This window comes from Mangifera indica, chromosome 16 (genome assembly GCF_011075055.1).
Source record: "Mangifera indica cultivar Alphonso chromosome 16, CATAS_Mindica_2.1, whole genome shotgun sequence".
NCBI classification, from domain to species: domain Eukaryota; kingdom Viridiplantae; phylum Streptophyta; class Magnoliopsida; order Sapindales; family Anacardiaceae; genus Mangifera; species Mangifera indica.
The window spans coordinates 11699574-11843752 of NC_058152.1; the positions used below are offsets into that span (position 1 = coordinate 11699574).

General features: G+C 32.7%; 9 protein-coding genes, 2 long non-coding RNA genes and 2 pseudogenes across 13 annotated transcripts; 4 read left to right on the forward strand and 9 right to left on the reverse strand.

The window, feature by feature from the left end:
* Window positions 1–9100: 9100 nt before the first annotated feature.
* On the reverse strand, window positions 9101–11615 carry LOC123198821 (ribulose bisphosphate carboxylase/oxygenase activase, chloroplastic-like). The gene is made up of 8 exons (XM_044613609.1): window positions 11481–11615; window positions 11226–11391; window positions 10950–11060; window positions 10752–10850; window positions 10535–10645; window positions 10153–10459; window positions 9930–10069; window positions 9101–9778 (listed from the first exon to the last, which is right to left on the reverse strand). The coding sequence occupies exons 2-8, from the start codon at window positions 11364–11366 to the stop codon at window positions 9236–9238; spliced, it is 1452 nt and encodes a 483-aa protein (XP_044469544.1). The 5' UTR covers window positions 11367–11391; window positions 11481–11615; the 3' UTR covers window positions 9101–9235.
* Window positions 11616–12584: 969 nt separating this feature from the next.
* LOC123198822 (protein CfxQ homolog) lies at window positions 12585–15210 on the forward strand. The gene is made up of 7 exons (XM_044613610.1): window positions 12585–12864; window positions 13132–13245; window positions 13326–13424; window positions 13605–13715; window positions 13801–14107; window positions 14180–14319; window positions 14587–15210. The coding sequence occupies exons 1-7, from the start codon at window positions 12724–12726 to the stop codon at window positions 15118–15120; spliced, it is 1446 nt and encodes a 481-aa protein (XP_044469545.1). The 5' UTR covers window positions 12585–12723; the 3' UTR covers window positions 15121–15210.
* Window positions 15211–16191: 981 nt separating this feature from the next.
* On the reverse strand, window positions 16192–18801 carry LOC123198818 (protein CfxQ homolog). The gene is made up of 8 exons (XM_044613603.1): window positions 18669–18801; window positions 18403–18568; window positions 18099–18209; window positions 17912–18010; window positions 17702–17812; window positions 17253–17559; window positions 17041–17180; window positions 16192–16875 (listed from the first exon to the last, which is right to left on the reverse strand). The coding sequence occupies exons 1-8, from the start codon at window positions 18677–18679 to the stop codon at window positions 16333–16335; spliced, it is 1488 nt and encodes a 495-aa protein (XP_044469538.1). The 5' UTR covers window positions 18680–18801; the 3' UTR covers window positions 16192–16332.
* A 15210-nt stretch (window positions 18802–34011) lies between these two features.
* Window positions 34012–42202, forward strand: LOC123198804 (disease resistance protein RPP2B-like). Its single transcript, XM_044613585.1, has 8 exons — window positions 34012–34595; window positions 34988–36071; window positions 36311–36682; window positions 36806–37837; window positions 40184–40842; window positions 41449–41524; window positions 41653–41791; window positions 41928–42202. The coding sequence occupies exons 1-6, from the start codon at window positions 34114–34116 to the stop codon at window positions 41492–41494; spliced, it is 3675 nt and encodes a 1224-aa protein (XP_044469520.1). The 5' UTR covers window positions 34012–34113; the 3' UTR covers window positions 41495–41524; window positions 41653–41791; window positions 41928–42202.
* A 3803-nt stretch (window positions 42203–46005) lies between these two features.
* Window positions 46006–50867, reverse strand: LOC123199228 (annotated as a pseudogene).
* A 3831-nt stretch (window positions 50868–54698) lies between these two features.
* LOC123199221 (disease resistance protein RPV1-like) lies at window positions 54699–76817 on the reverse strand. The gene is made up of 4 exons (XM_044614150.1): window positions 76197–76817; window positions 74380–75460; window positions 55313–55684; window positions 54699–54731 (listed from the first exon to the last, which is right to left on the reverse strand). The coding sequence occupies exons 1-4, from the start codon at window positions 76727–76729 to the stop codon at window positions 54723–54725; spliced, it is 1995 nt and encodes a 664-aa protein (XP_044470085.1). The 5' UTR covers window positions 76730–76817; the 3' UTR covers window positions 54699–54722.
* LOC123199272 lies at window positions 64160–64923 on the forward strand. Its single transcript, XR_006498312.1, has 2 exons — window positions 64160–64525; window positions 64610–64923. It is a non-coding gene; the product is annotated as an uncharacterized LOC123199272 (long non-coding RNA).
* Window positions 69048–70048, reverse strand: LOC123199270. Its single transcript, XR_006498310.1, has 2 exons — window positions 69589–70048; window positions 69048–69516 (listed from the first exon to the last, which is right to left on the reverse strand). It is a non-coding gene; the product is annotated as an uncharacterized LOC123199270 (long non-coding RNA).
* A 4189-nt stretch (window positions 76818–81006) lies between the features above and the next one.
* LOC123199242 lies at window positions 81007–92909 on the reverse strand (annotated as a pseudogene).
* A 2111-nt stretch (window positions 92910–95020) lies between these two features.
* LOC123198963 (disease resistance-like protein DSC1) lies at window positions 95021–99894 on the reverse strand. The gene is made up of 6 exons (XM_044613766.1): window positions 99607–99894; window positions 98456–99478; window positions 96133–96530; window positions 95600–95664; window positions 95438–95499; window positions 95021–95215 (listed from the first exon to the last, which is right to left on the reverse strand). The coding sequence occupies exons 1-6, from the start codon at window positions 99892–99894 to the stop codon at window positions 95021–95023; spliced, it is 2031 nt and encodes a 676-aa protein (XP_044469701.1).
* LOC123199223 (TMV resistance protein N-like) lies at window positions 99816–102624 on the reverse strand. 3 transcript variants are annotated; one of them, XM_044614155.1, is made up of 2 exons: window positions 101925–102603; window positions 99816–99975 (listed from the first exon to the last, which is right to left on the reverse strand). In XM_044614155.1, the coding sequence occupies exons 1-2, from the start codon at window positions 102440–102442 to the stop codon at window positions 99930–99932; spliced, it is 564 nt and encodes a 187-aa protein (XP_044470090.1). In that variant the 5' UTR covers window positions 102443–102603; the 3' UTR covers window positions 99816–99929. The 3 variants fall into 3 exon arrangements, with proteins under 3 accessions (XP_044470090.1, XP_044470089.1, XP_044470091.1); XM_044614154.1 differs by lacking the exon at window positions 99816–99975 and adding an exon at window positions 100144–101307 and having other exon boundaries at window positions 101925–102624; XM_044614156.1 differs by lacking the exon at window positions 99816–99975 and adding an exon at window positions 101660–101843 and having other exon boundaries at window positions 101925–102602.
* A 5386-nt stretch (window positions 102625–108010) lies between these two features.
* LOC123198964 (transcription factor TGA1-like) lies at window positions 108011–110579 on the reverse strand. Its single transcript, XM_044613767.1, has 5 exons — window positions 110511–110579; window positions 110326–110389; window positions 109198–109469; window positions 108770–108997; window positions 108011–108175 (listed from the first exon to the last, which is right to left on the reverse strand). Exons 2-5 carry the CDS (start codon window positions 110351–110353, stop codon window positions 108011–108013), a joined length of 693 nt encoding a protein of 230 aa, XP_044469702.1. The 5' UTR covers window positions 110354–110389; window positions 110511–110579.
* A 26037-nt stretch (window positions 110580–136616) lies between these two features.
* LOC123198965 lies at window positions 136617–141494 on the forward strand. Its single transcript, XM_044613768.1, has 9 exons — window positions 136617–136627; window positions 136754–136890; window positions 137036–137113; window positions 137314–137379; window positions 138416–138467; window positions 138654–138751; window positions 140752–140826; window positions 140906–141018; window positions 141119–141494. Exons 1-9 carry the CDS (start codon window positions 136617–136619, stop codon window positions 141206–141208), a joined length of 720 nt encoding a protein of 239 aa, XP_044469703.1. The 3' UTR covers window positions 141209–141494.
* Window positions 141495–144179: the final 2685 nt, after the last annotated feature.

Here is a 144179-nt window from a genome sequence, read left to right on the forward strand (position 1 = left end):
CAGTCAATTTTCTGCAACAAGGGTTCATAAAGATGGCTAGTAAAATTGTGATCCTTCTCTGAAACTAAGAAAACAATGAAACCATTGTCGAGCAATGGTGGAAGAGGACAAATTAAAATGCCATCAACTTCCACGGATAAGACAGTCACTTCCACATATAATTGAGCCTTTGCATCAATCTCTAAGCATTTCATCAACTTTATCTCTTTTCCCATAAGATGCCTCGCCTTTTTCTTTTTTGACCAGACTTGTTATAATCGCATCCCAACAAGCAATTAATAATCCGTTCACATTTGGTGTGATCGTGTTGCCTTCATTCAATAATATTCATGACCAAGAAATTCCACAGCAGGGGTTAAAACAATAGTGACCTCCTCAAGTCTTGTTCAAGAAACTTTTAATTGTTTAAAATATAGTCTTCTTCGTGACTCTCATGCAGTGGAATGATTTAATTATTTATTTTCTCTTTAATTTAAAATCACTTAATTGAATGATTATGCACCTATGTTACCTATTTACTCTATAACTGTCTTTGATACAAGAAAGTTTCACATTTTTAAACTAAAGCATAGTTGTGATACAAATTTTAAGCCCTTAAATTACAGTATTTTAATGGTTTAAATTATATCATTTTTATTATTTTTTAAAATAAATAAATGATAAAAATAGTATCAAATTCACAATCCAAAATATATATCTTAATCCAGTAGTCTAAATATCATTGTATAATTTGTGTTTTAAAAAAAAAAATGCTCTTGCACATGACCTATGTAGTATTATAAATATTTCGCTCCCACGTTAAACAAATTTAGAAGACCAAACTAAAACATCTAATAATTGAGTAATAATAAAATTATATATGTCTAATTTTAAGTAACCAGCCAGGTTCTTGGATAATGTGTTATCATGTTAGATAATTTTAAATTAAGAAAAAAATAAAACTTAATTATATGATGATATATTATTTAAATCTCTAATTAGGTACTCAAAACTGAACTTTGTTAATGGACTAAACCTTGGGTGGGAATTAGTCTTTTGTCCTAAGCAAAATGGTTGAAGAATGTGAAGCCGTTATTATATATATGAAAAGAACTTAGACGTACAAGTGCTCCGTAATTTTCAGTAAGAAAAAGAAAGTAGCATTAGTTCGATTCATCTTTCTTCAATGGAACACAAACACAACCTGCAAGCTAATGAAACTTCCTTGAAGATTCCTTTATATTCCATGGTGACGTTTAACATGTTATGCAGTAAAAATTGAGCAAAACAAGTAAGCATTTAGATGCCTATAAAAAGCAAATTAAACCTCTCTTTATTCTTTCTTTTATTTTACTTTGTTCTGTCTCCTCAATTATCAAGAGAGAAGACAAATATATATGGATCCATCAGTATGAACAACCATCAGGATCTGAAAAAAGCAGAACCATTCATGAATCTGCTCATTTTTTAAAAATTTATTTTGTCATGATTTTGTTATTTTAATATTGAATAATTCTATGGATGGATATAAAGTGTGAGAATACAACTTCCATTTAACTTAATGTTAAGTTGCTAGGCTAGTCTCTTTGCGGTTTTGTGGTTAGATGGTTAGGCTTCGCTAAGTGAAAATCCTAATATAAACATGATTCTAGAGATTTATTTTTATTATTATTGTACAAAAAACAAGGAAATTATATTGATGATATGATCCCAAATTAATATCAAATGATTGATTTTCCTACACACGAGATAGGATATGAAGATAATCTCATAGATACTAAGAAATTCAGCAGTTAAGTGGAATTATTCTAGTTGTCTTTGAGTGATGAAACTTCTATCTGTATTTTAGTTTGACACGTGTTTAGTTGCTATCTCTGTAGTTTGTATTGCTTCTTGAGTGTTGATTCCTACAACAAAATTTTGAAATAAGTGGTGGATTCTTGGATTAATGTGGTAGAAAATTAATCAACCTTGGAATTTGCTTGAAAAATAAAAAGATATTTAAGAATTTAAAAAATTATCTTTGATCATGGGTGAAAAAGTGTGTCATCCATTAGGCTGTTAGCTTTTCCATGTTGAAATTGAAGTTTGCTTTTGGGAAAAAGATAATTTCCCACCCAAGTTTTAGTTAAATCTAAAAAACATACTCATGGTAGATGAAAAACCCAAATACCAATATGTGGGGTAACTACTATTAAAATTTTCAGTTAAAAACAAGGTTAAAATCATCATTTTACCCCTAAACCCTAAAACTTTAAAAATTTATGTCATTTCCCTTCTTAAGTTTAGAAAACTAACAATTTTCCTCATGATTAAACTTTAAAAAATTCATTTTTTTCTCTTTTATAGGTTTCAAGTCTGATGGCTTAGGGAATTTGTCTTGTGATTGGGAATAAGAGATAATCTTTTCCGACGAAGGATAACCTTTTATTGTCCAAATTTGAATGACGAAACATCATCTAGATTAAGAAGAAGTGATGATAGATGTTTCGTCATCACTTCTAGAAGATGTGATGAAGTGTCATCCTTTCTCGCACATCTTCTAGGCAACGAAAGGACGATGCTTCATCATCCTTCGTCGTCATGGGTAGTCATCTTTTATCGTCTTATGTTTGTCAGATCTGGAAGATCGGTGGAAAGCAGTTAACCGTCAGTAGAAATGGTGGTGGTCGAAGAAGGGATACAAACCCTAGGGGGTGAAATTAAACTTTTTAAATTTTGAGAACAGGGTGACGTGTAGTTTTTAAAACATTGGGGGGAGAATAATATAAATCTTAAGGTTTTAGGGTATAGGGGTAAAATGATAATTTTACTCCTATCTCTAATTGAAAAATTTTACGGTATTTAGCCTATGGGTGGGTATTTAGGTTTTACATTTGTCATGGATATGAATTTGAGATTACGCTAAAACTTAGGTGGGAAATAGTCCTTTTCCCTTTATTTTTTTCTTAGTAACACTTACTTTGCTTTTTCATTTTTCGTTTAATGTTTCTTGATTACACGATAACATAAAATAATAAAATTACTTAGAAAAATTTTACTGCTTTCACTTTTTGTTCTCTCTTTCGGGGCAATTGACAATCGTTATGCTTTATAGGATTAGTATCACTTACATCCCCAAAAGATTCGCAACTAATTAGCCTCCACCAACTTCTAAAATAGCCATAAATCTTGCTTTAAATTTATTCCTACTTTCAGAAGTTAGTTGGGGCTATTGGTTTGGAGTATTGAAGTTTTCAAATGGTCAAGTGGAATTAACCCTGCTTTATGTCTACATTCAGTCTTGTTTTTTCTCAGAAGATGCATTGCCTTATTCTTTATCGTTTTCATCTGTTTTCTTGGAAGATCGATGCATGTGCCTGCCCTGCCCAGAATTAGAAAATGTCCATGAATGAATGAATGGTACATACAGTGAAAAAAAATGTATTTTGTAGATTAGGATGAATCTTTTGAATCAGATTCTCAGCATTTTAACTTTATCTTTACAAAAGAAGATGCCTCGCCAATTTCTTTAATTCTTTAATACAATTTGAGTTATATGAACTTGAATACAAGTTTGGATTGAAGGATTTGAGCTTGAATTGATTTGAACATTCGAGTTTGAGCTAATCCAAATAAAATATAAAGTAAAATTATTTTTCAAGTAGAGTTTGAATCTTATCTTGTTGATTTTGAACTGATTTTTTTGGAACCGATTTAATTTCAAATTTGACCTTGTTCAGACTCAATCCAGATAGAATCCAGCTTACAAATAAGCAACTAGTGAACCATTCACATTTGGTGTGATTGCATTACTCAGATTCATTAATTTACACACAAGAAATTCCTAAATGAGACTATGAGAGTTCACATATGTAACAACCAATTTTGAGGTATATAATAAATAATGATAAAATAATCTACCCTCCCCTTACAAGCAAAAGTTTTCAAATTATAACAGTGACCTCCCCAAGTCTGTTCAAGAAGATTTAACCATTTTTTGTGAAATTCCAAACATACCCTTCTACATTGCCTCGATCCTTATTGCAGTTTTTTTTTTTAATCTATAAAAATATATTTTAGTCAAATTTCTTGCATAAAATCTTTTATTTTCTAATATAGAACAATGGGCTGGAATGCATCAAAAGAGATGGAGAAATATGATCGCTTCTAATAAGTTTTTTTCTCATTAATGAAAGTCTCAGTCAATTTTCTGCAACAAGGGTTCATAAAGATGGCTAGTAAAATTGTGATCCTTCTCTGAAACTAAGAAAACAATGATACCATTGTCGAGCAATGGTGGAAGAGGACAAATTAAAATGCCATCAACTTCCACGGATAAGACAGTCACTTCCACATATAATTGAGCCTTTGCATCAATCTCTAAGCATTTCATCAACTTTATCTCTTTTCCCATAAGATGCCTTCCTTTTTCTTTTTTGACCAGACTTTTTATAATCGCATCCCAACAAGCAATTAATAATCCGTTCACATTTGGTGTGATCGTGTTGCCTTCATTCATTAATATTCATGACCAAGAAATTCCACAGCAGGAGTTAAAACAATAGTGACCTCCTCAAGTCTTGTTTTTATTTTTTTATAATATAGTCTTCTTTGTGACTCTCATGCAACAAAATAATTTAATTATTTATTTTATCTTCAATTTAAAATCACTTAATTGAATGAGTATACACCTATATTACCTATTTACTCTATAACTGTCCTTGATTCGAGAAAGTTTTATATTTTCAAACTAAAGCATGGCTGTGATGCAAATTTTAAGCCCTCAAATTATTGTATTTTAATGGTTTAAATTATATCCTTTTTATTATTTTTTAAAATAAATAAATGATAAAAATAGTATCAAATTTCACTATCCAAAATATATATCTTAATCCGGCAGTCTAAATATCATTGTATAATTTGTGTTGAAAAAAATGCTCTTGCACATGACTTATGTAGTATTATAAATATTTTGCTCCCACATTAAACAATTATAGAAGACTAAACTAAAACATCTGATAATTGAGTAATAATAAAACTATGTATATATAGTTTTAAATAAACAATCAAGTTCTTAGATAATGTGTCATCATATTAAATAATTTTAAATTAAGGATAAAATAAAATATAATTACATGATGATACATAATTTAAGTACCTAATTATGTACTCAAAGCTAAATGTGCATGACATTGCTTATTGACTTCTTGATAATTTTGATTCATACTTTTTTGTAGTGGAATCCTATGGGTACTTTGTGTGAAATAATATTTACTTTCCTATTTAGTTAGATTCTAATTGGATCTAATTTTGATTAATTTGATTCGATCTGGATCTAATTTGATTTGGCTTTAATTTGACATTATTTTGATTTGATATATATTATTTTTTTTCTTTTATAGGATTAGATTTCATTTTCAGATTACTCTGTAATATTATAAATTTTGCAATATTTTGTTGATAATATTTATTCAGTTTACAATCTAATTTCATAACACTTATATGGTATCAGAGCGACTAACATCCTCTTGTACGTCTTACTTTAAAATTTACCCTTTTCCCAAAAGAAACTCTAATATTTTTTAGTTTTGCAAAACTACCAAATCTCCCTTTTTTTTTTGGGTTTTCTCTTTACTTTGGCAAATTTTTGTTAACCCCCACATATTTTTCAGCTTTACGTCACCACCCTTAACCTTTGGAGCATTGCTGCTTCTCTCTTCTCCTTTCCCAAATTATAGCTCACTATCTGAAAATCTTCCTCCTTTGTTTTTGGTAGCTTTTCATGCCTAAGACTAAGCTGACATCAATCATTTCTTCCTTATTGGTGCTTTTCCTTCTCGATAGCCTCTTTGATGTAACACCATTTTCCTTTGTGGTGTTGTTGCTATGATTCTCTGTCTCTCCCAAGAATCATTGTTTTTTTTAGCTTGAGCATTTGTTTGAACTCTCCAATGCTGATGTCAACATCCTTCTTAGTTGCATCGAGTTTTTTCCCTCCTTCCACATGGTTGAACATCTCCCACTGCACTTTCGTCGCTAGTAAAGCTTGATCTTTGGTCGACTTCCTAGTGCTTTCATGGTAGATTTCACTACTTCTACCTTGATGGTAGCTTCTAGTAGTCCACCTCTTGGATTTCCATTGCCAGCGGCTACCACTTATAGTTCTTTAATAGTGGCCACTCCTTTATTGAGGCCATTACACATTTCTACCAAGGCGGTTAGTTCTTTCACTTTGGGTTCATCTTCTTTGCTGCCTCAACTGCCTATAATAGTCAACATTGGTAGTTATTTCTCTTCTCTTATGGTGCGCGACACTTACCATACTTGGAAGTCCCAATTTATTGATGTGCTTGCCATTCATGATCTATAAAACTTTATTGTCGATGATGCACCACCTCTACCACCTTTTCTTCCTAATAGTTCTCTTAATCCATCTCACTCTTATTGGTTGTGTGTTGATCGATTAATTTTGACTTGGATTAAATCTACGGTCTCACCCTCGATTGTTCAATCTTTGTTACTACCTTGTGTCATTATTGTTGAAGCCCAGTCTTTGCTTGATTGACGTTTGAATCCAATTTTTGGAATCCATCTTTGATCCATTTGTGACAAGTTACGCACTCTCTAGAAAATTTTTGATCAAACTATGACCGATTATCTCATTGATGCCAAGTCCATATTTGACTCACTTGCTACAATTGAGTTTTCTATTTTGATCATTGATTTTATGAAGTATGTTGTCGATGGCTTAGGTCCCGAGTACCAATTTTTTATCACTTCACCACACTTTTGACCATTCATGACCTTTGATGAACTATATGATATTCTCCTCCATGAAGAGCACCTTTAAAATAAACATTGTGGTATGTCTACTCTAGTTATTGTTATACCTGTTACTCAATCCTTTTCACAATCTTTAGGCTTATCCAATTCTTCTTATAAGCGTGACATTTGTGGTAAAAATAAAAGTGGTTGTGGTTGTGGTAGTGGTAGTGGTGGTCCATTTATTCTTTGTTGACAAACCACATATCAACCTCCTTTACTCCCAACTTTTTTCGGTGTTCTTTCTCAAGGTGCTTGTTAGATTTGTGATAAACAAGGGCATTCTGCTCATGTTTGTCTACAATAAGAAAATTTTGCCTATATAACAGATTTAATGACCATTTCTTTGGCCATTGTGTCCATGTGTGATCCATTTGAGTCAAGTTGGGTTTTAGATTCTGGAGTTACACATCACATGACACCTAACGCTTCCATCTTGTCATCTTCTCAACCTCACATTGGTATGTCTTCTCTAATTGTTAGGAATGGTCATCATTATCAATTTCACATTAGGGGTTTGTGTGTCTATCTAAATCTACTCATTCTCTAATTATCTTATTTGATGTGTTGTGTGTACCACGTTACATAAAAATTTGTTGTCTATTCATAAATTCACTTTTGATACTAATTCTGTTTGTCTTCTTGACTAATCTGGTTTTGTGATTAAGGACAAACAGATAGGACAAATTCTTCTCTTTGGTTGCAGCAGTAATGATCTCTATCAATTAACTCCTCTAGTCATATATCTTATTCATCTGTTCGTGTCTTATTTGATGTTTGACATCATTGTTTTGGTCATCCATCATCTATAAACTGTACTTGCCTTTGTGTCTAGTGTAGATCATCGTTCGTTGAATCTTCCCTCTGTTTGTTTCATATGTCCTTTTAGTAAAAGACATCGCCTTTGATTTACTTAACAGACTTACATAACTCGTTGACCTCTCAAGCTTCTTCACCTTGATGTTTGGGGTCCCGCTCTTGTTCTATCGTTATCGTCTTTTAGATATTATTTGTCTATTGTTGATGAATTTAGTAGATATGCATGGTTATACCCTATATTTAAAAATCTGATGTTACTACTGTCTTTGTTAAATTTAAGTTAATGATAGAAAACTTTTTTTCTTGTTCTATTCAAATTATCCGTTTTGATGGTGGTGGTAAATTTGATAATACATTGTTTTTTTCTTTTCTTGAGTCTCATGCCATTATACATCAGTTATCTTGTCCTTACACCCCTCCCCAAAATGGTGTTGTTGAGAGGAACATTGTGACATAGCAAAAAAAAGACGTTATCTCTTATTACAAGCTAACTCCCTGTTTTTTTGGTGAAGGCATTTTCTACTGCTATGTTTTTGATTAATAGGTTGCCCACACCACTGTTCAAGAATATAAGTCCCTTTGAAGTTTTTTGTTAGTGCTTATCGAACTATGACTTTTTGTTATGCTTGTTATCCCCTACTCACTTTGACTACTCCACATAAAAAAGCGCCTTAATCTGTTCTTTGCTTATTCTTGAGGTATGATGCTTCACATCATGGATATCAGTGTCTCTATATGCCTACTGGTCATCTCTGTATCTCCTATCATGTGCTGTTTTATGAGACTGTATTCTTTGGCTATGTTGTTTGATCCTCCCTCCTTGGAGTCTTCTTTAGGGTTTCACTCGTGTCGGTTCTCTTTACCTTTCTTCAGATGTCTAATATGATAGGCTCACATCTCTTTCATCTGCCTGTTGTGTCATCTGAGTCCATGCAACTTGAAAACAACTCTTAACAAGTTTCTGAGACTACTGGTCCTCTTAATTCACCCTCAATTGCTCTTGCCTTTTTGGACACATTTATATTTGATCGATTTGAGACACCTCCTCTCAAGCCCAAGTTTTGAAGTATTAATGAGATCATGACTTCCTCTTCTCATCTGATTCCTTGGCTCTTACCGTCAAAACACTTAATCCTGCATTCCATGAGCCTACCACTTTTAAGCAAGCTCAGTCTTTTCCACATTGGCATCAGGTCATGAATGAGAAATATGATGCCCTTATGAGAAACAACACTTGGGTTCTTGTTCTGCCATCTTTTTAGTTAAATTCTTTACAATAATTACAAATCTAATCACTATAATTCATTTTCATTTTCTTTATAGGAAGTTAAAGTTAAATTCTTTATTGCAGTCAAGTAGTAAAACAATCATCATGGTACTAGAATTTATCAATAGAATTCATGAAATTATTCTATTTGAGATAATATATGGTATGAATTAGCACGACAAAAGTAAGAACAGTAGAAAGTAGTAAAGATAGAAATGACAAAGAAAGAGATTGATAGTTATCGCAAATACTAATTAAAAGCTCTTAATTAACACCGATACATCTACACAGGCACAAAGCCAGAAGCCTTATTAATACACTGAAACGCTAAAAGAGATGATTAATTTTGTCGTAAAATAAATTGTTTCATGCCAAACATTCGGGTACTGACTCCATTGCCGCTTCAAAATCCTCTAATGTGATGGTAAGCAGTTCATCCCTATCAGAACAATCATCACTGAGCCTAAGATCCAGATTCCCCTTAGCATTATTTAACATTATATCCACTAAACCTCCATTCATTTTCATACGCTGCGTTTTTATTGTCTCTCTCTTTATTAACTCTGCAATGGCATCTACAGTACAAGAAGAATGCAATTTAAACCCATGTAACAAGCTATCCTTCGGCAGATTTTTCATCTTGATATGGAGAACATTAGCCAATTCTTCACAGCTCAGATCTTTAAAATTGAAAATGTTCGTAACCCTTCTGCTGAAACCTTCATTAGAAGATATTACACGTTGCATTGCTTCATTATAGCCAGCAAATATGACTAACACTTTTCCACTGTCCATACAAGACATGATTTCTTCTAAGGCTTCTAACCCATAGTCACGACCACTTCTCTCTTCCGGTATTAGTCTATATGCTTCATCCACAAAAAGTATACCTCCCTCCGCTTCTTCGATCTGTACATCAAATTATTATTATTTTTTTGTTAAAATAAATCATATAATCTAATATATGTTTCTAAGATGTTATGCATTTTGATACATAAATGGTAAAGAGAGGATACAAGTCCATCAAATTATATACTTTTTTTAAAGCAAAGTGGTGTACCTTCTCCCTAGTCTTTGGTCCAGTGTGACCAATATATTCACCAACTAAATCTGTCCGTTGAACTTCTTTTACTTTGTCAGTTTGCAAAATTCCCACACTATGGAGTAGTCTTCCAAGGATTCGAGCCACCATTGTCTTACCTATCCAATATGAAAAAGGGATATTTGGGTGAACAAAATATTCCAGCAGCAATTTTAAGTGATAAAGTGAACGGCAATTTTACCTGTTCCAGGATTTCCTAGAAATGCCATGTGAGGAAGTCTTCCAGCAGTACCAATTTTCAGTCCAATGGCCTTACGCCTTTCATTCAAAAGAATGCCCTTTGCCCATTTCCGAAGCTGCATCTTGAGTTCATCCATACCCACAATATTTGATAGCTCTTTTTCGAGGGCATCCATCCTTTCTTTTTGCTTCTTGCAGGCTTCAAGTAACTTTTTGTTTCGTTGTTTTAGTTGATGCGAGAGCATTAAATCAAGCAACTTCCCACTTTCTTTGATTTTTGAAACATGATCTATAGGAGTCATGTCCTCCTGCATTCAAAGTTGCTTAGATTACTACTATTTAGCAAGAAATAAATTTATTATTTCACAGAATAAAATATATACATCATCTGTAGCATCACAATCTGCATTATTCTCGAGCAATGTCTCGACAATTGAGCAGTCTTCTGCTCCAATTGCGCAACAAACAGAAAGCATTAATGGTGTCACTCCATACTGCATATAAAAATGCGGAAAAAATGAAGAAAAAAATATATTACTTTCACATTTTTCAGGAAAAGTGTTACTGAACGAGAAGATAAGACAACTTTATAAAAAGCACCTTAGTTTTTGCTTCAACAGGAGCACCATGAGCGAGAAGTAATTTTGCAGCTTCATTAGACCCGTTCTCTGCTGCTACGTGCAATGGAGTTTCTCCATACTGCAAAACTCAAGAGGTCAAGAACACAAAATATTTATCAGAACTTTTTCCCTTTTGTAACTAAGCAGTCATAATTTTCCCTTAATAAAGAGCACATACCATATTTTTTGCTTCCAAATCAACTTTATCATCTCCTTTCCATTCAAGCAGAAATTTCACTATTTCTGTCCTGTTTTTACTAGCAGAAAGATGAAGGGGTGTCTCCAACTTCTGCGCTTAAACCAAAATAATTTCATAATTGCAAGATAAACATAGTCAGCTTATTCTTTACTAATTTGTTGAAAAAGCCCTCTGAAAAACCAATTGACAAAATCTAATTATTTCAGGTGGATATGTATACATGAATAAAAAATAATACTAAAAAATAAATCTTACAATTGCATTTTTTGCGTTGAGAAGAGATGGGTCATCTTGAATTAGTTTCTGAAACCCTTCTATATCCCCAGACTGAGCACAATCATGAATGGTTGTATGTTTTTCAGATCCTGATGATTGTGTATGATGACCATTCTCCATGTCTGTTTGGCTTCTCTCTTGATGACTAATTAAGAAGATTAAAAAGAAGAAAATAGAACAAGGCAAGAACAAACACAGATTTAGTTCGCTTTTATAAGCATTTATTTTGCTTACTTTGATTACGTAACGCGTTAAACGTCACCATGCAATACTATGTAATCTTCAATGAAGTTTCATCAGGTATATTTGCAAGCTCTAGATCATTTTTTTCTCCCAGCATATATTGCAAGTTCTTTGAAAATTCTGTGAGGTCACAACTTCCAATTAATTTACGCTTGTGATCAAGGCCACCGTTGGATAACTATTTATTGTACTTTATTTCTACTTTCATCCTTTTTTCTATCTTTTCCAGGAAGTTGCGCTTTGCCTTTTTCTATTTATTGTGTCCCCTGAAGATGCCTTTCAAGCCTGAAATGATAAAAAACTCTGAATCATAGGACTTGGGTGAGAACGTTTCATTTCTTTGTTTTTTATTAGAATAATGAAGTTTACGTTCGAAAAAATTTCCTTTAAATTTAAAGGCCGAAAGAATGCTGCGCACCCAAGGTTTTCTGAAATGACATGTTCTCCCTTAAACTTTTAAAAAGCTAAATTCCCACCCAAGGTTTGCTAAAATGACAAAATCCCACCCATTAAGTTTTTTTTCTTTTGTAGCAATGTTATGTGTACGCATTTTGCATATATAGATTATGTGTTACTTTATCTTTAATTTAAATTCATTCAATCAAATAATAACATATTATCTATATATTTAAACTGTATATAAAAAATGTGTACACATAGTTTTATTGTTTTGTTTAATAGAATAAAAGATAGTACCATATTGCTTATACCACAGACAAATAAATTTAGTAAATAATTGATTTTTTTATATTTTTTTATATATCTATATGTATTGGCTTGAAATATATATATCAACTCATTTCAATCAAATATAGGATTTTTTTATTCCTTAATTTTGAAAAAAGAAATATAAATTCTATATGAACCAATCTCTAAAGTAAACATGAAAGAAAGTAAGAGTTGAAGGTGGCCCATTCACAAAATGTGAAGCCGTTAATATACCTAAAAATAACTTAGACATACAAGCTCTCCTTTTCAGAAAGAAAAAGAAAGTAGCACTAGGTCGATTCATCTTTTTCAATGGAAGACAAATACAACCAGAACGCAAATGAAACTTCCATGAAGATTCCTTTGTATTCCATGGTGACGTTTAACATGTTACGCAGTAAAAATTAAGCAAATTAATTAATTAGCATTTAGATGCTTATAAAAAGCAAAATAAATCTCTCTTTGTTCTTGCTCTATTTTTACTTTGTTCTCTCTCCTCAATTATCAAGAGAGAAGATAAAAATATATGGAGGGTGATCAGGATAAACAACCATCAGGATCTGAGAAACGTAGAACCATTCATGACTATGCTCAGTTGGGGGATCTTGAGGGGTTTCAGAAGCTACTTCAGGATAATCCATCTCTTCTCAAAGAAAGAAATGCATTTGTAAGATTTTTTTTTTTTTTCGTTTTATATTTTAATTAATGAATATACATATCCACTTGAAAGAAATCTATTTTGCCAATTGGTTCTTTAAAGGGTTGTTTTAAGTAAATGGTCGTAAATATTAAAGGGCTCTGGATCAAAAACAAGAATTAATAAGAAATGAAGAAAGGGTTATGGACAAATTACGAAAGTGACAATAATTGAGATTCTTTGATTAAGCTGTGTGTTTTTCTTCCAATTTATGTAGTCATTTTGGTTTAACTGCAGATGTTTGAGACACCCCTTCATGTTTCTGCTAGTAACAACAAGACAGAAATAGTGAAATTTCTGCTTGATGAATGGAAAGGAAATGATAAAGTTGACTTGGAAGTGAAAAATATGGTATGTGTTCTTGATGAGAAAAAGGGGGGAAAAATCTGTTATATATATTTATCAGGTTTTTGATCTGTTGAGTCTTGCAGCATGGAGAAACTCCATTGCATGTAGCAGCCAAGAATGGATGTAATGAAGCTGCAAAATTACTACTTTCTCATGGTGCTCTCGTTGAAGCCAAAACTAAGGTGCTTTCTAACTGTACCACTTTTCCAAAAGAATAATATTACGTGAATAAATAAATTATATAAACTTATTTGTATAAACTTAATTGACAGTTTATGGTTTAATGACGTGATTGTTTATTTTTTATTCACTTCAAAATCATCCGACCATTTTTATTCAAATTTTCTCTTTTCTTCATGCAGTATGGAGTGACACCATTAAATCTTTCTATTTGTCACTCAATTCTAGCTGAAGACTGTTCAATTGTGGAGACATTGCTTGAGAACAATGCAGATTGTGATGCTATAGATGATGTATGTATTTTACATTCTAAAACAATAACTAAATTTATTTCTTGTTAATTAAATAACAATAATTTAAGTAACTTTGAATATACAGGAGGGCCTGACTCCTGTAGATCATCTTTTAAAAATCCAAGTAAGTGGGAAGTTGTATGATTTATTAATCTCTCATCAAGAAAAGCAACGAAATAAGAAGTTACATGAAACATGCAAGAACCAGAAAGAAAAGATGGATACCCTCGAAAAAGAGCTATCAAATATTGTGGGTCTGGATGAACTCAAGATGCAACTACGGATATGGGCAAAGGGCATTCTTTTGAATGAGAGGCGTAAGGCAATGGGACTAAAAATTGGCACTGTTGGAAGACTTCCTCACATGGCTTTTCTAGGAAATCCTGGAACAGGTGAAATTGCTGCTTACTTAATATTAACAGTTACAATTACTGCTGGAATAATTAATCTTTCATACTGGATAGGCAAGACTATGGTGGCTCGAATCCTTGGAAGACTACTCCATAGTGTGGGAATTTTGCAAACTGACAGAGTAAAAGAAGTTCAACGGGCAGATTTAGTTGGTGAATATGTTGGTGAAACTGGATATAAGACCAGGAACGTGGTATAATTGATATAATTTTCTGGATTTCTATCCTCTCCTTACCTTTTATATTTCAAAAAATAAAATTATGCATACCAATTTGGAATGTATAATAGGTATATATTGGATGTGTGTCATCTAATAATTATTTAGTGATTTTAAATTAAAAATAAAGTAATACTCAATCATATAATGATATATCATATATGTATTCATTTGTATACTTGAAAGTAGGTGTGCATAACATTACTCTATTTCAAAATTCATAATAATAATATTTATGCACAGATCAAAGAAGCAGAGGGAGGTATACTTTTTGTGGATGAAGCCTATCGACTGGTGCCAGAGGACAGAAGTCCTTGTGACTATGGGCTAGAAGCCTTGGAAGAGATCATGTCTAGTATGGACAATGGAAAAGTTTTAGTCATATTTGCAGGCTACAATGAAGCAATGCAACTTGTGATATCTTCTAATGAAGGTTTCAGCAGAAGGGTTACAAAAATTTTCAAGTTTGAAGATCTGAGTTGTGAAGAATTAGCTAATATTCTCCATATCAAGATGAATAATCAAGCGAAGGATAGCTTGTTTCATGGGTTTAAATTACATTCTTCTTGTAGTAAGGAGGCTATTGCAGAGCTAATAGAGAAAGCAACAACGAAAAAGCAGCGAATGAAAATGAATGGAGGTTTAGTGGATATAATGTTGAATAATGCTAAGGGGAATCTGGATCTTAGGATTGGTGATGATTGTGCAGAGAGTGAAGAATTGCTTACCATCAAATTAGAGGACTTTGAAGCAGCTATGAGATTATTACCCCAATAGATGTTTGAACGTTATTGTGCTTTGGAGTGTATCAGCTGAAGTTTTAATTTGTATTTTCAATAATTATTTCAAGTGTTTGGGATGATGAAATCTCTACTCTTTCTTTGTGATTGTCGAGTAATCTCGATTGATTGAGAATGTGAGGTGAAATTGTTGCACAATCGGTAGATTCATAAAATAGAAAACCCATTCCAATGAAAATAAGATGATAAAAATTACAACGGAGAACCCATTCTAAGGGCAAGGACGGTCGTTCCATACTTATATATTAGATTATAATGGAACATTTGTTCTCAAGAGGAAGACAGCGTCACATATTAGAAATTACTAAAAATGACCTAAAATGTGAGAACCGTTGTTCTAGAATCTAGAACTAGCAACTCCCGATAGGTGAACATCCCTTACCTTTGTGATCCTCACCAACTTCATCTGAATCAACCTTTCCTCAACATCTCCGGGTAAGCTAAACATCCCTTACCTCTATATAATCATCACCAACTTCTTCTCAACATTTCCCAGTAAATGAAGACTTTAATAGAACAACTACTATCAGATCACACAAACCTCAACACCATAACCAACAATTTGTATTATGAAGAGTGTAAATCATATTAATCTTATAAGATACTGAACAAAATAATAAACTATTCATTGACAGATAAAACTGATATCTAACTTTAATGGATTGGTGAGAAATTATACTTTTCAAAAATAAGAGATGAAAAATCCTTTTATCAAAGTTTGGGCGGAAAATAGTTATTTGTCCAACAATAAATTAGTTGTTCATCTAACATAAATAATTAAATTGTATTCCGGAAAAATAGCCCCTTTCTTGGGATGAAAATCCAGAGAAATTTCAAAAAGACAACCATCCCAATGTATTGACCATATGTGTCTGCTTTTCTATTTTTGCGCTCTTTTTCCAAGCAATATGGCACGCCTTTTTCTTTCGTTTTTCCCACTTTTTTAACCTTATCTTATAATTAAATCCTTTAACAAACAAAAAGGCCGTGAACATCGGGTGACAAAAGTAAAGCTGTAGATAGTAGTAAAGATAAGAATGACAAAAAGTAAAGCAGTAGAACTACAAATTAAAAGTTCTTAATTAACACTGAAACATGTAAACAGGCATAAAGCCAGAAGACTTAATAATAACACTCAAACGCTAGAAGAGATTATTATTATTATTATTATTTTATAATTTAAACTGTTTTATGCAAAACATTCGGGTACAGACTCCATAGCTGCTTCAAAATCCTCTAATGTGATAGTAAGCAGCTCTTCCCTATCCGAACAATCATCACTGAGCCTAAGATCCAGATTCCCCTTAGCATTACTTAACATTATATCCACTAAACCTCCATTCATTTTCATACGCTGCGTTTTCATTGTCTCTCTCTTTATTAACTCTGCAATGGCATCTACAGTACAAGAGGAATGCAATTTGAACCCATATAACAAGCTATCCTTCGACTGATTTTTCATCTTGATATGGAGAATATTAGCCAATTCTTCACAACTCAGATCTTTAAAATTGAAAATATTAGTAACCCTTCTGCTGAAACCTTCGTTAGAAGATATCACACGTTGCATTGCTTCATTGTAGCCTGCAAATATGACTAAAACTTTTCCATTGTCCATACAAGACATGATCTCTTCCAACGCTTCTAACCCATAGTCCTTACCACTTCTCTCCTCGGGTATCAGCCGATATGCTTCATCAACAAAAAGAATACCTCCCTCGGCTTCTTTGATCTGTGCAAAATATTATAATTATTTTTTTCTTAAGATTATTATTATGCATTTTGAAATATAAAAGGTCAAAAAAGGATACAAGTTGATCAATTATATACTTTTTTAATTAATAAATTTCTTTCTACCAGTCTGACCAATATATTTACCAATTATAAAGCAAAGTACCTTCTTCCTGGTCTTTGGTCCAGTCTGACCAATATATTTACCAATTAAATCTGTCCGTTGAACTTCCTTTACTTTGTCAGTTTGCAAAATTCCCACACTATGGAGTAGTCTTCCAAGGATTCGAGCCACCATTGTCTTACCTATCCAATATGAAGAAACCGTTTAATTTGATATTTATGTAAACAAAATATTGCAGCAGCTAGCAATTTTACCTGTTCCAGGGTTTCCTAGAAATGCCATGTGAGGAAGTCTTCCAGCAGTAACGATTTTCAGTCCAATGGCCTTGCGCCTCTCATTCAAAAGAATGCCCTTCGCCCATTTCCGAAGTTGCCTCTTAAGTTCATCCAGACCCACAATATCAGATAGCTCTTTTTCGAGGGCATCCATCCTTTCTTTCTGCTTCTTGCATGCTTCATCTAGCCTTTCCTTTCGTTGTTTCACTTGATGAGAGAGTAATAGGTCAAGCAACTTCCCACTTTCTTGGATTTTTGAAATATGATCTATAGGAGTCATGTTCTCCTGCATTCAAAGTTACTTAGATTACAACTATTTAGCAAGCAATAAAACACTTCTGTAGTCATATTATGTACCAAAAGTGTATACACATAATATTACTCTTTGACAATAAATAAATTTTTATTTGAGAGTATAATAAACATACATCATCTGTAGCATCACAATCAGCATTTTTCTCGAGCAATGTCTCGACAATTAAGCAGTCTTCAGCTCGAGTTGCGTAACAAACAGAAAGCATTAGTGGTGTCACTCCATACTGCATATAAAAATGAGAAAAAATGAAGAAAAATATATATCACTTTCACATTTTTCAGGAAAAGTATGAGAGTATAAGGTACAGTTATATAGAAAGTACCTTTGTTTTGGCTTCAACCAGAGCACCATGAGCGAGAAGTAATTTTGCCGCTTCATCGCACCCATTCTTGGCTGCTACATGCAATGGAGTTTCTCCATACTGCAAAACTCAACAGATCAGAAACCAAAATTTATAGAATTTTTTTTTTTTAAGCAGTCATATTTTTACCTTAATAAAGGACACATACCATATTTTTTACTTCCAAATCAAGTTTATCATCTCCTTTCCATTCAAGCAGGAATTTCACTATATCTGTCCTGTTGTTACTAGCAGAAAGATGAAGGGGTGTCTCCAACTTCTGCGCTTAAACAAAAATGATTCCATAAATTGCAAGATAAAAACAGTCAACATATTGCTTTACTGATTTGGAAAAAAACAAATCCCTTATTAATTTGTTGAAAAAACCCTCTAAAGAATCAATTGACAAAATCCAATTCTTCCAGGTGTATATGTATTCATTAATAAAAAATAAACTACAAAATTAATCTTACAATTGCGGTTTTTGAATTGAGAAGGGATGGGTCATCTTGAATTAGCTTCTGAAACCCTTCTATATCCCCAGACTGAGCACAATCATGAATGGATGTATGTTTTTCAGATCCTGATGATTGTGTATGGTGACCATTCTCCATGTCTGTTTGTCTTCTCTCTTGACGACTAATTAAGAAGATTAAACAGAAGAAAATAGAACAAAGCAAGAACAAACAGAGATTTAGTTCGCATTATAAGCATCTAAATGCTCATTTATTTTGCTTACTTTGATTGCATAACGCGTTAAACGTCAGCATGGAATATCATGGAATCTTCAACGAAGTTTCACCAGGTTTCAGATGCTTTTTCTTGACTGACTTGACCAATGTGTTTGCCATCTGAAGGAAGATGAGTCCACCTACTGCAACTTTCTGAAAATTTTATATATATATATATATATATATATATATGATCGTACGACTTCACATTTTCTGTAGGGCCAACTTGAACATTGTCTTTTTTTATAGCTTAGCTTTGTTGGGTTTCTAGGCCCCCCCCTTGAAAAAGCCCAAATTTATTTGAATGAAATAATCTGACACACCATATTAATAAATTAAGGCAAATATGAGTTAGCGTGTATATAGAAATATAATAAATTATTGTACTTTATTTGTACTTTCATCATTTTGTTTGTAAATCTTTTCCAGGTTGTGCGCTTGTCTTTTTCTTTTTTATCATGTTCCCAGAGGCATTGAAGTTGCCCCGCAAGCCTAAAATTATAAAAAAACTCTAAATCATAAGACTTTTTCATTAAATGTCATTTTACCTTTAAAATAATAGTTAAAATATAATTAAATATCATTTTATCTATAAAATTAGTAAAAACACCCTCTCAATTTTTAATATAAAAAATTTTATAAAAGTATAAATATCTTTTTATAAATTTATTATAGGTAAATGAAGATTTTATCTATTTTAAAATTAAAACTTATATTATACAAAATTAATTGATTTATATTAAGATTAAATCTACATACTTATATACTACTCACTTTACTTAATTTTATTACGTATAAATTTTTTTTTTTCATTTGAGTTTTTAATACCTCTACTCAAATGCAGTTTAAACCCCATCGTTTGACTGAATCCTCCTATTTTGTGAGTATTCAATTCTGTTGATAATATGCGTTAAACGTAAACATGGAATATTATGGAATCTTCAATGAAGTTTCCGGTGCTTTTTCTTGATTGACTAGACTAATGTGTTCGCCATCTGTTGAAGAAAGATAATCGACCTATCACCGCTTTTCGAAAATTATACATATGAACACGGGTTCACATTCTGTGTAAGGGCCGACTTGAACCTTATCTTTTTCATAGATAACCGCGCTTGATAAACATGAGTTGATATTTATTGCCACCATATATTGCAAGTTCTCTGAAAATTCTACAAGCGGGTAACCTTTCTTTTTATATTATTTATTTATATAAATAGATAAAAAAAGTTTTAATTTAAAATTATTTATTAATATAATTATATATAAAATATGTCTAAATCATATAAAAATAGGAATGAACAACCTTATTATTCTGTAAAGTTCACAACTTCCGATTAACTTACCTTTCACGCTCAGCCATCTTGTAGATGCCACGTTGTGATTAGGTCCACTATTTGAAAATTATTATACTTTATTTCTACTTTCATTTTTTTTTTTTTGTTTTTTTAAAAAATCTTTTCCATGAAGTGCGCTGGCCTTTTTATGCCTCGCAAGCCTAAAATTATAAGGCCAAATAACTATTACCCACGCAAGGTTTGATGATACGACAAATTTCTAACTTCTGAGTTTCAAAAACAAGATTTTTAGTTGTTATTTACTTTTGTATTTTATTAAATAAAAGGGTAGGAAGATTATTTTGTATAGGTTTTTAATTCCTATATTTCTTTTTCAAAATGACATATGTTTGGGTGAATTACAATTTTTAAAAATATCAGGGATGTTGCTGCAATTTTAGAGGATTTTGGACATTCAAAAATGTTTGGCGGTGTTTGAAAATTTTTAAAACTTGATACATCTTTCGGTAGTTTCAAAAAGCATAATTAGATCCTAAAGAACTAAACAAATCATAATGTTTTAAGGTTTTGAATTTTGATATTTAAGAGTCTAAGTTATAAGTTTTGAAATCGATAAAAATATATTGATAATTTAACTTTTATAATAAATATTAATGATAGTTTTATAATTTAAATAAAAAGATAAAATAATTAATTTTAAGAAAACATAACCGAATTCACTAAAGGATAGAATGATGTGTGTGGGAATATAGTTTTTTGAAATTTAAATATAATAATTGGTTATTTCATCAAACTTAGGGTAGAAAATAGTCATTTGCCGCTCTATAAAACTCTGAATCGTGAGACCTAGGTGAGGTCAACTTTCTTCATTTCTTTATTTCTTGCTGGAAATGAAAGTTTACAAACGAAGAACATCTCTTTAAAAGTTAAGCCCCGAAAGTGAAGAAGTGGGAGTGGAAAGAAGGGGAATGGGCTCCATTATTTATTTTACAAATAATTTATATTGCAAAATCCGTGCAAGATGACATCCAACTTTGACTATCGACAGCCCGAGTTCTTGTATTTCAATTATATATGGATTGGCTTTAACGAGGAAAAGGAAAAGACTGTTGATTTTGGTTGAATTCATAAATGGTGGCTGCTAGGAAGCTGGTTTTTCTGGATTAACTGTGTTAATTGAACCTCCTTGAAAATTCCTAGCAACTGCACGACTAAGCATTTTAGTAACCTTTTCAACTCACGAGTACAAAGATTATCTGATTTCTTAATCCTAGATGATTATGAATCTGAATTGTTAACCCTAATTTGGATAAATTATGCTGGACACGAAATTAGTCAAATAAGATGCTCCTCAAGATCATGCGCACTTGTCACAATTACTTGAGATTTCCAAAACTGATAATTTAATCTGGTAAGCTTTGGTGAGATCGCTTGCAAGACCCTTTTCCATGAATTATGTCTTATTATTCCCCTCTTATTGGTGGCTTGCATATTTCTGAATGTGGTGACAGCTACCTAAAACTACATATGCTTTATTTTCGTCCATTTTATCATGTTCCACGCTGCAATGGGCATTACGCCTCAAACAGCCATTTATATTTGGAAATCTCAGGTCTCTGTCAACTTTTGCATCGGCTTTGTCTTTGGCGTACAGCAATCTGACTCCACACTGCTTCGCCTTGCTGCTTTTTTCGCTACTCTTATTTTGCTCAACAAACAACTCCCTATAGTTCTTGCTATTCAAGTTATGATTATCAGTGATTTACGATACATAATATGTATTTTATACTATGATATAGATGAAAAACAATACATATCATAAAGTATATTAAAATAATATAATATAATAGATATATCATGTGATATGATACATATTACTGATATGAGTCGATACATTTATTTGAAGAAAATGAAGATGTAATAAAAATGTACATGAGAAATTTTTAATTTTCAAGGTGAAGGAGGATACATGACCTAATTCAATACCCTTTTTTCGTTAAACAAAGTACAACAGACAAAAACAACGGGCTTACAGCAGAGGGCTCAGGAACAACCAAAACTCACCCTATCTAAACGCAGGATAACATAAGCAAGCTAGGACTGGCACCACTGCCCAAGAAAAAACTACACAAAGCTAAGGATGTCTGCTCTTAAAGGTCTATTACAGTTCCTATAATGATAGGGTTTAAGAGAATGCCCCTACAAGATCTAATAGCATCAAAAAAACCAAAAAAAGTCCTAAGCCAGTTCCAAAGCTCAAACTATACAAAAATTCATTTACAACATATTGCATTCCAAAGACAGCTGTGTAAAGGTTTATAACTATGTACTGCTAGGACATCTTGAGGTCACTTGAAGGACAGCAGATGTTTGGTCTGAAGCAAGAGATTATAATTCATCCAAGGACCTGCTGACTTTGTCAAGGAGTCTGTTGTAAGCACTTTCCTAGAGTGTGAAACAGGCTGCAAAGATAATGATTTGTCTTGTAGGAAGATGTTGCTGCACTGGAGATATTTTCAGGAAATTGGGACTGCAATCTGGAATCAAGAAGGAGCAACCAGGAGCGGCAGACAGAACATAGCGACAGCAAGTAATTCCAATTTCTGTCAAGTTTTCCAGCTGCAAAAGGTCATCCGAAAATTGGCAAAAACATTTTGTGGTCACATCTTCTAACCCATGCACAGAAAGGAAATGAGGTCCGGAGGCAGAAGCTGCAGAATTTTCCAGAAAAATTCCAGGACAATGCGGGCCTGAAAGGCCAAGCTCTGCTGCAAACTCAATACTGCAGAACCAACACCTACAGAATCTGGGCATAAACTGAATTCTGGGGAGACTGCACACAGTCGTTTCTGCTGAAAAAACTGGGCAACAAAGCCAGAGGACAGGGGCAGGAAAGGTGAATGATGGAGCAGCAACCCAGAACAACAGCTACCTTAAGAAGAAAGCAGCCAGAAATGAAGGAAAGCCAAGAGGAGAAGACTGAGAAGACAGAAGGAAAGGTTTTGCAAAAACTGCTGAAACTACAGACCACCAGTAGCACATCCAGTAACACTTGCAACAAGGAAGGCCAGCTCCTGGCTATCAGCACAGTCTGTATCCAGAACAAAATCCTGCAGAGGGCCAGCACCAGAAGGACCACGCAGAACCTGAAGCTGGGGGCCTGTGGCAAAAATATTGGCAGTTGAAGGACGCAGCAGGATTGAGAACTGAAGAAACCGGTCTCTGGGTGTGGAAAAGGCAGGGCTGTAACAATTTGGCATGATTAAATAACAGTCAGAACAAGTCTTTGAGAGACTTGTTAAGCTCTTTCTAAATCTGCAAGACATCAGATCAGATTTGTTGGTCTGAACAACAGCAGTGGCATGGGAAGCAGGCCAATAGAGAACAAAACCAGCACACTTCAGGGCTCCCATAGCAGCATACAACCATAGAAACCATCCAGAGGTGGATAGGAATGAATGGTTGTTAAACATGGACAGCTAAACAAGTTAGGACAAAGGAACACCTCCTCCTATCGTGGGATAACCTGTCCACCATCCCACGGCTTTTACACCTCCACCTGGCAGTCATCCTCACTCTCCCAAGCTGGAATTTACACATCAGATCTGAAAATGTTCTTTGGCATTCCCCATTTCTTTGTGATGGTTGCATTTTCATTGGTTAATTTGAAGTTTGTGAGATTTGAACCTTTATCTCTAACCATCCTTCTAAAATTGTCAAATATCCTCTCTTTGGCTTGCATGGTGCAAAGAGAAACATTTATTGTTACGCTCTCTCTAAATTGCATAAACACTAGCTCCCAAACTCATCTTAGCCAAAGTTTGCACAAGGCCTTCCCCTTCCAATCCTTGGTGATAGTATCAACATAGCCATTCCAACCTTGGGTTCTATAACCTGATAAGGTTAGCCCAAGGATTTTACTCCATATAAATCTGTGAAAGGGCATTGGAAGAAAAGGTGGTCGCAATTCTCCTCACTTTCATTGCAGATGCTACAATTAGCATTATTGACTAAACCATGTCTTAGGAGTTTGTCTTTAGTGTTGAGTCTCTTCCTTATAGCCAACCAAAGAATATTTCAGTGCCTAGGAATATTCTTTTTGTGCCAAACCAACCCATCCCAACACACTATTGTCTTCCTAGTATGCAACTCATTTTATGCCAAGTTAATAGAAAAGCGACCATTGGATGAAGGGGTCCAAATGACCTTATTGTCCCCACTTGGTGGACTTATGATTACATTTTCTTTTAACTCAATCTGATCCCCAGAGTTCACCTCTGGCCACTTCCAATGCCCCTCCTCGATAATGTCACTGACATTAGCTTGGATACTAAGACCAGGGTCATCCACAATGTGGCTACCAAACTTTTCCATGACGGGACCAAGGGGGTGCCAATTGTCATGCCAAAGGAAGGTGCTGCTCCTATTGCATATGAGGATTTTAATTTTTCCTCTAACCTCTTCTTTTGATCTTCATAAGTTTTTTCCAAAAACAAGGACTTTCTACTGGCACCTTAACTTCCCATCAGCTTTTCCTCTTTAGTCTATTTCGTTTCACCTAATTCACCCAAATGGGGTTGCTTTTCGGTTGGGCAAGGTTCCAAAGATGCTTAGTGATAGCCGTTTTGTTCCATTCCGTGCTAGTCATGGGACCACCTTCCTCTTTAGGATCACACACATCATCCCAAACCATGTTAGCTCTGTGTTTATACATGTCCACTCAACATAGCATCAATATCATCAAAAATCTTAGCTGGAAGGAAAAATTGGAGGACCAATAAATTTGGACGCCATAAAGAATGACTTTTATAAGTGTGAGTCTTCCAAAGTAGGTGAGAGACTTACTTATTCAAGAAGTGATTCTTCCAATAATTTTTTTCTATAAGAGACTTGCAATTTTCTTTAGTGAGCTCGGTGGAAATGTTGCTCTTTTTATGCTTAGTTTTGAGTCTGGACCAGTTATGGAAGGAGTCCAAAGCTTCCTTGATCAACTTAACTGCTTTGAAATCAGCCTTACAAAAGAGGATTAGATCATCTGCAAAGCAAAGATGGGTGATTTTGTTAGCCTTGCATCTCCAATGGTACTCAAACCTCTTTCTTGTGGCCAACTTGTCAAGAACTCTCAAAAACACATCCATGGCCATGACAAAAAGGTAAGGGCAGATTGGGTCTCCTTGTCTGGGGCCCCAATTGCTCTTGAAGAATCTCGTAAGCTCTTCATTAGGATTAATGGAAAAAGACAGCGTAGTAATACATTGTTCAACCCAATTTACAAAAGCCAAAGGTAAATCAATAGTTTTAAGGATCATAAGGATAAAGTCCCAATTCACCATATCATATGCTTTCATGAGGTCCACTTTCATACACATCTCTTCCTTATTAAGCCTTCCTTGTGATAGTTAAGGAAAAGTTATTGACAAAGAAGAATATTGTCACCAATTTTCCTTCCTCTAATAAATGCCGCTTGAGCTCGCTAATAAAATTAGGAAGTTACCTTTTAGTCTATTAGCCAAAATCTTTGTAATACATTTATACAGGACATTGTAGCACGAGACTGGCCTAAAGTTTTTACATGGAGAAGGGTTATCACATTCCGGGACAAGAGCAATAGTTGTGCAATTTAATTCCTCAAGCAAGAAACTCGAAGAGAAGAACGATTTGATAACTTCACAAATATCTTGGCAAGAGATATCCCAAGTAACCTTAAAAAAGAGAGCATTGAAAGCATTGAACCCAGGGGCTTTCTCATTGCTCATACCAAATAACGTGTCTTTGATTTCTTCGACAAAATTTCCTTTATCATTTCCTTAGCAATGTCATGTGGGACATAGTAATCAATAAACTCCTCATAAACCTTGTCCCCAAACCCCATGCTTGGGTTGGAAAGAACTCCCTTGGCTTCTTTTATCTTCTCCTTATCGTTGGTGAAAGAGCCATCTTCAAGAAAAAGGTCATTGATGGAATTTTTATTTCTCCTTCCCTTGATGCACTTGAAGAAATAGCTGGAGTTGTTGTCCTCTTCTTTAAGTCATCGGATTCTTGACTTCTGCTTGAGAAGTGATTCTTCCACTCAACTAAAGTGCTTAAGATTGCTTGAAATCCTTTTTCCCTCCTCATAAAGCACCACATCTGTTGGGTTATTTGCAAGTGTACTTTGAATATTATCAAGTACTTTGAATATTATCAACCTTCACTCTTTTGGAATTGCACCAAAAATCTTTTTTAATGAGGTCCTTCAAGGCTTTTTAGAAATTTTTAAGTTTACTAATCACTTTATACATAGGAATACCATTGATCTTCTCACTCCAAGCTTCTCTCACCAAAGGTAGAAAATTTTCATGTTTTGTCCAAAAGTTGAAGAATTTAAATGGCGTTTTCCTCTTCTCCTCTTCAATCTCCCACTCAACAATACAAGGAGAGTGATCCAAGAGACCTTAGGTTTGAAAACGGCTAAAGGTTTAGGTAAAATATCACCCCAATTGTCATTGACAAGTACTCTGTCAAGCTTACAATCTAGTCTTCTCTCGCCTTCACTACTGTAGCAAGACGTAAAGAAAGGGCCCAAATATCTCAAGTCCTGAAGCTGAGAGTGGTAACGACATTGGTTAAGGTCATCACTATGAGCTTTAAGAAAAACTGCCCCTCTCTTTTCTCTCAAGCTTCTAATATCATGGAAGCTCCCAAGAACAGCTTTAGAGGAATTTTTAGTAACACCCGCTTGCCTTTTTAGGTCCTCCCACAAAAGCTTTCATTTATTGGGGAAGTTAGAACCATAAACAAATGAAACAAAAACATTTACAAGAGTTTCCTTTCAAGATAACCTCACAAGGAATCACTTGCTCCAACTTGCAAAAAATTCTAACATCAATCTTCGTGTGGTCCCATGCCACCCATATACGACCTCTAAGATTGAGGTCATTGTTGTTGACAAAGTTCCACTCTCCAAAATAATTATGCCTAACTCTATCCACATTAGCTTCTCTAACTTTGGTTTCCAAAATAGCCACAAGAACATGATTGTTGCTATCAATAAAATACTTCACTTCTTTTTGTTTAATGGGGGAATCAAGTCCCCCAATATTCCAAACGCTGAATCTAATCGTGACTCTATACATAGGACTACCATTGATCTCCTCATTCCAAGCTTCTCTAAATGTTCAAAAGAGAATCTGTCAAATCATTTTTCAGATTGCAACAATTGATGACGCTAATTTTCTCACTGTCAGCCCTCATACTTTGGCATTGAGTTGGCAAGCCTGATAATGCTTCTAGTGATGTGCAACCCTTTGCTTTCATATGTAGTAACTTATCTGGAAGTTGGGGTAAGGATTTAAGCCTCTAGCAATTGCTTAAATCAAGCTTAGACTAGTTAGAAAGGTCTTTGATACACTCTGGAAGGCTCTCAAAATTGTTTCGGCTAAGATATAAAAATCTCAGTGACTCTAGTTCATCAAACTCGTTGGGTAGCATTTCAATACAGCAGTCTTACAGATTTAGCTCTTTGTGGCAGGCCAGTAGCTGTAAAGTAGAGAATAAGAGTAGAGAACTTAGACTCTTCTGAATCCCGCATCTTGTGGAAGACACTACCAATTCCCTCGCGTTCAAGCTCCTTCAATGCTTTCAAATTTTCCGGGCGTTTAGGCAATCTATCAAGTTTTGAAGAACCCGAAAGGCAAAGACATTGAAGAGATTTAACCTCACAAATACTCTCTGGGAGACTTTCTAGTCTTAAACAGTTCTTCAGACTAAAATTTATAAGTTGAGATGGATGCTCCATTGGCGACAATTCTTTAATTTCAGTTCCATCTAATATTGTTAAATAAATACTATATATACATATATATATATATATATATATATATATATAGAGAGAGAGAGAGAGAGAGATACGCAGATATATATTCTTATTTGATTTGATTTTGATTTAATTTTATTCTGATTTGATATAATTTTGACGTGTTTTATATTATTTTTCTTGTTTCATAAAATTAGGATTTTATTTTAGACTATATTGTAATATTATATATTATACAATAGTTTACCAATAATATTTATTTAATTCAAAACATAATTCATAATTTTTCATAATATCAAAATGGTTAATATTTACTTATACTCTTCAATTTTGAAAATTACCTTTTTCCCTTAGCCTTATATTTTCAATTTTGAAAACTGATTTTTTTTCCCACAACTTTAGGGTTTCATATTTTTTAGATTTCTTTTTTGAAGCCACCCCTTAGACTTTTGAAACTTTTGCTTCACCCCCACTTTAAGTTTTAGTTTGTTGATCTCTTTTTAACAACCATATTCCTTCATCTTTAACTGATTTTCTACCTGAGACTAAGCCAACGTCAACTTGCTCTTTCTTCTTGGTGCACTCTCTTCCCATCGATGCAATCACTACACAACGTTTCACCTATCTCATGTCTTCGTCAGTGCGATTCCCTGCTTCTGTCGATAGTCGTTGCCTTTCCCTCGAGATTGAGCATCCTTCTATATTTTTTGTTGCATTGAATTTCCAACCTCTCACGTGGTTGAGTTTCTTCTCTCACTAAGACTTCTTCACCAGCATAGACTAGACACCATAGTTAACTGCATTAGGTAGGCTAGGTTGGCTTTGGTGCAACCAACCTTGCCTGTAGGCCAAGCTTGGCTTACATTCAAAAATTAAGCAACAATTAAACATGCTCCAATAATAGAGGATGTTTCACATGATTTTTTTTTCATCAATGCAATTGTTAAATTCGACATAAATTACTTAATAATAATTTTTTTTAGGACCTTATTAACAGATAATTAATTCATATCATAAAATCTAGACTATAACAGTATAACTTGATTAAGAAGGTACATGGCATTTTTGCTTCTATTTTTATTTTGCTCTAGATTCCCTTCTTTTTCTAATCATCGAAGATGAAAGGGAATATTTACATCTACTTTCCCACCCCAAAACACATTTAAGTGAGAGTTCATCATCTCTTGCCATATGGTGGACCCAAAGATAAAATTCAATGGGATCAAGGTTGAATAAAAACAATTTATAAGGGATTCAATTTAAAAATAATGAAATATAAGAAATGTCAAATAAAATTTTAGGAGCTATATTGATTCCTTTCTCTCTCTCTCTCTCTCTCTCTCTCTCTCTCTCTTTATATTTATATTAAATGTTGATATCAATTTTATAATTTTTAATAAAAAGAGTGAAATAGTCATTTAAAAAAACTTGCTAGATTCATTAATATTATCTGCAATAGAAAATAGTCATTTATCGGAATATCCCCTCCCTTTTAGGGTCGGGGAGGGTCGGAGCCCCTAAATTTAGATTGAAATTGTCATCCCTAGTAATCCATCATAACTTACTTTTAATGCCTTCTGAATATCCTCATAAGTATTAGTGCTTTTCAAGTTCTTTAGTGCACTTTCCCATTCTTTCTTTTTCCTCTTGAATAGAAAAGAACCTAAAACTTTAAGAGCTAGTGGAACACGTTTAGCACATACTACAACACTTGATGATAGCTCGATATAATCCTCTATTGGATTGTATTCTCTAAAGGCATGTAGGGTAAAAAGTTGAAAAACTTTATCAAAAGATAACTCTTTCATCTCGTGTATGTGGTGCACCCTGCAATATGTTAGCACGTGCTTATCTCTTGTGGTTATGATTACTCTACTTTCTGAATTAAATAGTCAAAAACTTCAATTAAAAATTCTATTTGTTTTAAATCGGCAGTCACATCATCAAACACAATAAAAAAATTTTTGCAACTAAGCCTTTCTCTTGGGAAAATGTACTCGATATTGGGATGTATATCCCCTAAAAGTGCAAAACTGAGTCTTTGGTGCATGTTATTTGGTCCCCCGTATTTTTCTGATTCTTCTATAATATTTTCAATGAAGTAAAAAGCGTCAAACAATCCAATGATTTTGTTGAATACAACATTAGTAAGAGTAGTTTTACCTATGCCTCCAATAACCCAAATTCCTACCTTGCAAACACCCTTTGTACATAATAAATTTTAATTCTCATCGGTTGATAACTCTAGTTCAATTGGGTTCTAAGTATAAATTACTGAGGAGTTGTAATCCAATTTCTTCCATATATCATTGACAATATTTTTTACTAGCGCGGCCTCATTCCTAAAAGTAAAAAGTAAATAAATAACTAATATGATACAAAAATTGAATGACTAAAACCTAAATAAAGAAACATAATATAACTTTAATTCTTTTCTGTTTATTTAATTTGACTGTTCCTCAAATAGAAATATTTTAAATTTAAGATTGACAGAACGATAACTGTGTCATAACTTTGAACACTAATTCTGATTAAGAAAAGTTCATTTCTCAGTGGCCTGAAATTTTGGATTCAAATATAGACGATTTTTAACTCATTTTCAAGTAAGTTGAAAAAATTTCCAGAATCCATTCTGTTCTCCTTAGGTTTTCTTTGCAGTTTTAATTTCGTTTTTGCTTAATGGAACAAAATTTTGGATTCAAATATATTTGATCATCACTTTCCATATCCTAAACAACTACAAAACTTATCGATTCTCAAATTCAATTCATGGAAAAAAGAATTCATAAGTAACTATCTATTAAATATCTTATTCAGATATACGTTAGCTATCATCCAATTAAAATGTTTATATCCATGTAAAAGTTGCAGTGAGATAAAGAGCAAGTAATGTCTATAGAAGAAACATATTTTCTGATAGGCCTTATTTTTAAATATCTAAGTTGTTCCAAATGATTATTCTTTGAAATATCTATCCGTAGTAAATTTTGAAAAGGAAAATAATTTTAAATAAAAGAAACTGCTGAAAGTAAGATTACTAAGGAAAAGGAATACTCATAATTTTAAATAATTTTGGAAAGGAAGTCTACACCATGAAGTAATAACAAATAAAAAATTTTGAATGAAAACCACGGAAACTAAGGAAAACCTCATACTCTAGTTTAGGAGTACTGGAGGAAGAAGAAGAAGAGGCACTTTGCATTAACAAAGAGGGCTAAACTAAAACATCAAATAATAAGTCATTGACTTTATATTCCACCATCACTAACAGAGTAATTGATTTTTTCCATTTTATTATTTTTCATTTTTGCTCACATTAACAAAAGATCTGCCGATCAAAAATTTGGAAGCTATCAGTGATATTAGGGTTAGGTAGGAGTTACTTGAATTTTTTACTCTCCATCCAATATTTATCTTTCTTTAAAAATTTGATTTGTCACTCCCTTCTCCACCCACCCCATAAAAATCTTCCACCACTACCAGCCTATTAATATTCATATTCAAAATTCAATTATATATGGGTAACTTGAGATTAAATTTTAAAACATTAGGTGTCATTGTTACACTAATTCAACATGATGATCTTTGTCTCAATATATTATGGGTTAGTTGAGAGTAAATTTTAAAACATTAGGTGCCATTGTTACACTAATTCAACATGATGATCTTTGTCTCAATATATTCTGGGTTAGTTGAGAGTAAATTTTAAAACATTAGGTGCCATTGTCAAAACATTATGATGTTTATTTGCTTAAGGTTATATTTTTACTTAAAACTACTGATTTTACCGCAAAATGGTTTTAAATTTAGACAACGCATCAATTGAGAAACACGAAAACCAAGATGCAGAAATAAAACCTCAATGTATCTGAGCTATTAACAGTTAAACCAGACCATGTATCAATGAAATTCAATAGAAAATTAAACTACTGAAATTGCAAGCACATGTAAACATGAAATTTTAAAAAGGCCAAACGACTATGTCCCACCCAAGGTTTGATGTTTTCTCAAGTTTCCACCCTTTAACTATGGAAACACCAGACACCCACCCATGTCCGGTTAGATTTAACAAAACTCTAACGGTGGTAAGGGTAAAATCATCATTTTTGCTATAATATTAAAAATAAACTAAAATAGAATCTAATTTTGCCCCCCTAAACTTTAAAAACTAAAATTTTCCCCCAGCCTAAGTTTAAAAAATGGCAGTTTCACCCTAGAGTTTGATTTTGAAATCTTCGGCAACCGTTCCGGCCCCATTGCCGACGACCTTTGCCTCCTGAAGCAGCCTCTCCTTTCGGCGAATGTTTTCCTCCCATTTAGAGGCTCGATCGACGTCGGAGACGCCTTGGGAGACGAAGAACTTCGTCGGGGAAGACGAAGTTCTTCGTCTCCCTAGACGAAGACGAAGCCGTTGTCTTTGTCTGGGAAGACGATCGTCTTCCCATAGGTCTTCTTCTGGGAAGACGACGACTTCGTCTTCGTCTGGGGAGACGAAGAACTTCGTCTTCCCCGACGAAGAACTTCATCTTCCTCGACGAAGTTCTTTGTCTCCCAAGGCGTCTCCGACACCGATCGAGCCTCCAAATGGGAGAAAAGCATTCGCCGGAAGGAGAGGCTGCTTCGGGAGGGAGAGGTCATCGGCAATAGAGCCGGAACGGTCGCCGGAGATTTCAAAACCAAACCCTAGGGTGAAACTGCCTTTTTTTAAAACTTAGGCTGAGGGAAAATTTTAGTTTTTAAAGTTTAGGGGGGCAAAAAGAGATAAAATTTTCAGGCGTTAGGGTTTTGTTAAATCTAACCGGCCATGGGTGGGTATTTGGTGTTTCCATAGTTAAAAGGGGGACTTTTGAGAAAACATCAAACCTTGGGTGGGAAATAGTCGTTTGGCCTTTTAAAAATTTTATTTCCACCCCCAATAAAAACTGTACCTGTGAGCAATCCCTCAGCCTCCTCGAAGTCACCCATCTCAAACTCACTCTCTGCTCTCTTCTTCAACGCAAGTGCCTTCATGCTCTTATCCCCAAACCCACTAATTCCATATACAGCTCCATCATTACTTGAGTAGTTTTAGTTGATCTGACCATAACTCCACTGGGCAAAGCCAGGAAGTTGGGCCTAGTCCCGCATTGGTCGAAGCACCCACAATCTTTGTTCTTCTATCTAGTTATTAGTCACTCAAATGAAATGGAACAAGTTGACCGGTTGATTATATACTAAATAGTCTTTTATGGAACCCGTGTAAGGACATCTTAAAGAAAGAAGGCGAAGAAGAAGATAATAAAAATACATTAATAACAAAAACCAGAGAAAGACGGAAGAATCCTCAAAGTCACTCCACTTGCTTATCTTTTCATCATCTTTGACATACAACAAAGTCACTTCACATGTTTGATCAAAATATTATGATTTTACATTAAAAAATTATGTTACAATTAAACATTCTCGGAGAATAAAGGATGTTTCACATGATTTTCTTTTTTAATCAATGCAATTGCTAAATTCAACTTGAATTACTTAATAATAATTTTTTTAAAGACCTTATTAACAAATAATTAATTCATATCATAAAATCTAGACTATAATAGTATAACTTGATTAGGAAGGTACATGGCATTGTTGCTTCTCTTTTTATTTTGTTCTATATTCCCTTCTTTTTCTAATCATCCAAGATGGAAGGGAATATTTGCATCTACTTTCCCACCCCAAAACACTTTTAAGTGAGAGTTCATCATCTCTTGCCATATGGTGGACCCAAAGATAAAATTTAATGGGATCAAGGTTGAATGAAAACAATTTATAAGAGATTCAATTGAAAAATAATGAAATATAAGAAATGTCAAATAAAATTGTAGGAGCTATATTGATATACTCTCTCACTCTCTCTCTCTCTCTCTTTATATTTATATTAAATGTTGATATCAATTTTATAATTTTTAATAAAAAGAGTAAAATAGTGATTTAAAAAAACTTGTCAGATTCATTAATAAAAGGGTATGAAGGATGAGAATTTAATTAGTTTTTATAACTTGAAGGATGTAAATTTGTTGTTTCTTTAAAACTTGGGTGGGACATATCATTTGGCCGAAAAACGATTAAAAAAGAAAAGGCAAGGCCACTTGCTCGAAAATAAAATGAAAGTAGAATCAAAAGACAGCTTAATGTTCACGGATGACAAAGACTAAAGACACGGCATATTTTCCGGGAAAACAGATAAAGCAAAAAAGAAAAATGCAGGGCATCTTCCCAGAAAAGAGATGAGAGTGGAAATGTACAGTGAGAAATACTTAGATATTGTGGAATATAGTTCAATTACTCAATTAGCTTTCTTTGTTTATCCGAGGTGCCTCTCTTCTCTTGCAGTTAATGGCCTCTTCTTCTTCTTCCATCACTCCTAAAATAGAGTATGAGGTTTTCCTTAGTTTCTGCGGTGTGGACACCCGGAAAAAGATTACCAGTCATCTATATGAAGCCTTTTGTCAGAAAAAAATTAAAACTTTCATTGATGATAATCTTATCAGAGGAGAGGAAATTTCCCCATCTCTCTTGAAGGCAATTGAAAATTCAAAGATCTCGGTTATCATTTTCTCTAAAGGCTACCCTGCCTCTAGATGGTGTCTCAAAGAACTTGAAGTGATAATTAAATGTAAGAACAAGTATGATCAGATCGTAATACCGGTCTTCTATGAAGTAGATCCATCTGATGTCAGGAATCAAAGAGGAGATTTTGGGATTGCATTTGGTGAGCTGGAAAAGCGTTTTATGGATGATTTGGAGATGTTGCAGAGATGGAGGACTGCTTTGAGGGACGCAGCCAACCTATCTGGTTTTGATTCAAAGAACTACAGGTAACATTAAATTTATTTATCTGCTTGAAAAGCGTAATATATGATATTTCTATTTCTATCCTTAATTTATAATTGAAATCATATATTTGTAACCATAATCTGTTTATAAATTTCTCTTTTGGATTATACTGAGTAATTCATTTTTCCATGAATTGAATTTGACCATTGATAAGTTTTGTAAGTGTTTAGGATATGGATGGTGATGATCTATTATATTTGAATCCAAAATTTTGTGCCACTGAGTATTTAATTTTTTATGTCATGACACATTTTAAAAATTTTATTCAATGAATAGTCACAAGAAACAGAATAGCATTGAAGTTATTCTATATTTCCTTATATCGTTATTTATCATCTCATTTAGTGTCCTTTTTATCTTTTTTACTTTTTAGGAATGAAGCATCACTTGTAAATAATATTGTTGATGAAATTTTGAGAAGATTGGACTACGACTCCTCAATAATTCACTCCAATAACCTAGTTGAATTAGATTCATCAATTGAGGAGATTGAAAATTTATTATGTACAAAGGGTGTTTGCAAAATAGGAATTTGGGGCATTGGGGGCATAGGTAAGACTACTCTTGCTACTACTATATTCAACAAAATCTTTGGGCAATTTGAAGCTTCTTATTTCATTGAAAATATTAGAGAAGAATTAGAGAAAAGTAGGGGATTAAATGACATGCACCAAAAACTCAGTCATGCACTTTTAGGGGATATACATCCCAATATTGGATTCATCTTCCCAAGAGAAAGACTTAGCCGTAAGAAAGTTCTGATTGTGTTTGATGATGTAACTGCAAATTTAAAACAAATGGATTTTTTAATGGAAGTTTTTGACTACTTGAATTCAGAAAGTCGGATAATCATAACGACAAGGGATAAGCAAGTGCTAGCAAATTGTGGAGTGCATCATATACATGAGATGAAAGGATTAGCTTTTGATAAAGCTTTTCAACTTTTTACCCAATATGCCTTTAGAGAAAGCAACCCAGCAGAAGATTACATTGGGCTATCAACAAGTGTAGTAGCATGTGTTGAAGGTCTTCCACTAGCTCTTAAAGTTTTAGGTTCCTTTCTATTTAAGCGAACAAAGAGAGAATGGGAAAGTGCGCTGAAAAACTTGAAAAGTATTAATACTTACGGGGATATTCAGAAGGTGCTAAAAGTAAGTTATGAAGGTTTACATGATAGAGAAAAGGACATATTTTTGGATATTGCATGTTTCTTTAAAGGTTATAAAAGAGATCTTATAGAAGCAATCTTAAATGCTCGTGACTTGGACTCTCACATTTATATAAATGTTCTCATTGAAAGGTCTCTAATAATTACTTCATTTGACACTATAACAATGCATGATTTACTTGAAGAAATGGGTAGAGCAATTGTTCAACAAGAATCAATTGATGATCCTGGCAAACGTAGTCGGTTGTGGGATTATGAGGATATTTTTTCAGTATTGAAGTATAATACGGTAAGAGCCAAAACACTAATTTTCTATTTCTAGTTTATACATGAGAAATAATAATATATAAATTTAATTGTTCTTGGATAATAATGGCACATTTCTTACATTTCTTATATTTGCACTTTTTGAAAAGGAAAATTGAAAAGATAATATACATGATATTTCGGAGTAAATTACTCAAGAATTGATGTAATTAATCAAATTCAAACTGACTTTTAATCAATATATATTCTCTTGATTATCAGGGAACTAGAGCAATTCGAAGTATACGCTTGGATATGTCAAAAGTAGCAGAGTTGCATTTAAATCACAAAGCTTTCAACAACATGCAAAACCTACGATTCTTGGAATTTTATGGGTCCGAACCTGAAAACAAGGTGTTTGAATCTGATTCCTCTGCATTGTGCCATAACATAAGATTACTGAAAAAACATAGGTCCAAGGATGAAAAGAAGGTGCATGGTTTTGAGGTCCTTAAATTTAATTTCTCTGAGCTAAGGTACTTTTGCTGGGATAAATATCCTACCAAATCATTGCCACCCAATTTTAATCCAAAGAACCTTGTCGCACTTTACATGCGCTATAGCAAAGTTAAAAAACTTTGGACTGGTAATCAGGTATATGTTAGCTTTTATATTGCTACATTCCCCCCCCCCCCCCCCCCCCCCCCCCCTAAATTGTAAATACGTTTACGTTAAATATGTTGCTTTAATACATTTATTTTTATTTTTTTGTTGCAGAAACTTGTTAATTTGAAACATATTGATCTCAGTCACTCTAAGCGTCTATGCAGAATGCCAGATTTTTCACTTATCCCAAATCTTGAGAGCTTGATTCTGGAAGATTGTATAAATTTGCTTGAAAGTTTCTCATCTATTCATAATCTCCATAAACTTATTATCCTGAATCTACAAGGCTGCAAAGGCTTTGATAATCTTCCAATCAATGTTTATTGGAAATCTCTTCAAGAAGTTAATCTCTCCAATTGCTCAAATCTCAAGACAGTTCCATATCTCCCTTGTACAGTTGAAAAGTTATATCTGAATGGAACTTCAATAAAAGAATTGCTATCAATAGAGCATCTATATAGACTAGTAAAATTGAGTCTTAGAAAATGCTCAAGACTTGAGAGGTTACCTGAGAGTATTCATGAGTTGAAATCTCTTAAATGTCTTTATCTCTCGGGTTGTACCAAACTCAACAGATTGCCAAATGACCTGGGAACTTTAACGACCTTGGAGGAACTTGAACTAGAGGAAATTGCTTTAGCAAATATACCAACATTTGTAACAAGTTTGATCAACCTTAAGACATTGTCTTTTGCAAAATGTAAGATGCAAAACCGATCAAGTATCCCACTCATCCATTTATCAGTCTTCCAAAAGATGACAAAGCTAAACCTGATTGATTGTTGCATCGAAGTTTTACCTAACAATATTGGTGAATTACTCTCATTAGAATATTTATATCTTGATCAAAACAAGTTTGAGAGCTTGCCTGTGAGCATCAAAGACCTTTCTAAGTTGCAAGAGCTTTATATAAGAAATTGTCAGAGGCTTAAATCTTTGTCAAAGCTTCCAAGCAACTTACTACGTATGGAAGCAAAGAATTGCATATCTCTTGAATCAATATCAGGTTTACCAGCCATATTCCTAAGTATGCGGGATTCAATGGAAGGAATCGACTTCATCAATTGTTTCAAACTAAAATTTGATGTGACAGATGCTCTCTTAAATATTGAGAGAAATGCAGATGTGTGGTATCGCCTTATAGTAAGTCTATCTCTCTCACTTTCTTAGTTTTCTTATGATGTCGATTCTTATAAAATTTGAATCTTCAAAATTTATAATTCAAAAGACTAAATAATTAAATGAGTATACATATATTTCATATTAAAAGTAAAAGACGTGTGGATTAAAATTTTTTATTTTTATAAAATTAACAAATAGACCTACCCTTGTAGTGTCTTGAATAAAGTGGTTCGGTTTTCTTCTTCCTGTTTGTGCTATAAGGAAAGTATGAGTTTTAAACAAAACTCACCGTTTTGATTTAATTACAATCAGATTCACCACTTTGCAACTCTGACACTTAAGTACCATTACAAACAAATCAACCACTTTGCACTTCTCACACTTTTATTCTCAACATCTCCCCTTGAACATAACTCTCTCTTTTCTCAACATCTCCCCTTAAACATAGCTTCATTAGTTAACCTACTTTTATTCTCAACATCTCTCCTTAAACATAACTCTCTTTATTTTTTCTTTGGCAAAAAGACTTTTTTTCTCTTAACTGACTAGCCAAAAAGACTAGCATACTTACTTTTTCTCTGGCAATCAAACAATTCTTCACATGGTTGTGGTGATTCCATTGATCCTATCCTCCTCCCAAGACTCTTTTGGTCACTCTCTCTTTCTCTTTTCGTGGCTACTATTTGACTGTAAAAAATATGAGTGCAAAATAATGCACATCAGGCCTTATGCTTTTTTTTATTTTGCCTGTCAAACATGACACACAGTCATATGTTCTCTACACATGCACGAGTGTGGCGTTACTCAATAAAGACAATTTTCAAATTGTTATGAAACTCATCCTTATCTAGAAATTCAAATTTGTTGATTACGTGGGTGTGTGCTTTTTTTACCATCATTTTCATGTGTTTAATGTGAAATGACATTTTTGCCCTTCAAAGCATGGACAAACATTACCCTTATAGTGAACGACCATCCCTATTAGAGAACTTAATTCATAACAAGATAGAGAAAATGATGAAAGTGTCTTTGGGCTTACCTATGGGTGTTGTACTCTAGGTGAAGAGGTGTCACCTTATCCAAGTTTTTTGGAGCTATTTCATCTACCTCAAAGAAATATTCAGCTTGCAAAAGCAAATTGTCAATGTCCACTATTTTGAACTTAGAAATTCAAGCTTCATGGATCAACCTTAGAATGCCTTTTAGCTTAGTCTTGTCACTACCCTTTCCTCTATAAGATCAATTTACTTTTGGTTGGTGAAAATTTCAAACTAATGCTTGCTAAGGAGAGAATGAAGAAGATAATGAATAGTTAATTTCATTCTATTTTGAAAATTTGTTACACAACATCTTTTAACAATTTGTTTCCAAATTACAACTATTGCAAGTGACGCCATTTAGGGTCCATGTCAATTCAAATTCATAACAAAAACTGCATACAAAACTCACCTACCTCATCAATCATTAAATGCATGAACACTAGATGATTTGAGAGAAACCCAAATCTAATGAATGAAGAATGAAGATTTGGTGAAAGAGATAACAAAAAATCAAGAACAAGAAAGGGATATGAAAACCTAATCAAACCTTCTACATTTTACATAACTTTTTCCCCTTTGTTATGAAATGATTAGTTTTGGTTTAAAGTCATCGTTTTACATTAATAACAAAAACTCATCCTTTGTTTTAATGAGAAGGCAAGTTCATCAATTTATGAAAACTTTTATAACACCATAATATTTATCACAATTACAAACAAATCCGCCACTTTGCAGTTCTCACACTTTTATTCTCAATGTACTCTAAAATACAACTCCCTTTATTCTCAGTGTACTCTAAAATACAACTCCCTTTATTCTCAATGTCTCCCTTTAAACATAACTTCCTTAGTTGACTCACTTTTATTCTCAATATATCTTAACTTTAAATTATATTATACAGAATTACATTTAATATATGGTTTTTTAATTATATAATATTCTTATACGTAAAATTTTACTATTGTTAATTAAATAATTAATATATTTAATTTTTTTATTTGATCTAATGAAATGTTAGGTAGTCTTGATCAGGAACTTTAATTTGTGATAAATTCTAATGCATATAAAATGATAAAACATTACTAGATATTAAAATTATCTAATTAATAATAAAGAATAATCTAAGACAAAGTTGATAATTCAGTAATCAAAATATTTTCTATATGGAATTTTTACTCGGACTGCTGATTTATGAATATAAGAGTTTCATGCGACGTAATATTAAATATCTAGTATTATTCAAATGGGGTTAAATATGTGTGTATATATGTGTGTGTGTGTGTGTCTCAAAGCAATATAGAAACTTAAAGAAGTGATGGACATGCAGGACAACAAAACACGAGGGACAACTTCTCTTGCAAAAGCCTGCATATGTTACCCTGGAAGTGAAATTCCAAAGTGGTTTGCCTTACAAAGTAATACATCTTTCATAGAGTTTCCAGCTGGTTGGCTGAATGATAACTTAATTGGTTTTGCTTTGTGTGTTGTTGTATCATTACAAGACTATCAACAACTTAGAATTATCCGAGTTGGATTTAGTCTGGCTGTTAATGAAGAGATTATTTCCTCTGGCCGATTATTCATATCAAAAGGATTGAAGGGTGAGGTTATTGAATCAGATCATGTATTTGTAGGTTATGATTATAGTATAATGTCCTTGCAATTGCTTACACTTAATTTGAATAGCGAGGGTAGCATTGTGTTCTTTGTTGAACATGTAACTAAGAATGGCAATGTTATATCCTTCGTTAATAAATGCGGAGTGACTTTATTGTATGCCAAAGATGATGATTTGAGAAGAGATCTAAGAGTGGACAGAGACAAGAGATTGAATACTATAAATTGCTCTATTAATGATTGTTTGAAGTGCTGTCTAAATTGTTGCGAGGAGCATGACCAATGGGGGAGTTTACAAGGATCGTACGAAATTTTAAATAGATGGTCTCCTCATTCAGAAATATACAAGCAATGGATGATACATGAACTGTAAGTTGAATTAAAAAAAATGTCCAAAACATTAGAAAAAATAAAAAACATTATGTATATATATATGTGTGTGTGTGTATTGTAAATTTTATGTCCTCAACACATACTAGTAAGTAGTAAGCATCTTCCTCATAGTTGTGCCCTAATAAAAAGTGGTTGCTTTGTCATTTCTTCTGTATGGTTAGTGGACTCAAATATTGAATTTAACCTGTCAAATCTTCTTTCAACTCTTTTCATTGACTTCTGTTCTTCCTTTAACTAATAATAATAAACATTTTGTAAGGCATCCTTTAATTGTTTCCTCTAGTTATTTCCCTTTCATTTGAAATATATGATTTATATGTTTAGCATGAAAAATGTCTTATATGTTTAAATTGGTTTATCAGGATTTTGTTAGAAACTCCATGTGTCAATAAAATTCACATAATCAAGATTTTTATTTTTATTTTTTTATTTTAGAGAGAATGGTTATACAGTGATCTCAACCCATAATCCATGGAAAATGGTCTTGTGTGGTTCAATTTGTCATATGTAGAAATTACATAAGGCTATGTTGTTATTGGTGTTATTGTTATTATTAAAGGAAATATTCATTTTATTTTACAGAATATGTTCTGAGCTTAAGAAATATATTGTGTACAAAGAAGCTTGAAGGTTGAAATGTTCATACAGAAAAGGTGATGTAAGTACAAAATCCCTAAGCTCATAATATTAGGTCAAAACATGTTGATAAGATTCCCTTTATGTCCTCATAACTCTTTTTAATATGGTAAAGGGATAGCTGATGGTTGTGCAAATTTAATACAACAGGCATTGCTTTCAAAGGAAATTTTCTTCATTTCTAGGGCAGCTTGTTTTCCTAAGCTTGTTCTCCAATCTCGGAACCTTTTTTCTATGGTATTCTTTATAGATGTTGTGGCTCCCTACATAACAGTTTAATGGTTTCAAGGTAAAGCTTACTTTATGTTGCCTTATGAACTACTCTGCTAACTTTCTGCAATTTACATTCGTGCTTTATGCTCTGTAGTTCTCTATTCCAAAATGTTGATGTGTCTTCTTTTCAATGCTACTCAATGTGCTTTCAGGTTGGCTTCATCTCAAGCAAGCTAATGATAGGCTGGCAACTAGGCGTGCAGATACAAATTCCCTTGACTTTAATTTTGATGTTCTTTGGATTTTATTGCTTGGAATTGGGTCATTTTACGCACTACTAATTAATTATGTGTTAATATGGTTATTGCCATGTGTTGCTGCTATTTGATTTTGTAGGCTATGAAATGATATTGGTTGTTGTTTAATTCTGCTGTAAACTTGCTATTATTCTTTGTTGAGAATAATACATTCACTGAAAATTAAGTTTGGTGTGGATGTATAAGTGCAAGAGAAATTCTGACCCCTTAAGTTAGGTTTTGGGGTGGGAAAGACCCAAAACCATATTAGGTTTCGGGGATAAAACCACATAAATATCATGTCTCATTGCGTGGTTTTTGATGTGCTGGAGTGAACTAGCAGTAGTTGGAAGCTGAGTTGGAATTTTAACATTGATGTGGCATAACGACAGCATTTTCCTGGTAACTATGATGTAATGCTTTTGTAATTAACTTGTGCTTTTGTAAAGTTGATAATTTTAGGTGTGTTAGGTAAAGGTTTGACACAAGTTAATATGTGTTAGTTTAAGTCAATGGCTATGCTTAAATCCATTTGAACAGTAACTGATTTTCTAACTTTTTGTAAGCTAAGTCATGTAATATTTATTCAGAAAAAGTAATGAAAAGAAGTAAGAACTTTTGCAACAAAAACATTTTTAGCAGCAACATTAGCGTTTTCTCTTTTTTTCATTAAAAACTCATTGCACAAACTAAAACCAATAATCTGGTATCAAAGCTCTTTATTCTTATCAAAGGGCTTGTATAGCAGAGAAGAATGGTTGAAGAAAAACCAAAGTGCTATGAAAAAAACATCGAGTTCAGAGACAAGAAACTGATGGCATCAAGCAACTTCACTGGTGGTGCAGCTCCAGTTTTTTCTATAGAAAATTACCCTATATGGTCAGTTAAAATGAACGCCTACTTGAGAGCTTTTGACCTTTAGGATGCTATTAAGATAAGGAAGGAACCAGTTTCTTTCCCAGATAACCTAACAGTAAACCAAATCAAATACCATTAAAAGAAAGTTGCCAAAAGGTATATAAAACACTTTCTTACATACATTCAGTTGTCATTGATGCGATTTTTGCAAGACTAATGACTTGTGAGACAACAAAAGAAGCTTGGGATAAGCTAAGATTGAAGTTTCATGGTAGTGACACGTCAAAGCAAATGCAAATATTTAACTTGAAGAGGGAGTTTACATTGTTGAAAATGAAAGAGAGTGAAGCTGTGAAAGAGTATATTAACAGACTTATGAAAGTTGTCAATCAATTAGCATTGCTTGGTGAAGAGATACCTGAAAGCAAGATAGTTGAGCAAGTTCTTGTGATCTTACTTGGGAAATTTAAGGCCAAAATTTCCTCTCTTGAAGACTTTAAGGGCATGACAAAAATGACCATTTAAGAGCTCTCAAACTTATTGAGCAAAGGAAAGCTTTCAAGAGCAGCAACAAAAGGAGCCCTAAAAGCAAATCAAAAAGGAAGGCATCAAGTTGTATCAAGCTCTAATAAACAGCATTTCACAAAGAAAGAAAAGAAATAAGTTTATGACAATAAGCAAAAAGGGAAAAGAGGAAGATTTCCACCATGTCCTCATTACAAAAAACTAACCATGTAGAAAGACACTACTAGTTCAGACCTAGAATACAATGTAGAGTCTGCAAAGAATTTGGCCATATTGAAAAAGTTTGCAAAAATAAGGGAAAGTTTACTTAACAACAAGCTTAAGTGGTGGAAGGGCAATAATGAGAGGAACAACAGCTAGAGGAGTAATTGTTCACTATAAGTTGTTATGAAGCTTAAGCATATTCACAAACTTAGTTGCTAAACAGTGGCTGCATAAACCATATGATAGCTAATGAGAGTCTTTTCCTCGATTCGAAGAAAAGCCATGTCTCTGCAGTAAAAATAGGAAATTGAAAGTTTTTTCAAGTGAAGAGCATAAGCACTATTACAATAAACACTCCATCAAGTATTGAAACCATTCATGATTTTTTTTTTAACCTAATATTGCACAAAATTTGTTGAGTATAGGACAAATGCTAGAGAAGAATTACTGTCTACAATTTTAAAATAAAATGTGTGTAATGTATGATCCAAATAGAGTGGAAGTGATGATTCTAGAGATGAAACAGAGAAGCTTTCCACTTGACTTGAATAAAACAAACACACAAGCTCTCACTAACTCAATTGATGAAACCATGTTATGGCACAAAAGGTTGGGGCATTATCATAATGCTAGACTTAGTCACATACATAAAAGAGATAATGATGCATGAAATTGATGTAGTATGTGAGGCCTGCCAACTTGGCAAACAAACAAGGCTACCATTTCCAAAGAATGAAGCCTAGAGAGCTAAAGAAAAGTTAGTAATGTTTGTTTATAGATGTCATATCACTCTAAAAGAATAAACCATAATGCAGTGAAATAGTAAACAAAATTTTAACAATAATGATATTCACCGTAAACATAACCAAGATCAAAATATTGGGCTACAATATGTATTCAAAGGTAAAGAAGGTGTGTGGAATTTAATTACTCATGTTTGGTGGCTCTTTCTCTTTGAAGTGAATTTGAGAAGTCTTTTGCTATTTAACCAAGGGTAAGACAACACCAAGTTATCCACACGGAGCAGTAGGAGTAGTTAGAAAGAAAGAAGAGACTCTTCTTTTTCTAGAATGCATTGGCTAAGTGAGTATTTTGATTGAGTATCGATATGTATTAATAAATCACCAAAGACTTAGTCCATGTTGCATAACAACAAAATTCTATACACAAATAATGAACACAACATATGCACAAACGCAAACATGCAACCATACGACTGAATGTTTTTAAATTAAAAATAAAATAATATTTAATTACATAATAATATATCATTATTTATGTAAAAGTTCATATTCATTATTTATACATATAGTGTTATTCATTGTATAAAGATGTGTCTATATAAACAAGATAAAACAACCATTTCAAATGATAGAACAGTCATTCCATCAATAATACACATGCGCCAGTGGTACATCAATTGTATATTCGAGAGACACAATAGTTGTTCACATTTACGAGCATTTTCTTTTTCACCTTCATCTGTTTTCTGGAAAATGCCCTGTCTTTCACCTTTTCCACTTGGACTTTTTGACCCATGAGCATTAGACTGCCTTTTGATTTCTACTTTGCTTTTTTTTTTTTTGGGCAAACAAGTTGGCTGTCTTTTTATATTTTATTGATTTCGGCCAAATGACTACAGCCGAATTTTCACCTATTATATTAAAATTACACAATTGATATTAACACTTTATATAAATGTTAAATTATTAATATGTATTCATCATTTAAAAAAATTTATCACTTCAACTCTTAAAAATATCACAATTTTAACCAATTTTAAAATATTGCATACTCATGAGTCATTATGTTTTTAGAATCTCTTGCAAATTCACAACAAAAACTCTTTATCATAAACTCAGCAATTTCTCATTTGGTACCAATAACCATATTTGATAGAGAAGAAAAATGACAAAATCACAAAAATTAGATAGATCAAATTATCGCTTTTTTTTATTAAAGAGACAAATTAATTTTTGTTATTAAATAATTAAACTTGTTATCCCAAGCTTGATATTAAAAAAGTTAAATTTAAGTGAATAATTAGAAAATTGGCTACTTTACATTTTTAATCGAAGAACTCCTTGTAAAAGTATGATTCATGCTATCATACTCCTTGTAAAGGTATGATAAACTCTACAAACATAGTAAAGAAGCAGCAAATAAAATACAGAAAACTAGTTTATTCTTCTTTTCTCGTCTTTATGAAAATACTACTCTCTTATATACACTTATTTAAAGAATTTATGAATCTATAGATATCGAAATAAATTTACATACAAAGATGCAATTATTCTTCCACCAAGTACAATGACTAAATCTTTATTAACATACATTGGTATTTCATAATCAAATATCTTTTCAAATTCCAAAAACACAAGATCTTGTACAATACATAGTTTACTTGACAACAAATGGAGTACGAAGATTGTTGGCCTGTAAAAATTTACACAAGAACATTGCAACGATACCCCAAAAACATAAACCCTAAATATATGCTTTAAAAGTTGATAAAAATGAACATCATGCATCGAAAATTGGTTCACTTACAAACCTAACTTCGTCCAGGTAATAAGACTATTTATATTTACAATTTCTCAGGACACTTGTGGCAGCTTCAAAAATGTCAGCAATTTAAAGTATGCAGATTATGTTTGTAACAACAATGTCCAGAGTTAACTTTGATTGGGAAACGAAGTTCCAGCAATGATGATCTTCCGGAGAGATTAAGCTTGTTGATTTTTTCTGGTATAAGATTAGGCAGGTTTGCGAGGACAGGTGGCCCAAATTGAACTCTAAACTCTTAAGCATTGGAAGTACTCTCCTAGTGCAAGCAAGTCTCGAGCAGCCTGGCAAGTTGTTAGGATACAAGACAGCTGCTGTAATGTTTCTTGGCGAAGACGATCAACCTGTTCGGGCAAGAGCTTATAAAGTTGGTAAGATGTCAAGATGTTCCAAGTAAAACTAACATAGATCAGATCATACAAACCTGAAATTTAAAGAACCATGTTAAGCTAAGATCCATATTAGATTCTGTAACCACACTTAAGTTAGCAGAAAAGCGAAGCACTCAAGAAAAAAAAAACTACAGTTTTTCAGAGCATAACAAAAATGATATTTGATGCGAATCATGAATGCAAAAAAATAAAAATAAAAAATCACCAAAATAATGAATTCAATGCCAAGAAGATGTTTAAAATAGGTGTGATTTGTCTGGCATCTTGGGCTTGCAGAATTTTGGCCAGAATAATAACTCAGTCATCAGCTTGTTATTTTCCATGCAAGCAGCATAGTGCTTTAATAAACAGTTAGAAGTAGAAGAAAACTTCGATTTTGCAGAGGAATGCAAATTCAACTCATTAGAAAGTTTCTCAATATAAATCAGATGTGCTGACAAAGAACTAAGTGATGGGTCAGAAAACGGGTTACAGGAAACTATTGAAAGTTAAGATCAGCAATACTTCAGAAGAATCCAGAATAAAGCCATACTTGATTGAGCAATGATGCAGAATCTTACCTGGTTCACAAAGCTGACTTGAGCTTCCAACTTCCAACTTCTCCGTTGCAGTAGGTATCCTTGGGATGTAACCTCCTTCTACCAGTTGACCGGCAGTGACAGTTTCAGCAAGAGTTGATTGCAATAACTCCATGCCTAGAGTCAGAGCATCTTCGGTCTGCTGCCATGACTGTCTTAGATTATTAACTTCCATATATTGTGAATCGGTCAAGGTGTCAAGATGAGGAATGAGAACCTGTTATCAATGTCAGCCTATTAATCAGCGTTATTCTACCTTTGATGAAAGACTTAGAAAAGAATTCAATTAAGATGTGTGTGAAAGAGCAATATTGTGACACTCCTAAACAAATCTCATATCGATAAAACACTAGAGATGTTGCGTATCTTTATGTGCATATGAAATTGATTAAATAGTCTGTGAGCTCTTAAACCGTCAAGACACATTTTGGATTACAAAACCCAAACCTATGGCTTCTCTTCTTATTATCCATAACCACCTTCAACGGAGCAAATTATTTCACTTATTAAATAAATTGAAACATGAATCACCTTGAGAAGCTCAGAAGGACGAAATCCTCCTATCCAAAAGGAACAACGTTCAGCTGCTGTCTTCCACATGTCAGACATTATATAAATCCGCTTTTGCAGCGGTACATTTCATGCGGAAAAGTTCAAAATAGTGGCTCAAGCCACCCTCCTCTGGTATGTGAAGCTCTATATCACTAATATGGGCCTGCAAAGCAGACCTCAGTTCACAAATTTGCCTTGTTTGCTCTTCAACCCATTGTCCATACTCCATCTCAAATGCTGCAATTCCAGCACAAACCTCGGTGAAGACTTTTTGTTTAATGCAAGAAAATGAAATGACAAAAAGTAGTATTCTATAAGCAACAGGAACTACTGGAAGTCAAATTTCAAAGAACAGATTCAGCACATCAGAGATTATATACATAGCATCATTTTTCATGGAGGTGTCAAGTTTGCGAAGTGCTGGACGCTTGTGCTTATGGATGGCTGGAATCTATTGCCAGGAACATTTTTGAGAAATTGATTTATGGACAGCAACGACTTCAGTGCGGATGAAGAGGTGATATAAATTTTCTTAAGTACTTGTTGCAAGCACTTGAAATGATATAGGAAACAAAACTATGAAAAACTCGCAGGAGTCATGCTTTGAAGGGATCACGATTAAACAATAAATAGCAGGAGCGTAGCATGACTGGTGGTGGTAAGCTAGTAGTAACAAAATTTCACAAACTGTCTTAACATTATTTGCACACTCTTGGTTCCGAGATTCAGATACCGAAAAAATGCAATTAGAGTCATGCAATTCAGCAATACTTTGACAAAACTGGGTTTACAGGTCGAGAGAACCCCATCTGAGAACCTTCTATTCCACCACCTAAATAAAACCCTTGCAGTGTAGCATTCGCTGTACAAATATTTGAATGTAAATGAAAAATGATGGGAAAGGGTTTCTAGTGTCATAATACCGAGTAAGCAAGAAATAGAAATAGTAAATCTTCTCAATACCTGATGTCTAGCTCACTCAAGCTCCTGCTCCAACTGAACCAACTTTAATCTACTAGATTCTAGCTGTTGAACGCAGGTCTGTTAAAAAACACAAACTAAAAAATTCTAAAGCACTTGTTGCATGCTAAATCTGTTTCAAAGTAGGCCTCATCATACCTTTTTCTGCAACCGGCTTTTACGAGCAGCACCACGGTTTTGTTCAAGACGTCTTTGTATCTGCAGGAGTTTGTAACAAAGAAAAAGACTCACTTCATTTTGAAGGGAATATCATTTAATCTATTTAAAAACCATGCACAGAATTACCGACAACCTATGGGTAAAATTGATCGATTGAGAGACTGCAACAACCGAAAACACAAATATACAAGATCACAGAGCTATGACCAAAAGTCCCCGTGAACTAATGCACTAACTACCTTAATTGCATTAATACATGAACCATTTTACAAAAGTGTTATATATCAGAAGTTTCAGCCAACTAGGCAAACATAAAGCAACAATAATTTCAAAGAAACAAGGATCAAAGACTAAGAAGCCGAACAAGTGTTTGTGAGTCTGCTGAAAACAGAAGATGCAAATAAACATGTACAATAGCTAAAATGAACTAGAAAAATATGGCGGGGAAAAGAGGGGAAGATAACATGGAGGAGAAAAATAGTGTGTACCCTTCTAATTTTCAATGGAAATCTTTCATCCAACTAACAAATACATCCACCCAGCACAAATAAAATTCATATAAAAAAGAACCAGAGGTAAACAAATGACCAGAAACACAATCGAACTTACCTTATCCAAAGGTTTACTTGCTTCTTGTTCGTACTTGTCGGAAGGCAAGAATGTTCCACCTCCCTCCTATCAGAAGAAGTAGAGTAAATGTCAATAGTTTGCACCTGAGTGTCTAGTTTTGTATCCACCTCAACGATCATAGGTGTTGATGTGTTTGGATTGCCATTACTTTTAAAGTTTTCTCGCCATCTGGCAATTTGATGGATGGGCTCATAAATTCCAAATCTACTTGGGGTGACAAATTGGGTGAACGGAGAGTTCATGCCCTTCGAACTTAAGATGGGATGCAGCTCCATTAGCTTTTGATATAAAAAAGCATGCAAGATAAAACCATAAAGACAAATAGGTGCAAAATTGATATAAATGATATCTGAGTTTGAGGTCTAAATTTGAACTGGAGCAAAATCAGCCTAGCAGGATATCAGATTGACTTGAGTTCCAAAGCATAACAGCCCGAGTCATGGAAACCTTTGAAACTTGCTCTACTTACACAGTAGCAACAGACTCTAATAGTTAAGTTCTGACTTAATTTGATTCAGATCTGAGAAGACTTCAATTTAACAATAAGCTGTATCTATTGTAAATGAAATCAACAGAAGATGAATTGTTTGTAAGTGTGCAAAAGGAGAAAAGCAGATGCAGTATGTAGCAATCTAAGCGATGAAAGTCAAATATCATAAGTTGAGAAAGAAAAAGGCTTTAATTTAAATGCAACAGCAACAAGAACAAGATACTGGTTTTCCATTTCTTGGTCTTCATACTTATGATTAGAATCAGGCAGTCACTAACATCTAAAATCAAAACAGAGGAATTCTAAGACTAATTTTCTTTCATGATAACTAACATGCACATCACCAGTTACTTCGAGTAACGACTGTATAACAGGTGCCTCTTCTTCCGTTAATGAGCATTGGACGCCTAACAGTAGGATAACAGGTTCCGTTTAACTACCTCCCAGAGCAAGCTTGAACCGGATACTAAATTAGATACAGTCTTCTCCTTACAATCTTTCCTGCTTCACAGATAAATCATATATCAAACGCCAAAGGGAAATAACATCGAGAAAACCAAAGGCAACAAGTATATTCCTGAATAAGGTGACCATCTATCTAAAATTTCATATGATCTCAGAAAATTCTCCCACTGATCATGTTCCTTACAGCAATTTATATAGCACTTCAAACAGTCATTAAAAGAGCAACTTACAGTATTCAACTTCTGGTCTCTATCCACTGATCTTGCTTATCTTTTCAAATCATCATCTTTGACATACAAATAAAATCACTCCACATATTTGCTCAAAATATTACGATTTTATGTACAATAATTAAGTAACAATTAAACCTTCTCCAATAACAGAGGATGTTTCATATGATTTTTTTCATCAAGTCAATTGTTAAATTCGATATGAATTACTTAATGGTGATTTTTTAAAGACCTTATTCCCTTCTATTTTTATTTCTTGATAAAAAAAGTAAATAGCAGTGTCGCTTCTATTTTTATTTCATCCTATATTCCCTTCTTTTTCTAAACATCCAAGAGGGAAGGGAATATTTGCGTCTACATTCCCAACCCAGTACACATATAAGTAAGAGTTCATCATCACTTGACGATAGTAGCAGACCCAAAGTAAAATTTAGTGGGATCAACGTGGAATAAAAACAAAATATAAAAGGGTCAATTAAGAAATAATAAAATCTAAGAAATTTCACATAAAATTTTAGGAGATATATCAATATCCTCTCCCTCTCTATATAAAAAAACAAATGCTAACATAATGTGTGAAGTACATATAATAATAAATTTTAGTTCAAATCCAGGACCTTTAAAATGGTTTAAAAACTCACTATAGCATAATTAAGTATAAAAAGTAAACAGAATATAGTAAATATCTTAGAAAATCTTAAAGCCTAAACTATATGACACCACCATCTGATTACTGAAATGGATTAACACTTGATCGATTGCACCTTCTTTGTAGTATGCAAACTCTACTCTGCCATCATTGTGCATGCTCTCTCCCACAAAACTGCCATGAGAACTCAACTAGAAACCAGCACACTGAATAGCATCAGGGAACTACACAGCGTAGACAGAAAGTTAGCGAGTAGTTCAGAAGTCAACATTAACTAAATGCATCAGCCATCGTTTTACCATATGAAAGAGGACATGTGAACATAAAGGGAATCTTATCAACCGGTTCTGACCTAATATAATGAGCTCATGGACTTTGTACTTACTTCTGATTTTCTGTAAAAAGAGGATCTTCAGGTTTCAATGGTACAACATATTTGTCAATCGCATAAAATAGTCTGTAAAATACAATGAATATTTCCATCAATAATAATTATAATACCAAAACAGCATAGACTTATTTTATTTCTACATGTGACAAATTGAACAACAATAGATCAGTTTTAGTAGATTATGAGTTGAGATCACTGTATAACCCTTTTTTTTTTTTTTAATAAAAAGATAAAAACCGTAATCATGTGAAGTTCATTAACAGGTGGAGTTATATACAAAATCTTGATAAACCAATTGAAACATACAAGACATCTTTGAAACAAAAGGGAAATAATTAAGAAAAAACCATAGGCCACAATTAAAGGATGCCTTATAACAATGTTTAACATGTAAAACATAAAAAATATATATATATATATATATATATATATATATATAAAATAATTATTATTTTAGATAAAGAGTTAAATGAACATGAGAAGTCAATGAAAAGAGTTGAAAGAAGATTTGCAAGTTAAAATTTGACTAAATAAATAAATTAAATTCATTGTTTGAGTCCACTTACCATGTAGTAGAAATGCCTAGGCATTGTCACATATTTTGAGGGCATAAATATGAGAAAGACGTTTACTAGTTACCAGTATGTATTGAGGCCATTAAAAACTATACAAAACAAGGCTTCATAATATATATATGTGTGTGTGTGTGTGTATCTTTTTTGACATTTAATTTAATCCAACTTACAGTTCATAATACGTCCATCGCTTGTATATTTCTGAATGAGGAGACTATCTGTCTAAAATTTCATATGATCTCGCCAAACCATCTATTTTGTCATGTTTCTAGCAGCAATTTAGACAATACTTCAAACAGTTATTAACAGAGCAATTTATAGAATTCAATCTCATATCTCGTCCACTCTTGCATCTCTTCTTAAATTGTCATCTTTGGCATACAACAAAGTCACTCCACATTTTTTCACCGGGCTTTGAACCCTACCATTCTTAGTTGAATGATCAACAAAGAACCCAATGTCACTCTGGCTATTCAAATTAAGTTTGCGCAATTCCATGGATGTGGTAACATAATTAAAACTTATGAATACATGATCTGACTCAATAACTTTCTCAACTTCAAGAAACTCAGCCTCAAATGTTATCGATCCAACAAAATGGCCAAAGAAAATGCTCTCTCCATTAACAATCAATTGAAATCCAACATTAACAGTTCCAACTTGTTGATAGTCTTGTAATGATACAACAACACACAAGGCAAAACCGATTAAGTTATCATTGACCCAACCTTCTGGACACTTTATAAAAGATTCATTACTTTTTAAATCAAACCACTTTGGAATTTCACATCCAGGGTAACAAATGCGCACATCTAGCCGACGATATATAGAATCCTGCATGTACATCACTTCTTTAAGTTATTCTATTGCTTTGAGATGTACAGACACATATATAACCCAATTTAATAGTATATATTTTAATATTTTGTCATATGAAACTCTATATTCATAAATCAGTAGTTCAAGTAAGATTTTAAAATAGAAAATATTTTGATTAAAGAATTATCAACTTTGTCTTAGATTAAGATTACATAGTATTTCATTATATCAAATAAAAATAATTAAATATATTAATTATTTAGTTAACAATAGCAAATTTATATGTATAAGAGTATTATACAATAAAAAACTTTATTTTAAATGTAATTGTATGATAAGATTTAAATTTAAGATATGATGAGAATGAAAAGTGAGTCAGCTAAGTAAGTCATGTTTAAAGGGACATGTTAAGGATAAAAGAAGTTATATTTAAGAGTATATTGAGAACAAAAGTGTGAAAACTATAAATTGGTGGATCTGTATATAATTGTGAAGACTATTGTGGTGTTAGAATAGTTTTCATAAAATGATGGACTTAAAACAAATAGCGGTTTTTGGCTAATAACATAAAACGATGAGTTTCAACCAAAACAAATCATTCCATAATAAAGGATAGAGAGTTATGAAAAAAGTAGAAGTTCCACATAAGCTTTCAATTTTCCTTTCCTATTCTTGATTTTTTGTTTTTTATTTCATCAAAACTTACATTCTTGTTTCATCAAATTTGTTCAATGCTTGTTTGGATAGTTTAATTCAATATAATATTTATATATAATAGCCCTACCTTGTCGTATTCAGTCTAATATAATTTTAAAGACTTAGAGCAATCCAATACAGTGCACCAAAAAATGCACCCAAAAAATCTCAAATGGGCAAGACACTATAAGGGTGGGGCTATTTGTTAAGTTTATATAAATTAAAATTTTAATCCACACGTCTTTTACTTTTAAAATGAAATATGTATACTCATATTTAATTTTTAAGCCTTTTGAATGGGATATTAAAAGTTATAAAGTTTGAAGATTCAAAATTTATAGAAAATGAATTGACATCATAAGAAAACAGAAAAAGAGAGCAAGATAGACTTACATGACGGCCATACCACACATCTGCGTTTTTCTCAATATTCAGGAGAGCATCTGTCATATCTAATTTCAGTTTGAAACAATTGAGGAACCAGGCTACCACATTAGAAGTTTGAATACCTAGGAATGAAGCTGGAAAACTTGATATTAATTCAAGAGATATGCAATTATTTGCTTCTATATGTCTTAACCTGCTTGGAAGCTCTGGTAAGTATTTAAGCTTCTGGCAATTGCGTAAATAAAGAATGTGCAGGTTAGAGAGGTCTTTGATGCTCTCTAGTAGTGTCTCCAAATTGTTTTGGTCAAGACATAAATAATTCAGTGAGAGTAATTCGCCAATATTGTTGGGTAACACTTCGATGCAACAATCAACCAAGCTCAACATTGCCAGTTTTTGGAAGACAGAAAAATTGATGAGTGGGATTCTTGATCACTTTGGCATCTTACATCTTGTCAAAGATAATGTCTTCAAGTTGATCAAACTTGTTATAAATGTTGGTATTTCTGCAAACGAAATTTCCTCCAGTTCTAGTACCTCTAGAGTTTGTAAATTTCCCATGTCATTAGGCAATCTATCAAGTTTGGAACAACCCGTGAGATAAAAAAATTGAAGAGATTTTAACTCACAAATACTCTCTGGTAACCTTTCAAGCCTTAAACATTTTCTAAGACTCAATATCTTTAGTCTAAATAGATGCTCTATTGATAGCAATTCTTTTATTGCAGTTCCATCTAGATACAACTCTTCAACTGTACAAGGGAGATATGAAACTGTTTTGAGATTTGAGCAATAGCAGAGATTAACTTTTCTAACAGACTGCCAATCAAAACTAATTGAAAGATTATCAAAGCTTTTGCATCCTTGTAGATTCAAGATAACAAGTTTATGAAGATTAAGGATGGATGAGAGACTCTCAAGCAAATTTGTACAATCTTTCAGAATCAAACTCTCAAGATTTGGGATAAGTGAAAAATCTGGCATTCTGTATAGATGTTTAGAGTGTCTAAGGTTAATATGTTTCAAATTAATAAGAACCTATCCAAAAAAGAAAAAAACTAAAATCAAATGACATAAAGCTAGAAACATAACTAACTTTAAAAAAATTACAATTTAAAGCATACAAAAAAAAGCAATATAAAAGTTAACAAATACCTGGTTACCAGTCCAGAGTTTTTTAACTTTGCTATTAGGCATGTAAAGTGCAACAAGGTTCTTTGGATTAAAATGTGACGGCAATGATTTGGCAGGATATCCATGAAAGCAAAAGTGCCTTATCTCATAGAAATCAAACTTAAGTTTCTTAAAACCATGCAACTTCTTTCCATCATTGGAGTTTTTTCTTTTCAGGCATCTTAAGTTGTGGCACAATGTAGAGGAATCAGAGTCAGATACCTTCATTCCATGTTCAGACCCATAAAATTTCAGGAATCTTAGGTTTTGCATGTTGTTGAAAGCTTTAGGATTTAAATGCAACTCTTCTACTTTAGACATATCCAAGCATATGCTTCGAATTGCTCTAGTTCCCTGGTAATCACAAGCATATTGGTAAAAAGTCAATTTGAAATTGCTTAATTACATAAATTCTTAAGTGATTTACTTTCAAATATATTTCTTTTCAGAATGTGTAAAAATATAACAATAATAGATGTGTCATTACTACCCTATACCAAATAATTTAATAATATTCTGCTACATAATATTTTATTATATTTTAAGTGTAAAATAGAAATAAAAAACAAGTGTTTTGGCTCTTACCATATTATACTTCAATACTGAAACGATTTCATTGTGATTCCACAACCGACTACGTTTACCAGGATCATCAATTGATTCTTGCCGAACAATTTCTTTACCTATTTCTTCGAGTAAATCATGCATTGTTATAGTGTCAGATGATATAGTTATGAGACACCTTTCGATGAGAAGATGTATAGAAATATGAGAGTCAAAGTCACGAGTATTCAAAATTGCTTCTATGAGATCTTTTTTATATCCTTTAAAGAAACATGCAATATCTAAAAATACAACCTTCTCTTTATCATTTAATTCATCATAACTAATTTTTAACACCTTGTGGACATCCACATGAATACTTGTTCTTAAGTTTTTTAGTGCACTTTCCCATTCTCTCTTCTTTCTCTTGAATAAAAAGGAACCTAGAACTTTAAGAGCTAGTGGAATACCTTTAGCATAAGCTAGTACTATAGATAATAGCTCGTTATAATCTTCTGTTGGAGGGTTTCCTTTAAAGGCATGTAGGGCAAAAAGTTGAAGAGCATTATGAGAAGATAATCCCTTCATCTCATGAATGTAATCCACTTTACAATTTGTTAGCACATGTTTATCCCTTGTCGTTATGATGATTCGACTTTCTGAATCCAAGTTGTCAAAAACTCCCATTAAACATTCTATTTGTTCTAACTTTGTTATGCCATCAAACACAATGAGAACTTTTTTTCTGCTAATGAGACTTTTTCTTGTAAACATGAATCTATGATTGGGATGTTCATCCCCTAGAACTGCAGAACTCAGTTTTTGGTATAAGTCATTTAATCCCCCACTTTTCTCTGATTCTTCTCTAATATTCAGAATGAAGTAAGAAGCTTCAAATTGGTTGGAGATTTTTTCAAATATAGCACCAGCAAGAGTAGTTTTTCCTATGCCCCCGATGCCCCAAATTCCTAGCTTACAAACACCCTTTGAACATAATAAATTTTCAATATCTTCAATTGATGACTCTAGTCCAAGTAGGTTCTTGGTAAGAATAACTGAGGAGTTGTAATCCAGTTTCCTCCATATATCATTGACAATATCCTTTAACAATGCTGCCTCATTCCTAAAAATAAAAAATTAAATAATTAAATAATATGATACAAAAATTAAATGACTGAAAACCAATTAAAGAAATATAATGTAATTTTAATTCTTTTCGGTTTATTTTGACTGTTCATTGAATAAAAATTTTTAAAATATAAGATTGGCATAATGAAGAACTGCGTCATGACATGAACTCAAGTTCATTTCTTAGTAGCACAAAATTTTAGATTCAAATATAATTTGATCATCACTTTCCATATCCTAAAAACTTGTAAAACTTATCAAAGCTAAAATTCAATTCAATTCAATTCAATTCTCGGAAAAAATGAAGTAATCAGTAAGTACGTATTTGTAAAGCTGTGACTTAAAAAAACCAAAGTGGAAGTCTTGTAATTAGGAGAATAAGTTGGGGCAGAGTTTGGTCGTTAGATAATAATCAGGGGTAGTTTAGTCATTCCTAGGCTAAGTTGTTATCTAATGGGTATAAACCATTAATTGGTGTATTAAAATAAAAAAGACAGAAGAAAGGCATGCGTTGATTTCAAAAAAAGAAAAGAAAATCGCAAGAAGCTTTAGGCTTGAATTTCTCTCTGGCTTTTTATATTCTCTGTGTTAGGGTTTTCAATCCTAAGAGAAATTTGCTTGTTTCTCTACAGATTTGGCCTTCTCATCGTCGAGTCAGCATCGTGCTTGCTGTGATTCTCTGTTTCGAGTGCAGTTGAGGTCTGTTTGGTTGAGTTGAAGTAAGTCAAGTTTTGTAAGTGTACTCTTTCGATTCATAATGAATTTTGTTAAAGAATTCCTCTGTCTTGGATGTAGGGTTCTAACATTTGAACCCGAACCAAGTATATTATTGTTTTGATTCATTGTGCATTGTTTTTATTATACTATTCTTGTGTGATTCTTAGGTGATAAATAATCTGGATCTTGCATTATATTCAAACTCGGTAACTATAAAACATCAATAATATTCAATGATATATCATATTTAGATAGTAAAACTGACACTTCGTATTAATGGATAGTGTTTGTGTTAAGTCTTGTTGTGTTTTTGGGCCAGAAGACACACAAGAAGAACCCAACCCAAATTAGCATAGTATAAAATATATTGTCAAACTTCCGACTGATTATTATTTTGACCATCTGAATCGGTCTCCTGTAAATCTGGAAAAGATAATAAAAATAGAAAATATAAGGAACTGCTGTATGTAAGATTATTACATAAAAATTGGTAATTTGTAGCTTCAAAGTACTTACCAAAAAAAAGATTGTTACATAAAAACATTGATAAAAAAAATTGCAGTTACCTAGAGTTCTTTGAATCATAACCAGCAATGTTGGCTGCATCCCTCAAAGCCGTCCTCCATCTCTGCAACATCTCTGAATCATCCATAAAACGCTTTTCAAGATCAGCAAATGCTTTCCCAAAATCCCCAGTTTGATTCCTGACATCAGATGGATCTACTTGATAGAAGACTGGTATTACGATCTGATTATACGTGTTCTTACATTTAACAATCTCTTCAAGTTCTTTGAGACACCATCTGGAGGAAGCGTAGCCTTTAGAGAAAATGATAACCGAGATCTTTGAATGTTCAATTGCCTTCAAAAGAGATGGAGAAATTTCTTCTCCCCTGACAAGGCTATCATCAATGAAAGTTTTAATCTTTTTCTGACAAAAGGCTTCATATAGATGGCTGGTAATGTTTACTCGGGTGTCCACACCATGGAAACTAAGGAAAACCTCATATTCCAGTTTAGGAGAAACGGAAGAAGAAGAAGAGGAAGCCATTAACATCAAGTGATAAGAGGCACTTTGCATTAACAGAGAGGGTTAAACTAAATCATCAAATAATTTAGTAATTGACTTTATATTCCACCATCACTAAGTCTTTTAGCATTAAAAAAAATTGGCCGGCCGAAAATTTATAAACTATCAGTGACATAAGCGTTAGGTGAGGGTCCTTAAAAATTCAATTTGTCAGTCCCTTCTCCACCCTCCGCGTAACCATCCTCCGCCACTGCCGGCCTGTAAATATTCGTACTTAAAAATTAAGTCATATATGGGTTTGTGCATATTTGGTATTAAATTTTCAAACATTTTAACTTAAAACTATTGATCCCTATAATTGTTCCTTGCCAGGCATGGATTTTACTATGCCTATTCATATAGCTACCAAATTCATTCATCGGCTTATCCTCAAGGCCAAGGCTTCAAAAAATGGGTTAATTAGGTCTGTTTATCTGTTAAGGATTTGTTTTGTTTTGTTGTTCTGTTAATTAAATTGGCATCACTTATCGGGAAGATGCCATACCATTTCATTTTCTTCCTTTCATCTCTTTTTCCCAGAAAGTGACCTGCCTTTTCCCTATCTGACGTTCCTTACTTGGCCATACACGTTAGGTTTGATTGTCAACACTAATTACAATATTCTGATCATCAACACTAATATTAGAAGAATCTATCTGTAGACGTGTTGAATACAATTTCTCAGCAACATCATATTGATCCATGGCCAAAAACATATCACTTTGTAAAACCTATGTTTGTACAGAACATAACTATTGCACAATAAAACAAGATGCAGAAATAAAGACCTCAATATATCTAAGCTACCAACAGTAACCAAACCAATAGAAAATTAAACTACTGATATTGCAAACACATGTAAACATGAAACTTTAAAAATTTTATCTCCACCCCCAGTAAAAACTGTACCTGACGAGCAATCCCTCGAAATCACCCTTCTCAAACTCACTCTCTGCTTCCTTCCTCAACGCAAGTGCCTCCAAGCTCTTATCCCCAAACCCACTAATTCCATTCAGCTCCATCATCACCTGAGTAGCTTTTGTTGTCGTTCACAGTGTCCGACCATAACTCCACTGGGCAAAGCCATGAGGTTGGGCCTGGACCCAAACCCTGAGAGTCTCGAAGTTGGTGCAAACTCTGACTCTTTTCACTTCACTTGGACTTTGATTACATAACTAAATGGTCTTTCATACAACCCGTGTAAAAACATGTTAAAGAAAGAAGGCGAAGAAGAAGACAATAAAATTACATTAACAACAAAAACCAGAGGAAGACCGAAGAATCGCGAAAGTGATCGAGAAATGAGACTTGAAGGTGACCGGAAAATGAAATTTGGGGGTGCTAATTCCTGGAAATTATGTCGTATTGTCTCTTATTATGTTGCCTTCCTAACTACTCGGCTAACTTTCTGAAATTTACATTCATGCTCTATGCTCTGTAGTTTTCTCGAAAAAAGATTGGTACTTTCATTGGTGATGAACATCAGACGAGATCAAATTTTTCTTCTCTTTAGAGCGCAAATGAGGAGTCAAAGATCTAGGTTTTTGTTTTCTTAAAAGGGGTCTGCTTCTTCAAGATGGTTTCTCGAATAACTTGTAAAGATTCTGGAATGCAGGAAGAATCCATCGGATGTAATTGGCGACATTGGTAGTGACTGCGTAGGATCAACAGATAGCATGTAGAGAACTTTTAACTATACATTCACATTGGGTTCATAAACATTCTCATGAGCATCTAACAAAGAAAAAAGTGTAGCACAATCATCCGCGGAAGCAGCAGCTTCAAACAGCATCTAACAAAGAAAATTGTATAAATACATAAAAAGGAGAAGCAGAACAGATTGCGGAAAGCTAAACAGCTTCAAACGAAAAGATTGCAAAAATATCAGAGGGTGTAAGATTAGGGCTTGAAGTTCTTTAACATCTTCACTTGTTTTTATCTATTACAGTACAACTGGAACATATTAATAAACAGTACAATGGTTTACGATCTGTTTTGGTTTGAAGCAACATTAATCATAAATCAAATTGTAAACCATTATTTCAATTTTTCTCAGTTCAAACTAAATTAAATTAAACCATATTTTTTATAGAGTTTGATTCGATTATATTCTGCCATCCTAAGAGAAGTGATGATGACTTAATTATGACTTCAACACAAAAAAGTCTTCAATTTTGTGTAACTAAATGTGCAAGAATCAATACATTAAGTAGTTGCTCTTATATTAAATTCTTATCCAATAATTAGTTTTTCATATCATTAACTAAAAGCAATATTAATGTCTAATCTTTCTGTGCGTATAAACAAAGATAAACATCTCAAGAAATGCCGAAATTTGAATTTTTAGGAAGACAACTGTATTGAAAAATCATCTGTTTTCTTTTTTAACAATTTTATACGTACATATTTTTTATATATAATTTAGATAGATAAATAATATACCATCATGTGATTTAGTTTCAATTTATTTTTAATTCAAAATTTATATATATTTCAGATTTTTTTCTTTTTTTTCCAAAATTTTACTACAAATCAAATAATATTACACCAAATAAATAAATGAAAATACTTTAGGTGTTGGAGGGATGATGAGGCAAAGGCCTATCGGTATGGTAATTTGGATGCAAAATTAAGTCCATTAGGGCCCCACAGGAAAGTTAACAATTGCAACCCTTTTTGTTTCTTTCAGTGTTATTAAATTGACAGTTGAATCCCTCAAAGTCAAGTTTGCTGATGACATGGAGTGAAGTATCTAGACACTAATATAGGGACCAAAATGTCATTAAAAATTTTCATGACTGAAATACAAAATCCAAACCTAACCTTGGGGATGAAATTGTCATTTTCACTGCAAAGTGCTGCGTTAGGAACTGTGGCCTTAGCCTCTTCCTCTTCGACAACTTGTAATTTTTTTTTCGTGTTAAAATCCAAAAACACAGATGCATTTTTGAAATATGTCAAATATCAAAACTGCCCAAAACCAGATATTTTGAGACGGTATTGATAATTTAAAAGAAATATGAAACGTATTTATGAAAGAAAAAACACATTTTCATATGTTAAAGAAAGAGAACATAAATCGTTCCCAATTTACATACATACATACATACATATATATATATATATATATATATATATATATATATATATATATATATATATATATTTTAAAGAGTAAAGCTTAAAATATTTTATTATGATAAATTGGTATTTATACGAAAAAAACTTTATATTTTTAATATATAGAAATTTTTCACATTTCTGTTCCTATATTTTTTAGAAAACGCGCTTCTGCATTTGCACTTTCGTTTGCACTGCATGGGCTAAAATTGAAACTCCACCTTTCCACTTTTTTCTTTTTTTTTTCTGTCGAGTAAAACTCCACCTTTCTTCTTTCAAGCGCATCCACCTTATTTTAACAGTGCAACCTCCATTGATCCTTCAAAACACAAAAAATATTTTTACGTGATTAACTAATAAGTTAAATATGCTTCATTTATATTTAGTGCACATTTGACACAGCAGAAGAAGGAGCAACAACCTATAATAAGGGTTAAACACATTTTCGCATGTCTTTCTTGCTTTCCACAACCCATTCACTATATGCACATAACCCCAGTTTTGTACTCTCATCCGTTTCATTTCTTTTAAGCTTTAAACCAACCTTTGTTATGGAGATTTCAGGTACATACTTTACTGCTCAACAAAGTAAGCACTTAACCAATGAGTTACATTATTGAGAAGAAGATCATCACCAAATCAACATCTAGATATAGATGTTGAAGAAACACGGAAACAAGCACAATTCCAATGAATATAAGTATAGAGATCGAAACTCATATTACACAAAATAACAAAACCCATATTACACATTAAGGACCAATCTCCCAAACACCATAGATGGTTTTGATACCATATCGTAATATATATTATTGGCCTATAAACATAAAGATCGAAACTCATATTACATCAAATTAATTGGCTTGTGTTAAAGTCCAATCTCCCCCACTTACATACCACTCACTTATATTGTATTTGTTAGATGTAAAACTTTAGTCTCCAACAATTCAGGTGGTTTTTATCAGCTATTTTTGTTGATTTGTAAGTACATTTTGAAGGAAACTACTTTTTTCGTTTCTGTTTTGACTACTGCCAAATTGAACACTTGCTCCAGAGGCCCTTAAGACATAGCTCTTTTTCACTACCGAGAAGAAAAGGTTAGCTCATATCTTTCTACTTCTGTGCTTCGTCAGTTCGTCTGTTGTCATCTAAATCTGCTTCTTTATTCCATGCCCTTCTTCAATTCTCATTGTCACATTATTTCTGAAAATATCAGAAATATTGCAAAGGCAGCAAGAAGACTAACAGCTCAATCTTCCCAAGAAACTGGAAAAACTATACCATTTTGGTTATCAGGTACGGTTTCTTATAACTCTATTTTATTCACAAGTAATCGGTTGATTAGTTTGCTTTTATCTGTTAAAATCTGTGCTTTCTGGAGATGGAATGCCAGGTTACAAATCTGAGTTAAAAATCAGCCTTTCTCCCAAGAGACTAAGAATGATTTCCTTCCTAATCCTCGCACACCTAGTTGCTATTATGAATTGCAGGATTTGAAGAAGTCTATGGAACAGTTTTTAGAGGTGAAGCATGATGATTTTTAGCTAATAAATGTTTCCTATCATCAGAAACTGTACTTGTTGACCTAAAACTTTTCTTTGTATTTCTGTAGGAAACTGCCCTTTAAATCAATCTCATTCTTTGTATACTTATTATCTTCAATCATCTTCTTCCTACTTTTGCATTTCACACCATATACTAATACAATGTCAATCTTAAATTTTTTTTTTTTTTTTGAAATTATTAGAGATAATAAAAATCTTAAATGAGGGATTGAAAATTCGAGGGAGCTTCTTGCCAATTGCTTTGATAAATATCAAGATCGCATGATTTCTCAAAAAATCCAGATTGGCAGATAAAGAATTATTAATGAAGCTTGTTCCTACTTTTCATTTATGACACTTTTCGCCTCTCTTCTTTCCTTTTTTCTGTTGAGAATGTAGTAAAACAAGTAAGAAGGTTGGTGCTTTGGCTTAACGGTGTTAGAGGAGGCACAAGCCTTTCAGCGGCAAACTAACGATTAGTTAACGACTCATTTAGTAAAATCCAAAGGCTTAGAATCAATTGTAGTGGGTGTTCTCTTTTAAAGATCAACGGTGGTCATTGCATTTCACCAGGATTGCCACATCAGACACAAAGGAGTATAAATTCAAATGTAATTCTAGCAATGTAACTATTTGTCATTCTTTTAATAATATAAGGGTTATACAGTATTTCGGTTCATGTCTTTTCTCCCTGTAAACTTAGGTTCCTTTTTTGCTCTTCAATTTTCTTCAATTGACCTACACTGTTTTCATTTTTTCACCAAATTTTACTGTCATTACACTTTCTAATAAACAGAGTACTCTGTTTCTGCAACCATTTGTTTCATCTTTAACACCTTTCTTATGGCACTTTCAGCTAGACGCTTTCTGGTCGAAAAGAGCAAGTACTTATGAATAAGTTCACAATTTGAATTGTCTTACCGATATGAATGACGTTGCAGATTGTTTGAATGACGCGGATGTTGAAGAAATCGTGAAAGAAGGGCAAAACAAGTGGTTGAATGCAGTTGAAATATGCAAAATATTTGAAAACCATGAAAAGCTTCAAATACTTGCTTCTCAACCACAACCAAGGTCTCCAAAAGTATTGTTTCATCTGGGATTTTATTTTTCTAACCTTTTTATGGATGGAATTTGGCTAAGTTACATTAATTACAGGTGGCTCCTTTTCCGTCATTAAGCTGCAGAGGCTTTGAGAGTTTAGGAAGGATGACCACGCGTGGAGTAAAAAGGAAAAAAAAAATGCTAAGTTGGTCTGGGAATTTATTAAAATTTCAAGGTTCGTGCAATAATTTGAATTAACAACGAGTGAAATTTTACAGGTTAACATAGATGAGATGTTGAATTGTTTGTATGTTTATTTAGAAGATAAAACATGTGGATATAAGAAGTTACTGGAATCATAGTGGCATTTCTGGTATAGTATGTCAATGACACATTACTTATCGAAAATGATATACTGAATTTGCAAATGATAAAGACTTAATCATCCAAGCATATTTCTATGAATTAACGAGTGAAATTTTACAGGTTGATATGTGCTTGATAAGTCAGGTTCGAATTTAGGATCCTTGTGAAAATAAACATCAACCCCCAGTTCCAGTCAAGCTCTGGCTTTTGGACAATTGAATTTTATACATCACTAGCTGTCTAATTCGTATGAAAGCAATGCGAGAATGAAAGAAGATGGTACTGAAAAAGAATTTGAGAAATTGAGTGATGAAAAACTGAGAATTTTAATTTCTGCATTATTTAAAAAGCATGATCTACTAAAGACATGAAACACAGAAAACTATTGACAGTAACAACATGCAAAGCTACTAAAGCCATCTCCACAACTAACAACTTAAGGAAAATCTATTCTTCTGTAATTGATGATATTTGTACCAGAAAACATTTGCAGGACCTTGAACAAGAGCAGATGAGTATCGCAGGGCTAATTCATTGTTAATTTTGAACTTCAAATAGTGCAGCAAAGATACAACAATACAGCTCAACAAATAGGAGCATCAAGGCAAGGGAACAAGATGCAATCATCCGTGAAAATCTTAATTGATCAAATAGGTAATTATTATTTTTAACAGGACAGTATACCACCCACTCTTTTGTTTATGCAAAGAATCCATAGAACTAATAACAATAACAAAACCTCGTATGAACATTTATCTAAACCACTAGGCAAACAAAACTCGTGATACAATAAACTTTAACACTATAACAACCATATAATGTATTGTTAAATATACAAATAAACAAGACAGAACCCAACAGGGTCATAATCATAAGTATATGAAATTAATGTAGAATAAGTCTAGACATTACAATGAATGACTGCACACTAGAAGCGCAGATCCAAAAAAGTAAAGGAAAGAAAAGGAAGAGAACAGAAAAAATGATCTTTCAACCAATTTCTCTGTCAATTGAAAAGCTGCTAATTCATATATCAATAAAAAGAATATTCATTACAGCCATTCACTAAGGAGCAATGGAGATCGCACCAAAACAAAAGCATTGAAAAGGTTATAACTTAGCACATCAACGGGAGAGTTTGTCTCAGTCAGGGAAGAAAAAATTATACCAAAGTCTGATGAAAACAAATAGTTGGATGCACTAAAGATTTGAAGACAAGTTATGGAGAGTTTGTCGAGATTTTGAGTGTCAGAGAAAAGATGAGTTTAGAAGTTGGAGAGGAGACGAGTTTGAATGTCGGAGAGTCAACGACTTTCTGATGCTGGACTGCAGAGGAGATGATATATATATATATATAGATATAGATATAGATATTAGGGTTTTTGACTTGGGAATGTATTTGGATTTTTTTAAATTAATGGGTGCGAATTTAATAATTGACTAAACCTTGGGTAATATTAAGTCTTTTGGCAAAAAATTTATTAAGGACATAAAAATTTAGCCCAAAGAACTATTTCCCACTCAAGTTTAAATGCAAGGAAAATATACATTTGCAAGATTTGAAAAACTTAAATACTTATTCATTGGTTAACTTTTGTCAAAATTTTTTGTTGCAAGTAAAGGAAAAATCATCATTTTATTAATAATATTAAAAAATATAAAATTCATTATATTTTTCCCATTCAGGTTTTAAAAATTAACAACTTCACTCTTGTTTAAAGTTTTTTAAATTTTCAAAAGTAACATCCCCTCCCCCCCCAAGCCTAGGGTTTATTTTCTTCCTCTCTCTGGCTACCATCTTTAGCCACTGGCGATAATGATTTCAACCCACGAAACACCAGCCACCAAATCTTCATCTTTTCGGCAAGAAGAAGACTCAATGAATCATCGATTCATTTGGAATCAACGAACATACATCTTCATTGACTCTTCATCACACCAAAGAGACGAAGATCTAGTGGTCGACATTTCATGGGTTGAAAGCATTGTCGCCAATGGTTGGAGATGCTGGTCAGCGAGGGAAAGAAAATAAACCCTAGGTTTGGGAGGAAAATGTTACTTTTAAAAGTTAGAAAACTTTAGACAAGGGTGAAGTTTTTAGTTTTCAAAACTTAGGGAGAAATATAATGAATTTTATATTTTTTTAATATTATTGATAAAATTATGATTTTACCCTTATCTCTAACAGAAAATTTTAACAGAAGTTAGTATATAGATGGGTATTTAAGTTTTTTAAACCTTACAAGTAGGGCTGGATTCGAGGCGAGCTTTTTCGGGCTCGAAACGAGCTTGGCTCGAACGAGTCCGAAACGAGCCTATTATAAACGAACACGAACACCAACACGAGCTTAAGCAAAAATCAGAAAACGAACACGAGCCCGAACCCAAACAAGGCAGTACTCGACTCGGTCGACTCGGCGAGCTGAGTTGGGCTCGCTAGTTAAGCTGGCCTTTATTATGTTGAGTTGGGCCTTACATTATCCACAGTGATTGTTGTAGAAAAGTTTGTTTTTGATGGCCTTATGTTGCATTGAAAAACACCACCGTTTGGGGCCAATTAAACTACACTAAACCCAAAAAAAACCTAACATTTTCTTCTCTTCTTCTTCCCATTTCTCCAAAACTGTTGCTGCCATTCGGACTCCTACATTCGCTGACAGTTTAAACCGTTCAGCCACCATGATTGCAACACCGTTCAGCCGCCGACAGCTACGAAAACTTCTTGATAGTTTTTGTTTTTGGTTAATTTCTCAGCTGAATATTCTTTCATCTTTCTATTATTGAGCTGGTTTATGCTTTGTTTCATTTTTGAACTTTTTTTTTAATATTGAGCTGGTTTCTATTATTGAGCTGCTTTGATTTGCTGGTAGTAGAGAAGAGAAATAAAAGTTGCTGCTGACTCGTTTGGCTTTCGTTGTGGTGTTTTGGTCCTTTTGTTTCCATGAGATTTACGTTAAAGATGGAGTGTTGAAAAGTTCAAATCTTGACTCTAGAAACCTTTTGCAAATCTCTTCTCTCATCTGTTTTTCAAAGGTACCAAAATTTCTCATTTTATTTTGTATATTAACTGTTGACGAGCCTAGAACCCGAGCCTAAAGCTGAGCCGAGCGAACCCGAGCTAGTAGATACGAATCCGAGTTAGGTGCGAGCCGAGCACGAACACTTAAATTATAAAGCGAGCCGAACGCGAACACATGTTTTGACAAGCTCGGCAAGCCCGAAGCGAGCCCGAGCCGAGCTGAACTGAAAACGAGCCGAAAATGAGTTGAACCATGTTCGGGCTCGGCTCGGCTCATATCCACCCCTACCTACAAGTATGTATTTGTCTTTGTATTAAAACTTTGGTAAGAAACAGTCATTTGGCCAAAAAATTATTAACTTCACCATTTTCACGTTGATAAAATTATTTGTACTTATTTTGACTACATAAATAAATACATTTATATATGTCATCATGTGATTAATTGATTTTGAATTAAAGATAAAATAATATCTAATTATGTTATTACATACATAAATGTATACCCATTTGAGTATTTAAAATGAGTACTCATAATATTGTATAAGTAACATTTTATCACCCAAAAATTGTTGTACAGACACTTTTTTACTCTTATTTAGTATAAAAAACACTTGTCCCAAAACAACAGTATTCTATCATACTCAAACATTTTAAACATGACAATTTAAATTTTAAAAAAGTTTAAAAACTCACAAATTAATCTATGAATTGTATTATGTTTAATTCTTTAAGATTGTAACGTTATTTTTTAAACTATTGGGACATACTGTATTTATAGGTTTCCAAAAGACTCAAAACTTTTTATGAATTTCTAATAACCCTCAAAAAATTAAAGAACCTTATATATTTTCATAAATTACAATTTATCTTATAATATACAATTATACGATAAAGACACTTTTATTATAAAAAGAAAGAAATAAAGAATGAGAGTAAAAATAAAGAGAAATAATATGTTTCTTAAATAATTTAAATATTTAGAGTGTTATTTTTAATTTTTTGTTAATATAGTATTGTATGATATTTTTAAAAATAAAATAGTATTGTATGATAAAATGACTATTTCAAATTTTAATTATGTTGTTTCAATAAAAAAATTTAATTTTGAGTAAGAAAATATTATTTATGTCAGATTTTGGATGAAGAAATGTTGGATGCCAAACATGGGTGGGAAAATGTCATTCACTCACAAATAAATTCTCTGCACATTCACTAAGGTTGCACACAAATCTTGCATTTGATAACTACATCTTGGGGATAAAGGCATATTCTTTGATCATTTGGTTGCTGAGCAAAACCAGGCTGGCTAGGAACTTGATAATCGTAAGAGATTTGACCAGCCACAGGATATCTCTCAGGCATTCCTCCATATGCTGCCCTGTCAAAGAAAATGTTGCGTTTTGCTTGCTCGCAAGTGCACGACACATCAGAAAACAGGCAGAACAAGCCTACGAGGAGCTGCCTTGCCACTGTGAGAAAGAAATCCACGGTATCCTCAGTTTGCTCTTTGTTTCTTGGGGTGTTCAATCCTTTTCTGAAGTGGATCAAGAGGATAGTCAGGTTCAAGCCTGTACTCTTGGACACAACTAACTACAGCTTTCAAAGCAGCAAGTTCATGTGCATTTTCATCAATCTGTATTGAAAAGAAAATTCTATTTAGCATTTAGTTACACCTCACTCATTATGCTTTAGTATGAAAATTAACCTGTGCACTAGTATCTCCGCCCGAACTCACACCCTTTCCCTGTGAGTTTCTTCTTCAATTCTTTAAGTACGTCTTCAAGAGGGTAACAGGGGGAAAGCTTTCAGTAAGTTGGAAGGCATGGATGAAATGTACGGCATCAATTTGTTTCCCGCTGTTAACCAAGGACTCAACAGCCCCTGTACAGAGAGTGAGGCTAGATGATTAGCAAATTTCACATCAAATTATTTCTCCAAAAGTTATGCCAAGCAGCAATGGATATAACACCTAATTAATTACTAGTTAATAGCAAGCTTTCAATTGCCATCCCTTTACCATTTCATAGCCTAGAGAACCAAATAGCAGCAAAACATATCTGTAACCATACAACACCTAATTAAGTAGTAGTTAGTAACATAATCCAATTCCAGGCAAGAAAATCCAGAGAATATTAAAATGACAGTCAAGGGAATTTGTGTCCACACGCTTGGTTGTCAGCCTGAGATAAAGCCAACCTGACAACACACTGAATAACATTTTAAAAAAGAGGCACTTCAGCATTCTGTAATAGAGAACTACAGAGCATAGACCACGAATGTAAATTGCAGAGAGTTAGCCAAATAGTTCAGAAGGCAACATGAAGTAAGCTTTACCTTGAAACTATTAAACTACTATGCAGTAAGCCACATCATCTATAAAGAATACCATAGGAAAAAGTTCCAAGATTAGGCATATCGTGAAGATTAGGCAAACAAGAAGCCCTAGAAATGGAGTAATTTCCTCTGGAAGCAGCACCTGCTTTAGTAAATTTGCACAACCATCAGCCATCCCTTTACCACATGAGAAAGGGACATGGGGACATAAAGGGAATCTTATCAACATGTTCTGACCAAATATTACAAGCTCAGGGATTTTGTACTTACATTACCTTTTCTATAACAACATTTCAACCTTCAAGTTTCAATCGCTTATGAGGTCTTTCATCATTTTTGTCCACTCTTGGATCTTTTCTCCAATCATCATTTTTGTGATACAATAAAGTCACTCCACATTTTTTCGCTGGGCTTCGAACCATACCATTCTCAGTTGCTTGTTCAATGAAGAACTCAACACCACCCTGGCTGTTCAAACTGAGTGGAGGAAATTTCTTGTACATCTCAAACTTTTTAGAACTTATGAATACATGATTTGATTCAATAACATTCACACCTTCAAGCAACTTAGGCTGAAAGATTACTGAGCCAGTTAAAGAATAAGAGGAAATTATCTTTCCATCAATAATCATTTCAAATCCAACATGGAAATTTCCAAGTGGTTGATAGTCTTGTAATGATACAACAGCACAGAAAACCAAACCAGTTAAGTTTTCATTGGCCCAACCTTTTGAAAACTTTATAAAAGATCCGTTACATTTTAAGTCAAAACAATTTGGAACTTCGCATCCAGGGTAAAAAGTGTACCACAAACGACGGATATCCTGCATGTACGTCAGTAGTCCATTTAATACTATATATTTTAATATTATGTCATAAAAAACTCTATATTCATAAATCAATAGTTTGAGTAAGATTTTCAAATAGAAAATATTTTTATTAAAGAATTATCAACTTGGCCTTAGATTAAGACTACATAGTATTTCATTATATCAAATAAAAATAATTAAATATATTAATTATTTAGTTAACAATAGTAAATTTATATGCATAAGAATATCATATAATAAGAAAGCTATATTTTAAATGTAATTTTGTATAATATAATTTAAAGTTAAGATATGATGAGAATAATAACTTTAATAGTATGTTGAGAATAAAAATGTGAAAACCACAAATTGGTAGATCTGTTTATAATTGTGAAGAATATTATGGTGTTAGAATAGTTTTCATAAATTGATGGACATGTCTTATGTTTCTCAAAACACATGGTGGTTTTTGGCTAATAATGTAAAATAGTGAGTTTCAACCAAAATAGACCGTTCCATAATAAAGGATAAAGAGTTATGAAAAAAGTAAAAGTTTCACTTAGGCTTTCAATTCCCTTGCCTATTCTTGATTTTTTGTTTTCTCTTTCATCAAAACCTACATTCTTCTTTCATCAAATTTGTTCAATGTTTGTTCTAGATAGTTTAATTCAATATAATCTTTAATTCAAAATCATTTTATCATAATATGACAGATTATCTATGTGTCTAATAGTATACTCAATATTGAGAAAATATAGTTTTATTGTTTTGTAATTACCCTCACAAATACTTCTCCCTTAAAATTTCTATATACAAAAGAAGCCAATTAATCTCTTCTTAAGATTATATTGAATTAAATTGTCCACTAGTTTCATAACTTAGTATCATTAGGTGTGTGTTGTCTGAAAAATTCCATCAAGATGATGAAAATAAAGGGAGTTATGTTCAAAGGGAGATGTTGAGAATCAAAGTGTGAGCAGTGCAAAGTGATGGATTAGTTTGTAATGTACTTAAGTGTTAGAATTGCAAAGTGGTGTATCTAATTGTAATTAAATCAAAACTGTGAGTTTTATTCAAAACTCATTATTTCATTTTAGCAATCAAATCTTGTATATAAATCCTAGTTGTTGTATACTTAGATGTTGATGATAAAATTAAAAAAAAAAAAATCTCTCTTTTTATCTTTACTCACTTAGCCTACTTGATTTTACATAGTAAATATTATAGATTCCCTTTAATTTATTAATTATTATTATTATGAAATTTGAATTTAATATATATAAAATAGTCCTACCTTATCGTTTTCAATTTAATACAACTTTAAAAACTTAATGCAATCCAATACAACATACCAAATGCACCCAAAAAATCTCAAATAGGCAAGACACTACAAGGGTAGGGCAATTTGTTAAGTTCATATTTAATTTTTAAGTCTTTCCAATGGGATATTAGAAGTTATAAAGTTTGAAGATTCAGAATTTATAGAAAATGAATTGATATCATAAGAAAACAGAAAAAGTGAGAGAGATAGACTTACCATACAGCGGTGATACAATAGATAAGAGAAAAAGTCTGTCATCTCTAATTTTAAGTTGAAACAATTGAAGAAGTTGAAATGATTGAAGAAGTTATTGAAGAAGTTGAAATGATTGAAGAAGTTGAAACAATTGAAGAAGTTGATTGGCTCAATAGAAGAATCCATACATAGGAAATTTGATATTGATTCAAGAGATACGCAATTCACTGCACTTATTGAGCGTAAACTTCTTGGAAGCTCCGGTAAGTATTTAAGCCTCTGGCAATTTTTTAAAGAAAGCATTCGCAGGTTAGACAGGTCTTTGATGCTCTCTGGTAGCGTCTCCAAATTGTTTTGGTCAAGATATAAATAATTCAGTAAGAGTAATTTGCCAATACTGTTGGGTAACACCTCGATGCAACAATCAATCAGGTATAGCTTTGTCATTCTTTGGAAGACAGAAAAATCGACGAGTTGGATACCCAATTGCTTCTGCATCTTACATCTTGTCAAAGATAATATCTCCAAGTTGATCAAACTTGTCATAAATGTTAGTATTTCTGCAAAAGAAATTTCCTCCAGTACCAGTTCCTCTAGAGTTTGTAAGTTTCCCATGTCATTAGGCAATCTATCAAGTTTGGAACAACCTGAGAGATATAGATATTTAAGAGATTTCAACTCACGAATACTATCTGGTAATCTCTCAAGCCTTGAACATTTTCTAAGACTCAATTTTACTAGTCTAAATAAATGCTCTATTGATAGCAATTCTTTAATGACAGTTTCATCTAGATATAACTCTTCAACTGTATCAGGGAGATTTTGAATTGTTTCAAGACTTGAGCAATTAGAGAGATTAACTTCTCGAAGAGATTGGCAATTATCACTAATTGCAAGATTTTTCAAACTTTTGCATCCTTGCAGATACAAGATAACAAGTTTATGAAGATTTTGGATAGATAAAAAACTTTCAAGCAAATTTGTACAATCTTCAAGTTTTAAGCTCTCAAGATTTGGCATAAATGACAAATCTGGTATTCTGCGTAGATGCTTAGAGTGACTGAGGTCAATATATTTCAAATTAACAAGAACCTGTCAAAAAAAGAAAAAAAATAAAATTAAATGAAGTAAAGCTAGAAACATAACTAATTTACAAAAAATTACAATTTAAAGCATACAAAAAAAAAAAAAAAAGCAATATAATAGTTAACAAATACCTGGTTATCAGTCCAAAGTTTTTCAACTTTGCTATTAGGCATGTAAAGTGCAACAAGGTTCTTTGGATTAAAATTTGGCGGCAATGATTTGTTAGGATACCCATGAAAGCAAAAGTGTCTTATCTCATAGAAATCATACTTAAGTTTCTCAAAACCATGCACCTTTCCATCATTGGAGTTTTCTTTTTTCAACCGTCTCAAGATACGGCGCAATACAGAGGAATCAGATTCAGGCACCTCCTTTCCATGTTCAGACCCATAAAATTCCAAGAATCGTAGGTTTTGCATGTTGTTAAAAGCTTCAGGATTTAAATGTAGCTCTTCTACTTTAGACATATCCAAACGTATGCTTCGAATTGCTCTAGTTCCCTGGTAATCACAAGCATATTGGTGAAAAGTCAATTTGAAATTGCTTAATTACATCAATTCTTAAGTAATTTACTCTCATATATATTTCTTTTCAGGATATGTAAATAAAAATAATAATAGATGTGTCATTACCACCCTATACCAAATAATTTAACTCCCAATGATAACTGAAAATAAATATTCTGCTAGCAAATATTTTATTATAATTTATTTATAAAATAGAAATAAAAAATTAGTATTTTGACTCTTACCGTATTATTCTTCAATACTGAAAGTATATCATCATGATCGCACAACCGACTACGTTCGTCAGGATTATCAATTGATTCTTGCCGAACAATTTCTTTACCCATTTCTTCCAGTAAATCATGCATTGTTATGGTGTCAAATGATATAGTTAAGAGACACCTTTCAATGAGAACATTTATACAAATATGAGCATCTATGTTATGATCATTCAAGTTTGCTTCTATGAAAACTCTTTTATATCCTTTAAAGAAACATGCAATATCCAAAAACACAATCTTCTCTTCATTACTTAATCCATCATAACTTATTTTCAACACCTCGTGGACATCCACAGGAAGATGTGTTCCAAAGTTTTTTAGTACACTTTCCCATTCTCTCTTCGTCCTCTTGAATAGAAAGGAACCTAGAACTTTAAGAGCCAATGGAAGACATTTAACACATGCTACTGCTCTTGATGATAACCCAAAATAATCTTCTGTTGGGCTGTTTTCTCTAAAGGCATATAGGGTAAAAAGTTGAAAGGCTTTATCAAAAGATAATTCTTTCATCTCATGTATGTGATGCACTCCACAATATGTTAGCACTCGTTTATCCCTTGTTGTTATGATTATTCGACTTTCTGAATCCAAGTAGTCAGAAACTTCCATTAAAAAATCCATTTGTTTTAAATCTGCAGTCACGTCATCAAACACAATAAGAACTTTCTTGGGGCTAAGTCTTTTTCTTGAGAAGATGAATTCAACATTGGGATTTACATCCCCTAAGAGTGCACGAAGGAGTTTTTGGCGCATGTCATTTAGTCCTCCGCTTTTTTGTGATTCTTCTGTAATATTTTGAGCGAAGTAAGAAACTTCAAACTGTCTAAAAATTTTGTTGAATACAGCAGTAGCAAGAGCAGTTTTACCTATACCTCCAATGCCCCAAATTCCTATGTTGCGAACACCCTTTGTACATAACAAATTTTCAATCTCCTCGATTGATGAATCTAGTCCAACTAGATTCTTGGTGTGAATTGTTGAAAAGTCATTAGTCAATCTTTTCAGGATTTCATCGACAATATTATTTACAAGAGATGCCTCATCCCTATAGAGTAAAATAAATAAAATGATACTAAATTAGATAACCAAGAACAATTCAAAGGACTATAACATAATTGCAATTATTTTCTTTTTCTTTTGACTGTTCATTGAATAAAAATTTTTACAATGTAAGATTAGCATAATACAGAACTATGTCATGACATGAACCAAAATTCTGATTAAAAAAATGTTTATTTCTCAGTGGCACAAATTTTGGATTCAAATATAATATAAATGATTGTTTATTCAATTTCAAGTTAGTTGAAGAAATTTTCAGAATCAATTCTGTTCTCCTTCGGTTTTCTTTGCAGTTCTAATTTCCTTTTTGTTTAATCTGTGTTTTGTTTTGTTTTTTTTTTTTTTCATGACATGAACTTAAATTATTAAAAGAAGTTCAATACTTGGCAAAAAATTTTGGATTCATATATAATTGATCATCACTTTCCATATCCTAAACACTTACAAAACTTATCAATTCTCAAATTCAGTTCATGGAAAAATGAATTAATCAGTAATTATCTATTCAAAATCTTATTTAGATATTGATTATCTATTATCCAATTAAAAAATATATATCAATGTAAAAGTTGCAGTGAGATAAAAAATATTATCTAATGATTATTCTTTGAAATATCTACCCCTAGTAAATTTGAAAAAATAAAATAAAATAAAAAAGAAAAGAAAGCTGCTGAAAGCAAAATTACTAACTAAAACACACTGATAAATAAATTTATAGTTACCTATAGTTTTTTGAATGAAAACCAGAAAGGTTAGCTGCATCCCTCAAAGCATTCCTCCATCCCAGCAACATCTCCGAATCACCCATAAAACGATTTTCAAGCTTAGCAAGCGAATTCCCAAAATCCCGAGTTTGATTCCTGACATCAGATGGATCTACGTCATAGAAGACCGGCATTACTATCTGACCATACTTGTTCTTACATTTGACTATCTCTTCAAGTTCTTTGAGACACCATCTGGAGGAAGCGTAGCCTTTAGAGAAAATGATAACCGAGATCTTCGACTGTTCAATTGCCTTCAAAAGAGATGGAGAAATTTCTTCTCCTCTGATAAGGTTATCATCAATGAAAGTTTTAATATTTTTCTGACGAAAGGCTTCATAAAGATGGCTGGTGATGTTTTTTCGAGTGTCCACACCACGGAAACTAAGGAAAACCTCATACTCTAGTTTAGGAGTAATGGAAGAAGAAGAAGAAGAAGAAGAAGAAGAGGAAGCCATTAACTGCTGCAAGTGACAAGAGGCGCTTCGCATAAACAAAGAGGGCTAAATTAAAACATCACCCATTGAGTAATTGAGCTATATTCCACAATGTCAAGGTCTTTTTCATCTCTTTTCCGGGAAGATGGCCTGCCTTTTCTTCTTTGCTTTATCTGGTTTCCCGGAAGATGCCCCGTCTTTCGCCTTTTTGACTTGGACTTTTTGACCCCGTGAACATTACGCTACCTTTTGATTTGAAGCAAGTCACGTTGCCTTTTTCCTTTTACTGTTTTTCCTATCCCACCCAAGTTTTAAAAAAAAAGACAAATTTTCATCGTCTAAATTAAAAAATACATAAATTCTCTCCCATCATCTACTTCGGTTGATAAAGTATCAAATTTTCTTTGAGGTGACTGTTTTACCTTATTATTAAAATTATAAAATTATTATTAACATTTAAGAAAAATATAAAATTGTTGATATATTGTTAACAATTTAAAAATTATCATTTATACTCTTAAAAAATATTAAAATTTTAATTAATTTTAAAATATTGTTTTCTTCTTTTTAAACTATTTAGGATTATATTAAAATTTTAAAATTTCAAAAACACTTTTAAACTTTTGATCAAATTTAAAAAAAAAAAAATCTCAAAATTTTTATTAACATCTATAATATTTTTAAAAATTATATTGTTTGTAAACTTATGAAAAGGGAAAATAAAAAAATATAAAATAATAAGAAGGGAAGTTGAAAATAGAGAAAACAAACCTCAGTGGAAATATATTGTTTGTATTCATATACACGTGGCTCATCATGTTCTTAGATTTTTTTGCATATTCACACTACAAGAATTCAACAATTTTTTGTTTGATCCAATAATATGTTTATTAGATTAAAAAATTAATAAGGATAATAAAACCTAGATAGATCTCACTATCACTTTTTTTAATAAAAGATGAAGTTATTAAAATAATTAAACTTGTTATCCCAAAAATAATATTATAAAAGTTATATTTAAGTTAATAATTAAAAATTTCGGATAATCAAAATTTCCTATTCAAGAACTCCTTAAAAAAGTATAATTCATGTTAATTGGGGTATGATCAAGTTTATAAAATTAGTAAATTTTTTTCTCATATTCTTCTTTTATCCTTTTGTTTTCATGGAAATACTACTCTTTCATATATCAAATAGAATATCTTTATCAATACGAGTAATTATGTTTCCCCATTTCGAAAGATACTTATTTAAAAAATTTATGAATTTATGGATGTCGAAATGAATTTACATACAATATGTAGTCATTCTCCAGTCAATCACAATAACTAAATCTCTATTAACATATATCAATATTTCATAATCAAATATCTTTTTATACTCCAAAAACACAAGATCTTTGCATACTATAAAAACACAAAATTTTGTAAAACACACAATTTTATGTGACAACATATAGAGTACGAAGACAATTGTCTTATAAAATTTTCGTGATAACATTATATCAGTACCTTGAAAACAAAAACCCTAAATATATTCTTTAAAAGACTAAATCTTTATTAATCAGTGCAAAGACTAAAACATTACCTAATTAAGTAATTGAATTACATTCCACAATATCTAAGTCTTTTTCATTTCTTTTCCAAGAAGATGGCCTGCCTTTCTCTTTTTTGCTTTATCTGCTTTCCCAGAAGATGCTCTGTGTTTCGTCTTTTTCACGTGGACTTTTTGACCCGTGAACATTACGCTGCTTTTTGATTTCCACATGCATTATATTTGCAAGCAAGTCACCTTGCCTTTTTATGTTTTTTATTCTTTTTTGGCCAAATTACCATGAACCACCCAAGTTTTAAAGAAACAATTTTAGTCCTTTAAGTTTTAAAAAACTAAAGTTTCATCTGTCATTTCATTTCTTTTAGTAATCTGCTAAGTTTTCTTTGAAAGGATTGTTTTACATTTTCATTAAAATTACATAATTGTTATCAACATTTAATATAAAAGTCAAACTACTAATATATTATTAATAATTTAAAATTTTGTCACTTAGACTCTTACAAAGTATTAAAACTTTAACTAATTTTAAAATATTATATTTTTATTTTTAAAACTATTTAGGAGCATATTAATGATTTTATTGCTCCTTCATTTGATGTAATTCTCTAACAAAAATAGATGTCGAATGAGAATTCAATTTTTGGTAATTTAAAATATGAAAATATATTATCTGTATACATATACTTGTAGCTCATCATATTCTTAGAATCTTTTGCATATTCAAACCTACAAGAATTCAATAATTTCATGTTTAATATAATAAATATGTTTGTTAGATTAGAAAATTAATAAGGATAACAGAACCTAGATAGATCCAACTATCATTTTTTTTTAAAGATCAAAAGGTTTTCATTAAAATAATTAAAGTTGTTATCCCAAAAATAATATTAGAAAAATTATATTTAAGTCAATAGTCAGATATTTTGAATAATCAAAATTTTCTATTGAAGGAATTTTTAAAAAATATAATTTATATTGTTAGGGTATTTACAAAATTAGTAAATTTTTTCCTCTTATTCTTCTTTTATCTATTTGTCTTTGTAAAATTACTACCCTCTCGTATATCAAGTAAAATATCTCTATCACTAGGGATGATCGTGTTTCTCAATTTTAAAATATACTTATTTAAAGAATTTATAAATTTATAGATGTTGAAATGAATTAACAAAAAATATGTAATCATTATTGCATTAATCACAATGACTAAATCTTTATTAACATACAATGGTATTCTTTAAATGTCATTTATTGCCTTCCCACCACATTTTGACATGTGGGCCTTTCTAAATGCCAGATATTGACGTTGCATATTTTTACCAAGTCCATTTTCGTACACCCTTTAATTTGAAACATTGCATGAAAGTCCTGTAATTTTGAAAATACTGTTCCCCATTACTCTCATCTAAATTAATTAAAATTGACTATTTTTTATGCATGTAATTTGAAAAATGCATTAAAGTCCATTTTTATGCATGTAATTAAATTACATGCATTAAAATTAATTAAAAATGCATGTAATTAAAATAGATTAATTAGAACACAATTATACGGAAAATTCTTTGGTTACCAAAAAAAAAACTCAATTATATACAAAATTTATTCTTATCTCTTATCTTAATAACCTTAGATTTACAAATATTTTTTAATCCAACATTTCATTTAAAATTCAATCAACAAGAAATATGATTATTAATTGACAAAAATTATTTATTAACTATAATAAACCATGATTAGTATGGTAAAATTATTTATTTTATCAAAAATAATAGATTTTGTATAGATACAAAATTTAGATATAAAAAATTTTATAGATACAATCACTTAAATATTTATCATAAATTTTAGAATTAATTTTTTTTTTATAAAACGTATATTTGTTAAATGTATGTGTATAATTCCTAAACTATTTATTAATATAGCTTAACTTTAATGAAATTATAAAATTTATGAAATTATTATTATTAATACATTAATACTTTTAGAATTTGGATTATAAAAGCAAAAACCATGAGGAAAAGTTGAGGGGTTTCCATTAAATTTTTAAAAGATTAGGTGAATAAAAGTTAGTATGATGATGAGGCGGCAGTGATGTCATTCATTTCTAGCCAAAGGCCTCTGGTCCGTCACAGGATTTTTTGTATTAATTAGAGTTGACCACCCCATCAAACATCCACAATGTTTTGGATCGGGTGAATTAAATAGATTCGATCAATTATCTATTCAAGTTTCATTACAACTCTTAATGATAAATTTAGTTAAGAATATGATTTAAACCTTGATGACTTAAACATGTTTAAGTTATCAAACTGAATAAATTCAAAATTAAATTAAGTTAATCATATTAGACTGCAATTTATTTACCAGGTATTATTATGTTAATGTTACAATAACATCAACATAAATAAAATCTTTTTTAAAATTTTTATTATGTTATATTAATGTTATTAATTCACTCATTTGATACCAATCTATCTACATTGGAGAAAGTATTAAAATAATTATTGATTTATTTTTATTTTTATTTATTAACAACATAAATACGTAATCAAGTATTTATGCATACTCCAAGAATGCAAGATTTTGTAAAATAACAACATATGGAGTACAAAGACAGTTGCCTTGTAAAAATTTACATGACAACCCTAAATATACTCTTTAAAAGATGATAAAAATGAACATCATGCATCAAAAATTGATTTAATTACAAACATAACTTTGTCCAGAGACTATTTATATTTACAATTTCTCAAGACCCTTGCAACTGCTTCAAAAATGTCGGCAGTTTAAAGCATGCAGATTATGTTTATAGTAGCAATGTCCAGAGGTACCTCTGATCAGGAAACAAAGTTCCGACAATGATGATCTTCCAGAGATTTTGAGCTTGTTGATTTTTTCGGGTATAAGATTACGCACGCTCACGAGGACGGGTTGCCCAAATTGAACTCAAAGCTCTAAGACGTTGGAAGTACTCTCCTAGCACAAGCGAGCCTCGAGCTGCCTGGCGAGTGGTTAGGATACGAAACATCTGCTGTAGTGTTTCTTGGTGAAGATGATCAGCCCGTTCAGGCAAGAGCTTATGAAGTTGGTAACATGTCAAGATGTTCCAAGTAAAAACTAACATAGACCAGATTGTACGAACCCAAAATTTAAGGAACCATGTTATGCTAAGATCCATATTAGGCTCTGTAACCACACTTGGGTTTTGCAGAAATGCAAAGCACTCAAGGAAAAATCAACTATGGTTTTTTAGAATATCACGAAAATGATATTTCCTATGAATCATGACTGCAAAAAATCACCCAAATAATGAATTCAATGCCAATAAGATGGTTTAAAATAGGTGTGATTTGTCTGGCATCATGGGCTTGCAGAATTTCAGCCAAAATAATAACTCAATCATCACCTAGATATTTTTCATACCAGCTGCATGGTGCTTTTAATAAGCAGTTGGAAGTAGAAGAAAACTTCAATTTCACGGATGAATGCAAATTTAACTCGCTATAAAGTTTCTCAATTTAAATCAGATGTGCTGATAAAGAACTGATTGATGGGTCAGAAAATGGATTACTGAAAGATATCACAAGTGAAGATAGCATGCAATAGAAACATCAGCTGTACTTTGGAAGAATCCAGAATAAAGCCATACTTGATTGGGCAATGATGCGGATTCTTACCTGGTTCACAAAGCTAACTAGAGCTTCCAACTTAACCATTGCAGTAGGTATCCTTGGGATGTAACCTCCCTCTACCAGTTGGCCAGCAGCCACAGTTTCAGCAAGAGTTGACTGCAATTTCTCCATGCCTTGAGTCAGCATCTTCCGCTTGCTGACATGACCGTCTCAGATTATTAACTTCCATGTTTTGTGACTCGGTCAAGGTGTCAAAATGAGGACCGAGAACCTATTATCAATTTCAGCTTAAGAATCAGCGTTATTCTACCTGTGGTGAAAGACCTTATAAACAATTCAATTAAGAAGAATATGAGCAAACAATATTTAAGTGTGTCCAAAACTACGGTTTCTCCTCTTATTATCCATAACTACCTTCAATAGAGCAAATTATTTCACTTTATTGAATAAATTGAAATATGAATCACCTTAAGAAGCTCGAAAGGGCGAAATCCTTCTATCCAAAAGAAAAAACTTTCAGCTGCTGTCTTCCACATGCCAGACATTATATAGAAAACATCGACTTTTGTAGCAGTAGATTTCATGCGGAAAAGTTCAAAATAGTGGCTCGAGCCACCCTCCAGTAGTATGTGAAGCTCCAAATCACTAATATGGGCCTGCAAAGCAGACCTCACTTCACAAATTTGCCTAGTTTGCTCTTCAACCCAGTGTCCATACTCCATCTCAAATGCAGCAATTCCTGCACAAATCTCAGTGAGGACTTTTTTTTTAATGCAAGAAGATGAAATAACAAAAAGTTGTGGTTTATAAGCAACATGAACTACAGGAAATCAAATTTCGAAGAACAGATTCTACATGTTAGAGATTATACACATAGCTTCATAACACAACATCATTTTTCATGGAGGTGTCAAGTTTGCAAAGCCCTGGAAACTTATGCTTATGGATGGCTGGAATCTATTGGCAGGAACATTTTTGAAACATTGAATTATAGACACCTTCAAAAGGACTTCAGTGCGGAGGAAGAGGTTATGCAGTCTTTCTTATGTACTTTTTGCAAGCACTTGAAATGTGGGATCCAAGTCTCATACCTTGCACTTAGAATCCTAACATACTATCACACTCTACAGTCTTGGTGCAACATCATCTGAGTCACACGATTGCAACTAAAAGATATGATGACGACTTTGATATCAAATGATATAAACTTTAGAAGAACTACACCTCAAAAGCTTGCTAGTGAATTAAAGAGTCCAAAATCATATAAATCCTACACTAAAAGTCTATACTTTCTAATATAGGATTCTAATATCATATTTTACATTTAAGATCCTAACACAAAACTATGCAAATATTGGGGAATCATGCTTTAAAGGGAACACGATTAAACGATTAATAGCAGGAGCATACCATCAGTGGTGATGGTGGTAAGCTAGTTGTAACAAAATTCCACAAACAGTCTTACTATCATGCATACTCTCTAGGCCTCGAGATTGAAATTCCAAAACAAGTAGCTAGAGACATGCAATTTCGAGAAATAGCAATGTTTGTGAGCAAGGACATCAAAACAAGTTATTTAGCAATCCTTTGACAAACCTGGGTTTACAGGTCCACAGAACCCCATCTGACAACCTTCTACTCCACCACCTATATACAAACCTTGCACTGTAGCATTCGTTGTTTTGAATATTTGAACATAAATAGGAAATAGGTGGGAAAGGGTTTATAGTGTCATAATGCCTACTAAGCAAGAAATAGAAATAGTAAATCTTCTTTACACCTGTTGTCTCGCTCACCCAAGCTCCTGCTCCAACTGAACCAACTTTAATCTACTAGCTTCTAGCTGTTGAACATAGGCCTGCAAAACAAATAAAAATTCAATTTAAAATCCCAAACCACTTGTTGCATGTTAGGGAATTTGTTTCAAATCAGGCCTCCCGCAACCAGCTTTTACAAGTAGCCTCACAGTTTTGTGCAAGACGCCTTTGTATCTGCAGAAGTTTGTAACAAAAAACAAAAAGAAAAAAACTCACTTCATGTTAAGGGAATATCATTAAATCTACTTTAAAACCATATACAAAATTAGCAATAAACTATGGTCAAAATTGGTCAATTATGAGGCTGCAAGCATAGAATACACTGAAGTCACAGGTAGTACATAGAACATTAAGTAGTTTATGTGGCAATCCTTGGCTTTGTGTAGATGTAGAATATTTGAGTAATTTCTAAGTCATGGATGGAGGAGAGGATCGATTTGAAAATAGTTGTCATAAAAGAAAGCCGGAGAAAACAATAGAATAGTATATGCTAACATTAGCAAAATACAAATATACCAGAACACAAAGCTATGACCAAAAGTCCTCATCAACTACTTTTGAAAAGTGTAATATTTCAAAGTTTCAGCCAACTAAGCAAACATAAAGCAACAATAATTTCAAAGAAACTAGGATCAAAGACTTAGTCTGCCGAAAACAGAAGATGCAAATAACATGTACAATAGCAAACCTGAACTAGAAAAATACAGCGGGGAAAAGGGGTGGAAGAGAACATGGAGGAGAAAAACAGTTTGGACTCTCCTAGTTTTCAATGGGAATCTTTTAACAGATATGTCCACCCAATAAAAATAATAATCATATATATTAGAATAAGAGATAAACAAAACACAATCAAATTTACCTTATCCAAAAGGTTTGCTTGCTCCTTGTTCGTACTTGTTAGAAGGCAGAAATGTTCCATGTGAAGTATTTTCTGTTGAAAAGTTGAACAGAGGAATAATTTAGATTGGGAATGCAAATAATGTGTCCTCTACTATCAGGCCCAGTAAATGTCAATAGTTCGCACCTGAGTGTCTAGTTTTGTATCCACCTCCACGATCACAGGCATTGGTATATTTGGATTGCCATTACTTTTAAAGTTTTCCCCCCATGTACCAAGTTAATGAATCATCTCATAAATTCCAAATTTACTTAGGGTCACAAACTGGGTGGATGGTGAGTTCATGCCCTTCGAACTTATGATGGGATGCAGCTCCATTAGCTTTACACATAAACACAGTTACAACATATAAGCATAAAAACAAGAAGATGCAAAATTGATATAAAGCATATCTGAGTTCGGGGTCTAAACTAGAACTAAAACAAAATCAGGCTAACAGGATATCGAATAGACTGAGTTCCAGTGCATAACAACCAAAGTCATGGAAACCTTAGAAACTTGCTCTACTTAAACAATAGCAACAGAATCTAATAGTTAAGTTCTGACATAATTTGATGCAGATGAAATCAACAGAAGACAAATCTTCAATAAGGATGCAAAAGGAGAAAAGCAGATGCAGTATGCAGCAGTCTAATTATACAAATCCAGCGATGAAAGTCAAATATCACAAGTTAAGAAAGAAAAAGACTTTAATTTAAATGCAAAAGCGACAAGAACAAGATATTGGTTTTCCATATTTTGGTCTTCACGCTCATGATTAGAATCAGGCAGCAACTAACATCTAAAATCAAAACAGAGGAATTCTAACACTAATTTTCTTTCATGATAACTAACATGTACGTCACCACTTACTCCAAGTAACAACTCTATAACAGGTGCCTCTTTTTCCATTAATGAGCAGTTGATGCCAAACGGTAGGATAACAACTTCTGTTAAACTACCTCCCACCACAAGCTTGAACCAGACACCAAAATCAGGTACAGTCTTTTCGATGCAATATTTCATGCTTCGCATGTAAATCATATATTAGAAACCGAAGGGAAAAAATTTAGAGAAAACCAAAGGAAACAATTAAATGAATATGAGAAGTCACTGAAAATAGATCAATGAGTTAAAATATCTATGTAGAAGAAGGATGCTTACAATTGTAGGCCTATTCATCACTTGTATATTCCTAAATAAGGAGACCATCTATTTACAGTTTCATAGGATTTCGGAACCCATTGGTCAAGCTACACGCAGCAGTTTAGCAGCACTTCTAACAATCATTAGCAGAGCAATTTACGGTATTCAATCTCTTGTCTCTGTCCACTGTTGCTTCCCTTCTCAAATCGTCATCATTAGCATACAACAAAGTCACTCCACATGTTTGATCCAAATATTATGATTTTACATTCATTAACTAAGTAACAATTAAACCTTCTCAAATACTAGAGGATTTTTCACATGATTTTTTCATCAAGTCAATTGTTAAATTCGATATGAATTACTTAATAGTAAATTTTTAAAGACCTTATTAACACATCAATGCATATCATCAAATCTAGAGTGAAACTTAATTAAAAAGGTAAATGGCATTGTTGCTTCTATTTTTATTTTGTCTTATATTCCCTTCTTTTCCTAATTATCCAAGAGGGAAGGGAATATTTGCATCTATAATCATTCCCACCCCAATACACATACAAGTGAGAGTTCACCATGTCTTGACCATAGTAGTGGACCCAAAGATAAAATTTAGTGGGATCAAGGTTGAATAAAAACAAAATATAAGGGGGTCAATTAAAAAATAATGAAATCTAATAAATGTTAGATAAAATTTTAGGAGCTATATCAATGTCCTCTCTCTATATATAAACAAATGCTAACATAATGTGTGAAGTACATGTAATAATAAATTTTATTTCAAATCTAGGACCTTTTAAATGGTTTTAAAACTCACTAGACAATAATTAAGTATCAAAAGTTAACAGAATATAGTAAATATCTTATAAAATCTTAAAGCCTAAACTACATGACACCACCATCTGATTACCGAATTGGATTAACGCTTGATCGATTGCACCTCCTTTGTAGTATGCAAACTCCACACTGCCATCATAGTGCATGCTCTCTCCCACGAAACTGCAACTAGAACTCAACTAGAAACCAGCACACTGAATAGCATCAAGATGTGCTTCAACATCTACAAAGCATAGACAGAAAGTTAGCGAGTAGTTCAGAAGGCAACATTAACTAAACGCATCAGCCATCGTTTTACCATATGAAAGAGGGACAAGGGGACATAAAGGGAATCTTATCAACCAGTTCTGACCTAATATAATGAGTTCATGGACTTTGTACTTCCATCAGATTTTCTCTAAGAAGACCATCTTCAGGTTTCAATGGTGCAGCAATTTGTGAATCACATAAAGTAGTCTGTAAAATACAATGAATACTTCCATTAATAATAACGATAATACCAATAACAACATAGCCTTATTCTACATGTGACAAATTGAAAGACAAAAGATCATTTTCAATATATTATGAGTTGGGATCACTGTAAAATCATTCTCTTTAAAGAAAATGAAAAATAAAAATCCTAATCATGTTAAGTTTATTAATATGTAGAGTTATATACAAAATCCTGATAAACCAATTGAACCATATAAGACATCTTTCATGCTTAAAATATAAATTATATATTTGAAACAAAAGGGAAATAATTTAGAAATAACCATAGGCAACAATTAAAAGATACCTTACAACAATGTTTAGCATGTAAAACATCAAAAAATAATAATGATAACTATTACTATGGATAAAAGAGTTAAATGAACATGAGAAGTCACTGAAAAGAGTTGAAAGAAGGTTTGCAAGTTAAAATCTCACTAAATAAATAAATTAAATTCAATGTTTAAGTCCAATTAACATATAGTAGAAATACCTAGGCGGCCACATTTTTTGAGGGCATAACTATGAGAAAGCTGTTTACGAGTTACTAGTATGTGTTGAGGCCATAAAAACCATAGAAAACAAGGCCCTTGATCTGACTGAATAACCTCAACCTCAAATCCTTTTGATTCAAATAAACAGAGAAAGGAAATGACCTCTTCGTTAACAATCAGATAAATCCAACTCGGAAAATTTTAAGTTCTTAATAGACTTGTAATGATACAACACCACACAAAATGAAACCAATTAAGTTATCATTGAGCCATATTTCTAGAAACTCTACAAAAGATTCATTACTTTTAAAGCCAAACCATTTTGGAATTTTATAAGCCAAACCAATATAAAAAATTATGATGTTTATCATTTGCTTTACTTTAGGTTATATTTTAACTTAAAACTAGTGATCCCTATAATTGTTCCTTGCCAGGCACTGATTTTACTTGGCCTATACATATAGCTACCAAATTCATTCCTTGACTTATCCTCAAGGCTTTAAAAATGGGTCAGATTCAGCAAATTTATGTACTAAAAATTTGGAATTTTGCAGGAAGGAATCAAGACTAACAAGAACCAAAAACCAATCAAAACTACAAAATAAATAAATAATTAACAAGGCAATATAGAGTTTTATATATATGTATATCACATGCATTAATATGATGTGTTTATGAAAAGGAAATCAGTTGTGAATTGAATTTAACTCAATGATAAATTAATCTATGAAATAAAAAAGTTTTTAAGACATACCTGCACAGAGGGTCTGAATGAGCAAAGACCATGTTTGCTATGGATATCTATCATCAAGAACCATAGCATCCCCGCCAATATCCATCCCACCATTTCATAATGAGAATGAACACCACTGCTTGAACTCCTCTCAGCACCCTGTCTCTTGTAAAAATATTGTACCCTGTCATGGTAACAATTGCAGTCCAGAATGCATTTTACAGGTTGATACATGCTTCATAAGTCAAGCTCGAATTTGGGATCCTTGTGAAAATAAACATCAACTCCCAGTTCCAGTCAATTACATGACGAAAAATTTCTAATATATTTTTACTCATTTACCTTGAAAGCTACACATTAGGTATTCAGTATATAGCATGAATTAGACACCTAATTATGTCAATAAATACCAAAGAGTCTTTTGCTCCCCTTCACATGAAGATGGCAAAATGATAAAATTAAATTAAAAATAACCTGATGTCTGCCGTACTGCTCACAAGTAGCACAGGGGACTTAGGTAATAGTACTCCTAGTTTTAACATTAATAGCAAATTGTCGAGGTGGTGTAACGAACCAGAGGCACATAGTATAATACCTTCAACACCAAATCACCACAAATTCAAACAAAAATTCACTTTGAAACAAGAGATTAAGCACAAATCTACATAAAGAGACAAAAAAAAATTCAAACCTGTTGAGAAGTAAATCATCGTAGAGTTGCATACGAGTGCTAGTGTTCGACCTATAATATTGCGTAAATAACATAAATTTATGTAAAGCGCTAGCGCTCGTAAATAACATAATTTATGTTATTTACATAAATTAGGAGTAAAAAGTGTCTGCACAACAAACCCTGGGTGGTAAATTTATGTGATTATATACATAAATTTATACCCATTTGAGTATTTATATGAGTACCCATAATATTGTGTAAATAACATTTTACCACCCAGGGTTTGTTGTACAGACACTTTTTTACTCCTAATTAGCATAAAAAACACTTGTCCTAAACCAACAGTATTCTATCAGACTCAAATGTTTTAGACATAATATTGCGTAAATGACATTTTACCACCCAGGGTTTGTTGTACAGACACATTTTTACTCCTAATTAGCATAAAAAACACTTGTCCTAAAACAACAGTATTCTATCAGACTCAAATGTTTTAGACATAACAATTTAAACTTTAAAAAAGTTTAAAAACTTACAAATTAATTTTTGAATTATATTCTATTCAATTTTTTCAGATTGGAACATTATTTTGGAAACTATTGGGACATAATGTATTTTAAAATTTTCCAAAAAACTCAAAACTTTTTATGAATTTCTAATAACCCTCAAAAAATTAAAGAACCTTTTATATTTTTAGAAATTACAATTTATCTTATAATATATAATTATTCGGTGAAGACACTTTTATCATAAAAAGAGAGAAATAAGAATTGAGGGTGAAAATACGGAAAAATAATATGTATTTTATATAATTTAAATATTTTGGTTGCTGGGCAAAAACAGGCTGGCTAGGAACTTGATAATCATAGGAGTTTGGACCAGCCAGAGGATATCTCTCAGGCATTCCTCCATATGTTGCCCTGTCAAATTGCTCGCAAGTGCACGACACATCAGAAAACAGGCAGAACAAGCTTATGAGGAGCTGTCTTGCCACTTTGAGAAAGAAATCCACGGTATCCTCAGTTTGCTCATTGTTTCTTGGAGTGTTGACCCCTTTTCTTGTCAGACTTCGACCTCTCCAGTTGTTCAATCCTTTTTTGAAGTGGATCAAGAGGATAGTCAGGTTCAACCTTGTACTCTTGGACACAACTAACTACAGCTTTCAAAGTAGCAAGTTCCTGTGCATTTACATCAATCTGTATTGAAAAGAAAATTCTCATTTAGCATTTAGCTACAAAGGAATTTCCAAGCATCACTCACTTATTATGCTTTAGTATGAAAATTAACCTGTGCACTAGTATCTCCACCTGAACTCACACCTTTTCCTTGTGAGTTTCTCTTTCAATTCTTTAAGTATGTCTTCAAGAGGGGAACAGGGGCAAAGCTTTCAGTAAGCTGGAAGGCATGAATGAAATGTACGGCATCAATTTGTTTGCCGCTGTTAACCGAGGACTCAACAAACCCTGTACAGAGAGTGAGGCTAGATGATTAGCAAATTTCACATCAAATTATTTCTCCAAGTTATGCCAAGTAGCAATGGATATAACACCTAACTAATTACTCGTTAATAGCAAGCTTACGGTAGTATCGAAGAGCAACCAATACCCTTTCATAGCCTAGAGAACCAAATAGCAGCAAACCATATCTGTAACCATATAACACCTAATTAATTAGTAGTTAGTAACATAATCAAATTCCAGGCAAGAAAATCCAGAGAATATTAAAATGACAGTCTAGGGAATTTGTGTCCACACGCCTAGTTGCCAGCCTGAGATAAACCCAACCTGAAAACACACTGAATAACATTTAAAAAAAGAGGCACTTCAAAATTGTGTAATAGAGAACTGCAGAGCATAGACCATGACCGTAAATTGCAGAAAGTTAGCCAAATAGTTCAGAAGGCACCATGAAGTTTTTCCTTGAAACTATTAAACTACTATAAACAACACCATAGGAAAAAAGTTCCAAGATTAGGCATATCGTGAAGATTAGGCAAACAAGAAGCCCTAGAAATGGAGTAAATTTCCTCTGGAAGCTTTATTAAATTTGCACAACCATCACTCATCCCTTTACCATATGAGAAAGGGACATGGGGACATAAAGGGTATCTCATCAACATGTTCTGACCTAATATTACAAGCTCGGGGATTTTGTACTTACATTACCTTTTCTGCAACAACATTTCAACCTTCAACTTTCAATCGCTTATGAGGTCTTTCATCATTTTTGTCCACTCTTGCATCTTTTCTCCAATCATCATTTTTGTGATACAATAAAGTTACTCCACATTTTTTCACTGGGCTTCAAACCACACTATTCTTAGTTCTCCATTCAACGAAGAACTCTACACCACCCTGGCTATTCAAATTGAGTGGAGGAAATTTCCCAGGCATCTCAGTGCAATTATAAGTTATGAATATATTATCTGATTCAATAACGTTCTCACCTTCAGGAGACCCAGGCCAAAATTTTATTGAGTCCACTAATGTATCATGAGAAATAATCTCTCCATTAATAATCAGGTGAAATCCAACTTGGAAATATCTAGGTTTTTGATGGCCTTGTGATGATACAACACACAAAACGAAACCAAATAAGTTATCATTAACCCAACCTTCTGGGAATGCAACAGTAGAGCCAGAATGTTGGAAGTCAATCATCACAAGGATAGCTATGGAAGGGAATGCAACAGACTTCAGACAAGTATAACAACAGACAAAAAGCTATGCAAAATATTCGTTTCAAAAAGCTCAGAAACATGACACATAATTTCAGAATTGCATGTTATTAACTGTTAAAAATTCCTATGAAAGCAATGTGAGAATTTTGGAAACTGTCAAACTCTGGCTTCTAGACAATTGAAATTTATACATCAATAGCTGCCTATTTCCTATGAAAGCAATGCGAGAATGAAAGAAGATGGTACAGAAAAAGAATTTGAGATCTTGAGCGGTGAAAAACTGAGAATTTTAATTTTTGCATTATTTCAAAAAGCATGATCTACTAAAGACATGAAACACAGAAAACTATTGACAGTAACAACATCCAAAGCTACTAAAGCCATCTGCACAACTAACAACTTCAGGAAAATCAATTCTTCTGTAATTGATGATATTCATACCAGAAAACATTTGTAGCACCTTGGACAAGAGCAGATGAGTATCGCAGGAGTACTTCATTGTTAATTTGAACTTCAAATAGTGCAACAAAGATACAACAATACAGCTCAACAAATAGGAGCATCAAGGGAATGGAACAAGTTGCAATCGTCTATGAAAATCTAAATTGACCAAATAGGTAATTAGTATTTTTAACAGGACAATATACTACCCACTCTTTCGTTTATGCAAAGAATCCATAGAACTAATAAACGATAACAAAACCTCGTATGGACATTTATCTAAACCACTAGGCAAATAAAATTCGTGATACAACAAAGAAGCCCAAGCAATAAAATTTAACACTATAACAACCATATAATCTAATGTTAAATATACAAATAAACAAGACAGAACTCAATAGGGTCATAATCTTAAGTCTATGAAATAAATATAGAATAAGTCCAAACATTATGATGAATGACTGCACACTAGAAGTGCAGATCCAAAAAAGTAAAAGAAAGAAAAGGAAGAGAACAGAAAAGATGTTCTTTCAACCAATTTGTCTGTCAATTGAAAGGTTGCTAAATCATATATCAATAAAAAGAATATTCATTACAGCCATTCACTAAGGAGCAATGGAGATCGCACCAAAACAAAAGCATTGAAAAGGTAATAACTTAGCACATCAACGAGAGAGTTTGTCTTAGTCAGGGAAGGAAAAATCATACCAAAGTCTGATGAAGACAAACAGTTCGATGCACTAACGAATTGAAGACAAGTTATGGAGAGTTCACTAAGATTTTGAGTGCCTTAGAGGAGATGAGTTGAGAAGCTGGAGAGAAGACGAGTTTGAATGCCGGAGAGCCGACGACTTTCTGATGCCAGACTACAGAGGAGATGATATATATATATATATATATATAGTAGGGTTTTTGACTTGGAAACGTATTTGGATTTTTCAAAATTAAGAGGTGGGAATTTGATAATTGACTAAACCTTGGGTAGTGTTAAGTTTTTTGGTAAAAATTTTGTTAAGGACATATAAAAATTTAGGTCAAAGACTATTTATTACTTAAGTTTTAACGTAAAAACAAATACATATTTATAGGAGTTGAAACACTCAAATATTCAACTATTGATTAACTTCTGTTAAAATTTTTTGTTTTAAGTAAAAATAAAATCATCATTTTACTAATAATATTAAAAAAATATATAAAATTAATTATATTTTCTCCTAGGTTTTAAAAACTAATAATTTCACTTTTATGTAAAATTTTATAATTTTCAAAAGCAACATTCCCCTCCTCTCCCTCCCCCCAAAATCTAGGGTTTATTTTCTTTCCTACTTTGGCCACCATCTCCATCCATCGGCGATGAAGCTTTCAGCCCAAAAAACGTTGGCCACCAAATCTTCATCTTTTCGGCGAGAAGAAGACTCAATGAATCATCGATTCATTTGGAATAGATAAAAATGTGCCTTCGTTGACTCTTTTTTCACATAGAAGAGATGAAGATCTAGTGACCGGCATTTTGTGGGTTGAAAGCGTTGTTGCCAATGGTCGAAGATGGTGGTTGGAGAGGGAAAAAAATTAAACCCTAAGTCTGGCCATAGGGAGGGGAGGAATATTACTTTTGAAAGTTAGAAAACTTTAGACAAGATAGAAGTTATTAGTTTTTAAAACTTAGAAACATATAATAAATTTAATATTATTGATAAAATGACGATTTTACTCTTATTTCTAACAAAAAATTTTAACAAAAGTTAGTCAATAGATAGGTATTTGGATTTTTCAAACTACATTAGTGTGTATTTGTCTTTGTGTTAAAACTTGGGCGGGAAATAGTCCTTTGGCCAAAAATTTATTAACTACACCATTTTCACGTCAATAAAATTATTTGTACTCATTTTAACTACATAAATAAATATATTTATATGTGTCATCATGCAATTGAATGATACTGAATTAAAGATAAAATAATATTTACTTATGAGATTACATACATAAATTTATACCCATTTGTGTATTTAAAATAATACTGCATAAATAACATTTTATCACCCAAGGTTTATTGTATAGACATTTTTTTACTTCTAATTAGCATAAAAAACATTTTTCCTAAAATAACAACATTCTATCTGACTCAAACGTTTTAAATATGACAATTTAAACTTTAAAAAAGTTTTAAAACTCACAAATTAATTTTTGAATTGTATTCAATTCAATTCATTGAGATTGTAATATTATTTTTAAAACTATTAGGAAATAATGTATTTTAAAATTTTCCAAAAGACTCAAAACTTTTTATGAATTTCTAATAACGCTAAAAAATTAAAGAACCCTTTATATTTTCAGAAATTACAGTTTATCTTATAATATACAATTATACGAGAAAAACACTTTTGTTATAAAAATAGGGAAATAAAAAATGAGAGTGAAAATACAAAGAAATAATATGTTTCTTATATAATTTAGAGTATTATTTTTAATTTTTTGTTAATATAGTGTGGTATGATATTTTGAAAAATAAAATAATAGGGATAAAATGACAATTCTACTTTTTAATCATATTGTTTCAATAAAAAAGTTTAATTTTGTGTGAGAAAATATTATTTATGCCTGATTTTGGATGAAGAAATGTTGTTTATGTTAATTAGGGGTGAAGAAGTGTTTTACAGCCAAACATGGGTGGGAAAATGTCATTCACTCACAAATAAATTCTGTGCACATTCACTTAGGTTGCACACAAATCTTGCATTTGATAACTATATCTTGGGGATAAAAAAGCATATTCTTTGATCATTTGGTTGCTCAGCTAAAACAGGCTGGCTAGGAACTTGATAATCATAAGAGTTTGGACCAGCCAGAGGACATGTCTCAGGCATTCCTCCATATGCTGCCCTGTCAAAGAAAATGTTGCATTTTGCTCGCAAGGGCCCGACACATCAGAAAGCAGGCAGAACAAGCCTACGAAGAGCTGCCTTGCCACTGTAAGAAAGAAATCCACGGTATCCTCAGTTTGCTCTTTGTTTCTTGGAGTGTTGACGTCTCCCAAAATCTCCACCCCTTTTCTTATCAGATTTCAACCTCTCCAGTTGTTCAATCCTTTTCTGAAGTGGATCGAGAGGATTGTCAGGTTCAAGCCTGTACTCTTGGACACAACTAACTACAGCTTTCAAAGCAGCAAGTTCCTGTGCATTTACATCAATCTGTATTGAAAAGAAAATTCTCATTTAGCATATAGTTATAAAGGAATTTCGAAGCATCACTTACTCATTATGCTTTAGTATGAAAATTAACCTGTGCACTAGTATCTCACCCCAACTCACACCCTTTCCCTGTGAGTTTCTGCTTCAGTTCTTTAAGTATGTCTTCAAGAGGGGAACAGGGGGAAAGCTTTCAGTAAGATGAAAGGCATGAATGAAATGTACGGCATCAATTTGTTTCCTGCTGTTAACCGAGGACTCTAACAACCCCTGTACAGAGAGTGATGCTAGATGATTAGGAAATTTCACATCAAATTATTTCTCCAAGTTATGCCAAGCAGCAATGGATATAACACCTAATTAATTGCTAGTTAATAGCAAGCTTACAGCAGTATCGAACAGCAACCAATACCCTTTCATAGCCTAGAGAACCAAATAGCAGCAAAACATATCTGTAACCATACAACACCTAATTAAGTAGTAGTTAGTAACATAATCCAATTCCAGCCAAGAAAATCCAGAGAATATTAAAATGACAGTCAAGGGAATTTGTGTCCACACGCTTAGTTGCCAGTCTGAGATAAAGCCAACCCGACAACACACTGAATAACATTTAAAAAAAGAGGCACTTCAACATTCTGTAATAGAGAACTATAAAGCATAGACCACGAATGTAAATTGCAGAAAGTTAGCCAAATAGTTCAGAAGGCAACATGAAGTAAAGTTTACCTTGAAACTATTAAACAACTATGCTGTAAGCCACATCATCTGTAAAGAATACCATAGGAAAAAGCTCCAAGATTAGACATGGGGACATAATGGGGATCTTATCGACATGTTCTGACCTAATATTATAAGTTAAGGGATTTTGTACTTACATTACCTTTTCTGTAACAACATTTCAACCTTCAAGTTTCAACCGCTTATGAGATCTTTCATCATTATCTCTTCTCAAACCATCATTTTTGGCATATAACAAAGTCACTCCACATTTTTTCACTTGACTTCGAAACTCACCATTCTTAGTTGCATGTTCAACGAAGAACTCAATACCACCTTGGCTATTCAAATTGAGTGTAGGAAATGCCTCAAACATATGAAGGCATTGAAAACCTATGACTACATGATCTAATTCAATAACTTCCTCTTCTTTAGGAAAATTAAGACAAAAAGGCCATGAGTCAATCAGATAATTATGAAAAATCATCTTTCCATTAACAATCAGGTGAAATCCAACCTTTAGTTGATTGTCTTGTGATGATACAACAACACATATAACGAAACCAGCTAAGTTATCCTTGGCCCAACCTTCTGGAAACTTTATAAAAGATTCATTACTTTTTAAGTCAAAAAACTTTGGAATTCTGCCTCTAGGGTAAACAATGTTCGCCCTTCGCTGTTTATACATGATACCCTGCATGTACATTAGTAGTCTATTTAATATTATATATTTTAATATTATGTCGTAAGAAACTCGATATTCATAAATCAACAGTCCAAGTAAAATTTTCAGATAGAAAATATTTTAATTAAAAAATTATCAACTTTGTCTTAGATTAAGACTACATAGTATTTCATTTTATCAAATAAAACTAATTAAATATATTAACTATTTAGTTAACAATAGTAAATTTATATGTATAAAAATATTATGCAATAAGAAAGCTATATTTTAAATGTAATTTTGTATAATATAATTTAAAGTTAAGATATGATGAGAATAGTAAATTTAATAGTATGGTGAGAATAAAAGTGTGAGAACTACAAATTAGTGGATCTGTTTATAATTGTGAAGAATATTGTGGTGTTAGAATAGTTTTCATAATTTGATGGACATGATGATATGTTTCTAAAAAAAATGGTGGTTTTTGGTTAATAATGTAAAATAGTGAGTTTCAACCGAAATAGATTGTTCCATAATAAAAAATAGAGAGTTATAAAAAAAAAGTGGAAGTTTCACTTAGGCTTTCAATTTCCTTTCCTATTCTTTATTTTCTGTTTTCTCTTTCATCAAAACCTGTATTCTTCTTTCATCAAATTTGTTCAATGTTTGTTCTGGATAGTTTAATTCAATCTAATCTTTAATTCAAAATTACTCTATCACAATATAGCATACTATTTATATGTCAAATAGTAGACTCATTATTGAGTATATATACTTTTATTGTTTTGTCATTACCCTTATAAATATTTCTCCCTTATAAATACTTCTCCCTTAAAATTTTTGTATATGCGAGAAACCAATTAATCTTTTCTTTAGATTATATTGAATTAAACTATCCACTAGTTTCATAACTTAGTATCATTAGATGTGTATTGTCTAAAAAATTCTATCAAGATGATGAAAATAAAGGGAGTTATGTTTAAGGGGAGATATTGAGAATAAAGGTGAGTCAACTATTGAAGTTATGTTTAAGGGGAGATGTTGACAATAAAAGTATGAGAAGTGCAAAGTGATGGATTAGTTTGTAATAGTACTTAAGTGTTTAAACCGCAAGGTGGTGAATTTGTTTGTAATGGTACTCAAGTGTTAGAATTACAAAGTGGTGTATTTAATTGTAATTAAATCGAATCGGTGAGTTTTAGCAAAAACTCATTGTTTCATTATAGCACAAACAGGAATAAGAAAACCTAGCCATGGTGTTCAAGCATCGATCTATCTTCATTCCAAATAATCTCTAGATTCTTTTCTAGGTTTCAATTAAAAAAATTAAAGAGAGATTGATTGCCAACATGACAATCGAATCTTCTATATAAATCCTAGTTGTTGTATGCTTAGATGTTGATAATCAATTAAAAAAAATAAATTCTCTCTTTTTGTCTTCACTCACTTAGCCTACTTGATTTTGTATAGTAAATATTATAAATTCCCTTTAAATAATTTAGTATATTATTATGAAATTTGAATTTAATTATTATATATTATATATAAATATAATAGTTTCACCCAAATTATTTTCAATTTAATAAAACTTTAAAAACATAGTGCAATCCAATAAAACGCACCCAAAAAATCTGAAATAGGCAAGACACTATAAAGGTAGGGCTATTTGTTAAGTTTATATAAATTAAAATTTTAATCTACACCTCTTTTACTCTTAAAATGAAATATGTATACTCATATTTAATTTTTAAATCTTTTGAATAAGATATTAAAAGTTATAAAGTTAGAAGGTTCAAAATTTATAGAAAATGAATTGACATCATAAGAAAACAGTAAAAAGGTGAGAGAGATAGACTTACAAAGCGGTGACACAACGCATCTTCTGCTGTTCTCCCAATAATCAAGGCAAGATTTGTCATATCTAATTTTAATTTGAAATAATTGATGAAGTTACTTGCCCCCAAAAGACAATTCATATCTAGTAAACTTGATATTGATTCAAGAGATATGCAATTCATTGCATTCAGTATTCGTAAACTTCTTGGAAGCTTTGGTAAGTATTTAAGCCTCTGGCAATTGCTCAAATAAAGATCTCCCAAGTTAGAAAGGTCTTTGATGCTCTCTGGTAGCGTCTCAAAATTGTTTCCGTTAAGATCTAAAATATACAGCGAGAATAATTTGCAAATATCGTTGGGTAACACATCGAGGCGATAATCAATCAGGTATAAGATTGATAGTCTTTGGAAGACAAAGAAATCGACGAGTGGGATACCTAATCGCTTCTGCATCTTACATCTAGTCAAAGATAATCTCTTCAAGTTGATCAAACTTGTAATAAATGTTGGTATTTCTACAAAAGAAATTTCCTCCAGTTCCAGATCCTCCAGAGTTTGTAAGTTTCCTATGTCATTAGGCAATCTATCAAGTTTGGAACAATTTGAGAGACATAAATATTTAAGAGATTTTAACTCACGAATACTATTTGGTAATCTCTCAAGCCTTGAACAGTTTTCAAGATACAATGTTTCTAGTCTAAATAAATGTCCTATTGATAGCAATTCTTTAATGGCAGTATCATTTAGATATAACTCTTCAACTGTATCAGTGAGATGTTGAATTGTTTCGAGATTTGAGCAACTAGAGAGATAAACTTCTCGAAGAGATTGGCAACTGTCACTAATTGAAAGATTTTTCAAGCTTTTGCATCCTTGTAGATTCAGGATAACAAGTTTATGGAGATTATGGATAGATGAGAAACTCTCAAGCAAATTTGTACAAGTTTCAAGTTCTAAGCTCTCAAGATTTGGCATAAGTGACAAATTTGGTATTCTGCGTAGATGCTTAGAGTCACTGAGGTCAATATGTTTCAAATTAACAAGAACCTGTCAAAAAAAAGAAAAAATAATAAAATTAAATGAAGTAAAGCTAGAAACATAACTAATTTACAAAAAATTACAATTTAAAGCATACAAAAAAAAAAAAAAAAAGCAATATAAAAGTTAACAAATACCTGGCTACCGGTCCAAAGTTTTTCAACTTTGCTATTAGGCATGTAAAGTGCAACAAGGTTTTTTGGATTAAAATTTGACGGCAATGATTTGTCAAGATATCCATGAAAGCAAAAGTACCTTATCTCATAGAAATCAAATTTAAGTTTCTCAAAACCATGCACCTTTCCATCATTGGAGTTTTCTCTTTTCAACCATCTCAAGATGTGGCACAATGCAGAGGAATTAGATTCAGGCACATTCTTTCCATGTTCAAACCCATAAAATTTCAAGAATCGTAGGTTTTGCATGTTGTTAAAAGCTTCAGGATTTAAATGCAGCTCTTCTACTTTAGACATATCCAAGCATATGCTTCGAATTGCTCTAGTTCCCTGGTAATCACAAGCATATTGGTGAAAAGTCAATTTGAAATTGCTTAATTGCATCCATTCTTAAGTGATTTACTCTTAAATATATTTCTTTTCAGAAAATGTAAATAAAAATAATAGTAGATGTGTCATTACTACCATATACCAAATAATTTAATTCCTAATGATAACTGAAAATAAATATTATGCTAGCAAATATTTTATTATAATTTATGTATAAAATAGAAATAAAAAATTAGTGTTTTGACTCTTACTGTATTATACTTCAATACTGAAAATATATCCTCATGATCCCACAACCGACTACGTTCGCCAGGATTATCAATTGATTCTTGTCGAACAATTTCTCTACCCATTTCTTCAAGTAAATCATGCATTGTTATAGTGTCAAATGATGTAGTTATGAGACACCTTTCAATGAGAACATTTATATAAATATGAGCGTCTAAGTCACGAGTATTCAAGATTGCTTCTACAAGATCTCTTTTATACCCTTTAAAGTGACATACAATATCCAAAAATACACACTTCTGTTTATCATCTAGTCCTTCGTAGCTTATTTTTAATACCTTTTGGACATCTCCATGAGGACTTGTTTTCAAGTTTTGTAGTGTACTTTTCCATTCTCTCTCCGTCCTCTCGAATAAAAAAGAACCTAAAACTTTAAGAGCTAGTGGAAGACCTTTAGCATCATCTACTAGTCTAGATGATAGCTCAATATAATCTTCTATTGGAGGGTTTCCTTTAAAGGCATGTAGGGCAAAAAGTTGAAAAGCATTGTGATAAGATAACATTGTCATCTCATGAATGTGATCCATTTCACAATTTCTTAGCACATGTTTATCCCTTGTCGTTATGATGATTCGACTTTTTGAATCTAAGTTGTCAAAAACTCCCATTAAACATTGTATTTGTTCTAAATTCGTTACATCATCAAACACAATGAAAACTTTTTTTCTACTAATAAGACTTCTTTTTGTGAAGGTGAATCCATGATTGGGATATTCATCCCCTAAAATTGCAGAACTCAATTTTTGGCACAAGTCATTTAATCCCCTACTTTTTTCTGATTCTTCTCTAATATTTGAAATAAAGTAAGATTCTTCAAACTGTTTAGAGATTTTTTTAAATATAGCACTAGCAAGAGTAGTTTTTCCTATGCCCCCGATGCCCCAAATTCCTAGCTTGCTAACACCCTTTGAAAATAATAAATTTTCAATCTCTTCGATTGATGACTCTAGTCCAACTAGATCCTTGGAATAAATAACCGAGGAGTTGTAATTCAATTTCTTCCATACAGTATTGACAATATCCTTTACCAGGTCTGCCTCTTTCCTATAAATAAAAAATAAATAATTAAATAATATTATACTAAAACTAAATGACTAAAAACCAAAAAAAGAAATATAACATAATTTTAATTTTTTTCTATTTCTTTTGACTGTTCATTGAATAAAAATTTTCAAAAATGTAAGATTGGCATGAAGAAGAACCGTGTCATAAGATGAACTCAAGTTCATTTCTCAGTGGCACAAAATTTTAGATTCAAATATAATTCGATCATTACTTTCCATGTCCTAAAAACTTGTAAAACTTATCAATGCTAAAATTTAATTCAATTCTCAGAAAAAATGAAATAATCAGTAACTATGTATTCAATGATATTTCATATTTAGTAGTAATTAGCTGTCATCCAAAAAAGTAAAACTGACGGTTTGTATTAATGGATGGTGTTTGTATTAAGTCTTTCCGTGTTTTGGGCTAGAAGACACATAACAAGAACCTAACCCAAATTAGCATGGTATAAAAAATACAATGTCAAACTTCCAATTGATTATTGTTTTGACCATCTGAATCTGTCTCCAGTAAATCTGGAAATGATAATAAAAATATAAAATATAATGTGCGTAAGATTATTACATAAAAACATTGATAAAAAATTTTACAGTTACCTATAGTCCTTTGAGTCATAACCAGATAGGTTGGCTGCATCCCTCAAAGCAGTCCTCCATCTCGTCAACATCTCTGAATCAACCATAACGTGCTTTTCAAGCTCAGCAAATGCTTTCTCAAAATCCCCAGTTTGATTCCTGACAACAGATGGATCTACGTCATGGAAGACTGGTATTACGATCTGATCATACGCTTTCTTACATTTAAGAATCTCTTCAAGTTCATTGAGACACCATCTAGAGGAAGCGTAGTCTTTAGAGAAAATGACAACCGAGATCTTTGAATGTTCAATTGCCTTCAAAAGAGAGGAAGAAATTTCTTCTCCTCTATTAAGCTTATCATCAATGAAAGTTTTAATATTTTTCCGACGAAAGGCTTCATATAGATGGCTGGTAAAGTTTTGTCGGGTGTCCTCACCGCGGAAACTAAGGAAAACCTCATACTCTAGTTTAGGAGTAATGGAAGAAGAAGAAAAGGAAGCCATTAACTGCTGCAAGTGATGAGAGGTACTTCGCATAAACAAGGAAGGCTAAACTAAAACATCAGCTAATTGAGTAATTGAACTATATTCCACAATATCCAAGTCTTTTTCATCTCTTTTCCGGGAAGATGGCCCGCCTTTTTCTCCTTTGCTTTATCTGGTTTCCGGGAACATGCCCTGTCTTTCGTCTTTTTGACTTGGACTTTTAGACCCGTGAACATTACGGTGCCCTTTGATTTCAAGCAAGTTGCCTTGCCTTTTTCCTTTTTACTGTTAATGACCATCACCCACCCAAGTTTTAAAGCAATGACAAATTTTTATCCGTAAGTTTTAAAAAGCATAAATTCTCACTCATCATCCACTTTTATGAATAATCTGTTAAGTTTTCTTTATAATGATTATTTTATCTTTTCATTAAAATTATAAAATATTAAAATTTTAATAAATTTTAAAATATTATATTTTCATTTTTGAAGCTATTTAATGGTATATTAAAGATTTAAAATTTTAAAAACATGCTTGAACTTTTTTCAATTTCTTTAAAAGAATAAACCTTAAAATTTTTATTAAGAACTCTAATATCTTAATAAATTACAATTTATCCCATAAACTTATGAATAGGGAAAATAAAAAGATAAAAGGGGAAGTTGAAAATAGAAGAAAATTTTTTTATAAGTTAAAACCTGCATATGCTCTATATATATATATATAGATATATATAGATATAGTGATCATATTACTCTTTCACTTGATGTAATTCTCCAATAGAAGTAGATGTCAAATGCTATATAGTCATTCTCCAATCAATCATAATAACTAAATTTTTATTAATAACCATATAGTCATTTCAAAATATACTTATTTAAAGAATTTATGAATCCATAGATTTTGAAATGAATTTACATACAATATATAGTTATTCTTCAATCAATCATAATAACTAAATTTTCATTAATATACATCGGTGTTTCACGATCAAATATCTTTTTATACTCTAAAAATATAAAATCTTATAAAATACACAATTTTACATAACAACATATAGAGCACGAAGACAATTGTCTTATAAAATTTATGTGACAACATTATATGAATACCTCAAAAACATAAACCCTAAATATATGTTTTAAAAGACTAAATCTTTATTAACATATATCAATACAATGACTAAAACATTAGCTAATTGAGTAATTAAACTACGTTCCAAAATATCCGAGTCTTTTTCATTTCTTTGCCAGGAAGGTGGCCTGCCATTCTCGTTCTTCGCTTTATCTGCTTTCCTAGAAGATGCTGTGTTTCGTCTTTTTCACATAGACTTTTTGACCCCTGAACGTTAAGCTGCTTTTTGATTTCCACATGCATTATATTTCCAAGCAACTTACCCTGCCTTTTTCTTTTTTATTGATTTTTGACCAAATGACAAGAACCACCCAAGTTTTAAAGAAGCAATCAATTTTTAGTCCTTTAAGTTTTAAAAAGCTAAAGTCTCATCCCTCATCCATTTCTGTTAGTAATTGCAAAGTTTTCTTTGAAATGATTGTTTTACATTTTTATTAAATTTACAAAATTATTATCAACACTTAATATAAAAATCAAACTATTAATATATTATTAACAATTTAAAAATTTACCACTTAGACTCTTACAAAATATTAAAATTTTAACTAATTTTAAAATATTATATTTTCATTTTTAAAACTATTTAGAAGCATATTAATGATTTTATTGTTCCTTCACTTGACATAATTCTCTAAAAGAAATAGATGTCGAATGAGAATTCAACTTTTTATAATTTAAAATATGAAAATATATCATTTCAACCAACCTTGGGTGGGAATTCATTGTCTGTATACGTATATTTGTAGCTCATCATGTTCTTAGAATCTTTTGCATATTCAAACTACGAGAATTCAACAATTTCATGTTTGATATAATAAATATGTTTGTTAGATTAGAAAATTAATAAGGATAACAAAACCTAGATAGATGCAATTATCACTTTTTTTTTTTAAAGATAAAAAAGGTTTCATTAAAATAATTAAATTTGTTATTCCCAAAAATAATATTAGCAAAATTATATTTAAGTCAATGATTAGAAATTTTGGATAATCAAAATTTTCTATTGAAAGACTTTTTAAAAAGTATAATTTATATTGTTAGGGTATCTACAAAATTAGTAAAGTTTTTTCTCTTATTCTTCTTTCATCCATTTATCTTTGTAAAATTACTACTCTCTCATATATCAAGTAAAATATCTCTATCATTACAAATGATCGTGTTTCTTAATTTCAAAATGAATTGATATAAAATATGCAATTATTATCTTACTAATCATAATGACTAAATCTTTATTAGCAGTTATTGGTATTCTTTAAATGCCATAAACTTATGAAAATTTTTATTAAGAACTCTAATATCTTAATAAATTAATCCCATAAACTTATGAAAAGGGAAAATAAAAAGAAAAGAGGGGAAGTTGAAAATAGAGAGAACATGAGAAAAAATTTTATATATATATAGTGATTTTATTACTCTTTCACTTAAAGTAATTCTCTAATAGAATGTCAAGTGAAAATTCAACTTTTTGTAATTTAAAATATTAAAATAATCATTTCAATAACCTTGGGTGAGAATTTATTGTCTGTATTCATATACTCATGGCTTATCATGTCTTTAGAATTTTTTGCATATTCACACTAGAAGAATTCAATAATTTCCTATTTGATCTAATGAATATATTTGTTAAATTAGAAAATTAGTAAGGATAACACTTTTTTTGTTTTTATTAAAATTATTAAACTTGTTATCCTAAAAATAATATTACAAAAGTTATATTTAAGTTGATAATTAGAAATTTTGGATAATCAAAATTTTCGATTGAATGTCTCCTTAAAAAAGTATAATTCATGTTAATTGGGATACAATCAAGTTTACAAAATTGGTAATTTTTTTTTCTTTTATTTTTCTTTTATCTTCTTATGTTCATGGAAATACTATTCTCTCGTATATCAAATAGAATATCTCTATTAATATGAGTGATCATGTTTCCTCATTTCAAAAGATATTTATTTAAAAAATTTATGAATACATGGATTGTGAAATGAATTTACATACAATATATAGTCATTCTCCAATCAATCATAATGATTAAATCTTTATTAACATACATCAGTATTTCACGAATAAATATCTTTTTATACTCTAAAAACACAGAATCTTGTAAAACACAATTTTATGTAACAACATATAGAGTACGAAGATAGTTGTCTTGTAAAATCTATATGACAACATTATAGGAATACCTCAAAAACATAAACCCTAAATATATGCTTTAAAAGACTAAGTCTTTATGAAAATATGAAAGGTATTTAACAAATTTTTAGGGGTTACTTAAATTTTTGAAATTTTGAGGCTTTTAAAAATTTTTGAAATATCAATTTACCTTTTAATAGTTTCAAATATGATAATTACACTTCTAAAAAGTAGAGTAAAATGTAACAATATTTTTTAAAAATTAAATTATTATGTTTAAAACATTTAAGTTTGCTTTTTATTTTTAAAATTATTATTTTGTTTTTATACTGTTTGTTTTTTTATAGAGTTTGAATTTGGGTGTAAAAATTTATTTATGTAAATTTGGATGGAAAAGTTCTCTTAAACCAAACCTTGGGTGGGAACATGTTGTATACTCAGTGAATAAGCACAGGAAGTTTGACAAAGTACCATGAGGGTTTCACCAGTGACGAAGTAGAGGCAGAAAGGGTGACTGGTTCTGAGAAATTTAGTACGAAAGATTCCACGTGGAATATTCGGATCAACTAATTTCTTATCCATCTCCTTCATCAATGATGTAATTTTATAGATTATTTCTATAGGTAGAATTGTGTGTGGGCCTACATTTGGTGGTGGATGACAGGTGTTTTGAAGAGTTTGGACTTTGAGATGCAGATGTATTCTGGTTTGACAATTATTAATTTGTATTGAACATCACCTGTGTCTCTAGGTTGCTTCAGCATTAGAAATTAAGAATTCATCGCTTATTGGTGGATCGTTTTATCGGTTGATGCTTGTCTTCACACCAGCAGAGCCTCCGGTGGGTCGGTGATGGTAAATTCTCCAACAAAGTCCAAACCCTGTATCTATCTTGGAATCTTCATCGAAACTTCGTATCATATTTCCAAGCAAGTTACCTTGCCTTTTTCATTTTTTATTTTTTTTCGCCAAATGAGTAGGAACAACCCAAGTTTTAAAGAAACAACCTGTTAGTCCTTTAAGTTTTAAAAAACTAAAGTCTCATCCATCATCCATTTCTGTTAATAATCTACTAAGTTTTCTTTGAAATGATTGTTTTACATTTTCATTAAAATCACAAAATAATTATCAACACTTAATATAAAAGTCAAACTACTAATATATTATTAACAATTTAAAAATTTATCACTTAGACTCTTATAAAATATTAAAACTTTAACTAATTTTAAAATATTATATTTTTATTTTTAAAACTATTTAGGAGCATATTAATGATTTTATTGCTCCTTCACTTGACGTAATTCTCTAACCAAAATAGATGTAGAATGAAAATTCAACTTTTTGTAATTTAAAATGTGAAAATATATCATTTCAACCAACCTTGGATGGGAATTTATTGTTTGTATGCGTATATTCAGTAGCTCATCATGTTCTTAGAATCTTTTACATATTCAAACCTACAAGAATTCAACAATTTCATGTTTGATACAATAAATATGTTTGTTAGATTAGAAAATTAATAAGGATAACAAACCCTAGATAGATCTAATTATCACTTTTTTTTTAATAGATCAAAAGGTTTTCATTAAAATAATTAAAGTTGTTATCCCAAAAATAATACTAGAAAAATTATATTTAAATCAATAATTAGAAATTTTGGATAATTAAAATTTTCTATTAAAGGACTTCTTAAAAAGTATAATTCATGTTGTTGAGGTATCTACGAAATTAGTAATTTTTTCCCCCTTATTTTTCTTTTATCCTCTTGTTTTCGTGAAAATACTACTCCCTTGTATATTAAATAAAATATCTCTATCACTATGGATGTTCATATTTCCCCATTTCAAAAGATACATATTTAAAGAATTTATGAATCTATAGATATCGAAATGAATTGATATAAAGCATACAATCATTCTCCTACTAATTATAATGACTAAATCTTTATTAACATAAATTGATATTACGCAATCAAGTATCTATTCATACTCCAAGAATACAAGATCTTGTAAAATAACAACATATGGAGTACAAAGATTGTTGCCTTGTAAAAGTTTACATGACAACATTGCAACGGCACCCCAAAAACATAAACCCTAAATATATTCTTTAAAAGATGATAAAAATGAACATCATGCATCAAAAATTGATTTAATTACAAACATAACCTGTCCAGGTAAAAAGACTATTTATATTTACAATTTTTCGAGACGCTTGCAGCTGCTTCAAAAATGGCGGCAGTTTAAAGCATGCAGATTATGTTTGTAATAGCAATGTCCAGAAGTACCTCTGATCAGGAAACAAAGTTCCGACAATGATGAACTTCTAGAGATTTTGAGCTTGTTGATTTTTTCAGGTATAAGATTTCGCAGGCTCACGAGGACGGGTTGCCCAAATTGAACTCAAAGCTCTAAGACGTTGGAAATACTCTCCTAGTGCAAACAAGCCTCGAGCTGCCTGGCGAGTTGTTAGGATACGAGACATCTGCTGTAGTGTTTCTTGGCGAAGATGATCAGCCTGTTCAGGCAAGAGCTTATGAAGTTGGTAACATGTCAAGATGTTCCAAGTAAAAACTAACATAGACCAGATTGTATGAACCCAAAATTTAAAGAACCATGTTATGCTAAGATCCATATTAGACTCTGTAACCACACTTAAGTTTTGCAGAAATGTGAAGCACTCAAGGGAAAATCACGAAAATGATATTTCCTATGAATCATGACTGCAAAAAATAACCAAAATAATGAATTCAATGCCAGGAAGATGGTTTAAAATAAGTGTGATTTGTCTGGTATCACGGGCTTGCAGAATTTCGGCCAAAATAATAATTCAATCATCACCTAGTTATTTTCCATACCAGCTGCATGGTGCTTTTAATAAGCAGTTGGAAGTAGAAGAAAACTTCAATTTCACAGATGAATGCAAATTTAACTCGCTATAAAGTTTCTCAATTTAAATCAGATGTGCTGATAAATAACTAATTGATGGGTCCGAAAATGGATTACAGAAAGATATTGCAAGTTAAGATAGCATGCAATAGAAACATCAGCTCTGCTTCGGAAGAATCCAGCATAAAGCCACACTTGATCTAGCAATGATGTGGATTCTTACCTGGTTCACAAAGCTAACTAGAGCTTCCAACTTCTCCATTGCAGTAGGTATCCTTGGGATGTAACCTCCTTCTACCAGTCGACCAGCAGCCACAGTTTCAGCAAGAGTCGACTGCAATTTCTCCATGCCTTGAGTTAGAGCATCTTCCGCTTGCTGACATGACTGTCTTAGATTATTAACTTCCATATTTTGTGACTCAGTCAAGGTGTCAAGATGAGGACCGAGAACCTATTATCAATTTCAGCTTATGAATCAGTGTTATTCTACCTGTGGTAAAAGACCTTATATAACAATTCAATTAAGAAGAATGTGAGCGAGCAATATTTAAGTGTGTGTCCAAAACTATGGTTTCTCCTTACTATTATCCATAACTACCTTCAATAGAGTAAATTATTTCACTTTATTGAATAAATTGAAATATGAATCACCTTAAGAAGCTCGGAAGGGCGAAATCCTCCTATCCAAAAGAAAAAACGTTCAGCTGCTCTCCTCCACATGCCAGACATTATATAGAAAACATCAGCTTTTGCAGCAGTAGATTTCATGCGGAAAAGTTCAAGATGGTGGCTCAAGCCACCCTCCACTAGCATGCGAAGCTCCAAATCACTAATATGGGCCTGCAAAGCAGACCTCAGTTCACAAATTTGCCTAGTTTGCTCTTCAACCCAGTGTCCATACTCCATCTCAAATGCAGCAATTCCTGCACAAATCTCAGTGAGGACTTTTTATTGAATGCAAGAAGATGAAATAACAAAAAGTTGTGGTTTATAAGCAACATGAACTACAGGAAATCAAATTTCAAAGAACAGATTCAACACATCAGAGATTATACATAGCTTCATAACACAACATCATTTTCCATGGAGGTGTCAAGTTTGCAAAGTTCTGGAAACTTGTGCTTATGGATGGCTGGAATCTATTGCCAGGAACACTTTTGAGAGATTGATTTATAGACACCTTCGAAAGGACTTCAGTGCGGATGAAGAAGTTATGCAGTCTTTCTTACGTACTTTTTGCAAGCACTTGAAATGTGGGATCCAAGTCTCATACCTTACACTTTGAATCCTAACATACCATCACACTCTATAGTCTTGGTACATCACTATCTGAGTCATATGATTGCAACTGAGAGACATGATGATAACTTTGATACCAAATAATATGAACCTTAAGATAATCATACCTCAAAAGCTAACTAGTAAAATTGGAGAGCCCAAAGTCATATAAATCTCACACTAGAAGTCTATACTTTCCAATGTAGAATTCAAATCTCATATTTTACACTTAGAATACTAACAAAAAATTATGCAAATATCGAGGAATCATGCTTTAAAGGGAACACGATTAATCGATAAATAGCAAGAGCATACCATCAGTGGTGGTGGTGGTAAGCTAGTAGTAACAAAATTCCACAAATAGTCTTATTATCATGCATACACTCCAGGCCTCAAGATTTAGATACCAAAACAAGCAACTAGAGACATGCAATTTCAAGAAATAGCAATGCTTGTGAGCAAGGATATCAAAACAAGTTATTCAGCAATACTTTGACAAACCTGGATTTACAGGTCCACAGAACCCCATCTGACAACCTTCTACTCCACCACCTATAAACGAACCCTGAAGTGTAAGATTCGTTGTTTTGAATATTTGAATGTAAATAGGAAATAGGTGAGAAAGGGGTTTATAATGTCATAATACCAACTAAGCAAGAAATAGAAATAGTAAATCTTCTTTATACCTGTTGTCTCGCTCGCTCAAGCTCCTGCTCCCACTGAACCAACTTTAATCTACTAGATTCTAATTGTTGAACATAGGCCTGCAAAACAAATAAAAATTCAATTTAAAATCCCAAACCACTTGTTGCATGTTAGGGAATCTGTTTCAAATCAGGCCTCATAATACCTTTTTCCACAACCGGCTTTTATGAGCAGCCTCATGGTTTTGTGTGAGACACCTTTGCATCTGCAGAAGTTTGTAACAAAAAACAAAAAGAAAAAAGACTCACTTCATGTTAAGCGAATAACATTAAATCTACCTTAAAACCACATACAAAATTAGAAATAAATTATGGTTAAAATTGGTCAATTATGAGACTGCAAGCATTGAATAAACTGAAGTCAAAGGTAGTACATAGTACATTAGGTAGTTTATGTGCCAATCCTTGGCTCTGTGTAGATATATAATATTTGAGTAATTTCTAAGTTAAGGATAGAGAAGAGGATCGATTTGAAAATAGTTGTCATAAAAGAAAGCCGAAGAAAACAATAGAATAGTATATGCTAACATTAGCAGAATACAAATATACCAGAACACAGAGCCATGACCAAAAGTCCTCACAAACTAATACAAGAACCACCTTAATTGCATTGATACATAAACCACTTTTGAAAGGTGTAATATTTCAAAAGTTTCAGACAACTAGGAAAACATAAAGCAACAATAACTTAAGAGCAGAAACAAGGATCAAGGGCTAAGAAACAGAACAAGTGTTTGAAAGTCTGCCGAAACCAGAAGATGCAGATAAACATGCAAAATAGCTAACCTAAACTAGAAAATACAACAATAGGGAAAAGGAAGGGGGAGGGAGGGGGGGGGGGGGGGGTGGCGCATGGAAGGGTGGGGAAAGGAGAGTGAACATGGAGGAGAAAAACAATTTGTACTCTTCTAGTTTTCAGTGGAAATCTTTCAACAAACTAACAAATATGTCCATCCAATACAAAAAGTATTCATACAAATGGCCAGAAACGTGATTGAACTTACCTTATCCAAAGGTTTACTTGCTTCTTGTTCGTACTTGGTAGGAGGCGAGAACGTTCCATCTGAAGTATCCTCTGACTAAAAAGTTGAACAAAAGAATTATTTAGATTGGGGATGCTTATAATGTGTCCTCTAGAATCAGAACAAGTAGTGTAAACGTCAACAGTTTGCACCTAAGTGTCTATTCTTGTATCCGCCTCCATGATCATAGGCGTTGATGTATTTGGATTGCCATTACTTTTAAAGTTTTCCCCCCATGTGCCAAGTTGATGAGTGGGCTCATAAATTCCAAATCTACTTGTGGTGACAAATTGGGTGGATGAAGAGTTCATGCCCTTCGAACTTATGATGGGATGCAGCTCCATTAGCTTTAGACATAAACACAAATACACCATGTCCCGGTAACCACACTTAAGTTTGCAGAAATGTGAAGCACTCAAGGAAAAATAAACTACAGTTTTTTAGCATATCACTAAAATGATATTTCCTGCAAATCATGAATGCAAAAAAATCACCAAAATAATGAATTCAATGCCATGAAGACGGTCTAAAATGATTGGTCTGGCATCTCGGGCTCGCAGCATTTTGGCCAGAATAATAACTCAATCATCAGCTAGCTATTTACCATACGAGCTGCATAGTGCAGATGAATAGTAGAAGAATAGTAACTCATTAACAGTTAAAAGTAGAAGAAAACTAACTTTTTGCAAATGAATGCAAATTCAACTCAGTATTAAGTTTCTCAATTTAAATCAGATGTGCTGATAAAGAACTAATTGAAGGGTCAGAAAACGGATTACAGAAAGCTATTTAAAGTTAAGATCAGCAATACTTTGGAAGAATCCAGAATGAGCCATACTTGATCGAGCAATGATGTGGAATCTTACCTGGTTCACAAAGCTGACTAAAGCTTCCAACTTCTCCATTTCAGTAGGCATCCTTGGGATGTAACCTCCTTCTACCAGTTGACAAGCAGCAACAGTTTCAGCGAGAGTCGAGTGCAGTTTCTCCATGCCTTGAGTCAAAGCATCTTCCGCTTGCTGACATGACTGTCTTAGATTATTCACTTTCATGTATTGTGAATCAGTCAAGGTGTCAAGACGAAGAACAAGAACCTGTTATCAATGTCAGCCTATCAATCAGCGATAGTCTACCTATGATGAAAGACCATAGATAACAATTCAATTAAGATATGAGTGAAAGAGAAATATTGTGACACCTCTAAGCAAATCTCACATCGACAAAATATTAAGAACCTCAAAACAAATGTCCTAACCCTAACACAAAACACCAGTGATATTGGGTATCTGCATGTGCATATCCACATGTCAGACATTATATAGAAAACATCAGCTTTTGCAACAGTAGATTTCTTGTAGAAAAGTTCAAAATAGTGGCTCAAGCCGCCCTCCACTAAAATGTTGTTAGAGACCTGAAATGAATTGGACAGCACTTTCCCTGTTTTCTTTGTGTTTGCCAATTCCTCAACAACAACAGCAATGTTATTCTATTATTTCAACTCAGCCAGTGCAATCTATACAACCCAATTCTTATTCCCAGCAATCAGCATAAACATTCAAATCAATTTCTCAGCAAACAAACACAAAGCTAATACTCAATCTCAATGGAAACAAACATCTCTTCTTTGTATTACTGAAATTGCATAATAGAGTTGAAAAAGTTCGTTACAACTTTGATTAATAAAATGAAAATAAGAGAAACATACTGAAAACCAAAATGGAAGAAGAAAATCCGAGATCCCCAGGCATTTCAAGAGGCCTGTGCTCTCCCACTGCTACCACACACTTAATTTTCTGCTTCCCCATCTAACTGATTTCCATCCTTTTTGCTCCCCACCAATTCCCCCTCTCTCTTCATATTGCCACGTGTCCTTATTGTCTCAAAATGCCCATGCACATTTTGGTTTGCCAATTGCTCCAATCCTTTGATGCCAGCTAGAATATTTTCCTCTCCCTTGCTGCTATGCGACTTACTGCTGTTGTGCTCCATTCTTCTTAGCTTCCTCTTCATTTTGCAAGATACATACACCTGAGACCTAACATTTCCCCTCCCATTGAGAGGCATCTTGTCCCCAAAGTGAAAATGAGGAAAAAGATGCTTGAAGGCTACATAAATTTCCCATGAATCCCCACAGGCAGGTAAATCCTTCCATCTCACCATAGTTTCCAGGTCTCCTAAAGCTGAATAATGATAAGCCAAGATGTCCAAAGATTGTAACTCTAATTCGCCATCTTCATTCATACAATCAGGAAGAGGCTGGGTGATCAGAGTTGGTCCAAGCTGCTTCTTCAACTGCGAGACATGGAAGACAGGATGGATTTTGGCAGCAGGAGGCAGTGAAAGACGATATGCTACAGCACCCACTTTCTTCAAAATTTTATAAGGCATGTAAAAATGCAGGCTGAGTTTCTCATTGGGTCTAGTGGCCAATGAGCAGAAACAATATGGTTGGAATTTTAGGAAGACATGATCCCCCACCTCAAAATGAATTTCTTGTCATTTCCTATTTGCAAACTTTTTCATCCTATTTTTGAATCAAGACATTAAACTCTCGCTGTAAATTCTCCTTCAACTCATCAAGGATGGCATTATGCTCTCAAATCAAGACATTAACTTCTTCTATTTTTTATTCTTCTTCTACCCAAAGCAATACTGCCGGTGGGTCTCTCCCGTAGAGAGCCTTAAAAGGAGACATGCTCGTAGAATTGTTATAGGTAGTGTTGAACCAATATTCAGCCCATGGCAGCCAATTCAGCCACTGTTTGGGCTGTCGAGAGCAAAAACATTGCAAGTAAGTTTCGAGACTCCTATTTACACCTCTGTTTGACCATCCGACTGAGGATGGTAGGCTGAACTAAATTTTGAAGTGGTTCCCACTGCCTTAAACAACTCTCCCCAAAACTGACTGAAAAAAACTGTCACAGTTTGAAACTATAGAATGAGGAAAGCTGTGTACCTTCACTAATTCACTGATGAACTTACGAGCCACTTCAGCTTCTGTGAAAGGGTGTCAGAGGGCTATAAAATGGTTGTATTTTGTTAGCCGATCTACCACGACTAAAATGGAATCTTCTCTCATTGTTTTGGCAGCCCTATGATGAAGTCAATCAAGATATCTTCCCAAACCTTGGAAGCTAGGGGAAGTGGCTACAGTAAGCGCCTCGTATTTCATTCTTTGATAGATATCACACTCTGCCACATATTTCTTGACATCTGCCTTTATCCCTTCCCAAAACAAAACTGCAAAAATCCGCTTGCAAGTTCGAAAGAACCCAAAATGTCTACCGAGAGGTGAGGAGTGAAAATCAGATAAGAACTGAGGAATGTAGACTGAGTTTCGAGGAAGAACAAGCCTACCTTTATGCAGCAGTCTGCCCTTTTTTAATTCGTAGCCTGGATGCGCATCTACTCTGTTCAACAGCTCATGAATGATGTTCTTATTTGAATTTCGGATTTCATTACCCTCTAAACCCACCACTTGAGTTGCGTCACTTCCCAAAGAACTTCTTTGAATTTCGGAATACAAGCGAGTGTATCTGTTGCTTTATTCTTGCATCGCAGACGGCACTGAATTTTGAAGTCGAAACCTAGCATTTTCATGACCCACTTTTGTTGATCACTGCTGATACCACTGATCTGTTAAGAACTCCAAGCTGCATTGGTCGATTCTAACTTTGAAATGTCGTCCCAACAAATAATGCCTCCATTTTTAGAATGCCATAACAATGGCCATCAGCTCCCTTTCATATACCAGTTTGCTTCGGTTTCTGACAGACAACGCCTTACTCATGAAAGAAATGGGACAGTCATCTCGCATTAATACAAACTTTACACCTAAACCTGAAGAATCAGTCTGAACAACGAACTCTCCCAAAAAATCATGCAGCGTAAGCACGGGAACCATCGTCCTTGCTTTTTTCAACATGTTGAAAGCCTCTGCAGCTTCTTCATTCCACACAAAAGCGTACTTTTTTAATAAGCTAGTGAAGGACTCTGCAATCTTCCCGTACCCCTTTACACTGTGCCTATAATAACCTATTAAGCCTAAAAACCCCTGAGTTCACTTAAATCCTTCAGAGCAGGCCAATCTTGCGTCGCCTGAAATTTTTTAGAGTCAGCTTTGACTTCTCCTGCTGACACAATATGACCCAAATAGTCTATACGATCTTGTCTGAATGCACATTTCTTCAAATTAACAATCAACTTGTGATCCTTTTGTAACTCTAGGACAACCCGCAAGTGCCTCAAATGATCCTCCATTTGACCACTAAAGACTAGAATGTCGTCCAAAAAGACTAGTACAAATCTTCTTATATATGGCCGAAAGATCTTGTTCATCAAACTCTCAAAGGTTGCCGATGCATGTGAGCGCCCAAACAGCATTATAAGAAATTTGTAATGGCTATCATGAGTGCGAAAGACGGTCTTCGTCACATCCTTCTCCCTCACGTGAATCTGATTATAGCCTGATTTTAGATCCAATATGTTGAATACTGTCGCCTCGACTAATTCATCAAACAACTCATCTATGACCGGGATTGGAAATTTGTCTGATATCATTATTTATTTAGGGTGCGGTAGTCCACACAGAATTGCCACCCTTCATCTTTTTTCTTTACCAACAATACTGCACTTAAAAACAGGCTGACACTTGGTTGAATCACCCCTGTTATTATCATCTCCTTGACTATCTTCTCGATTTCATTTTCTGGGAATGCAAAGTACCCATAGGGTCATATATTTGGAGGTTGGGCTGGTGGAAGGAGTCGCATTGTGTGATCATGTACTCTTTTGGGTGGCAATCCAGATGGCTCCCTAAATAATGCCCCGTATTCCTCTAACAAACTTCTGAGTCTAGACTCTGTTTCAATCTTTGTATTCTCCCCTGAATGCGTCACTCCCCTGTATTCAAGCTAGAAACCTTCTCCCCCCACTTTGACCGAGTTAACCACTGCCTTTAACTAAGACTCCAATCAACTCAAGGATGCATCCCCTTTCAGTTGAACTCTCATCCCTTCTCAATCAAAAGTCATTGTTTGCAACCTCCAATTTACTTTCATCTCACCTAACCTACATAATCAATCCATGCCAAGTATGATGTCTATGCTCCCAATTTGAAAGGGAAAAAATTCAGCTTCACAATCATCCCCTAAAATTGAAGTTCCACCGAATCACATCTGCCCATGCCTTTCACTCTTTTCTCATCTCCTAACGTGACAGCAAAGCGAGCTAGTGTCATGGGAATCCTCAATTTCTCCATTAATGCTCTTGATATGAAATTATAGATGGCCCCACTATCCAATAAAGTCACCACTTCCTCACCCTTCAAAAACCCAACAAACTTCATAGTTTTGGGTTTGTTAAATCCCACCACAGAGCTTAAATTCAGTGTTAATTTCATCTCCCTTTCTTCCATGGCTGGTTCTTCATCTTCACCGACATCTAGTTCTTCTTCTTCGCCTTCCAAAGCGATCATAACCTAGAATTATCGAAACTTGGACTTGTGACCTAGAGTGAACTTCTCGTCACATCTGAAGCAAAGGTCTTTCTCTAACTTTGACCGAAATTCCTTGTCAGAAAGATGATGGTAATTACCATCACGGTGTGAAAAAGTAGTGTTACAGTTGCTCGCTCCTCAAGACATCAGCAGTGTGGCTCAGTAATTATGGGTTTCACTTCTTGAGGCTTGGGCATTTTGTGAATTGGTTGGTGGTCAGATTGGGTTAGATTGGGTCGGGTTGGTGTAAAGTGGGTTGGGCATGGTGTTGGACTGGGCTTGGTAAGTTGTTAAGCTGCTGGACTGGGTCAAAGTTACAACCTGATGGACTGTGGGGCTGGATGTGTTTGTGAAATGGGTCCGGCGATAGGAGTGGGAGTCTTAGGCTTTTGCATCTGGATGGCTATATCAAGTTTCGAATCGAGCGTCCATCACCCAATTTTTCTCTTCGATTTTCTGCACCCAAATCATGGCTTCTTTTAATGTGGTCGGACAGAAGAGTTTAACTTTAGCCTTCACCGTTTCAGTTTTTCAAGATTATTTTGATAATTTATCTTTTATTTTCTTATTTAATTTATCGATAATAAAAGATATCAATATTGACGTGACAGTAATATAGGTGGTAATCTGATTACCATTTTCACATTAGGTATTTAAATATTACAAAAAGAATCTTGATTTTATTATAATTATATAATTATTTATTAATTTTTTGAAAAAAATAAATTTATTTTTAATTAATACGTCAAATAATATAAAAAATATTTAAAAATAATTATATTCAAGGGTATTTAAATAAAATAATTTATTAATAATCTTTTATTATTTTTAACTAAACATAATAATTATTTATACTTACTAAAATTTATCCAACATAGTAATCATTTATACCCAGTAATCTTCTAAGTAATCTATTTTCAACGTAATCTTTTTATTTTGATAATAAAATATTACCCAAATCAAACGCTCCTTAAACCAATCATAGACGCTGACAGTAACACCAAGGTTTTAAAAGCCGGATCGGACCGTCCGGTTCAACCGGCTGGACTGTGAACTGGTTACTGTAGCGCTTTTTTAACAGGAAAAAACCGTCTATGTTAAATTTCGGATTGAACCGCGATTGAACCGGTGGTTCATTGGCGGTTTGCGGTCAATCCGGTTCACAATTGTAAAAAAGCTCAATATAATATTTTCTCCAGCTTCAGTTCCTACGCTGTCGTCAATTTCGTTGCTCCAGTTGTGGGTTACCGCCAACATCTTTACTCTAGTTTTTCTGCATAGTGGTGAGATCTTCTACGTTGTCGCCGACAACATTGATTCAGTTTTGTGTTTGACTGACTCTCATGATGCAACTGCAATCTTAAAAGTTGAAACCATGGAGGAACCATGGTTCAGTCAAACGAGTGGGTATTTGAAAACCATTAATTAATAGGCGTTCTGGTAGTAGGTATAGGTGGAGATGGGGAAGTGGAAACATGTACTTGAGAAACAAGCGAGCTGCCAGAGCGAGAGGCTTATTATAATGGAAATTTCTTAGGAAGTTACCCTCTCATGGAGAGCAGCTCACCCACGTAACCAAACCCACTTGACATATTAGCATAACCCTTTGTGATCCTCTTGCCTATATATAGCTTCTTTACATTTCTCATCTTGATCAAAGCCAATCTTTCATAGCTCCTTCTATTTCTTTATACTGTTTATCAAAGTGGAAGTATGTTGGTCGGTTAATTTTTTATTTTATTTAATGTGTATATTAGATTTTTAATTTGTTTGAGTGCTCAATAATTAATAGTGCATGTGTTTATAGAATTGGATTTGTTTAATGTATATGTTTTGTTTTGATACAAAGTTAGTTGTTATTACTTATTAAATTTATGTTCAATAATACATATATTTTGTTAATTATGAAAACTGAAAAATATGTATAGTATAAAATTTACTGTGTAAAATACATATAATTAATAATTAGATATAATATTTTTAGATTTTTATGTAAAATTATAATTTCGGTCTAACCGATCCAACCGAAACCAATACTTAAAACGGTTTTGAAAACCTTGAGTAACACTACTTCTAATGCATCTCCGAGCGATGTAGGGATTGCTTCAAAATTGCTCCAACACTCTTCCACGATGCCAAACAGCCTTAACGCCATTAAATCCTCTTACAAAGAACCCTCCAGAATTGAATGAAACCAAAGTAGCTAGGGGTGTTCAAAACCGGTTAACCGAACCGTTTTGGCCATTTTTTGAACTGAACCGAATATTTGGTTTGAAAAAAATCATGAACCGAAACCGAACCGATTTAAAAATTAACTGATTTTTGAACCGAATTTTGAAAAATTATCATATTTCATTATTTTTTTCTAATTTTTTGAAAATTTTATTAAATTTTTATTCGATTTTTTAAAAACCGGTTCGGTTTGGTTAACCGGTTTTGAAAATTTGGCAAACCGGTAACCGAACCGAAAATTTGGTTTTATATATTTTTGAACCGGTATCCGAACTGATTTTTTGAATAACCTATTTTTCAATTAGGGTTTCGGTTTAAAAATCGATTCGATTCGGTTATTGGATAATTTTGAACACCCCTAAAAGCAGCATTTCACGCTTCAGTTAATCCCAATCAGAGAAGGGTTGATGCGCTTCACTTCATTGAAACCACCGCAACGCTTCCCATCCATACACATGCCGGCGACTGCAAACTGTAAACTTTACTTCCAGCCAATATCTCAATCATATATGGGTTAGTTGAGATTAAATTTTAAAGTACTAGGTATGATTGTCACATTATTTAATATTAGGATCTTTATCTTCATTAAAAAAAAAAAACTGTAAACTTCTAAAACCTTCTCTCAATGATAGATGGGTTAAGTGAGAGTAAGTTATTAAGAATGATTCGGTTAATCTGAAAGTTGACAATGGAAATTAGAGCTATTATTAAGTAAAAAGCTTAGATATTTGATGGTATCTTGAATAATTTGGACTGATGAATAGAAGAATCTATCTGTAGACGTGTTGAATACAATTTCTCAGCAACATCATATTGATCCATGGCCAAAAACATATCACTTAGTTTTTTTTTATTGACCTATGTTTGTAAAACCTATGTTTGTACAGAACATAAATATTGCACAATAAAACAAGATGCAGAAATAAAGACCTCAATATATCTAAGCTACCAACAGTAACCAAACCAATAGAAAATTAAACTACTGATATTGCAAACACATGTAAACATGAAACTTTAAAAATTTTATCTCCACCCCCAGTAAACACTGTACCTGACGAAATCACCCTTCTCAAACTCACTCTCTGCTTGCTTCCTCAACGCAAGTGCCTCCAAGCTCTTATCCCCAAACCCGCTAATTCCATTCAGCTCCATCATCACCTGAGTAGCTTTTGTTGTCGTTCACAGTGTCCGACCATAACTCCACTGGGCAAAGCCATGAGGTTGGGCCTAGACCCAAACCCTGAGAGTCTCGAAGTTGGTGCAAACTCTGACTCTTTTCACTTCACTTTGACTTTGATTATGATTATATAACTAAATGGTCTTTCATACAAACCGTGTAAAAACATGTTAAAGAAAGAAGGCGAAGAAGAAGACAATAAAATTACATTAACAACAAAAACCAGAGGAAGACGGAAGAATCGTGAAAGTGATCGAGAAATGAGACTTGAAGGTGACCGGAAAATGAAATTTGGGGGTGCTAATTCCTGGAAACTATGCTGTATTGTCTCTTATTATTTAAAATAAAAAGGGTTACTTTATGTTGCCTTCCTAACTACTCGGCTAACTTCCTGAAATTTACATTCATGCTCTATGCTCTGTAGTTTTCTCAAAAAAAGATTGGTACTTTCATTGATGATGAAAACATCAAAGGAGATCCAATTTTTCTTCTCTTTTGAGCGAAAATGAAGAGTCAAAGATCTAGGTTATTGTTTTCTTAAAAGGGTCTGCTTCTTCAAGATGGTTTCTCGAATAACTTGTAAAGTTCTTGAATGCAAGAAGAATCCATCGGATGTAATTGGCGACATTGGTAGTGATTGCGTAGGATCAACAGATAGCATGTAGAGAACTTTTAACTATGCATTTACATTGGGTTCATAAATATTCTCATGAGCATCTAACAAAGAAAAAAGTGTAGCACAATCATCCGTGGAAGCAGCAGCAGCTACAAATACAACAAATCAAGGATATTTGAAGAGATGACAGTAGTTCAACAAGAAGCAACAGAGCTTATGATAGTAAATCAACAATTGTAATGACTAACAATCCAGTCTCCATAATCGCACAAAACATATAACAATTGCAAGTATCACTTTCTAGAAGAAATTGAAGCCAACAATTGTAAAAATAATATTTGTTTGTTTTTACCTTGAGAGCAGAGCTAAATTATTATAGTGGGATTTTAGGAGTTTTAATAGAAGTAGAGAATATTTTAATTAGGGGTGTGCATAATTTGATTTGGTCCGCTTTTGTGCATATAAACAAGGCCAAACGACTATTTCCCACCCAAGGTATGCTAAAATGTCAAGTTTTCATCTTTTAACTATGAAACACTAAATACCCACTCATGGCCGATTAAATCTAACAAAACCCTAACGGTGGTAAATTTAATCTCATTTTCCCCCTAAAAGTTTAAAAACTAACATTTTTTCCCTAAGCTAAGTTTGAAAATATCGCATTTCCCCCCCTAGGGTTTATTTCCAAACCCTTTCACTTTCTCCGGCACCATTGCCGGCCGTCTTCCCCTCCCGATAGTTTTTCTTCCACCGACGGCCCCCTCAACTCCACCCCAACCCATCCGGCTTAGAGAGACATCATCTGGGAAGAGAAATCGTCTTCCTAGACAATGAAGACGAGATCGATCAATCTCGTCTTCGTCTGGGAAGATGACGACAACTAGGAAGACGAAGAACTTCGTCTTCCTTAACGAAGTTCTTCGTCTTCCACGGCTTCTCCGAAGCCGATCGAACATCCAAATAGGAGGAAAGAGATCGCTGGAAGGAGAGGATGCTTCAGGAGGGAGAGACCGTTGGCAATGGAGCCAAAGATGTCACTAGAGATTTCAAAATGAAACCCTAGGGTGAAACTGCGATTTTTTAAAACTTAGGCTAGGGGAAAATTTTAGTGTTTAAAGTTTAGGGAGGCAAAAATAGATTCTATTTTAGTTTATTTTTAATATTATAGAGAAAATAACCATTTTACCCTTATAACTGTTAGAGTTTTGTTAGATTTAACTGGCCATGGGCGGGTATTTGGTGTTTCCATAGTTAAAGGGTGGAAACTTGACATTTCAGCATACCTTGGGTGGAAAATAGTCGTTTGGTCTATAAACAAAGATAAACATCTCAAGAAATGCCGAAATTTGAATTTTTTGGAAGACAGCTGTACTGGAAAATAATCTGTTTTTTTTTGGCAATGTTATACGTATATATTTTTTTATACAATTTAGATAGATAAATAATATGTTATCATATTATTTAGTTTTAATTTAAAATCATTCAATCACATAATGACATATCATTTATACATATAAATTCTATATACATAATTAAATAACTATCAACCCTCTTTTCTTTCCTTTTCAATATATGAACATGAAGCTGATGCGTTTCGTAGGTATCAATTTTTAGTCTGTCCCTTTCATTCGCAGTTAAAAATATAAGAGAATGTAAATAAATCACAAGATTATTAATTACAATTAAGAAATATGTTTTAAATAATCTAACCTGTTATAAAATTAATAAAGTAATTGACTTGCCAAATAAAATTATTAAGCCAAAGCACGACAAAAGGAATAAAGAAACAAGAAGAAGCAGAAAGAAAGAAAGAAAGAATTGAGAGAGTAATTTTCTATTGAATCCGGATGAAGAGAAGAGAAAAGAGAATTGCATATATCATGAAGAGTAAAGGGGCAGTATTTATAGACATTTCGCTGCCCCATTAGTCAACAAATATGGCTGTAAACATTGCCAATTTTCCAAGCCAATTTTCCAAGCTAATTTAATGCATTCCCATTGCTTTTTGGCCAAAGTCTTCTCACGTGGTGGAAAATCCACCTTCTGCAACACTCCCCCTTGGATTTTCACCACTTACAGATAATTATATTAACCTTACTAAGGAAAAACCCAATGGGATAAAAACCAAAGCAAAGGAACATAATTATTAAATGTCCTGTAAGGTGGCGTTGGACGTGCTTAAACTGCCTCGTTAAAAACCTTACTAGGAAAACCCAGTGGGACAAAACCTAGTGAAGGAAAAAAGAGTACAGTGCACCTTTTGTCCAATATTGGATAACCTTCAAAATTTTGCCTGATGAACGCTCCCCCTGATGAACACTCCCCCTCTTTATAATAGGATTAACTTGGTTGCTTGTTGAGCCGCCGCATACCGATGTTATACACTAACTTCTCAAATGTTGATGTCGGTAGTGTCTTAGTGAACAAATCTGCAAGATTCTCACAGGATCTGATTTGCTTGACATCAATCTTTTTACTCTGCTGGAGCTCATGAGTGTAAAAGAACTTCGGTGATATATGTTTGGTTTTGTCTCCTTTGATGTACCCACCTCTAATTTGGGCTATACATGCTGCATTGTCTTCATATAATATGGAAGGAGTGTTTGTTGTAGAAGGAAGACTGCATGCAATCTGAATATGATGGATGACAGACCGTAACCATATACATTCACGGCTGGCTTCATGGAGAGCTAAAATTTCTGAATGATTTGAAGAAGTTGCAACCAAGGTCTGCTTGGTGGAGCGCCATGATATAGCTGTGTCATTATAAGTAAAAACATATCCCGTTTGTGAACGGGCCTTATGAGGGTCAGAAAGATAACCAGCATCTGCATATCCAACCAAACTAGGATTTTTAGGGGATTTGACAGAATAGAGTAATCCCAAATCTCTAGTTCCACATAAGTAACGGAGTATATGTTTGATTCCGTTCCAGTGACGACGGGTTGGTGCAGAGCTAAATCGGGCCAATAAATTGACTGCGAAGGATATATCCGGTCTCGTGCATTGGGCCAAATATAATAAGGCTCCAATGGCATTAAAATATGGTACTTTAGGACCAAGTATCTTTTCATCTTTTTCTTTAGGACGAAATGGATCCTTTTTTGGATCAAGAGACCGAACAACCATTGGGGTGCTCAAAGGATAAGCCTTATCCATATTAAAACGTTTTAATAATTTTTCAATATACGCTGATTGATGGATAAGTAATTCATTTGAATTGTGCTCGATCTGCAGGTCGAGACAATATTTTGTTTTCCCCAAATCTTTCATTTCAAATTCTTTTTTCAGATATTCAACAGTTTTTGAGAGCTCTTCAGGAGTCCCAATTAAATTCATGTCATCAACATAAACTGCTACAATAGTAAATCCCGATTCTGACCTTTTGATAAAGACACATGGGCATATAGGGTCATTCACATAACCCTCTTTTTTCAAATATTCACTGAGGCGATTGTACCACATACGTCTGGATTGTTTTAATCCATACAATGATCGTTGTAATTTAATTGAGTACAAGCCTCTTGAATTGACACTTTTTGCTTCAGGCAATTTGTATCCTTCAGGGAGTTTCATGTAAATTTCAGTGTCCAAATTTTCATATAAATAAGCAGTAACTACGTCCATTAGACGCATATCCAGTCCTTCAGAGACTGTTAAACTGATTAAATATCTGAATGTGATTATATCCATTACAGTTGCATATGTTTCATCAAAGTCTATACCGGGCCTTTGGGAAAAACCTTGGGCTACAACCCTGGCTTTATATCTAGCAATTTCATTTTTCTCATTTCTTTTTCTCACAAAAACCCATTTATATCCAACGGGTTGTACGTCTTCAGGTGTTGGAACTACAGGCCCAAACACTTGACGTTTTGCTAGAGAAGCTAATTCTATTTGAATTGCTTCTTCCCATTTAGGCCAATCATGTCTTTGTTTACACTCAGCCACAGTACGTGGTTCAAAATCATGATCATTCAAAATTTCAGTAGCTACTGCAAATGAGAATATATCATCAACTATAATTGTTTCACGATTCCACATTTTTTGTGTATGAACATAATTTAAAGATATTTCAATATTCTCATTTTCCTGTTCTTTAGGATTTTGTACCATTTCAGGGGTTTGTGCCACTTCAGGGGCTTGAGTCTCTTCAGGGACCATAACCTCTTCTGGAGGAATATTTATTTGATTATTTGCCTTTCTTTTTCGAGGGACAGTGTCCTTCGATCCAACAGGTCTACCACGCTTCTGGCGTGAGGTAGATGGATCAGTCACGGCTCGAATGGACTGTTCAGCAGTCACATTGATTCTTGCTGATGCATTAGCAGCTGGAACATGTGATCTTGTCACTTTTGCTGTATCAACAAATGCATCAGGCATTTGGTTGGCAATAATTTGTAATCGAACTATCCTTTGCAATTCAGTTTCACTTTGGGATGTGCAAGGATCTAAATGAGACATGGTAGGTACATACCAAGTAAGGTCATGCCTAACTTCAGGAGGCATTTTCTTTTCCCCTAAAGATGGAAAAGTTGTCTCATCAAAGTGACAGTCTGTAAATCGTGCAGTAAAAAGATCACCTGTTAATGGTTCCAGGTATCTGATAATGGATGGTGAATTATATCCAACATATATTCCCAAACGACGTTGGGGTCCCATTTTTGTGCGTTGAGGGGACGCAATAGGGACATATACAGCACAACCAAAAATTCTCAAATGAGATACATCAGGTTGGTGACCAAGAACCAATTGTAGGGGAGAATATTGATGATAAGAAGAAGGTCGCAAGCGAATTAACGCTGCAGCATGTAATATAGCATGTCCCCACATAGAAGTAGGTAATTGACTTTTTAATAATAAAGTACGTGCAATTACCTGGAGTCGTTTGATAAGAGACTCAGCTAATCCATTCTGTGTGTGGACATGCGGGACTGGATGTTCAACCTCAATCCCCATAGACATGCAATAATCATCAAATGTTTTGGATGTAAATTCACCAGCATTATCTAGTCGTATTAACTTGATCGAATGATCTGCGAAATGCGCCTTTAATTTGATAATTTGTGCTAACAGTTTAGCAAATGCAACATTTTGAGTAGGCAATAAACAAACATGAGACCATCGTGCAGATGCATCAATTAAGACCATAAAATAACGAAATGGTCCACTTGGTGGATGAATGGGTCCACATATATCCCCTTGAATCCTTTGCAGGAATGATGGGGATTCACCTCCAATTTTGGAGGGAGATGGTCTTATTACTAATTTGCCTTGAGTACAGGCGGTGCAGAATTGGTCACTGGACAATAAAATTTTATGATTCTGTAATGTATGTCTATATGAATTTTCAATAATCCTACGCATCATTGTAGATCCTGGGTGGCCTAAACGATCATGCCAAAGCATAAATGCTTTTGGATCAACGAACTTCTGGTTCGATACTGCGTAGGTTTCAATTGCCTTTATGGTTATATAATACAATCCAGATGATAAAGCAGACAATTTTTCTAGTATAAGCCTTCTTCCGGAGGCATTATTAGTTATACAGATGAATTCTGCACCATTTTCACTCATGGTTTCAAGATGATAACCATTTTTTCTTATATCTTTAAAACTTAGTAGATTTCTTCTGGATCTACTTGAATATAATGCATTATTGATGCTTAATTTGGTCTCATTGTTTAACATAATTGTGGCTCTTCCGGAGCCTTCTATCAGATCAATTGATGCTGATATGGTGGTTACTTTAGCTTCAATTAATGCTAAAGATAAGAAAATTTTCTTTTCCTTAAGAATTGTGTGCGTTGTTGCACTATCCACCAAACATATGTCTCCCACATCAGCTTTTGAAGTTAACGCTTCAATTTTGGAGTCCATTTCCTTTCATTTAAAAATTACGTTAGTTATAACGTATACAAAATATTGAAAGGAAGAGAACATGACAACAAAATACAAAATAATATGCATGACTCCAAAATAAATATATATGATGGATTAAAAATTTTGGGCATTTTATACTCATAATAACTACTTCTGGTAGTTGCGTTCACTTCAGGGAACGATGTATAACGAGAAAATATTAATTCAGAATTTCTTTTCTGATATTGCTACTACAGGAGCAAAAATAAAATGTGGGGAATATTTTATCTTCCACATTCAGGAAAAGATTCTGAATATTACAGATTTATACTAAATATAGAGTCATTGTATTCATATTTCGGCTTGCAATCCTTCAGGGATATGATGCCAAAAGATAATAGTCTTGTATTTGTCCTTCTGGGATATTTTATTTAGTTAGTTTTTCAAGGCTCACAAATTCTATGTGGAGACTCATGTAAAAAAGCCCATTTAATATTATTCATCTAATTTTAGGAACTTCAGGTTCAATTATTGTCATATTTACAAAACTTCTGGTTTTGTAAACAATATATGAGTTAATCTTTGAAACTTCAGGTTCAAATATTATTTTATATTTATAAAACAGCTGATTTTGTAGGAGAAATATTGGGATTAATTTTGGAAGCTTCAGGTCCATATATTATCCCATATATACAAAACTTCTGGTTTTGTAATTAGTTTTCAGAATATTATAATACGTATTCTGATTATGTTTTGGACTTCAAGTCCATATTTTTCACACTTTATGCAAACTTTAGGTTGCAAAGGTGATATCATTATTAAAATAAAGACTTTGATGAAACTGGGGACTTCCGGCCCATATTTATGAAACTGGGGACTTCCAGCCCATAAACATGTATTCTCATGATTTTACAAACTTCAAGTTGTAAATCGTAAAACTCGGGACTTCAGGCCCATATATATGATTTTCTCACGATTTTACAAACTTCAGGTTGTAAATCAGATATAAATAAAAATAAAGATTCAAATAAATAAATATGCGAATAAATAAATATTCAAATAAATGGAATACAATAAAAATAAACATTTAAATAATATCAGGACTTCCGGTCCAGATTCTTGGTTTTGTAAGCTTCAGGTTACAAATAATATTTATGACTTCAGGTCACAAATTTATAATTTCGTAAACTTCGAGTTACGAATGATATTCAGGATTTCAGATCCAGATTCATGATATTCAGGACTGCATGTCCAAATTCATAATTTTGTAAACTTCAAGTTACAAATAAGATTCAGAACTTCAGGTTCAGATTTATGATATTCCAGACTTCAGGTCTAGGTTCAAGAGTTTCAGGACTTCAGGTCCAGATTTATAATTTTGCAAACTTCGGGTTGCAAATATTATATAATTATAAAGAAAAATTAAGCAGAAATATAACATAAATTAAAAGTTAACTAGGACATCACATCTGGGATATCCGTATTTATAATATTTAAGCAGCATAACGGTATAATATAAAGATATAATATACATGAACTGATCGTGCTGATAACGTGTTATAAAATTAATAAAGTAATTGACTTGCCAAATAAAATTATTAAGCCAAAGCACGACAGAAGGAATAAAGAAACAAGAAGAAGCAGAAAGAAAGAAAGAAAGAATTGAGAGAGTAATTTTCTATTGAATCCGGATGAAGAGAAGAGAAGAGAGAATTGCATATATCATGAAGAGTAAAGGGGCAGTATTTATAGACATTTCGCTGCCCCATTAGTCAACAAATATGGCTGTAAACATTGCCAATTTTCCAAGCCAATTTTCCAAGCTAATTTAATGCATTCCCATTGCTTTTTGGCCAAAGTCTTCTCACGTGGTGGAAAATCCACCTTCTGCAACATAACCAATAATGTGTAGTAAATAAAGAAATTTATATATATTTCAGATTTTTTTTCTTTTTTCTAAAATTTTACTACAAATCAAATAATATTACACCAAATGAAAATACTTTAGGCGTTGGAGGGATGATGAGGCAAAGGCCTATCGGTATGGTAATTTGGATGCAAAATTAAACCCATTAGGGCCCCACAGGAACGCGTAGTTGGGAAAGTTAACAATTGCAACCCTCAAGTTTCACTTTAACAATCCTTTTTGTTTCTTTAAGTGTTATTAAATTGACAGTTGAATCCCTGAGTGAAGTATCTTGACACTAATATAGGGACCAAGATGTCATTAAAAATTTTCATGACTGAAATACAAAATCCAAACCTAACCTTGGGGATGAATTGTCGTTTTCACAGCAAAGGGCACTGTGGCCTTAGCCTCTTCCTCTTCGACAACTTGTAATTTTTTTTTTCTTGTGTTAAAATCTAGAAAACACAGATGTGTTTTTGAGTTTTTGAAATATGTCAAATATCAAAACCGCCCAAAACCAGTACAAAATATTTTGAGACAGTATTGATAATTTAAAAGACATATTGAAACTTATTTATGAAAGAAAAAACACATTTCATATGTTAAAAAAGAGAACAAAAATTGTTCCCGATTTACATGGAACATCTCCTCTTCATCCCAATCGTCACAATTACTCTCCGTTTCTGGCATCTCAACTCCTCACTATCTTTGGCATCTTAACTCTTCACAGTCTCCAACATCGAACTCTTAACAATCTCTGGTGTCTTGAAGTCTTGACGAACTCATCTTTCTGGCTTGATCAATGCATCAACAACGTAAATTCCCCTCCTTTCTGGCGTCTCAAAATCCGGGGAAAGTCTAAAACAATTGTCTTTATTAGTGTAAATAATTTGGTACACTATTCTTTATATTCGATTTAGAATATGAGAAATATTTGGATAACTAAAGAGAAATTCTTTAAAACAGTCTTTGTTCTTAGGTTTGTATGCATATACATATACATACATACATACATACACACACACACACACACATATATATATATATATATTTTTTTTTAAAGTAAAGCTTAAAATATTTTATTATAATAAATTGGTATTTACAGGGAAAAAAACTTTATATTTTTAATATATAGAAAATTTTCACATTTCTGTTCCTATATTTTTTAGAAAGCGTGCTTCTGCATTTGCGCTTTTGTTTGTACTACATGGGTTAAAATTGAAACTCCACCTTTCCTCTTTTTTTTTTTTTTTTTTCTGACGAGTAAAACTCCACTTTTTTTGTTTCTGCTTTGACTACTACCTAATTGAACACTTGCTCCAGAGGCCCTTAAGACATAGCTCTTTTTCACTACCGAGAAGAAAAGGTTAGCTCATATCTTTCTACTTCTGTGCTTCGTCAGTTCGTCTGTTGTCATCTAAATCTGCTTCTTTATTCCATGCCCTTCTTCAATTCTCACTGTCACATTATTTCTGAAAATATCAGAAATATTGCAAAGGCAGCAAGAAGACTAACAGCTCAATCTTCCCAAGAAACTGGAAAAACTATACCATTTTGGTTATGAGGTACGGTTTCTTTTAACTCTAATTTATTTACAAGTAATCGGTTGATTAGTTTGCTTTTATCTGTTAAAATCTGTGCTTTCTGGAGATGGAATGCCAGGTTACAAATCTGAGTTAAAAATCTGCCTTTCTCCCAAGAGACTAAGAATGATTTCCTCCCTAATCCTGGCACACCTGGTTGCTATTATGAATTGCAGGATTTGAAGAAGTCTATGGAACAGTTTTTAGAGGTGAGCATGATGATTTTTAGCTATTAAATGTTTCCTATTATCAGAAACTGTGCCTGTTGACCTAAAACTTTTCTTCGTATTTCTATGGAACAGTTTTTAGAGGTGTGCCTGATTGATTTTATGTTTTTTTAATTTTTAAACAAAATCTATTTATTATAATTTAATAATAAATTAAACCAATCGAACCATAAACTAGTGAGACAACCAATTCGATCATCGATTCGGTTTTAAAAACATTGCTTTAAACATTAAGCCAAATTGAGGAGTTCCCTTTATACACCTAAAAAGCTTTTTACCTGACTGCCATTTATGTCCGGAGCTTTTAATGTGTCCTTGTCACCTTGTGAACATTATGCCCAGAGCCTTGAATGTTAATCAAATATTCCATTATTTATTTACTCGTTTCTTCGATAAAAACATATTACAGTTTGTAAAATTTCAGTCATTCTAGAGACAAGTTTATACTATCAGAAATTACGTTAAACTATTCTGGATATTATGACAAGAATATAAAAAGATACAGTAAAAACAAACAATTTTTTAATGTGGTCCAATTAGGAATACAAAAAACTTATATTCACGATCACCATTGTAATATTATGAGTAATGTATGTAAAAAATTGCATTACAAATTTACAATACAAGAATGCTAATTGAGTACTTGAAGTGTCTTTCATTTTGTCTCTCTATAACTAAGAATTTGTACAAATAGAGTTTGTGGGGTAGTTTGTGGCTGGAGAAATGATCCAATTGTGATTGTTGAAACTACGAGAAATGATTCTAATATAATTAGGAAGAAATTTGAAAGAGCTTTAGATTGTGTAAAAAGGGATTTAATTCTGACTGGCTATCAGAAATAATAAAATAAATTTTAAAATTTTAAAAGATAAAAGGAGATCTATTATAATAATAAACATTAAAAGTTACATTTTTATTAGCGTATAAAATATCTGTTTTACCCTTGCATCTAATGAAAAACATTAACTGATACGGGCTATGGGTAAGAATTTGAATTTTTAAAATTTAGTGGGTAAGATTTTGAGAAAGCATCAAACCTTGGTGGGCAAAAGGCTTCCAGCCTATTTTAGTAGAAAAACTAAATGGGTTGGTAATAGCATCAAACTTCAGTTTCCACGTGCCATATTGACCGGGCCTATCGGGCTTACTGTTGGCCCACACAACTCCTTCACTATGGTATAATATTTTAAACACCCTAAAATTTTAACGGCCAAGTCCTTCATATTTTAAAACCTGTTCTTAAAAAAATTTTAACGTTTCTAAAATTTTTCAAAAATTATAGTTTGTCATCAAACATATGATTATATATCATTAACACCCATATTTATATTTGTATTAATTTTTTTTATTATTTTTACTTGAAATTAATAAAATTTGGACACAAAATTATTTAATAAAACTTTAGGGATAAATGGTTGTTTAGCTTGAGAGAATTTTTGTCATTTCAACAGTTTTATAAAATATATACACATATATATATATATATATATATATATATATATATATATATATATATATATATATAGAACAGTTTTGTCCCCATGAGAGCTTGGGCAAGCTTGATGTTTAATTGGCGTTGATAGTGGAAGAGCAGTCCGCAACAGAGGCTTTGGAGGAGGTTCAAGTTTGTTTTGGGCAGTAATCCTTGTACCTCCTTGGTTGCTCCGTCGGTGTGGTTGCTCTGTGTTCCAACCAATGTTGCAAGTTGTTTTGTTGTGTTCTGCTTGCTGTATTCCCTGGTTCTGCTAGTAGAGTATCTATAGAAATTGATATAGTTGGGAGGGTTGTACATGAATGTGATTCTTTCTTTTCTTTGTACATATTCTTTCTTAAAAAGTGATAAATCATCGAACCTATCATATTTCTGATTTAGATTTTAACACAAAATTGCATATGAAAATCAACCATTAACATATTTGAGATGAACTATAGAGATAGATAATTTTAATGGGTTTTTCCGGAACTCTCTTTACCATTGTATTGAAAAAAAGTCTGAGCCATGGGGAACGAGGCTCCATAAGATTGAGCCATGTATTTCCTGAAGGCATTGAACAAATAAAAAAACCCCTACTTCTTACATTTCCATTATATGGATTGGTTTTAATGAGGAAATGGAAAAGATCATTGATTGATTTTGATTGAATTCAGAATTGGTGGTTATTAGGAAGCTATTATACCTCCTTGAAGATCCATGGCATTTTCAACTCTTAACTCATGCTTTTGTAGTAGGAATTGAGCTTCTTGAAGTGAAAGAGAATATGTATTTCCTGAAGGCACTGCACCGAATTATAAAAAAATAAAAAAATAACTTGACTTCTAGTATTTCCATTATATATGAATTGGCATTTTAGTAGTCTTTTCAACTTTTAATTCATACTTTTGTAGCAGGATCAATTGAGCTTCTTGAAGTGAAAGATATGGAATCTGTTTTTAGATTCTAATTTAGAGGTCAAACTAATTAACTACTGCAACATCATGCTCTGATCTATGTCCATCAAGTGTGTGATTGATAAGCTCACTAATACAAAGATTATCTTTCTTACTACACTAAATCATATTCCTAATAAGCAACATTTGCAATCTGAGCTCAGCCATAAACTCACTTTCTAAATTATTCCATGTTTTAAAAGCAAATTTACAACTCAAGATTGCACTAAACATATTTTTTGAAATTGAACTCAGAAACCACATAACTACCAATTTATCAACATGTTTCTATATACTATACTCATGATTTGACTTCTCAATCAAAGATGAATTTGAATCTGATTTATTATCCCTAACTTGGATAAATTGTGTTGGATATGAAATTAGTTCAGTGAGATGCTAGCTTCTTAAGATCATGCACATCTACTACAAACATCACTTATAGAGGCCTTAACTAGCTTCAACTTTTTTGGGGGGCGTTTGGTTGTGGTTCATAAAGATTACTCTGATAATATTTTATTACTAACGATAATGTGTTAATTAATATAAAAGATAATTTGATTACCATTTCTACCTTAAGTTTAAAAAAATTATCAAAGTAATCTTGATTTTATTATAACTATATATTTATTTATTAAAATTTTTAGGACAAAAATAATCACATTATCAATTAACATAACAAATAACATAAAAAATATTTTAGAATAATTATATCTAAGGGTATTTAAGTAAAATAATATACTAGTATTCTTTTATTATTTCTAACCAAATATAATAATTATTTATAGCTATCCATTTTTATTAAATTTCATCAAACAAAGTAATAATTTATATCTAGTACTCATCAAAATAATCTATCTTTAAAGTAATTTTCTAATTTTGGTAGTAAAATATTACTCAAATCAAATGCTCCCTTAGAGTTAAGTTAAAATAGTTAATTTGCAATGACGACTGAAGATATAAATTTGATCTTGCAAGTTGATAATAAATCAACTAAATAAAAAAAATTTCTATATTGAGTATGATAAAATCCAACAGACTATGTTTACATGCAGTAAAGAAATTCATTGTTGATTGTCTTAAGAAAGGTACCTTAGACAACAAGAAGTGCTAAGGAGTTGTTTACTTATGTCAAATATATGTCAAAATTGTAGTTGCTCATTTGTTTACTATTTATATGTAACGTTGCTGATTCTTCCCAGGATACAAAAAGCAAAACACAATGCCAAAGATTCTTCAAAGAAATTAAATTAATTTTTTTTTAATAGTGGTGAAAAGGAAAGAAATTAATTAACTTAAATGACTGAAAATTGGAGTGCTTGAAATTTATCATTGACTTAATTTTCAATTCACAACGCATCATATTAATGCATGTGATATAAAACCCCATTTTGCCTTATTAATTCTTTATTTATTTTCCTGTTTTGATTTGTTTTTTGTTCTTGAAAACCTTGATTCCTAACTCTATAATTTTAAATTATTTAGTGCATAAATTCCCTGAATCTAACCCATTTTTTAAAGCCCTATGGATAAGTCAATGAATGAATTTAGTACATAATTCCAAATTGTTTACTTATGTTTCATGCATGTCAGATTTAGGGAAATCTTGTTTAAGTTGTTGAAAACGTGAGAGGGAGGGACCAAATGGTGGAGGTAGAACAACTAATAGAAAGGAAAAGACACCTGCCAAGGCCAAAACTGCAGTCTTTTTAGAGAAACTTAGAGGTACAATTAACCAACTCTAAGCTCTCAAGTTTTCTTTTCGTTGTGAAACACTCGCAATATATTACACATTCTTCTTAATTTTCATTGACTCTTTGTAATTGAAGAGTTTAGTGTTCTTACTAGAAAAGGTTATTTATGACAACAGTTTAGTGTGAGTTTTTGGGTTATTGGACCTTTGATAGGTGCAATAGTCTTTTATAAATTAGTTAGGACTCGTATTTGAAATTATAATATAACACATTTTCCCATTAAAATTGTTATTTAGAGAGATTTTATGAGAAAAAAAACCAGTCAGTACAAGTATACAGATAATTTTTAGGGTATCTACGAATTCAGAGGCATGGGTCACTAAGGTTTTCCCATAACCCTACTATAGTTTTGTATTTAATTGTTCATTATTCTATATTATACATATGACCATGGTTGATTACACTTTATGTATAACATTGTTAATTTTATCACATTTTCATTTTTTATAATTTTGAGAAAACATGTTTCGGCATTTTCATTTTCGTGCTTTCATTTTGGTACTTAAAACTCCACCTTTCCTTCCTTTTTTTTTTTTTTTGTTCGGCAAGTAGAACTCCGCCTTTCTTCTTTCAAGCGCATCCACCTTATTCTGTCTAACGGTGCAACCTCCATTGATCCTTCAAAACACTGAAAATACTTTTATGTGATTAATTAATAAGTTAAATATGCCTCATTTATATTTAGTGAAGGGATTTGGCCCATTTGACACAACAGAAGAAGGAGCTACAACCTATAATGAGGCAGCCATAGTCATTACAAACAGAGTGTTCTGTTTCTCCTTCTTCCCTCAAATTTGTCTCTGAAACTTTTGCCATCTCTTTCTACCCTTTCATGACTGATAGCCCATTCATTATAAGCATAGGACCCCCTTTCAATTGTCCAAACCCACTAAACCACCCATACTGAAACCCAAACATAATGTACCCAAGCTTAAGATTAGACACAAAACTCGATTGGCTCACACCCAACCTAATACTATTTACAACTAAACCCAAATCCACTCTTTCAACCTATTAACCTAAACAAAACCTGATCAGCCTTTACCACCTATTGTATTTAGCCCAACTAAACACCCAAACTTGTAGGTTATCCTCAGATATAATATATAGTTTTCAAATTCAAGGCTCAAAGATGAACTACGTCTCCATTTGCCGTTGAGTTAGTTTTAGGCTAGAAAGTTAATTTTATATAAAATTTGTTACCTAATCAATAATGATAATCTCATAATTTATACTATTCTTTTTTAAATAAAAGTATATTCGAATTAAATCAAATTAAATTAGCTTACACAAAGACTAATTTAAGCCGAGTTTTTTTCATTTGAACCCAACTAAACTTTCAAATAAAAATGGTTTCAATTTGATTTGCATCCACATCTACTTAAAAGTAATTCATTTTTCTTTCTAAATATATATTTTAACACAATAACGGTCATTTTCAACTGTAATTATCTGTTTTCTTTTTTTCACCCACCTCATTTGATTTCTTTTGTGTCTTACTTTCTTCTATTACTTCAAGCAAAAGTTTAGCTTACCTGTTTTTTTTTTCATAAAAATAAATAGAAATCAACCCTCTGTCTCTCCTTTTCGCGTCTTTCTTCCCTGCCACAACCCATTCATTATAAGCACATGACCCCAGTTTTGTACTCTCATCCGTTTCATTTCTTTTCAGCTTAAAACCAACCTTTGTTATGAGATCTCAGGTACACGCTTTACTGCTCAAAAAAGGTGAGCACTTAACCAATGAGTTAAGATCATAACCAAATCAACATCTTGATGTAGATGTTGAAGAAGTAAGGAAACAAGCACAACTCCGATGGTTTAAAGCAGCTGAAATTCTTGAAATATTTGTCAACTATAAAAGCCTCAGATCTACTCATCTCCGATGGTTCAAAGGCACATGTATCGGATGATTGAAGAGTGAGAGTTATTTTAGGTTATTTGGAAGTAAATTTTGAAGGAAACTGCATTTTTTTCTGTTTTTACTACTACCTGATTGAACACTTGCTCCAGAGGCCCTTAAGACATAGCTCTTTTTCACTACCGAGAAGACAAGGTTAGCTCATATCTTTCTACTTTTGTGCTTCGTCAGTTCGTCTGTTGTCATCTAGATCTGCTTCTTTATTTCATGCCCTTCTTCAATTCTCATTGTCACATTATTTCTGAAAATATCAGGAAGCTAGAAAATATTGCAAAGGCAGCAAGGAGAGAAGACGAACAAAGTAACAGCTCAATCTTCCCACGAAACTGGAAAAAGAAATACCCATTCTGGGTGTCAGGTTCGGTTTCTTACAGCTCTATTTTATTTACAAGTAATCAGTTGATTAGTTTGCTTTGATTTGTTAAAGTCTGCGCTTTCTGGAGATGGAATGCCAGGTTACAAATCTGAGTTTAAACCGGTTGATTAGTTTGCTTTCATTATTAAAAATGAGTTTAAACCGGTTGAGTTAATACATCTTTTGCTTTTTTTCTGTTGAAGAAAATGGCTTGCTAGATTATCATAACGACTGTGAAGATGAGTCTTGTTGCAGTGTATTCTTTACAGGTATTCAATTGAACAGCTTTCTCTAATTTGTTAAGATGTGTGCTCGTCAATATTAATGTTGCTTCTTCTCTTCTTGTTCTAGGAGATGGCATGCAAGATTATAATAATGACTTTGAAATCAGCCTTTTCCCCATGTATTTGGGAATGATTTCCTCCTAAACCTAAGGACACCTAGTAGCCCTTGTGAATTGCCGGAGTTGATAAGTATCATTGCTAACAAATGTTTATTAACAGATGAAATTAATTGAGCATGCTAGAGAAATTAATTTTACAAGTTTGCATTTGAATTTTTCTGGGCGCACTGAAAAAATGACTCCAAATAAAACTCTGTACCCACTTGAAAAATGCTAGAGTATCATATCTTTCTTATGGAAATCTCTCAACGAAGTGATCAATACCCACTTGGATTTGCTCTTCGACCATCTCGATGTAAACTTCTCTCATTTAATTTCGTTTCATCACAATTCTCCTTTCACTTATGACACTTTTGCCTCTCTTCTTTCCCTTTTTGGTGCTTTGGCTCAACCGTATCAAGGAGGCACAAGCCTTTCAGAAAACTAACGGTTAGTTAACGACTCATTTAGTAAAATCCAACGGCTTAGAATCGATGTTAGTGTGCTTTCTCTATAAAAGATAAATGGTGGTTATTGCGTTTCACCAGGATTGCCACATCAGACTAAAAGAAGTATAAACTCAAATGTAATCGAGACTTCGAACCTTTTCGCCATTCTATCAATAAAATAAGAGGTTATGCAGTATTTCAGTTCATTCTTTTTCTCTCTATACACTTAGGGTTCCTATTTTGCTCTTCAATTTTTTTTTTTTCAATCAGTCTACACTGTTTTCATTTTTTCACCAAATTTTAGTATCATTACACTTTCCAATCAACAGAATACTCTGTTTTTGCGAGCATTTGTTTCATCTTTAACACCTTTCTTATGGCACTTTCAGGTAGATGCTTTCTGGTTGAACAGAGAAAGTACTTATGAATGAGTTCACAATTTGAATTGTTTTACTGATATGAATGATGTTGCAGATTGTTTGAATGACGCGGGTGTTGAAGAAATCGTGAAAGAAGCGCAACACAGGTGATTGAATGTAGTTGAAATATGCAAAATATTTGAAAACCATGAAAAGCTTCAAATACTTGCCTCTCAACCACAACGAAGGCCTCCAAGTATTGTTTCATTTGAGATTTTATTTTTCTAACCTTTTTATGGATGTAATTTGGCTAAGTTACATTAATTATAAGTGGCTCCTTTTTTGTCATTAAGCTGCGAAGGCTTTGAGAGTTTAGGAAGGATGACCACGTGTGGAGTAAAAAGAAAAAGAAAGATGCAAAGACGGTACATGAGTTTATTAAAATTTCAAGGTTCGTGCAATAATTTGATGTAGATTTTATATTCAATGTTGTCTATCAGTTTCATCAATTAACAAAGAGTGAAATTTTACAAGTTAACATGGTTGAGATGTTGAATTGCTTGTATGTTTATTTAGAAACAAATGAAAATTTGCAAAGGCGTATGTATCTAATGATTGAAAAGTGAGAAACCATTGTCTCCTCCTCAAAGATTCTTGGGGTTTATTCAGATTATATGAGTCTTATGACAACTTCTCAGAAGATATTGTTTTTTAATTTTTAATTTTTGTATCTTTTGTTAGATAAATTTGTTTAAGTGCAATGCCCACTTTGTTAACTAATGTCTTCAAATAAAAAATCCGTAAAAATATGTATGCTTATTGTTGCCGCAATTTGATTTGCCCATGGTTTTTTGGCTTTTTCTTTGGTTCATTTGGAAGTGCTTGCTTAAGGTTGATATAATTTCATTTTTCCACTTTTATTTTGAAGGGTTGATTTTTGTTATTGATTTCCTACCAATTTAATTGAATGCCATTGATGCAAGGAACATGTAGGCATAGTACTTCTTCGCTAAAGGGAAGACAAAAGGACAACGTTAGTTCACATCATATCTTTTAATTATTGTGTAGAGAGTCATATTTTGAGTCCTACTCTTTTATATATATTTTTTCTAATACAAACAAGAAAATCCAAAAAATCATAAACACGATAAGAAGACAACTAAAATAATCATTTAATCTTTCCAAGAAGTTAGAAAAGTTGTACCTCTTAATAATAAGCGTGATATAATTTTAACGAGTATTTTAATATTTATTTAATTTTGCATTGTTTCATTTTTATTGTGGATCCTATTGATAATTTTGGTAAAGCTACAATTAAAAGTTTTCATAAAAGATATGAAAACCTATTGTCTTAGAGTTGTCTTAACAATTATATAACTGAAATTTCATTGGAAGAGGTAACTAAAAATCTGTTTTTATATAGGTTTCTTTCCCATATAAGTTCTTGTATTGATTTCAAAGGTTTATTTTTACTGAAACAATCCATTGCTACCTTAGAGGTGCTTATCCTAAACCCTAAACAAAAAATTTGTTTTTTATATGTTTCTTTCCAACACAAGTAATTGTATTGATTCTATAGTTTTTTTTTCTTTTTTTGAATTGAAACAATCCGTTGTTACCCTATCAAAATTTCGTTGCATAATTTTGCAGAAGCTTAAATTATGACTTAAGAAACTTGGTACAGGTGAAGGTGGGCTTACGGTTTTAGGTGTAGAAGTGATATATTTTACGGTTGCACTTGGTTATACTCTGAGTTTTCAAGATATATTTGGTGCAACAAAAATAGATATAAATTTAAGTAATGAGAATGAATTTTCAACTTTTTATTGAGCAGTAAAGTATGAGAGGTAAAACTCTTCAAATTACTTTACCTTTGTGGGTGGCACCAAATATGTGGTAACAGTTTTACCTTCTATATTTTGCTGCCCAATGAAAGGTTGTAAATCCATTCTTATCATTTGAGTTTATATCTATTTTTGGTGCACCGATTATGACTTGTAAGTTTAGCTCCATCTTCACCAAGTTTTTTGAGCTATAAATAAAACTTCTAAAATTATGCAATGAAATTTTAGATAAACACTTTTAGGGTAGCAGTGGATTGTTTTAATCCAAAAAAAAAAACTTTTAATCAATACAAGAACTTATGTTGAGGAGAAACCTATGCAAACTTTTATACTTGAGGGGTATAACTTTTCTAGCTTCTTGGGAAGATTGAAGGGTTACTTTGGTGGTCCTCTTATCGTGTTTATGATTTATCTAGTTCTAATTTTTCAAAAAATAAATAAAAGAGTAAGACTCAAATATGGCCTTGTGCACAACAATTGGAAGATATGATGTGATCTAAAATACACATTGATGAAACATGTTTAAAATGGTAAAATACGACAAACATGTATTGTACACATAAAATGCATATTTACTAACTAGCTCAAATTTGATGGTTTAGTGCAGCTGAAATTGGTGAAATATTTGCCAACTATAGAAGCCTCGATATACTTATCTCTCAACAACCAGAAACACCTGCAAGTATTGTTTCATTTAGAACCTTGTTTCTTCCAACTTTTTGACCAATGCAATTCATTGTTGCATTGATTTCTTATTCCAGGTGGTTTATTTTTTATGATACCTTGTCAAACTCTTAGAAAGTTTAAGAAGGATGTACACATGTGGAGCACAAAGGATGGAAAACCTATTCAGGAATCACATGTCAACCTCAAGGTTATTGCATAATTTGATTGAAAGAGATTTCAAAATGCATAGAAGTTCATCTCTGTAAATTTGTTGATATGGTACTAATTGCTAAAGTTTATTCATGCAGGCCCATAGAAGAAAAACCCTGAAGAAATCCAGATGCAGCAAACGGAGAAAGTGGACCTGGCATGTACATGTCAGCAGCTCTAAAGAATGACACACGACCTAAGACTGGGATGGAAATAGAGGCGGCTATGAGAATTAAAATGGGAGTGGGAGAGCATTGCTGTGTAGAAAGAATCATGTAGAAAAATTTGTATTGAGAGTTTATTTTTGTGGGGAGTACTGGCCTCTCATATTAGCCAGCTTAGTATTTTCATCTTCGTATTGGAGTGTGTTTTTTCTTAAGCAGTTTCCAGTTTATTCCTATTGACAGCATTGTAATGAAATGAATTGAGTGATTGAATATTACATTGATAAATGAATGAAACATTTTCTGATAACATTCTGTGCTGCCCCCTATTTTTCTACTATTACATTGCTTCATTTTGGTAGGTTGATGCTGTGAATTGAAATTTGCTTGCTGGAGCAGTGATTCTGTTGTGGACTTGTTGATTGTGCTCTTGGGTGGTGGAGGAGAAAGGGTCTGAAGTGTTGGAACAAGGCTGGGTAGAGAGACTTAAGATCAACTTAAGTTGGACAGAGGCTGTAGAAATTGCAGCAGCTGCCTTTTCACTGGTAAAACAACCAATGTTCACATCATTTGCATTCAATAGTTTCAGTTTTGCTGATCAATAATTTTGAGTTCTTTCAGGTGTGCAGCGTTGACATGTTGGAGTGCTTGTATGTCCATGGACAAGAAATGAAAATTTCAGACACCTGTCTATTGGTGATTAACAGGTGAGAATATATGCCCTCACAGATTCTTTGGGTTTATCCAGATTTTGTTCAGAAGTGCTTCTTTCATTGAATATATTTTTTTAAATCTCTTCTCTACTAATAGATTTGCTTAGGTGCCCCATTGAATTAAAAAATAAAAGAAAAAAAAGAGTAAGTTTTTTAAAATTCAGTTTTCAGGCTTTGACCGGCATTAGAGATCGCTCTTCTCAGTCACCAGTTTCTGAGAATGTGGTTGTATGCTCTGGCAGTCTGATTTGTTCCTTATGCTTTTCAGCTATTTTTTTTTACTTGGAAGTAAATGCTTGAGCTTAATATGATATCCATTTCCCCTTTCATTTTGAAGGAAACTGCATTTTTTCTGTTTTTGACTGTAACCTAATTGAATTCTACAGCTGCAGAGGGCCTTCAGACATAGCTCTTTTTCACCACTGAGAAGACGAGGTTAGCTCATATCTTTCTATTTTTGCGCTTCGACTGTTCTCATCTAAATCTGCTTCTTTATTTCATGCCCTTCTTCAAATCTAATTGTCACATTGTTTCTGAGAATGTGAGGAAGCCAGGAAATATTGCAAACGTGGTAAGAAGTCCACCAAAATAACAACTAAATCTTTCCAAGAAACTGAAAAAACAATACCCATTTAGGGGGTGTTAGGTTCTTATAACTTTATTTATGAGTAATAAGTTGATTAGCTTGCTTTGATTAGTTAAAATCTGTGCTTTCTGTTCCAGGAGATGGAATGCTGTATTACAATTCTGAGTTTGAAAATAAGCCTTTCCCCCAAGAGACTAAGAATGACGTCCTCCCTAATCTTGTTACACCTAGTTGACATTATGATTTGCAGGAGTCGAAGAAGTCTGTGGAACAATTTTCAGAGTTAAAGCAGGATAAGCTGGAAAACTGCCCCTTATATCAACCACAAAAAAACATACTTTCTGAAAATCATTGAAGTAGATGTGTTTGATTCTTTGTAATACTGATTTTTCATTCGTTATATATAGATAGATATATCAGTTAAAAGATTTTTGACAAAAATGGGAATCTTTGAATTTGTATTTCACAATGAGAAGAAATTAAAGAAAATAATAATAAACTGTGAATAATTATTATTCAGTATATTAATGGCAGATTGCACTTAAGCATAAAATAATTGGTCTCTTATCTACCACTAAACATAAATAACTCCAAATTAACAACATAATTAATTATGTTAAGCACTGATTTGTTTGAGGATGCTCAATTCTAGACTTAACTTTTTCAAAAGCGGAATCCCAAAGAAGTTTCGATTCTGCTCTAAATCAATTAAACATTATATTAACATTGTGATCCAGTGATGACCCCGAGCCTTAAGAATGTAACAACATTAATTTTTATTTGTAAAAAAAAAAATATTAATCATAGGATTTCGTGATTTTTGTTTCATTAGGGAATTGATAACTAATTAATTAGCTGAGTGTGAGATGGACATTTGTCACATAAGAGTGAGGAAACCAATTAGTTTCGATGTGATTAGAACACTAATTAAGTTTGTACTATATTAGTTAACCCATCATTGGCAAGGTGATTAGTAGATAATCAATTCAATTAGGAGTTGTTTTCGGTAGTGATGATATATTTGCTTCATAATTTTAATTAAAAATTAACTGTTAGGTCACACACAAGACACAAGGCATATATGCAACCAATTTTGTTAAATGGTGCAGGGCGATTTGACAACATAACTAATTATGCAAAGAAAAAGATTTGAAGAGTGAGCTGTAAGACTCTCGAGAATATTTAAAAAAAAAAAACAATTTACCTTATAATATTTGACTATAGGACAAAAACACATTTTATAAGAAGACAGGAATAAGGGATAAATTCCCTGCATATCCACTAAAAGTTGCATACAAATCTTGCATTTGATAACTACATATATGGCTGGTGTGAAGACTGCACCGTAAGAAGTTACATTAACTCTATCATCTTGGGGATAAAGCATATTCTTCCATCATTTGGTTGCTGAGCAAAAACTGGCTGGCCAGGAACTTGATAATCATGAGCGTTTGGACCAGCCTGAGGATATTTCTCAGGCATTCCTTTATATGCTTCCCTGTCAGAGAAAAAGTTACCTTTTGCTCGTATGTGCACAAGTCGTTAGGTAAATTATAAACACATCAGAAAACAGGCAGAACATTCCTACCGGGAATGTTCAGTTTGCTCTTTGTTTGCTCTTTGTTTCTTGCACTTCTTATCAGATACCTCTCCAGTTGTTCAACCCTTTTCTGAAAAGGATCAAGAGGATAGTCAG

Coding starts and splice junctions, on each gene's coding strand:
- LOC123198963 (XM_044613766.1), bottom strand. CDS start 99,894: ATGCAAAACCTACGATTCTTGAAATTTTATGGGTTTGAACATGGAAAG. Junction 99,479..99,606: donor AACTTTGGACCGGTAGCCAG/GTATTTGTTAAC, acceptor TTTTTTTGACAG/GTTCTTGTTAATTTGAAACA. Junction 95,500..95,599: donor GGTTGCTGTTCGATACTGCT/GTAAGCTTGCTA, acceptor CTAATCATCTAG/CATCACTCTCTGTACAGGGG.
- LOC123198822 (XM_044613610.1), top strand. CDS start 12,724: ATGGAGGGTGATCAGGATAAACAACCATCAGGATCTGAGAAACGTAGA. Junction 12,865..13,131: donor TCAAAGAAAGAAATGCATTT/GTAAGATTTTTT, acceptor GTTTAACTGCAG/ATGTTTGAGACACCCCTTCA. Junction 13,425..13,604: donor TCGTTGAAGCCAAAACTAAG/GTGCTTTCTAAC, acceptor TTCTTCATGCAG/TATGGAGTGACACCATTAAA.
- LOC123198821 (XM_044613609.1), bottom strand. CDS start 11,366: ATGGAGAATGGTCATCATACACAATCATCAGGATCTGAAAAACATACA. Junction 10,851..10,949: donor ATTTGGAAGCAAAAAATATG/GTATGTGCTCTT, acceptor TGAGTTTTGCAG/TATGGAGAAACTCCATTGCA. Junction 10,646..10,751: donor CTGTTGAAGCAAAAACTAAG/GTGCTTTTTATA, acceptor TTTTATATGCAG/TATGGAGTGACACCATTAAT.
- LOC123198965 (XM_044613768.1), top strand. Junction 137,114..137,313: donor ATACCCATTCTGGGTGTCAG/GTTCGGTTTCTT, acceptor TTTCTGTTGAAG/AAAATGGCTTGCTAGATTAT. Junction 140,827..140,905: donor ACAACCAGAAACACCTGCAA/GTATTGTTTCAT, acceptor TTCTTATTCCAG/GTGGTTTATTTTTTATGATA.
- LOC123199223 (XM_044614154.1), bottom strand. CDS start 102,442: ATGCGAAGTACCTCTCATCACTTGCAGCAGTTAATGGCTTCCTTTTCT. Junction 101,308..101,924: donor TATGACTCAAAGGACTATAG/GTAACTGTAAAA, acceptor TTTTATTTATAG/GAAAGAGGCAGACCTGGTAA.
- LOC123198804 (XM_044613585.1), top strand. CDS start 34,114: ATGGCCTCTTCTTCTTCTTCCATCACTCCTAAAATAGAGTATGAGGTT. Junction 36,072..36,310: donor CAGTATTGAAGTATAATACG/GTAAGAGCCAAA, acceptor CTTGATTATCAG/GGAACTAGAGCAATTCGAAG. Junction 36,683..36,805: donor AACTTTGGACTGGTAATCAG/GTATATGTTAGC, acceptor TTTTTGTTGCAG/AAACTTGTTAATTTGAAACA.
- LOC123198818 (XM_044613603.1), bottom strand. Junction 17,813..17,911: donor TGGTTGAAGCCAAAACAAAG/GTACTTTCTATA, acceptor TTTTATATGCAG/TATGGAGTGACACCACTAAT. Junction 17,560..17,701: donor ATTGTGATGCTACAGATGAT/GTATGTTTATTA, acceptor CTTTGAATGCAG/GAGAACATGACTCCTATAGA.
- LOC123199221 (XM_044614150.1), bottom strand. CDS start 76,729: ATGCGAAGCGCCTCTTGTCACTTGCAGCAGTTAATGGCTTCCTCTTCT. Junction 75,461..76,196: donor TTTCATTCAAAAAACTATAG/GTAACTATAAAT, acceptor TTTACTCTATAG/GGATGAGGCATCTCTTGTAA. Junction 55,685..74,379: donor CAGTATTGAAGAATAATACG/GTAAGAGTCAAA, acceptor TGTGATTACCAG/GGAACTAGAGCAATTCGAAG.
- LOC123198964 (XM_044613767.1), bottom strand. CDS start 110,353: ATGGGGTTCTGTGGACCTGTAAATCCAG. Junction 109,470..110,325: donor CTGTGGACCTGTAAATCCAG/GTTTGTCAAAGT, acceptor AGATTTGTGCAG/GAATTGCTGCATTTGAGATG. Junction 108,176..108,769: donor TAGTTAGCTTTGTGAACCAG/GTAAGAATCCAC, acceptor TTGCCTGAACAG/GCTGATCATCTTCGCCAAGA.